Source organism: Taudactylus pleione, unplaced genomic scaffold (genome assembly GCF_031769625.1).
Source record: "Taudactylus pleione unplaced genomic scaffold, aTauple2 ptg000077l, whole genome shotgun sequence".
Taxonomy (NCBI): domain Eukaryota; kingdom Metazoa; phylum Chordata; class Amphibia; order Anura; family Myobatrachidae; genus Taudactylus; species Taudactylus pleione.
The window spans coordinates 1434314-1578492 of NW_028284479.1; the positions used below are offsets into that span (position 1 = coordinate 1434314).

At 43.1% G+C, this 144179-nt stretch overlaps 1 protein-coding gene across 2 annotated transcripts; it reads left to right on the plus strand.

Moving 5' to 3' along the window:
- The first annotated feature begins 3581 nt into the window (after positions 1–3581).
- PAH (phenylalanine hydroxylase) lies at positions 3582–99244 on the plus strand. 2 transcript variants are annotated; one of them, XM_088467864.1, is made up of 14 exons: positions 3582–3715; positions 24623–24727; positions 51599–51782; positions 72541–72618; positions 74276–74364; positions 78700–78767; positions 80266–80462; positions 81839–81974; positions 82558–82627; positions 82713–82769; positions 84787–84882; positions 92655–92788; positions 95175–95290; positions 97804–99244. In XM_088467864.1, exons 1-14 carry the CDS (start codon positions 3674–3676, stop codon positions 97845–97847), a joined length of 1416 nt encoding a protein of 471 aa, XP_088323990.1. In that variant the 5' UTR covers positions 3582–3673; the 3' UTR covers positions 97848–99244. The 2 variants fall into 2 exon arrangements, with proteins under 2 accessions (XP_088323990.1, XP_088323991.1); XM_088467865.1 differs by lacking the exon at positions 72541–72618.
- The last annotated feature ends 44935 nt before the right edge of the window (positions 99245–144179 follow it).

Sequence of the window (144179 nt, forward strand, 5' to 3'; positions counted from 1 at the left end):
AAACCAATCCAGATCCAAAACCAGAGGAGATACACATCCAAAACCAAAACCCGGGGTCTGCGCACATATCTAAAATATAATAGTTTATTAACTGCAGTAGCAATATTTCAGATCTGGTGCTATCCTCTCTCAACATAAACACTTAGCGGTAAATTTCATAAAGTGCATTTTTAGAAGTGGAGATGTTGCCCATAGCAACCAATCAGATTCTACTTAACGTTTAACTAGCCCCTTCTAGAAGATGATTGCTAGAATCTGATTGGTTGCTATGGGCAACATCTCCATTTCTGGAAACTCTCACTTTTATAAATTTACCTCATATTGCCCTATTCAATTAGCCGCGATAAACCGTTTCCGGCGAATAGCTCTCGCAGGTGACGTCATTTTGCCAGGCGAAAACTTATCCCCGTATTCAATTCCAAAGACTTTTCGCCGGAGAGGAAAGACAATTCATTGGAATAGGCGATAAAGATTCCCCTATGTCGAAAAAAAGTGCAGAATTGCGGTTTTGGGGTGCACACTTCTGAAAAAAACCCTAGCACCCTTGGTACAGTCCCCCAAAGGTAAACTGCATCAAAAAAATGTAAAAAAATATTTTAGAACACCCCAAAAAAGTACTTTCATTTTGGGGACAAAAAAAAACAAAGTTGGGAGACAAGGTTAAAAACTAGCGAAATAGACTCCAGAGGGGTCCCCAAGTATGCCCCAGGTGTTTTTTATTGCAGGTGGTTGCGACAGGTGGATTTTTTAGCTTTTATAAAACTTCACTTTAGTAACTTCAAAATAAGCTAGCACCTATTTTCATGTACCCCAATTTTGCTGGGACTACTCTAAAAATAATGCAAAATGCTATTCTTGACCACTTATGCAAAGATGCTAAATAGCCGCTATTAAGATCATTTAAATACCCCAAATACCTTCAGCAGGGCTATTCGGAGGTATCTATAGTGATCCCCAATGTCAGTGCATCATTTGGGGGGTGTCAGGCTGATTTCCCCAAAAATTAAAGCACTTTTAACCTGTTTGAGTTTCACCGGGTCCCGTTTTTGCGTCCTTTGGCCAGCATAACAATTTTGACAAATTCAATAGTGTATTTATTAAGAGCGGCCCTACAGCTGCTGTGGAACTACACACCCAAGCATGGCCTGCCACAGTATTGCTATTAAGGCATGTAATTACTGTGGAACAGCATGCTGGGATGTGCACAATATAAGGGTCTATCCATTACCCGACTTTGTGAACAATCCGACCAAAACCAGGAGGTTTTGGTCACATCGTACAGAAGTCGTGTAATGGATAGCCGGCAAGGACCAGCGATGCGCGTGCACGTGTGGGTCCTTGCTGTCCCCGACTATCTACTGAATATACCCTTCAACCTGACGATGCTCATCAGGTTCGGCATGTTCAGAGATAGAAGGCCGGGCTCCTTCACTGAATGACGTTCAGTGAACGCCGTTCAGTGTGGGCACCGCACCTTGGCGACCTGAAGGTCTGAACGCTAGACTTCAGACTTTCAGGTCGCCTAATGGATAGGCACCTTAAGACATAACATTTGTTTCAAACAACTATTCCTCAAGCTGCATACACACACCGATTTTGTTACCAACGATTTTATGAACGATTTTCTGTCAGATTATCTGACAGATTATCTGTCAGATTTTTTAAAGTGTAATGAATGATTTTTTTGAACTACAAACTATTTTTGCATATTCCCTTAATGAAAATCGTTCAGTTGACAAATCTGACCTCTCAAAATTCGAATGATTACATGTGACCGCAATTCAACTGTTATCAGACGATTTGGTCGTCCGCTGCCCAATTTATGTTGGTACAATCCACGATGTAACATTACGTGCGCACGCACCCAGTGTGTGCACGTATCCACACATTCGCACAACACTAAATAGTGAATAATATACAACACTCTCACACTGACAAACACAATATTCATGCAGGGTTTAGTTAGTAACAAGAAACAGCTTCTGTATACATGTCTGAGAAAACAGATCTGAAGAAAAATCTGACCGTGTGTATGCACCAAAACGATGAACGATATTCGTTCATGCGCGTTCACGTTAGCAGAACCATATAGATGGCTGTTTGTGGGCATAAGGAAAGCACTGAAGGTTTTTAAATGGTGTCAAATGGCTGATTTGTGTTTTTCTTTTTTTTAAATGCAAAAAAATGATAAGGAAACTTTTTTATTTAATCTCAAACAAATTAAACGAAAAATGCCAAAAAAAAGTAGGAAAAAATTTAGATTTTGGGGTACTTTGAGGGCACTTTGAAAAATTGTAAAAAATTTTTATAAAAACAATTATTTTTCAATTAAAAAAATACTGTAATTACATTTGGGATGCCTAAACTAATGAAAATTTTAATTTTGAGTTAACTTGAGGCCATTTTTTTTACCCCCAAAAAATAACCTGTAATTATTGGACAAATTAAGCCAATTGCCTAATTAGTCTATAGGGGGGTGCCCAATACGGTGTCCTGACATTTTACCCTTAAAAAATAAAAATGTTCCTTTCTATCGTTCACCCTCAGGGAGGTGCAAATGGAAAATTGCAATTCACTCTGGTTCAGTGAGAGTTGCTAATTGGATTGCAAAATTAATTTGTTGTGCAAATTCGAAGAGAAAACAGCAATTCGCACCTAATTGGATTGACCCCCAAGATTGCATGAAACCAGAAGTCTTGTGAGCGTACACACTACCAATATCTGACAATCCAGTTGGTCTGAAGTTGGACAGAAGTCTTAGGCCCTGATTCAGAGCCGGTCGCTCTGACCAGAGCCCTCGCTCTGAATCAGGGCCCTCCTCCATTAAAATGGAGCGTCCTCCTGGACGCTCGTATAGCTGTGGGTCACCACCTACAGCATATACGAGCGTCCAAAAAGATGGTCGCAATGGTCTTGACCATCGCGACCATCGGACTTGCGAGGGAAACCCTGCGGTCGGGTTTCCCAGCCACAAGCACTAGAGGGATTTTGGCTCTATCAGAGCCAAAATCACTCCCACTGACATCACTAGTGATGTCAGTGGGGCCGGCTTCAGACGGTAGGCGTTCCCATGGGAGCGCCTCCGTCTGGCCGCCACGCCCCCGGCACGCCCACCAAAGGGGGCGTGCTGTCAGTCACCATCGACAGCACGCCCCCTTTGGTGCGAGACCCGGAGCGACAGCTTGGCTGTCGCAGTCCAGGTCTCGCGCATGCGCAAGACGGAGCTCCCGCCATCGTGCGCATGCGCAGTGGGATCCATCGACCCACTTGCAAGCGTACTGCCGCTTGCGAGTGGGTCTGAATGACCCCCTTATTGCAGACAGCAAGTACCAGGGATTGCTGCAACAGTACAGCATGACACATGTTTCAGATAAAAACCAGGAAGCCGTGTCTGCAATGTGTTTGTTGTGTTGATCTGAACCACGTGCATCATTCTCTTCATAACTAGATCAGGGAGGAGGAGTGGTGGGATCCAGCCACTCACATGATGGCAGCACCTCCTAAAGCAAAATTGTGGTTGCAGGGACTTGGGTGAGGGGCGCGTACATAATCAGGATATTTACATGAGAGCAAGTCTTTAAATAAGCTCTTTTTTGCACTGACATCCAAAACTTCACAAAGGTGCATTGCCTGACATCTGTACTGCTCTGAGTGTATCACATCTCAAACAATTATGGATGCAAATGGCTGCAAAATGAATGGTGGACACATCCATGTAAGTAGGCTGGTTCTTTGCATGTATAATGAGAGAACTGTTTGCTTTTATTATTAAAAGTATTAATGGTAAATAATATGAAAACATTACACAATATTTTAGATGATGGTACTGTAGTCAATAAGATCAGAATGTATTGATATGTTTGCAGTACTCTATTATTTCTGATTTTTCACTTTTTTTCTGGTGCATATTAAAAATTTCAGACAATGAGTCCTCAAACATAAAACACACTGTCAGTCAGTTTGGAGACTTTGACACAGCTTCAATAACGCATCTCAGCAGGCCAGGACAGGTATATTTACTAAAGTGAGAGTTTTTAGAAGTGGAGATATTGCCCATAGCAACCAAACAGATTCTAGCTATTATCTTCTAGAAGCTGCTAGATCAATGTTAAGTAGAATCTGATTGGTTGCTATGGGCAACATCTCCACTTCTAAAAAAACTCACTTTAGTAAATATACCCCCACATGTCTGATACACACGGGACGATGTGCTGTATGAACGATATTGGTAAAAGATTTCCCTTGAATTTTCTGTAGTGCAGGACAAACGATATTGGGTGTACACACAGAAAGATATCTTTCAGTGAAGTCATCCTGCCACATCTCTGAACAGGCAATTCTTGACGATATCGTCCAAATTGGCCTGCATGTACGGACAACCAAAGATATCGTTATCGTCCAGCGGGAGCGTGCATCGTTGGTCGTTCATTGCATACATACGGAACGATATAAACGATGTATCATTGAATGGTATTGTTATCGTTCAAAGGTATCGTCTCGCGTGTATGCCCCTTGGGAGTCATTACTCCTCCCACTCGTTGAACATTTCAGTCACTGCAATAGCTGTATAATATGTACTATATATACAATCATATGCTGTGTTATTTGTAAATCAATTGCAGTAAAACATAGGGGTCAATCCTATTAGCCGCGATGATCTCGCCGGTGCTTGTCATCGCGGCAATGGCCGCATTTTACCGCAGCCCGGATTCACAGAATTTTACTCGCAAGCCCCATAGGGCTCAGAGCAAAAATTCTGCGAGTTTGGGCTCGGAGCAAGCTGCGAAGGGTGCGAGGTGCCGAACCGTTGCAGGCGTTTTAACGCCGTTGCAACGGCAACTCGCTCCCTTCGCACATAATAGGATTGACCCCATAGTGTTACTTTCATGTTTAATTTTAAAAGTCAGTAATAATAATTGTTGTTTACAAATAGTCTTCATTTATATAATGTAAACTAAAGTAATTGGCATGTTCTGGATAGGTTGTTATAATAATAATTATTAGAGATGTGCGGTTCAGTTTTCCTGAAATAAACACACCCGGATTTAGGGGTTCTAAGTCGAATTGAGTCCTAATTCGATAACACTTTGGGGTTCCGAGTCGAAAAGAGTCCTGGTTCGGTTGTGCAGTTAGTTTGGATCTCAGTTTTAAAAACCGAACTCATATTTGGATGGCCTGTAAACTTGTCCAAATTACATGATTTATCGATTTTTATTTGATTTTTATCGATTTTCATCGATTTTTAGGGAACCCAAAACCAATTTCAAACCAAACCACTTGATGAATTTAAATTGCTGCAAAATGAATGGTGGACCAACTTGCCAAAACCGAAACCAAAACATGGGGGTTCACGCACATCTCTAAAAATTATTATTACTACTACTACTAATAATAAAAATATTAACAATTATTACTGTTATACACACAGAGCACCATAATTTGGATCACAAATATGCATATGAATATATTCAATGCATTGGTACTTTATCTCCGTCCACTTTATCTCTCTCCAAGGCTTAGTACATAGACCCCATATACACCAGATTGTGGTTACATTTGAGCACATGCCACCAATGGTTTGCTTTATATACCAGATATTTGATGGGTGTTTAGATTAATATACTAGCCTCCAACCAGATTGTGCTGGGTACACACTAACAGATATAGGACCTCATTCAGAGTCGGTCGAAGCGGCAGCACGGTCGTACGGGAAAAGGGGCCGGATATGCAAATGATTCCCTCGCAAGTTGCGTCCCTAAGTTTGGATCGGTAGCTGGCCGACCAAGGGGAAGAAGCGGCCGGAATTAAAAAAAATACACCCCCTTCTCGTACGCATTGCACGTCATCTCCGGGCATATAAGGATTTATCGAGACCATCGGGAACCATCAGAACTGGTCGTAGAGCTTAAGGTTGACCATACCCTCTCTTAAGCTCTACGATCATGTCAGTGTAAAAATCTCCCATATCACATGTGCCATGAAGCTACTTTGTTAATTATGCACTCCCATAAACCGTATGCACTCCCATAAAACGCCGTTTGCATAATTAGGCACGCCTGCGTTCGGATCTCCACTCCCCTGTTTTCAAGCATCTTCCCCTGTTACCACCCACAAACGCCTCCATCTGTCACTCAAACTACCGACCTGGCTGTGTTCAAGGAGAGAAAAATTTCTGATCGTAGCGGCTAGTTTGCGCACGCGCATTGCGAACTTTACGCATGCGCAGTATAGCGAACATCGGTGGCATACGACCGTGCGGCCGCTTCGACCGACTCTGTATGAGGTCCATATTGTGGGTACACACTGACAGATATATTGTGCTCAGCTGTAGATGCTATCCACCCCGCTCCATACCTGCATTGCATCACCATACCTTTGTATGGTGAGTTCGATTCATAAAGGAACGGAAAGCTCAGCATCCCATTTCTCTCCTGCGATACAGATTACGCCATCTGAGGATGCATACTTCCCTGCTGTCTGCCTGGCACCCAGAACTGGCTCCGCCCCCTTTTCCCAGCATCCATTGCAGCAGGTCTGACCTTCTGCTCTCGGACGCCGGGGCATGAGCAGTGAGGAGCAGGCATAACGGGCTCCCAATATGTCTGTCTTCTCACTGCATATAGGGATCATGGAGGGGCTGGACAGCGCCCAAAGAAGTCAGAGAGGTAAGTATACATGAATGGCTGCTAAATTTCGCTATATATTGCATCGATGTGATGCGATATATAATGAAATCTTTTAGTAGCCACTTCATGTTGTACATGAATAGTCCCCTATGTAACACACTTTTACTGAAAAATAATGTGACAAACTTTCTTTAGAAATTTGTTTCCTTTTCAACACAAACCTTTGCAGGAAGAAATAATTTATATCCCAAATTTCTAAAGGTTTATATAAATAATGTTTATAATAACATTAAAGCTGCATACACACACAGCGATTTAGTAAATGAACGATTTTAGTAAACGATTTTCGTTAATTTTTTCAAGGGAAAAATGAAAGAAAATTGTTTACTAAAATCGTTCATTTACTAAATGTAATGAACGATTTTTTTGAACTACAAACAATTTTGCGTATTCCCTTACTGAAAATCAAATCGTTGAGTTGGTCAGTCTGACTGAACTACAAACTACAAACGTGAATGCGCATAAACGATAATCGTTCATCGTTTTACCTCAGAAAGTGAACGATTTTTTCAACGATTGAACGATAAACGATATCGTTATCGATAATCGTTCAAATAATTGTTGTGTGTATGCACCTTAAGAGTTTATCAGCATATTGTTTCTTAGCTGTGAGAATTATTTGTTCACCAACAACTCTACCATCTAGTCATTTTTCTTTAAGAACTAAGATAATGTTACAATATCCCTATTGATGTAGTTTATGTTAAACTTTGTGTTTTCAATTAGTGAGAGAGTGTGTTTAGGGAAGAAAAATATCACTTCAATTAAAATAAAGAAAGTCAAATGACGTCTGATCTTTCCTGGAAACTTAATTAGTTTAATTTCTGCATCCTGGTATCTTCAAACGTTATTATTGTATTTCTTTCTTTATTAAATAACAAAATATAATTTGTAGTGTTCATTATGGACCGCTAAATCTAAGCTATAGTAAGTCTAATAAGAAAAGGTACTTTATATCCATAATATGTGTATATAATCATTTCATACAATGGCAGGAGACAAGATATTTCATATTACATATAACCTCATTATCTATCTCACCATAAGCTGTTGTCCTCTGTTATCAGCCACTTCAGACTCAGCAAAGTATCCTTCAATGTTGTTCTATAGGCTGCTGACAGGAACTTATCTATGCACAGGGCAAATGTCCGCTTAATTTATAAAATATACTTAGGTCTTACAAGTGCCTTAAATGTTAACATAATAGAAACTATTTTATATAACACTATTAAGATTTTAAGGTTAACATACAATATTATTATTAATGTTTCTTTCAAAGGCTTACACTTACAGTAAATGACTGGCAAAGCATTCTGGGGATTATAGCTTGACAGATCTAGGCACTGATTCAGAGGTGTAAGTAAATTCGGTCTATGCTTCTTCTGAACTACCTGCACAGATAAATGCATATATTTGCCTGCATGCAGAGTTGCACAGGTGCCCGCCCCCTACGTGGACGCTTGGTTTGTTACTACTTATCATCATCATCATCAGTGTGCAATTGCACCTACCCAATCCTAAGTGCAAAAGATACGCTTCTGTATTTACGCTTACATCCAAATCTGCATAGCCCACTGTTGTGTCGACATACCATCATCAAACTTTAACTTTGTGAGAATACATTGTTACAGCCAAATTACTGTATGCCGCCTGGGTTGTAAGTATAGAGGACGTTGAATGGCTTATGACTCTGCATCACACTTGCCTACTCTACCAGAATTATTATTATTATTATCGTTTATTTATATGGCGCCACAAGTGTTCCGCAGCGCCTTACAAGGTACATAACCAAAAAGTGACTTACAGTAAAATACAATACAATGAAGGACAAGGACATGGATAATATACATTGATTTATAGGTGGCCATAATACCCAATTAAGCAACAAAGCATAGGCACCAAGTGTCAGGTGTCCTAGTGGTGAGTAAGAAGTAGATGAACATAAAGTAAAGAGAAGCACAAGAGGGTAGAGGGCCCTGCTTGCAAGAGCTTACATTCTCAAGGGGAGGGGCAGACAGATGGGCATGATACAGATGGGGAAGTAAGGGAGGAGGGAGCATGTAGTAGCAAGTTAGGATGAGAGCTGGAAAGCATTGATGAAGTAGTGGGTCTTGAGAGCCCGTTTGAAGGATTGTAGAGAGGTGGAAAGTCTGATGGGAAGAGGGAGAGAGTTCCAAAGGTGGGGAGCAGCATGGGCAAAGTCTTGGAGGCAGGAGTGGGAGGAAGTAATCAGTTGGCATGAGAGGCGGTGTGCATTTGTTGAACGAAGAGGGTGGACAGGAGAGTGAAGGGAGATGAGGTCAGAGATGTAAATGGGAGAGGAGTGTGTGAGGGCTTTGTAAGTGAGTGTGAGAACCTTGAATTGGGTTCTGAAGAGGAAGGGGAGCCAGTGGAGGGCTTGTAAGAGAGGGGAGGCAGATGAAGAGCGTTTGGAGAGAAAGATGAGTCGAGCGGCAGCATTGAGTACAGACTGGAGAGGAGAGAGATGGGAGTTGGGGAGGGCAGATAGGAGAAGGTTATCCTAATCCAATCTGGAGATGACCAGTAAATGTATTAAGGTATTAGTAGCATCCTGGGTGAGAAAGGATCTGATCCTGAAAATATTTTTAAGATGGAAATGACAGGACTGTGAGAGGTTCTGGATATGTGGTTTGAAGGAGAGGGAGGAGTCCAGGATAACTCCAAGACAGCGCACTTTGGGGCTAGAGGAGATAGTTGTGGCATCAATTGATAAAGAAATAGTGGGAGGTGAGGTTATGTGGGAGGGTGGGAAGATGATCATCTCAGTCTTAGACATATTAAGTTTAAGAAATTGCTGGGACATCCAGGAAGATATAGCAGAAAGACAGTTGGAGATATGAGTGAGGAGAGAGGGAGAGATGTCAGGGGAGGAAAGGTAGATCTGAGTGTCATCAGCATAGAGATGATAATGGAGGTCAAAAGATCTGATGAGTTCACCTAGAGAGGATGTATAGAGGGAGAAAAGGAGTGGCCCAAGAACAGAACCTTGGGGAACACCTACTGTGAGAGGATGTGGGGGGGGGAGATAAGCCATGAGAGGAGACAGAGAAGGATTGATCAGAGAGGTAGGAAGATAGCCAGGAGAGGGCAGTGTCACGTAGACCAAGGGAGTAAAGGATTTGCAGCAGGAGAGGGTGGTCCACAGTTTCAAAAGCAGCAGAAAGGTCAAGGAGAATGAGTAGTGGCCTTTGGATTTGGTAGCAAGGAGGTCGTTGCTGACTTTAGTGAGGGCAGTTTCTGTGGAGTGGAGAGAACGGAAGCCAGACTGAAAAGGGTCAAGGAGGGAGCGGGAGGGAAGAAAGGTGGTAAGGCGGTTGTAAACAATACGCTCAAGGAGTTTGGATGCAAAAGGAATGGTGGGATATGATATCCTGACATATGGAGTCAATGTTAGATGTAAAGTAGGTAGCAAAAGTCAAGGGCAGAGAGCAAGGAGGGAAGGCGAGGAGGGGGTGGGCAGAGGAGGGAGTTCAGGGTATTGAAGAGACGCTGCAGATTTGAGGACTGGGAGGAGATGAGGGGCTTGAAGTATGACTGTTTAGAGAGGGAAAGGGCAGCACTGTAGGATGAGAGCATAAGTTTGAAATGGATAAAATGGAGAAAATCTGCCTTAGAGCGTGATCTTCTCCACTGTCGCTCGGCGGTTCATGAACACTTTTGCAGATATCTGGTGCATTTGGAATGCCAGGGTTGAAGTGTGGATCTGTGAGGGTGAGTAGTGATAGCCAGAGCAACAGAGTCAAGAGCAGAAGTAAGGGATGCGTTGTATAGGGAAGCAGCTTGTTCAGGGCAGGAGAGAGAGAGCAAAGGAGAGAGAAGCGAGTCAAGTAGGGAAGAAAAGGATATGGTGTCGATAGCCTCAATGTTACGCCTAGTGATAGCGGCCTTAGGAGGTAGAGGGGAGGAAGGAGAGAGGGATAAGTTAAAAGAATGAACAGGAGGCTCCTGAAAACCGGGTGGCGCCCTCGGCAGTCTAGAAGAGTGGGCAAGTCTCCCATAGGCTGCCCTTAACCTGTAGTTTTCATGAAGGATTGCTATTTGACTGAGAACGTGACTGTGATAGTTTAGCATCTTCTCATTAGTAGTGTAACTTAATTTAGTGCTTTCCTATTATGCTATTATACAGGCCACTGTGTAAGGGAGAATATGTCACTGTAAAAATCTACCAAAAAAATGGAAACTGATTTTCTAGCCATTTACTTAATATAATAGGGGAAAACAAACATAAAAACTGAACAACTCATATTTGTTTTACTGCTTGTGGATACAGCTGTCATATTGCTCCACAAGTTGTACTCTTAGCTGGGAGGCAGAGCTTCCATCAGCCAATGATAGTACAGTATTGGCTTTCTTGCAATGAACTCTGATAATTCTTAATAGTGACATTTGATAGAAGCTTTGTTACCTGGTGGGAACAGTCATTTTTAGGGGAGTATTCTGTAAATACTACAAATTGGGTACTGCTATGCACCCTGACTGCCAGAGATCTACAGCATCTACTTAATATACTAGACACCAGATTGTGGTTGCATTTGAGCACATGCTACCAATGGTTTGCTTTATATACCAGATATTTGGTTGGTGTTTAGATTTTATATACTAGCCTCCAATCAGATTGTGCTCAGCTGTAGATGATATCCATCAGACTGTGGTGCTTTGTTTACTAGCCATAAATAGTGGTTAGCTTTGTATAGTACAGCAGCCAGCATAGTACACTAACCACCAGATTGGGGATTGCTTTGTAAGCTAATCAACATATCAGGTCAGCAGGGCAGGGTTAATGTTTGTGGGGGTCCCAGGGCAAATAACTTGTGGGGCCCTAACAATAAAATTGTCAATATGATATACAAGCAATGTTACTAAAAAGTGTAATTTGTAATGCACCACAGCACCACAAATGTGTTGAGCACATTAAGAGTTGGGAGTAGAACATAGAAGAACAAGTAACTGTGAACCTGGACAAATTATGTTGCAATGCAAGGGGTGCAAATACATTATTATTATTATTATTATTATTATTATGTAAATACTGGTTGCTTTTGCATGCAGCCCACATATAATGGACAGCTTTATTTTTACACTGCAATTTAGACCATACATGCCTACTCTCCCAGGAATCGCGGGAGGCTCCCGATTTTTTGGGTAACCCCCCACACCCCGGAAGAGTAGGCATAACTCCTGCATCCTGCCCACTTCCTAGTGTAGTGGGCAGGATGGGGAGATTTTACTTGGAATTTTCGGGTCCGTAGAGAAGGGGCGGGACTAAATGGTGCAAATCGTGTCACCCCCACTGGCAGCATACCCCGCTGCTGACACCACTGCTGCCGACACTGCCGGCACTCCCACACTGAGGACACCACCAGCACCCCAGCAGCACACATGCACTGAGGACACCGCTGGACCCCCGCTCTGCCGACACCAGCATCCTGCATTGAGAACACCCCTGCACTGCCGACACAGTCAGCAAACCTGCACTAAAGACACCACTGGCACTGCTGACATCGCCGGTACCCTTCACTGAGGACACTGCCAGCACCGCAGCACTGCCATTCCATGTACTGAGGACACCATCAGCAACCCCTGCACTGCCGACACAGCCAGCAAACCTGAACTAAAGACACCGCTGGCACTGCCAACATCGCCAATACCCTGCACTGAGGACACTGCCAGCACCGCAGCACTGCCATTCCATATGCTGAGGACACCGTTAGCAATCCCGCTCTGTCGACACTGCTGTCACAGTAAGTGCACTATTGGTGTATCCAACCCACACTGTGTAATACACTGTTTCTGTGTTGGAAATTGGAAGCTGAACTGCCACATGTTAGTACTGCCCACTGTGTCACAGCTTAGTCAACCAGCTATCTGGATGTAACCTTTTGGCCTTAACTAGATGAAAAACAATAATATTGTGAGGTGGTCAAAATTGATTGGAAATGACTGGAAATAAATGTTATTGAGGTTATTAATACTGTAGGAACAAAAAAAGGCCCATTTTATGTGATTTTAGCTGTTTCTTTTATTTTTTTTAAAAAATCCAAATCTAAATCCAAAACCAAAACACGGAGGTGAGGTTTTGGCAAAACCAATCCAGATCCAAAACCAAAACACGGGGTCGGCGCACATCCCTAAGTGAAAGTAATGGCAGGTCACATAATTTACAGGGACAGTGCCCAGCAGGGGGGCAATCACTGGGATTATGATGGATGGGAGGTTACATGACATGCACTACAGGCATTTAAACCCACTACAGGCGCTAAGTGGTGACTGCCACCAGGCACACATACACTGGCTGCTTTCCTGCCCGGGTTACTCTGCTCCTCTGTCTTCCTAACTACCCCTCAAACAGCCGTGCGCCATGTGATGGCTGCGGTGTCAGATCCAGCTGCGCAACCCCCGCTGTAACCCCAGCTGCAGCTATCTTTATGAGTCAGTGCTTGGGGGACACTGTATTTGAGCTCTGTGATCCCAGATGAGAAGCTACTTGTTACAGTCTCCTGTAGCCGAGGTCTTCACCAATAACAGCCACCCGCTGTTCCCTTAGAACTGGACACGTTCACTGATACTTAAGTGGCCATCTGGACTTAACTCAAGATAGTAGTGGCTTACACGGTTATCCGAGGGCCACAAAATGTTATGCAACTGTAGGATCTCAGGAGGGAGTGAGATATGTAAGGAGGAGAAGACAATGTGCGGCTTGAACAGCTGATAGGAGTACAGACTGAGATGCGGCTTTGAGAGTCGAGGTGCGACTGCGAGAGCCAAGGTTCCAGCTGAGATACGGCCTTAAGGGCCGAGGTGTGGCTACAAAAGCCAGGGTGCTGCTTGCGAGCTGAGATGCGGCTTGAGAACTGCGGAGTGGCTAGAGAGCCGAGATGTTAACTGCAGAGATGTGGCCTTGAAGGCCGATGTGCGGCTTATGAGCCGATTTGCAGCTTGAGAGCCGGGGTGCGGCTGGAGGGCGGGATGTAAAATACAGAGATGTGGCCTTGAGGACCGAGGTGCGGCTTGCGAGCCGAGGTGCGGCCTTGACAGCCGGGGTGCACCTGAAAAGCCAAGATGTTTAATGCACAGATAGGACCTTGAGGGCCAAGCTGCGGCTTGTGAGCCGAGGTGTGGCTTGAGAGCCGGGGTGCGTCTGGAGAGCCGAGATGTTAACTGCAGAGATGCGGCCTTGAGGGCCGTGATGACAAAACCTACAGAATACCGCAGCTAGCAGAGAAACAGAACTCTAGACGATGACATGAGAGTAATCGCTGAGAATCTCCGAAGCACAGGCAGAATCAGGCACAGACTGGCAGATACACGACTGGCAGGAAACAGAAGCACGCATCAGAAACGCTATAGCCGGCAAGCCGGTGATGAACCAACAGGCTTAAGAAAGGTGCTCAAGCAATGGATGCAAGGCAGGTGATTAATGGAATCTACAGGTGAGGAGGAACGTCATCCAGTATCACGAGCCATAGACTAGTTTTCCAATCTCCTAGCAACTAGAGATGCCATCCCAGTACGGTGTGTACATTGTCCCGAAGCAGGATTCCGGGAGAGTGATTGGCGACCTGGAGGAAATACAGCCAGACCACGAGTAAGTAACAAGGCGCTCTGATGACTTGTAACACTACTGCTGTTATTGGGCCCCAGCTAGCCTCCTCTCACTGTTGCTGTGGTACAAAAAGGGGAGAAAGGCAAGCTGCTGGGTTAGGGCTACTTGACAAGTCCACTGCTATGCTTAACTCTGCAGTGGCCGGCCACTTAACTATCCGGGAGTTTCGTGTAACTTCCCAGGGCCACGGGAGACTCTGCAGTGAACCTGGAGTCTCCCGCAGGAGTGCAGACCATTATGACAGAAACCCCCATATCATAAATTGCTACAGTGCCCCCTCATGTTAGTGATGTAGCTACTGTACACTATAATTGTAGTTTATATTAATTAGCCACTATGTTCAGAGTTATATATCAGATATTAGAAGCAGTGGTGTAAAGAGGATGGGGCAAGCAGGGCAACTGGCAGGGTCTCTCATATTTATTAATTATTACATCTATTCTATACAGTATATTTATCACCTGGTGGTTGGATACAAGGGGCTACTAAACGTAACTGCAACACTGTGGATGGAGGTGGGACTGATCAACACATTATCCTTTCCTACTAACTACAACCGGCTTACTAGCTGCAGCTCCACCCGGCTAAGCCTACCTTACGGAGACCTGACCTGACAAGCATCCGCTGCAGCCAGAGGGGGCCCCGCTAGTGTTAATTCATCATAGGTTTCTGATTTACCAAGAGAGTCGGGCTGCAATGCCTGTCTGACTCCCACCTGCCAGATGCAGCTCTCACAAGGGTGAGATATATCAAATTTTAGAGAGAGATAAAGTGGAATGGAATTTTGCTAATTGCAGCCCGGACTGGCAGTCCCAGTCACGGACTGCAGTGGCTCACTGAAATGGCTGATTTTACTGGGGGTGCGGGGGGTGGGTGGGGGCTGCAGCCACTGATGATATGGCAAGCCTAGACTGACTCACCTGTACACTGCACCTTCCCATGCAGACGGTGCCTTCTGGGTGTATGTGCAGCAGTGTTTTCTGAGCTACTACTGGAGGAGCCTCCTGAAGCACTATACAGATACTGAATGAGTGTACCTGTAGTGTACATAGTAAAGGACAGATGCTTGCCCTGTCTGTCTGTGCTGTGCCCGCTGGAGAAACTTCCCTTTTACAATATAGCACATCTTTTCTCAGTAATGCCCTTCTGCATTTATATTTGTTACTCATCCATGCTACAACCCCCTAATGATTTTTCTCTGTCATGTAATGTCTATATGCTGTATTTTATCACCTAAGTATTTCTACATTATATGGCTGCCAAAGACAACCTTGCCCATGGCCTTGAGTGGGATTCTGCAGTGCAATTGCACTGAACCCCTATCCAGGTCTTCTGCTGTGTTGTATTTTATATTTATTTCCCCCACCAATGCTTACAGTACAATAGACTGGTAAATCAATTGACCTCTCTTACTTGACATTCCCATAATCCTTTATACCTACATTTTCTGTACACATTCATTCAGGTTTTCCAGGTCTGTAGTAACGCAAACAATATATAATGTGGGTTGCTATGAAAATCATTGCCGTCTTAAACTTAAACACACAGAGAAGAGGCAGCTATTGTAAGCGGAGTCGCAGAAGCAGTTATATGCAAATGCTAGTTTCAGTCTTCCCCTTGTCTATTAGTGATCACCAGAGAATGCAAGCCCTGGGATGCCCACTTTCAATGACCATGGATGGTGCAACTTTGCTGGTGGCTCTGAACACTCACCATTGCGTGCACCATGAACCCTTGCATGGGCCTATGGCAGGTGAAGTGTTTCCTTCTCAACTCCATATAAACATGGCTCCCCACACCCCAGCAGCTTTAGACCCTTTTCCACGTAGAGCACTGGTATCTCATATCCTGTACCTAATTTTAGTCAGCGCTTAATAATTAGGTCTCATTTGTTGGCAGGGGTGTTATAAAAGCCTCTAAAATTAATGTCATCCTGGGACCCCCAGCTGTACACCTACAATATCCATTCCACAACAGTATATGTGCATGTGGTATTCATCCTGGTCACATTGATGTTTTACCTTGATCTCAGACTTCCCCTTCCAGTGTGCTGTATTTGCCCTGGGCGCCATCCTAGTTACGCCTCTGATCAAAAGCACACTTTGCCATCTGGTAAATTACCAGCTGTGGAGATAACTCAGATGTAAAGTTTATACCAAGTTCAATAAACCTGTAAGTACACCCTCATTGGGCCTTATTTATCAATGAGTTTTATCACTCAAAACGAGTGATAAAACTTGCTGTGTACGATAAATGGTGCTCCAGCCAATCAGCTCCCAACTGTCATTTTTCAAACAGTTGACAGTTGGGAGCTGATTGGCTGGAGCACCATTATCATATGCAATGAGTCTTAGCACTCGTTTTGAGTGTTAAAACTCATTGATAAATGGGGCCCAATATTTGTGAGGACCAGAATCACTAATGCAGAGATCGGGGGATGCACAGCTCAGAAATATCTGATTTGAGCAATGTATATATTTTGCTTGGTCTTGTTACGTTTGACATACGCTACTGAAGGAGTGAAAGTTGAGGTCCCGGGTTGAGGGAGAAATCGGAGGCGTGGGGCCTGTATATTTCATTTCCTCATCCATGAATATCGGATGTTGGCGAGACCTGACCAAAGGCACGGAGTCTAACCTGCTGAGAGGTGTTCACCAGTGACCCTCCAAGCGGGATATGGGTTTAAGCTACACCCAGCAGACAGGTCGCGGCCCTCTGGTTAGGTATCCGATACCCACGGGAATAGAGGTAATACAACGATGGATCAAGATATATATTTCAAGAAGAAGTACAGCTGCACAAGGGATTGTTATTTGTAATTGTACGCAGGTAAAGGGTTTTTGACGCACTGCTGCACCAAGAGGTGGCACTTGTAACTGCACGCAGGCAAGGTGTTTTGACGCACTGCTGCACAAGGAGGATGGTACTTTTATGGCACACAGGCAGGATGTTCGGACACACTGTTGCATAAGTAGATGGCACTTGTATGACACAAAGGCAAGATGTTCGGACGCACTCTTGCACAAGGAGATGGCACTGGTATGGCACACAGGCAAGATGTTTGAATGCACTGTTGCACAAGGAGATTGACACTAGAGACTCGAGGGTATCACGATAAGGAAACCTGGAATGAGGTGACTGTAAGTATACACAAGGTAGCGACAATGTTGCACAGGCAACTTCCTGTTGTCCGGAGGCCGGTTAAATACCCTGAGGTAGCAGATCATTGGTGGACAGCGTCAACTGACAACCACCACACTACCACTGGGAAAAGGGTAGTCAGGTCATGAGGACTGTCATGGCTGCGTTCATGACGGCAACCGCAGCAACCAAGGCACTGCACAGCTCATGGATGTCCACATGGCCCCTAGGCATAATGCTCAGCGCACCACTCCCTGCCGCAGCTGACATCTGACCACACAAGGGATGAGGGGAAGCCGGCGCTGGGGTGAGTAACGGCTGATCCTAGGCCGTAACCTGACAGGTCTTTTGTAGAACTAAACCTGAGAATGTTGGGAGGCTGATAAAAAAAATGCCACCTTTTTAGTGTCTGATTCATTTTATTTAAAGTAAATAATGGCCATATGCAATCCTTATGGTACATTACAATATTTATACTAATATTATAAGAACACTGTGTCTGTCTGTTTGTTCCAAGTTGGTGCAAAAACTACTGACCCTATTTTCATAAAAACTGCATCATTATCCAGTGGAAACTCCTAGAAATAACCTGCACTTTGTTTCATCTTGATCCCTCAGCTAAAGCTGAGCAATAACAAAACCAAAATTTATTGACATTATCAATCCAGGACATAGGTGAGGTACCATGCGCAAGACTGGTAAGGGTGGGGAGAGAGGTGATTTGGGCACGCAGTCACTTGAATAGGATAGGCTACATAGCAGTTTGTGCACAGGGCACACAGTGACATTGGTGTGAGTGGTGGGTGAATAGGATAGGCTACATAGCAGCCTGTGCACAGGGCACACAGTGACATTGGTGTGAGTGGTGGGTGAATAGGATAGGCTACATAGCAGCCTGTGCACAGTGCACACAGTGACATTGGTGTGAGTGGTGGGTGAATAGTGAGTGGTGGGTGAATAGGATAGGCTACATAGCAATCTGTGCACAGGGCACACAGTGACATGGGTGTGAGTGGTGGGTGCATAGGATAGGCTACATAGCAGTCTGTGCACAGGGCACACAGTGACATGGGTGTGAGTGGTGGGTGAATAGTGAGTGGTGGGTGAATAGGATAGGCTACATAGCAGTCTATGTACAGGGCACACAGTGACATGGGTGTGAGTGGTGGGTGAATAGGATAGGCTACATGGCAGTCTGTGCACAGGGCACACAGTGACATTGGTGTGAGTGGTGGGTGAATAGGATAGGCTACATAGCAGCCTGTGCACAGGGCACACAGTGACATTGGTGTGAGTGGTGGGTGAATAGGATAGACTACATAGCAGCCTGTGCACAGGGCACACAGTGACATTGGTGTGAGTGGTGGGTGAATAGTGAGTGGTGGGTGAATAGGATAGGCTACATAGCAGTCTATGCACAGGGCACACAGTGACATGGGTGTGAGTGGTGGGTGAATAGGATAGGCTACATGGCAGTCTGTGCACAGGGCACACAGTGACATTGGTGTGAGTGGTGGGTGAATAGGATAGGCTACATAGCAGCCTGTGCACAGGGCACACAGTGACATTGGTGTGAGTGGTGGGTGAATAGGATAGACTACATAGCAGTCTGTGCACAGAGCACACAGTGACATTGGTGTGAGTGGTGGGTGAATAGGATAGGCTACATGGCAGTCTGTGCACAGGGCACACAGTGACATTGGTGTGAGTGGTGGGTGAATAGGATAGGCTACATAGCAGTCTGTGCACAGGGCACACAGTGTGAGTGGTAGGTGAAGACGCTGCTGCCACCAGTTTGTATAGCGCTGCTGCTCACGTGGGCCACTCCCATGACAGGGCCCCTATGCAAAGCAATGCAACTGGAACACCTCAAATAAGAAAAAACATTGACAAAAGCGATTTCATTGTGGGCAAAGCCGTGGGCTACAGCTAGTTGAAAATAATGTTCTTACCATTCAAATATCTTTTTCATTTTTATGTGTTAAGAAGAACACAACATTTCAAAAAAATAAATAAACAGGAGTGAATGAAGAAATGGGTCAAGCAAACCACATTTTATGGACTCTTTATTCTGCTGATGCCACAATTCTTGTAAAGGGCAGAGTTTGGATATAATATGGGACTGTGACTTTTTTTTCACATATCTACTAACTAGAAATGATGTGTCACAAGTGTGAGGTGCTCATTTATTCAGTTTGAAAAATTAACTGAAAGTAGATACATGAGAGGAAAAAGGCACAAGCCTACGGTATGGACCCCATTTATCAACAAATCTAAGTTCCAGTGGCATATTTTGTTCAGTATCGCAGTGATACTAATGAATATGTTACTGGTATTCATCACCACTTACTCCTCCAGCGAGGTCCCGTGAGGATCTCCTTCCTCAGCTGTGTCTTCTCCTCTGTTGCTGGCAGTCATTCTCTGCCAGCGATGGGTTTCTGTGTCGTGTGCATGACACATTCACCAGTAGGACCTGGCAGTGCCTAGAAGGCTTCACTGAAGCCAGAAAAACTGCTGCCTGGTCCCGGCACAGGGAACCGCATCACTCTCGCCATGTAAAGATTACCGCTGTTTGTTACATTTTGAAAGGCTGCTTAAAGGGGTTATGTATGGTTGATAAATGGGGCCTCATATTTTTGTTTATTGAAATGACAACAGAGCTGTAGCAGGATACACAAGGGCATATGGGTAAAGAAAGACAAACAACTAACTATTCATATGTGTCTTCATACATCTAGCCTCAATACGCAAGGCAACGCAACTTTCCGGATGTGAGAAAGCCGCCAAGTCCGAGAAACGTTGCTAGCGTCGGGCGTCTTTATTGCTGATGCATTAGCAGACTGTGCTGATTAATTTGATATGCGACACATGTACAGTATATCTGTGTGCACCTGAGTCTGTATATGGGAGACTGTGCTGAGTAATGTGATATGCGACACCTGTATATCTGTGTGCTCCTGAGTCTGTATATGGGAGACTGTACTGATTAATTTGATATGCGACACATGTATATCTGTGTGGTCCTGAGTCTGTATATGGGAGACTGTGCTGAGTAATGTGATATGTGACACGAGTATATCTGTGTGCACCTGAGTCTGTATATGGGAGACTGTGCTGAGTAATGTGATATGCGACACATGTATATCTGTGTGCTCCTGAGTCTGTATATGGGAGACTGTACTGATTAATTTGATGTGCAACACATGTATATCTGTGTGCACCTGAGTCTGTATATGGGAGACTGTGCTGAGTAATGTGATATGCGACACATGTATATCTGTGTGCTCCTGAGTCTGTATATGGGAGACTGTACTGATTCATTTGATATGCGACATATGTATATATGTGTGCTCCTGAGTCTGTATATGGGAGACTGTACTGATTAATTTGATATGCGACACATGTATATCTGTGTGCTCCTGTGCCTCTATATGGGAGACTGTGCTGAGTAATGTGATATGTGACACATGTATATCTGTGTGCTCCTGAGTCTGTATATGGGAGACTGCGCTGAGTAATGTGATATGTGACGCCTGTATACTGTATCTGTGTGCTCCTGAGTCTGTATATGGGAGACTGTGCTGAGTAATGTGATATGCGACACATGTATATCTGTGTGCTCTTGAGTCTGTATATGGGAGACTGTGCTGAGTAATGTGATATGTGACACATGTATACCTGTGTGCTCCTGAGTCTGTATATGGGAGACTGTGCTGATTAATTTGATATGTGACACATGTAGATCTGTGTGCTCCAGTGCCTCTATATGGGAGACTGTGCTGAGTAATGTGATATGTGACACATGTATACCTGTGTGCTCCTGAGTCTGTATATGGGAGACTGCGCTGAGTAATGTGATATGTGACGCCTGTATACTGTATCTGTGTGCTCCTGAGTCTGTATATGGGAGACTGTGCTGAGTAATGTGATATGTGACACATGTATACCTGTGTGCTCCTGAGTCTGTATATGGGAGACTGTGCTGAGTAATTTGATATGTGACACATGTATATCTGTGTGCTCCTGAGTCTGTATATGGGAGACTGTACTGAGTAATGTGATATGCGACACATGTATATCTGTGTGTTCCTGAGTCTGTATATGGGAGACTGTGCTGATTAATATGATATGTGACACATGTATATCTGTGTGCTCCTGTGCCTCTATATGGGAGACTGTGCTGAGTAATGTGATATGTGACACATGTATATCTGTGTACTCCTGAGTCTGTATATGGGAGACTGCGCTGAGTAATGTGATATGTGACGCCTGTATACTGTATCTGTGTGCTCCTGAGTCTGTATATGGGAGACTGTGCTGAGTAATGTGATATGCGACACATGTATATCTGTGTGCTCTTGAGTCTGTATATGGGAGACTGTGCTGAGTAATGTGATATGTGACACATGTATACCTGTGTGCTCCTGAGTCTGTATATGGGAGACTGTGCTGATTAATTTGATATGTGACACATGTAGATCTGTGTGCTCCTGTGCCTCTATATGGGAGACTATATGGGAGACTGTGCTGAGTAATGTGATATGTGACACATGTATATCTGTGTGCTCCTGAGTCTGTATATGCGAGACTGTACTGAGTAATGTGATATGCGACACATGTATATCTGTGTGTTCCTGAGTCTGTATATGGGAGACTGTGCTGATTAATGTGATATGCGACACATGTATATCTGTGTGCTCTTGAGTCTGTATATGGGAGACTGTGCTGAGTAATGTGATATGTGACGCCTGTATACTGTATCTGTGTGCTCCTGAGTCTGTATATGGGAGACTGTGCTGAGTAATGTGATATGCGACACATGTATATCTGTGTGCTCTTGAGTCTGTATATGGGAGACTGTGCTGAGTAATGTGATATGTGACACATGTATACCTGTGTGCTCCTGAGTCTGTATATGGGAGACTGTGCTGATTAATTTGATATGTGACACATGTAGATCTGTGTGCTCCTGTGCCTCTATATGGGAGACTATATGGGAGACTGTGCTGAGTAATGTGATATGTGACACATGTATATCTGTGTGCTCCTGAGTCTGTATATGCGAGACTGTACTGAGTAATGTGATATGCGACACATGTATATCTGTGTGTTCCTGAGTCTGTATATGGGAGACTGTGCTGATTAATGTGATATGCGACACATGTATATCTGTGTGCTCTTGAGTCTGTATATGGGAGACTGTGCTGAGTAATGTGATATGTGACACATGTATATCTGTGTGCTCCTGAGTCTGTATATGGGAGACTGCGCTGAGTAATGTGATATGTGACGCCTGTATACTGTATCTGTGTGCTCCTGAGTCTGTATATGGGAGACTGTGCTGAGTAATGTGATATGTGACACATGTATATCTGTGTGCTCCTGTGCCTCTATATGGGAGACTGTGCTGAATAATGTGATATGTGACACATGTATATCTGTGTGCTCCTGAGTCTGTATATGGGAGACTGCGCTGAGTAATGTGATATGTGACGCCTGTATACTGTATCTGTGTGCTCCTGAGTCTGTATATGGGAGACTGTGCTGAGTAATGTGATATGCGACACATGTATATCTGTGTGCTCCTGTGCCTCTATATGGGAGACTGTGCTGAGTAATGTGATATGTGACACATGTATATCTGTGTGCTCCTGAGTCTGTATATGGGAGACTGTGCTGATTAATTTGATATGTGACACATGTATATCTGTGTGCTCCTGTGCCTCTATATGGGAGACTGTGCTGAGTAATGTGATATGTGACACATGTATATCTGTGTGCTCCTGTGCCTCTATATGGGAGACTGTGCTGAGTAATGTGATATGTGACACATGTATACCTGTGTGCTCCTGAGTCTGTATATGGGAGACTGTACTGAGTAATGTGATATGCGACACATGTATATCTGTGTGTTCCTGAGTCTGTATATGGGAGACTGTGCTGATTAATGTGATATGCGACACATGTATATCTGTGTGCTCTTGAGTCTGTATATGGGAGACTGTGCTGAGTAATGTGATATGTGACACATGTATATCTGTGTGCTCCTGAGTCTGTATAGAGGAGACTGTGCTGATTAATTTGATATGTGACACATGTATATCTGTGTGCTCCTGTGCCTCTATATGGGAGACTGTGCTGAGTAATGTGATATGAGACACATGTATATCTGTGTGCACCTGAATCTGTGTATGAAGCACAACGGAACTTGGAATTGTAGCACCTTCATATACAGATTCATAGACTCAGTCGCACACAGATATACAAGTGTTGCATATCAAATTAATCAGCACAGTCTGCGGGTGCTTCCTAGCTGCATCGTAATGCGACTTAGATGCAATTTTGGCAACAAAGATGCAAAAAAGACGTCTGGCGCGACAACAGCAAAGGTGTAAGGACACATCTGTAAATACAAGCAGATCACATGAGAGACTAAAAAAATCACATAAACGATGTTATTGGTTATTTAGATTGACATGAGAGATGTAGCGGGGTGAAAAGGGATTATGGACAAGGGAAGGTAAACAATGGAACTATATTAAAGTGTGAGCTCTGTAAGCAGACTTAAAAACACCTCTATATGTAAAGTTTTATAAAAAGACTATTGCTATACATTCATCCCTTTATATTCCAAGTTTTGGGGCCTGATGCTGAGGTATAGTAAGTGTAAATCAGCCATAACTGCTCATGTTCTCTTTGCACATGAATAAATGTGTCTATTCAACCCTAAGCAGAGTTGTAGTCTTGTAGTCATCATTTTGGTGGACTCCCCGCCCCCATCTCTATACTTGGTGCCAATGATACGTCTGGAAAAGTCATATTTATGCTTCTGCATGCCAAGCAGCTTCAATTCCATAGACACTAAGCATTGCCTTACTGAGAACGCCCTTTACAGCCCCATGACGCCCCTCTAGTCATAAGGAGATGTGCTTAAGGTGTGTACGGCTCTGAATCGGCACGATTTGCATATGCTTGATTCTGGGGCATGCGCAGAGTGCAAATACGCAAGATACGCTCCAGCAACAGCAATACCTCCCACTCAGCATCAGGCTCTCTATATCCAGATGTGTTTTGATGATGCCAGAAAGTAAAATTTCTAGGAAAATAAAGGTATCAGTTCATTCTGCTATAACTTTCTGGCAGTAATTCTGAAACTATATTCTTTTTGCAGGAGTCCAACTACATTGAGGAAGACACTAAAGATAACAGAATTTCTTTGATATTCTCCCTCAAAGAAGAAGTTGGAGCATTGGCCAAGGTCCTGCGTATATTTGAGGTAAGAATACATGTATTTTCTGCATGTGCTTTTTATCATTTCCATGTTGTTACAATCAATACCACAAGGTGCAGATTACTGCAACGCTGTACTGGTAATATAATAATAGGCTAAACGCGTGTACTGGTAATATAATAACAGGCTAAACGCGTGTACTGGTAATATAATAATAGGCTAAACGCGTGTACTGGTAATATAATGATAGGCTAAACGCGTGTACTTGTAATATAATAATAGGCTAAATGCATGTACTGGTAATATAATAACAGGCTAAATGCATGTACTGGTAATATAATAACAGGCTAAACGTGTGTACTGGTAATAAACTAATAGGCTAAAAGCGTGTACTGGCAATATAATAACAGGCTAAACGCGTGTACTGGTAGTATAATAACAGGCTGAATGCTGCACTGGTAATGCAATAATAGGCTAAACGTGTGTACTGGTAATATAATAACAGGCTAAACGCGTGTACTGGTAATATAATAACAGGCTAAACGCATGTACTGGTAATATAATAACAAGCTGAACACGTGTACTGGTAATATAATAATAGGCTAAACGCGTGTACTGGTAATATAATAACAAGCTGAACGCTGATAATATAATAATAGACTAAACGTGTGTACTGGTAATAAAATAACAAGCTGAATGCTGTACTGGTAATATAATAACAGGCTGAATGCTGTACTGGAAATATAATAACAAGCTGAACGCTGTACTGGTAATATAATAATAGGCTAAACGTGTGTACTGGTAATATAAGAACAGGCTAAACGTGTGTACTGGTAATATAATGACAGGCTAAACGCATGTACTGGTAATATAATAACAAGCTGAACGCGTGTACTGGTAATATAATAACAAGCTGAACGCATGTACTGGTAATATAATAACAGGCTAAATGCGTGTACTGGTAATATAATAACAGGCTGAACGCGTGTACTGGTAATATAATAACATGCTAAACACTGTACTGTTAATATAATAATAGGCTAAACGCGTGTACTGGTAATATAAGAACAAGCTGAACACTGTACTGGTAATATAATAATAGGCTAAACGCGTGTACTGGTAATATAATAACAGGCTAAATGCGTGTACTGGTAATATAATAACAGGCTAAACGCTGTACTGGTAATATAATAATAGGCTAAATGCGTGTACTGGTAATATAGTAATATGCTAAACGCATTTACTGGTAATATAATAACAGGCTAAACGCATGTACTGGTAATATAATAACAGGCTAAACGCGTGTACTGGTAATATAATATCAAGCTGAACGCTGTACTGGTAATATAATAATAGGCTAAACGTGTGTACTGGTAATATAAGAACAAGCTGAACGCTGTACTGGTAATATAATAATAGGCTAAACGCGTGTACTGGTAATATAATAACAGGCTAAATGCGTGTACTGGTAATATAATAACAGGCTAAACGCTGTACTGGTAATATAATAATAGGCTAAACGCGTGTACTGGTAATATAGTAATATGCTAAACGCATTTACTGGTAATATAATAACAGGCTAAACGCATGTACTGGTAATATAATAACAGGCTAAACGCGTGTACTGGTAATATAATATCAAGCTGAACTGCTGTACTGGTAATATAGTAATAGGCTAAACTTGTGTACTGGTAATATAATAACAAGCTGAATGCTGTACTGGTAATATAATAACAGGCTAAACGTGTGTACTGGAAATATAATAACAAGCTGAACGCTGTACTGGTAATATAATAATAGGCTAAACGTGTGCACTGGTAATATAATAACAGGCTGAATGCTGTACTGGAAATATAATAACAAGCTGAATGCTGTACTGGTAATATAATAATAGGCTAAACGTGTGTACTGGTAATATAATAACAAGCTGAACGCTGTACTGGTAATATAATAACAGGGTAAACGTGTGTACTGGTAATATAATAATAGGCTAAACGCGTGTACTGGTAATATAATAACAGGCTAAACGCGTGTACTGGTAATATAATAATAAGCTAAACGCATGTACGGTAATATAATAACAGGCTGAACGCCTGTACTGGTAATATAAAACAGGCTAAATGCGAGTACTGGTAAAATAATAACAGGCTAAACGCTGTATATTATATTACTGGTAATATAATAACATGCTAAATGCATGTACTGGTAATATAATAATAGGCTAAACGCGTGTACTGGTAATATAATAACAGGCTAAACGCTGTACAGGTAATATAATAACAGGCTAAACGCTGTACAGGTAATATAATAACAGGCTAAACACATGTTCTGGTAATATAATAACAGGCTGAACGCGTGTACTGGTAATATAATAACAGCCTGAATGCGTGCACTGGTAATATAATAACAGGCTGAACGCGTGTATTGGTAATATAATAACAGGCTGAACACGTGTACTGGTAATATAATATCAGACTGAACGGGGGTACTGGTAATATAATAACAGGCTGAACGCGTTTATTGGTAATATAATAACAGGCTGAACACGTGTACTGGTAATATAATATCAGGCTGAACGCGTGTACTGATACTGCACAAAACATGTCAGGTTTACACAAAATCATTGTTATTTTTTCACATCTTTTTGTCAGCTTCAATTGAGGTGTCAGAGTGTATAGTACGCCATGTACATAAGTCACTCCCTTCAGGAAATTACATAGATATTAAATGTTACAGAGTAACCCTGTGACTATAGTATAATTTATAGCAGTGGTCAGGGAACAGGGGTAAATTACCCCACATGGGGTAAAAATGAAATTCCTGGGGGTAATGGATGGACAGCCGGGCATGCATATGAATCATTCTATATTATAGACGGAGATGTTATTACCAGCTGGCACCCGGCTCCTTCCCTGCAGCGCCGCGTTACCCGGAGGGTGGAGTTCTCTTCTGATCTCCAGCTTCTGGCTCTCTCCATGCGCACTATGGGAGAGACGTCATGACGTCTCTCCCATAGTTCCGAGGAGCAGCTGGGCGGACAGGATGGCGGCGGATGCAAGAGCATGGATTAAGGTGGGTTTTTTGTACAAGCGGCACTACAAAGGCATTATGTGGGGGCACTACTACAGGGGCAGTATATGGGGGCACTATTACAGGGGCACTATATGGGGGCACTACTACAGGAGCATTATATGGGGCACTACTACAGGGGCATTATATTGGTGAACTACTACAGGGGCATCATATGGGGCACTACTACTAAAGGTGCATTATATGGGGGCACTACTATATGATTTCCTTCCTTTCAAATCAAGGGGGTAACATCGGCGTATCTAAATATATTTTGGGGTAACGGATGCATCATTCTATATAATATATATGTTTTCCTAATAGATATCAAAGTGAGGACTTTAATACTCATCAAATATGACCTCAGAACTCACTGTTTATACAGATAGTTTTCACAAAAGTTATTTATGGAATTATCTAAAACAGATGTGAATTGTACTGTAACAAATAAATGATAAAGGGATGCACTAAACGGAAAATGCGGTAAAACCCCTGTTTACCGCATTTTCCGTATGCATCAATCAGCTGGCTGCCGGGCTTTTGCTGGCGTTACCCTATAGAAGCTCATGGGCTTCTACCACATCGCGCTACTATGAGGGATCCGATCGGATCCCTCCCAGCATGTCCCGCGACCGTCGCATTACTCTGAGCATGCGCAGATGGACTCCCGGGTCATAAACCCGGTAGTCCACGGCGCAGGGCAGATCGCAAAGGACAGCTCTTATCGGAAGAGCTGTCCTTTGTGCTGCTGATCGCATATGTTAATGCATATGCGATAAGCAGGGAGGCGGTGTCCGGCGGTAAGTATGATGAGATGTTAGTGCATCTCGCCCTCAATAGTAATACAATTTTAGCTTATTAAAACAGCATAGTTAATAAAAAAAACTTCAGCAGAATAATAGGAATAAACATACAAGCAGCAGCATATTGCTAGTAAATGAGCTATACACTGGAAAAACAGAAAATAGCAAAACAAACAGAAGTACTTAACAAACCAACTTACTGTAGTGGGCAGATTTTTTGCTTAACATGTTTTTGATTAATCACTTTATTTCTATAAGTTTAGCTCATATTTAGTGATATTCTCTCTGCTTATGTTTAGAATGTATCCATTATAAACTACCGTTCTAAAGTTTGGGGTCACTTAGAAATGTCCTTATTTTTGAAAGAAAAGCAGTTTTTTTTTTCAATGAAGATAACATTAAATTAATCAGAAATACGATTATACTCTCCAAATGCCCAGAAAAAGAGAACTTTCATGTGAAACTCGACAGTCTATTCTTGTTCTTTAGAAATGAAGGCTATTCCATGCGAGAAATTGCCAAGAAACTGAACAGTTTCTACAACAGTGTGTACTACTCCCTTCAGAGAAGAGCACAAACAGGCTCTAACCAGAGTAATAGAGAAGTGGGAGGCCCCGGTGCACAACTGTGCAAGAAGACAAGTACATTAGAGTCTCTAGTTTGAGAAATAGACGCCTCACAAGTCCTCAAATGGCAGCTTCATTAAATGGTACCCGCAAAACGCCAGTGTCAACGTCTACAGTGAAGAGGCGACTCCGGGATGCTGGCCTTCTAGGCAGAGTGTCAAAGAACACAGACATTGGACAGAGGAAGATTGGAAAAAAGTGTTATGGACAGACAAATCGAAGTTTGAGGTGTTTGGATCACACAGAAGAACATTTGCGAGATGCAGAACAAGTGAAAAGATGCTGGAAGAGGGCCTGACGCCATCTGTCAAGCATGGTGGAGGTAATGTGATGGTCTGGGACTGCTTTGGTGCTGGTAAAGTGGAAGATTTGTACAAGGTAAAAGGGATTTTTCATAAGGAAGGCTATCACTCCATTTTGCAACGCCATGTCATACCCTGTGGACAGCGCTTGATTGGAGCCAATTTCCTCCTCCAACAGGACAATGACCCAAAGCACACCTCCAAATTATAAGAACTATCTAGGGAAGAAGCAGGCAGCTGGTACTCTGTCTGTAATGGAGTGGCCAGCGCAGTCACCAGATTTCAACCCCATTGAGCTGTTGTGGGAGCAGCTTGACTGTATGGTACGCAAGAAGTGCCCATCAAGCCAATCCAACTTGTGGGAGGTGCTTTAGGAAGCGTGGGGTGAAATTTCTTCAGATTGCCTCAACAAATTAACAGCTAGAATGCCAAAGGTCTGCAATGCTGTAATTGCTGCAAAATGAGCATTATTTGAAAAAAGCAAAGTTTGAAGGCCAAAATTATGATTTTAAATAAAAATCATTATTTCTAACATTGCCAATGTCTTGACTATATGTTCTATTCATTTTGCTACTCATTTGATAAATAATAGTCAGTTTTCATGTAAAACACGAAATTGTCTGGGTGACCCCAAACTTTTGAACGGTAGCCTGTTATTATTCATTACACTTGTATGGCATGGTGTATGTCTGTAGCACTGTGCTTCAGATTTTGCAATCAGTTTTATTTGTTTGCTTTTGTATGGGTAATGAAGAGAGCAAGATTCTCTTTGGTAGGGAATTTGCAAACATTACACAAAATATTTGTGTTCTAACTCTTCAAATATTTTTCAAGGGCACAAAAAAGGGTCACCGTAAATCACTATCTGTTTTCTTGTCTATTCAATAGATGATGAGATAACTTCAAAGTGACTTGCGTAACAGTAGCATTCAGGATATTGAAAATTATCCTTCTGTTATTTTTTCAAAACTGCTCATGCACATTAACTATTAAACTGCAACAAAATAGTTCCAATTATCCACCTTGGCCACGCATGTTTATGTTGGGATGTGTAGTTCCACAGCAGCTGGAGGGCAGCATATTAAATACCCCTGCCACAGTCCATAAGAGCTTGTTAGATGAGTAACGTGGTGCTTCACACAGAATATATGAGCAAAATGCTCTAAATATCCAGATAAATTAGGATAACTGAAGCACTTGCATTATTTATGTACTAGCAGGGAGAAATGCAGGATTTTTAGGGGGGTATATATATATATATATATATATATATATATATATATATATATATGGGGTGTGCACCGGCCACTTTTCGTGTTTTGTGTTTTGGTTTTGGATCTGGATCTTTCTTCGTGTTTTGGATCTGGATTGGTTTTGCCAAAACCACCCTTCCCTGTTTTGGGTTCTGGGTTTTGTGTTTTGGATCTGTATTTTTTTTAAAAAAAGCATAAAAACAGCTAAAATCACAGAATTTGTAGGTTTTTCTGCTCCTATGCTATTATTAACCTCAATAACCTTAATTTCCACTCATTTCCAGTTTATTCTGAACACCTCACACCTCACAATAGTGTTTTTATGTCCAAAAGGTTGCACCGAGGTAGCTGGATGACTATGCTAAGCGACACGAGTGGGCGGCACAAACACGTGACCCATCTAGGCGTGATACTGCAGTGGCAGACAGGATGGCAGTTTGAAAAACTAGGCCCCAAACTGTACATAATGCAAAGAAAAAAAAGAGGTGCAAGATGGAATTGTCCTTGGGCCCTCCCACCCACCCATCCTTATGTTGTATAAACAGGACATGCACACTTTAACAAACCAATCATTTCAGCGCCAGGGTCTGCCACACGACTGTGGCTGAAATGATTGGTTCGTTTGGGCTCCCACAAAACAAGCTGGCAATTAATCTGTCCCTGCACAAACTGGCTCTACGGAGGCAAGATGTCATCCTCATCCTCCTCATCCACCGATTCCTCACCCTCTTCAGTGTGTACATCCTCATCCTCACAAAGTATTAACTCGTCCCCACTTGAATCCACCACCACAGGTCCCTCTGTACGTTCTGGAGGCTGGTCTCCCTGGAAGAGCTGATAATTCATTTTGATGAACATCATCTTCTCCACATTCTGTGGAAGCAACCTCCTACGCCTTTCGCTGACAAGGTTCCCGGCTGCACTAAACACTCTTTCGGAGTACACACTGGAGGGGGGGCAACTCAGGTAAAATAGAGCCAGTTTGTACAGGGGCCTCCAAATTGCCTCTTTTTCCTGCCAGTATTATTATTATTATCGTTTATTTATATGGCGCCACAAGTGTTCCGCAGCGCCTTACAATACAGATATGGACTGTCTGACATGCCTACTTGGATGCTGTCACCGATGTAATCCTCCACCATTCTGTCAATGGTGACAGTATCATATGCAGTGACAGTAGACATGTCAGAAATTGTTGCCAGGTCCTTCAGTCCGGACCAGATGTCCAAACTTGGTCCTGCCTGCCCTGCATCACCGCCAGCGGGTTGCTTAGGATACCTAAGTTTTTTCCTGGCAGCCCCAGTTGCGGGAGAAAATGAAGAAGGAGCTGTTGACGTGTCACGTTCTGCTTCAGCTGACAGTGTGTTCACCAGCAGGTCTTTGCACCTCTGCAGGCTTGTGTCGGCCAGAAAGAGAGACACCACATAGGCTTTAAACCTAGGATCGAGCACGGTGGCCAAAATGTAGTGGTCTGATTTCAACAGATTGACCACCCTGGAATCCTGGCAAAGCGAATGAAGGGCTTCATCCACAAGTCCCACATGCCGAGCGGAATTGCTCCATCTTAGCTCCTCCTTCACTTTCTCCAGCTGCTTCTGCAAAAGCCTGATGAGGGGAATGACCTGACTCAAGCTGGCAGTGTCTGAACTGACTTCACGTGTGGCAAGTTCGAAGGGCTGGAGAACCTTGCACAACACGGAAATCATTCTCCACTGCGCTTGAGTCAGGTGCATACCCCCTCCTTTGCCTATGTCATAGGTGGATGTATAGGCTTGAATGGCCTTTTGCTGCTCCTCATCCTCTGAAGCATATAGAGGGTTGAGTTCCACCGCGTCACAACCTCTTGCTTCAGGTGATGGCGGGGCAGGTTCAAGAGTGTTTGCTGGCGCTCCAGTCTTCGGCACGCAGTCGCTGAATGGCGAAAGTGGCCAGAAATTTTTCGGGCCACCCAAAGCGTCTCCTGCACGCCCCTGTCGCTTTTCAGAAAATTCTGCACCACCAAGTTTATTGTGTGAGCAAAACATGGGACGTGCTGGAATTTGCCCAGATGTAATGCCCGCACAATATTGGTGGCGTTGTCAGATATCACAAATCCCCAGGAGAGTCTAAGTGGGGTAAGCCACTGGGTGATGATTTCCCTCAGTTTCTCTAAGAGGTTGTCGGCGGTGTGCCTCTTACTGAAACCGGTGATACACAGCGTAGCCTGCCTTGGAACGAGCTGGCGTTTCTGAGATGCTGCGACTGGTGACGCTGCTGCTGTTGCTGCGTAAGGTGATACATCTACCCAGTGGGCTGTCACAGTCATATAGTCCTTAGTCTGCCCTGTTCCACTTGTCCACATGTCCGTGGTTAAGTGGACATTGGGTACAACAGCATTTTTCAGGACACTGAGGACACTTTTTCTGACGTTTCTGTACAGTCTCGGTATCGCCTGCCTAGTGAAGTGGAATCTAGACGGGATTTGGAACCGGGGACACACTACCTCCATCAATTGTCTAAATCCCACTGCACTAATGGCGGATACCAGACGCACGTCTAACACCAACATAGCAGTCAAGGCCTCAGTTATACGTTTTGCTTCAGGATGACTGCTGTCATACTTCATCCTCCTCGCTAAGGACTGTTGGAGGGTCAATTGTTTAGTAAAAGTAGTGGTGTTCCTACTTCCTCTCTGGGATGATGAACGACTCCCAGCAGCAGCAACAGCAGCAGCGGCAGCAGGAGGCGTAGCAATGCAGGATCCTCCGGAGGAATCCGGGATAGGAGAGTCAGTCATGCCAGTGACATGGCCTGCAGGACTACTTCCGATCCTGACTAAGGAGGAAATTGACGAGGAGGGAGTTGACGGTGTTGTTTGCAGGCGCTTGGATACAACAGGACAACGGGATTTAGGTGTCCCTGGACTGCTTACGGTCTTAGCCAAAGTTTCTGAACTTGACAGTAACTTATTATGAACGCGCTGCAGGTGCCGTATAAGGGAGGATGTTCCTAGGTGGTTAACGTCCCTACCCCTACTTATTCCACCTTTACATAAGGTACATATGGCAAGACAGTTGTTGTCCGGATTTGGATAGAAATATTGCCAGACCAAAGAGGTGGAATGTTTGGTCTTCTGCCCAGGCATGACCGTGATGGGCTTTTTCATCCCACGGACAACAACTGTCTCCCCCGGAGCCTGATTTAAACAAACCACATCACCATCAGAATCCTCCTCGCCAACTTCCTCCTCAACGCCAGCTACACCAGTATCCTCATCCTGTTGTACTTCAACAGTGACATCTTCAATTTGCATATCAGCAAGTGGACTGTGGGTGCTCCTTTCAGCACTTGCAGGGGGCGTGCAAATGGTGGAAAGAGCCACCTCTTCCCGTCCAGTGCTGGGAAGGTCAGGCATCGCAACCACCACCACACTTGGACTCTCCTTGGGGATTTGTGATATCTTCTTAGAAAGCACAGTTCTTCGCTGTGCTTTTGCCAGCTTAACTCTTTTGATTTTTTTAGTGGGAGGAGGGCTTCCATCGTCATGTGAAGCTGAACCACTAGTCATGAACATACTAGGGATCGACCTTAGCCGTTCCTTGCCACTCCGTGTCGTAAATGGCATATTGGCAAGTTTACGTTTCTCTTCAGCTGATTTAAATGTTTTTTTCAAGGTCATTTTCCTGAACTTTGTCATTTGGGATTGTATGTGCCCTCTATTATGACATTGGGCATCGGCCTTGGCAGACGACGTTGATGGCATGTTATCGTCTATGTCATGACTAGTGGCAGCAGCTTCAGCACTAGGAGGAAGTGGTTCTTGATCTTTCTCTATTTTATTTTTATCGGAGAAAGTTTGGTCCTCCATTTATGTTATATCGATTTGATATATACGTGCGGCTAAACACAGAAAATAATTTTTTTTTGGTTTGGACTGGAGTGTACTTTGGGGGTTACAGCACCCTTTAACGGTCAAGCCAGCCGGCCCTTTACTTATGACACAGGCGCACGCTTGGCACTACTTTGTTGATGCACGTGCAGCTACTGCGCACACAATTCACAAACACAGAAAATATATTTTTTTTTTGTTTGGACTGGAGTGTACTTTGGGGGTTACAGCACCCTTTAACGGTCAAGCCAGCCGGCCCATTACTTATGACACAGGCGCACGCTTGGCACTACTTTGTTGATGCACGTGCGGCTACTGCGCACACAATTCACAAACACAGAAAATATATATTTTTTTGGTTTGGAGTGTACTTTGGGGGTTACAGCACCCTTTAACGGTTAAGCCAGCCGGCCCTTTACTTATGACACAGGCGCACGCTTGGCACTACTTTGTTGATGCACGTGCGGCTACTGCGCACACAATTCACAAGCACAGAAAATATATATTTTTTTGGTTTGGAGTGTACTTTGGGGGTTACAGCACCCTTTAATGGTCAAGCCAGCTGGCCCTTTACTTATGACACAGGCGCACGCTTGGCACTACTTTGTTGATGCACGTGCGGCTACTGCGCACACAATTCACAAACACAGAAAATATATTTTTTTTTTGTTTGGACTGGAGTGTACTTTGGGGGTTACAGCACCCTTTAATGGTCAAGCCAGCCGGCCCTTTACTTATGACACAGGCGCACGCTTGGCACTACTTTGTTGATGCACGTGCAGCTACTGCGCACACAATTCACAAACACAGAAAATTATTATTTTTTTGGTTTGGACTGGAGTGTACTTTGGGAGTTACAGCAACCTTTAATGGTCAAGCCAGCTGGCCCTTTACTTATGACACAGGCCCACGCTTGGCACTACTTTGTTGATGCACGTGCGGCTTCTGCGCACACAATTCACAAACACAGAAAATAATTTTTGTTTTGGTTTGGACTGGAGTGTACTTTGGTGGTTACAGCACCCTTTAACGGTCAAGCCAGCCGGCCCTTTACTTATGACACAGGCGCACGCTTGGCACTACTTTGTTGATGCACGTGCGGCTATTGCGCACACAATTCACAAACACAGAAAATAATTTTTTTTTTGGTTTGGACTGGAGTGTACTTTGGGGGTTACAGCACCCTTTAACGGTCAAGCCAGCCGGCCCTTTACTTATGACACAGGCGCACGCTTGGCACTACTTTGTTGATGCACGTGCAGCTACTGCGCACACAATTCACAAACACAGAAAATTATTTTTTCTTTGGTTTGGACTGGAGTGTACTTTGGGGGTTGCAGTACCCTTTAACGGTCAAGCCAGCCGGCCCTTTACTTATGACACAGGCGCACGCTTGGCACTACTTTGTTGATGCACGTGCAGCTACTGTGCACACAATTCACAAACACAGAAATTTATTATTTTTTTGGTTTGGACTGGAGTGTACTTTGGGGGTTACAGCACCCGTTAACGGTCAAGCCAGCCGGCCCTTTACTTATGACACAAGCGCACGCTTGGCACTACTTTGTTGATGCACGTGCGGCTACTGCGCACACAATTCACAAATACAGAAAATAATTTTTTTTTTGGTTTGGACTGGAGTGTACTTTGGGGGTTACAGCACCCTTTAACGGTCAAGCCAGCCGGCCCTTTACTTATGACACAGGCGCACGCTTGGCACTACTTTGTTGATGCACGTGCGGCTACTGCGCACACAATTCACAAACACACAAAAAATATAATTTTTTTAGCACTTGGGGGGAGCACACCTGATGGACAGAGCACCCCCTGGACAACACTACAGCACCCCTTTAGGACTGGGACACTGCACAGGACTTTGGAGTGGACACAGCCCCTATGGAGAACTGACTGCACAACACAGTCCAGCCAGCCCCTATGGACTTTGAAGTAGTGGACACAGCCCCTATTAACAACAGCAGCACAGCACAACACAGCCCGCCCCTATGGACTTTGAAGTAGTGGACAACAGCAGCACAGCGCAGCACAGCACAGCACAGCACAACACTACTCTGCACTACACTACACTACACAGCCCAGCCAGCCCTAACTCCCACCCTCCCTCTTCACTGTCCACAGCCGAGTGAGAAAATGGCGCCGACGCGGGTACCTTATATAGGTTCCAAAACCCGCGAGACTCGGAAGGCGGGATGATGACGTTTTGCCTCGATTTCAGATCCGAGTCAGGCGGGAAAAGTCGAGCCTGACTCGGATCTGCCTCGGATCGGGGGGGCTCGGGGGGGTTCGGATTTCAGAAATCCGAACCCGCTCACCCCTAATATATATGTGGTTTGTGGTTTGGCACTAGCTCAAGCTGGTAATGATAGATCAGATGCCCTCTTGAAGTATTCATATAATCCAGGTATTCCTTGTAGGAAGCCAATGCGACCCCCCACTGGACCTTGTCCGTGGAGACCTTGAAACGTCGACTGCTGCTGTGTATAATATGTCTACTTAATACACACCGTTTTCTACAATATTAGAGTGCCGCTTGATTCTTCCAGTGGGGGTCGCATTGGCTTCCTACAAAGGAATACCTGGATTATATATTTATATATATATTAGGGGTGTGCACCGGACACTTTTCGTGTTTTGTGTTTTGGTTTTGGATCTGGATCTTTCTTCGTGTTTTGGATCTGGATTGGTTTTGCCAAAACCACCCTTCCGTGTTTTGGGTTCTGGGTTTTGTGTTTTGGATCTGGATTTTTTCTTAAAAAATAAAAAAAAAACGCTAAAATCACATAAATGGGCCTTTTTTTGTTCCTACGCTATTAATAACCCCAATAACATTAATTTCCACTCATTTCCACTCTATTCTGAACACCTCACACCTCACAATATTGTTTTTAGGCCAAAAGGTTGTACCGAGGAAGCTGGATGACTATGCTAAGCGACACAAGGGGGCGGCACAAACACGTGGCCCATCTAGGAGTGGCACTGCAGTGGCAGACAGGAAGCCAATCAGCGTTATGGTGCCCATTTGCATGTAGCACGAACCCGGGAGATCCGTGCTACATGCATCTGTGTGATTGGCACAGAGCAATGACAGGTCCGTGAGACCCGTCTGTGCTGCTGTGGTAAAAAAAAAAAAAAAAACCTGTGTAAAAAAAGAAAAAAATGGCGTGCACCCCCCCAAAAAAGAGCAACCAGCCCCGGGCATTAGTAACCCAGTGCTGGGTGTGCTTAAATACAGGGGACAAACGACGTAGGGGTCCCCTGTACTTAAGCACAACCAGCACCGGGCTAGTCAGAACCAGCGCTGGTTGCCAAAATACGGGGGACAAACGACGTAGGGGTCCCCTGTATTCTGCGCAACCAGCTCTGGGCTCTGATCCGGTCCTGGTTCTGGAAATATAGGGGACAAAAAATGAGTAGGGTTCCCCTGTATGTTCCAGAACCAGCACTGGACTTTTTCTAGCGGGGGGCTGATGCCACAGCCAGGGGAGCCCTTTCACCGGGCCCCCCAGCCGCAGCATCAACCCTGACCGCTAGTCAGCCCAGGCCGGGGATCCCTGGAGAGCTGGGGACCCCCCCAATAAAGGGGTCACCCTCTCCAGGGCACCCCAGGCCCAGGCTGATAGCCCGGGGCTATCCCCGCCACCCCTGGTGGCGGTGGGTGGCGGGTTGATTGTGTGGTGTGGTGTAAATAAAGAATATCAAACATTGTCTTTACAAGTAGAACTGCAAGTCCCAGCTAGCCTGCCCCGCATGCTGGTACTTGGAGAACCACAAGTACCAGCATGCAGGGCATTAAGGGCCCACTAGTACCTGTAGTTCACCTGTAAAAAAAATGTTTAAAAAAACACAGGACACACACACCGTGACAGTATAAGTTTATTAAACATACATACACACACACACATGTACACATACTCACCTATGTAACCTGTAGCATCGGTCCACTTGTCCGGTAAAGTATCCCTAGGGGACCTGTGAAAAAAAACATACTCACCATCTCCTATGCGAGGTTCTGTCCTCTTCGTTCCAAAGTAGGCATCCCCGGACTTGGCAAAAAAAAAAAAACGAAAACGCGATCCACGAACTTAGTACCGTTCTATAGAACGGTACTTCCCGAATGAGAGCTTAGCGGCGGGGTATCACCATGGAAACCCCGCTGCTAAGCGTTCATTGGCTGAGAGAGGTCATCTCCCGTCTCTCAGCCAATGAACGGCTCCCTCCATTGTAGTCAATGGTGGGAACCGCAGGGTAAACTTTAATAACCTTGCGGCTCCCAGCATTGACTACAATGGAGGGAGCCGTTCATTGGCTGAGAGACGGGAGATGGCCTCTCTCAGCCAATGAACGCTTAGCAGCGGGGTTTCCATGGTGATACCCCGCCGCTAAGCTCTCATTCGGGAAGTACCGTTCTATAGAACGGTACTAAGTTCGTGGATCGCGTTTTCGTTTTTTTTTTTTGCCAAGTCCGGGGATGCCTACTTTGGAACGAAGAGGACAGAACCTCGCATAGGAGATGGTGAGTATGTTTTTTTTCACAGGTCCCCTATGGATACTTTACCGGACAAGTGGACCGATGCTACAGGGTTACATAGGTGAGTATGTGTACATGTGTGTGTGTGTGTGTGTGTGTGTATGTATGTTTAATAAACTTATACTGTCACGGTGTGTGTGTCCTGTGTTTTTTTTAAACATTTTTTTACAGGTGAACTACAGGTACTAGTGGGCCCTTAATGCCCTGCATGCTGGTACTTGTGGTTCTCCAAGTACCAGCATGCGGGGCAGGCTTGCTGGGACTTGCAGTTCTACTTGTAAAGACAATGTTTGATATTCTTTATTTACACCACACCACACAATCAACCCGCCACCCACCGCCACCAGGGGTGGCGGGGATAGCCCCGGGCTATCAGCCTGGGCCTGGGGTGCCCTGGAGAGGGTGACCCCTTTATTGGGGGGGTCCCCAGCTCTCCAGGGATCCCCGGCCTGGGCTGACTAGCGGTCAGGGCTGATGCTGCGGCTGGGGGGCCCGGTGAAAGGGCTCCCCTGGCTGTGGCATCAGCCCCCCGCTAGAAAAAGTCCAGTGCTGGTTCTGGAACATACAGGGGAACCCTACTCATTTTTTTCCCCTGTATTTCCAGAACCAGGACCGGATCAGAGCCCAGAGCTGGTTGCGCAGAATACGGGGGACCCCTACGTCGTTTGTCCCCCGTATTTTGGCAACCAGCTCTGGTTCTGACTAGCCCGGTGCTGGTTGTGTTTAAGTACAGGGGACCCCTATGTCGTTTGTCCCCTGTATTTAAGCACACCCAGCACTGGGTCACTAATGCCCGGGGCTGGTTGCTCTTTTTTTGGGGGGGGGGCACGCCATTTTTTTCTCTTTTTACACAGGTTTTTTTTTTTTTATTTACCACAGCAGCACAGACGGGTCTCACGGACCCGTTAGTGCTCTGTGTCAATGACACAGATGCAAGTAGCACGGATCTCCTGGTCCGTGCGTGCATCTGTGTCATTGAAATACACAGCAGCACAGACGGGTCTCACTGACCCATCTGTGCTCTGTGTCACTGTCAATCACACAGATGCATGTAGCACGGATCTCACGAGTCCGTGCTACATGCAAATGAGCACCATAATGCTGATTGGCTGAGAGCCGTGACAGACGGCTCTGTCAGCCAATCAGCACTTTGCCCATTAAAGGCAAAGGCATTTTTTTTTAAATGGCCGCTCGAGGCAAAACCTCGAGATCCGACAGCAGATCTCGAGGTTTTGCCTCGGGAGAGGGATCCGGGGCAGACAGGGAGATCCGAGCTTGGGCTCGGATCGCCCCGGATCCCCGAAGTTCGGGTGGGTTCGGTTCTCAGGGAACCGAACCCGCTCATCCCTAATATATATATATATATATATATATATATATACATATTCTCCAAAAATAGAGACATACCAGCACTCCATTATAATGCAAAAAATAGCAGTAAACTTTAATATGCCTTAAAGAAGTCAGAACAAACATCAATGAACAGCTCAAATAGTAAATAGGAGATACTTAGCATCAGACAGGGTACCACAGAGTCATAGTCGTGCGCCTGAGCATGGAAGAAGGCAGCGCTGTAGCTTGACAGCTGTTTCGGTAATACCGTTATCAAGAGGCAACTGTCTCCATATCTGAAAAACAAAAAAGGTTCATCATGGGGGGTTTCTGGGTAACCCTCCCAGCATGCGCTACTGACTAGTTATGTGTATGTACCTATTTTGTATGTGTGGGATATTCAGTACACACCCACATCCCAGTTTTTGGGACCTGTGTCTATATATGCAGGACTGTGACTATAAAGATGTATGGGGATAAAGTGAAAATGTCACTGGCAAATCCAACTTACTGCTGTTCTTTTCATCAATTTCAATGTTTATGATTTTCTTTGAAATACCACAAAATTTATTCCCTCTTATATCTTACATTAATCATGAGGGTGAGGAGACATTCGGACTGTCTTTATTCCATTTATTACATGTAGCACTTAACAAAAAAAGTACTAAGGGGCTTATTCATCATCACTTACGGGCCATTACACATGAATAAAAACTAGTTTCCGTATGTTTTAAATAACAAGCCTATTCAGCATTAGTGCCCCGTGTTCAATGGGATGGTTATGGGTGCTTGACACTCACTATGTGTACAGTGAGTATATCGACACAATGCTGGAGCCGGGATCCCAACACAGAATTTTACCTGTGCGGTTGTTATAACTTTAAACATGCCATTTACCGGCATGTTTAAAATGATAACATATCAAAATGTTGGTATTTAATTTTAATGGCTGGCTGACATGGGGGAACGTTTAAGCAAATTCAGTCTACATCAACCACATTGGCTGACAAAATTGCCATTTGGCCAATACTAGTACTAAAAGCAGTGATTACTATAAGATCCAGTTTCCATGGATCCACCTGCACTGCTTGGCAAAGGAGATTCAGGTCTCCCTGCTTGCCTGAGTTTTCCATCTTGTTTGGATAGCTGTATGCAAGGACCATAACTCCAGGACACAAGTGACTTATGCTGAGCATACATTGTCAGATAAAATGTCTGTGAGACCGACAGACATTTTATCTGACATGCCTGAACGTGTCAGATACCGTGGCCATACACTGTGAGATATGTCACAGTGTATGGCCACATGATTAGTGGCTTAATTAAGAAGGTGCGGGGGGTGCAGGCTTTATTGGGTGGCACCACCTGAGGGGGTAACACCAAAATAGCAAAGTTACTTGAATGGTGTCACCGAATGGCAAACAGGGGTGATGGATGATGGTAGAGAGCCAGGGGGCTACCCAGAGGTGCCCAGAGTGCTGGGTAAGCCCCCAGCATGATGAGAAAAGGGGCGTGACACACAGCCATGCCCCCAAAACATCATGAATCAGGGACATGGCTTAATTGGCTCAAGACTAACCCCTTTCCCCTTCGGCATGCTGAGGACCATAGGTGTGGTGACAGAGTGAGGACAGCACACTGCACACGATATCTGGGTTTCTCCCCTGGGAAGGAAACATTTCCCCATTCCTCCCATGAGAAGGAAAAGGGGAAATGTCAGGCGGTCAGCAGCGGCAGCGCATACACTGCCTGATTTGGCCAACCGATGATCGGATCAGTCAGGCATGTTGGAAGATTTCTTATGCCCGACTGTCCGATCATCGCTGTTGATAATCTGCAGATCGGGTTGATAATTGCATAATGTATGCATGTCATTAGAATTCAGTGACTGCTCCAATTTTCACTCATCCTGAGGGCAGAGTTTGTTTTTCTTCCACTTTCATGCTACAGTGCACTGGCTGTGTTTTATACATACACTGGACTATTGTTTTGGCTTCCGGATGGCAGGAAATCGGGTATTCTCTCTGACATTCGAATGGTGTTCTTGCACGATTCAACTCATCATCGCATCTGCTCTTCTGTGAGATTTCTGGGTACCCACCTGGCGCACACGTAATGCATTTTCAGTTCCTTTGTTACAATATGCTGAACCCATTCGAATGAGATGCCAAGTGAAGCTGAAATTTGCGTAAAGTTAACCTTCTGTCATTGTGCAACATCTCCGCAGCTTTGGCAATGTTGACATCTGTAACCACGCTGGATGGTCTCCCAGAACGCACTTCATCAGTCACTCGCGTATTACCCTCTTTAAAATGCTTTCACCACCGTAATACTGCAGCACGGCTAATTGTTGATCCACCGTATGCTTGCCGTAACATTTCATGAGTTTCTTATCCACTTTTGACACAAAATGTAATCACACATCTCTGACGTAATCTCACAGACACGTCTTCCTCATCCACCATTATGAAACTTATGAAGATCTTCCACTCGCTGTGACCAAACAAAGAAGACAACGGCAGTAAAACTGCAGGTTCAGACACATGGATGTATGAGCTTCACAATAACCAGTATAGCTTTGCCACGTCTACCTATGGGACAGAGAAACAGAGGCAGTCTCATTACTTTTCAATCAGCTCTCGTATATAAAAAATAATCAGGTTAGACTGTATTGCTTACAGTACAAAAGTACATAAAAAGGCTATTTGTCATGGCCATGCAAATTTAAACATCCAGTGAACACACAGTACTGTGACGGTGCTCCTCTTATCCCATTCTGCCATTTCACCTCCTTCATGTCTAGTAATCATTATCTAGAATGTACTGATCAGCTCAGTTGGTGAAGGCCATGTTCAGCCATTAAACATCTCTCCTTGAATAAATCATTAGATTATCAGTTTTTAATTTATTAAAAAGTGATTGAATAACATTCACCTGTCTGCATAAACCACAGTATTGAAGCTTCCCAAAACAAATGTAGATATTTTGTAATGTTGAGTACATACTCTGACAAAGCTTGGAATGAGCTGAAATAAAGATGTTTTGGCAGACTAATGCAGCACACAACTAGTTAATGCAACCAAAGGAGTCCTTCTGTTCTCCTGTGTCACCAATGATCAAATGTCACAGAACAATTAGATACACTTCAGTCAGTGCTGGTTTGGTGTTAGATGAGGAGTCTATCGGAGCACAGGTCATGCTAGGAGGATTGGGTGGCACAGTTCGCGGCCATCCAGGTAAGCATCAGTCATGAGCAGCAGGAAATTATGGAAGAGAGAGAGAGTGCAGAGATAAGAGGCACTGAAGATGACTGGAGAGTGGTGATAATACTCTCTATCACAGAGAGATACTTGACAACAAAGAAACTGCTGGAGAGATAAAAAGACTGTGAGGCACTCAGAGGTTTAAGGCACCAATTGTGGAAGTGATGAAAGGTACTGTAATTCTGAGAGGCATGAGAAGCACAGAAATAACAGGATACTTGGAGACACATGGAATCCCAAGCCTGAACTCTGAAGGAAAGAAGATCTGATACAGAGCTGTGGGCTGAGTAAGTTTAAATAGCAAACCCGTCAGACGAAATGGGTGCTCAATTGTTAGTCTGATTACATGAGCAGAGTTTACAAAGAGATAGACACACCCCTATAGTCATAGGTGAAACTGGGGCTGGTCCAGGGGTGCACCGGACTACCCATTAGCCCTGTTCGCGATCCACTAGACTGTCCGCCCACCAGCTAACCCACTTCCCCACCCATTGCTTTTTTTTGGAGACTTGGCACGTGACATCATGACAACACACCGGGCCACTGAAAGAGAGGAGCCAGGATTCAGAGCACCAAGAAGGTAAGTGTGGGGCAGGCTGGGGCTGGAGACACAGAAGGGGGGCAGTCTGGGGCTGAAGACAGAGAAGGGGGCTGGCCTGGAGACACAGAAGGGGGGCCAGCTGGGGACACAAAAGGGAGGTTGGCTGGGGACACAAAAGTGGGCTGCCTGGAGCCTGGAGACACAGAGGGGGGGGGCTGTATAGAGATACAGAATGGGGTTTGGATGGGGACACAGAAGGGGTTCTGGCTGGGGACATGGGGGGCTGGCTGGAGACACAGAAGAGGGGCTGGCTGGAGATATAGAAGGAGAACTGGCTGAAAACACTGACAGGGGGCTGGCTGAAGACACCGACGGGGGGCTGGCTGGAGACACAAAAGGGATCTGGCTGGAGACACAGAAGGGGTTCTGGCTGGGGACACAAGGGGGGGTTAGCTGGGGACACGTAAGGGGTCTGGCTGAAGACACAGTGGAGGCTGGCTAGAGACACAGAAGGGGGACTAGCTGGAGACACAGAAGGGGGTTGGCTGGAGACATAGAATGGGGACTGGCTGAAGACACAGAAGGGGGGCTGGCGGGAGACACAGAAAGGGTCTGGCTGGAGACACAGAAGGGGGCCTGGCTAGGAAGACACAGAACGAGGTCTGGCTGGGGAGACACAGAAGGGGGTCTGGCTGGGGAGACACAGAAGGGAAGCTGGTTGTACACACGGAAAGGGGCTGTTTGGTGACATCACGCCCCCTCTTTGAGTGGCTAGGCCCCTTTTTCTGTCAGGCATGCTGGAACATTTCTTATGGCTCCATCACAGTCTTATGCTGTACAGTTATTGGCCCAATAAGCTGATAATTAGCTGATAATGCCTTTTTATATGTATAATATGATTGGTTTCCAATCACAACATGCCAACCAGGAAACATTGTCTTTCACAACCTGTAAAAAGCTCCAAAGTAAACCCAAATGATCCCACCTCGCCGCTGCTTGATGTAGAGCTGCATGAGAGTCTGTTTTGTGTATGGGTCTTGTGATTTTTAGTACTGTGCAAGCTTCATAGCCGACACATGCATCTACAGGTAATTCTGATTCAGACGCATTTCAGTCACATCTCCATTTGCAGCTGAATGGGAGTAACTGGGTGGCAATAGGGCTTCACAGATAGGTAAGTTTAGTGCTACTTAGACAATAATCGCTCGACTGCGTAAATATCATCATTGTGCGCATCTTTGAATCAGGCCCACTGTGAGAGTGTAAAGCTGGGTACACACTGACAGATATATTCGCCCATATCTGTCATGACAAGTGTGTACGGGCTGTCTGCAGACCGTCAGTACATATACAGTGGCAGCCGCAGGGAGGGGAGCGTACACACCCCCGACCCGCCCCCCAGCCAGTGGGACCCGCCTCCACCACACTGAACACAGATGATGGTTGTTCAGTGTGTACGAACAACCATCATCTGCAGATATAGCTGTTTAGTGTGTACCCAGCATAAGTGTAACAGACCTCATTGTGACTCTGACATTTAATAGTGGAAGGGCAAGATAAATTAGCATCAAAGGAATTGGCTGGTGATTGGGTTTACGCTGCAAACTAAAATTGTAAACACACAACATAACATCATATCCTCATAATTGTGTCTACATTTACTGGTACATGAGTAAGATATCCAATTCAGTAAGTTCATTCTCCAGATGGAATTGAAACAGATTTAGCATACATTTGTGTTAAAATATGTTAGTATTTCAGAATATTGTGTCTGTAAAGTCAGCAATGTAGCACACCTGTAGTGTCACTGGAGATCATATGTGCCAGATATTTCAGCATGATTCATGTGGTTTTCAAAGAAACGCTCACATTACCTCTGGAAATCTAAGCCCTTTCATTTGCTGGTAACAATTAGTGTTTTCTACTAGACGTTGCAACATTATGTATAATCATATAATGTGCATGTCTCTTAGATGCTGCAAGAAATAAATGGAAAGAATAAAGTACCACGGATATGTAGCTAATACACTTCGGATGGTCTAGAACCCAGTCCATGGTTTAAGCAATTCATTTGGAGGAGTTTCCCAGATTTACCAAACATGCGGTTATAGAGAACGTCACAGCTTCCCCTGCTGACCTATCGGCTTGCAGGATTCAGATCCTCCCCTGTTTACTGAAAACAAAAAAAGACACCAAACTTCAATTTGTCTTCTCCTCCCTCTCTATTTTGCCAGTAATTTGTCAACATTTTCAACAGAGCTCGTAGCTTTATACATTGAGACATGTTAAGTGCATAAAGGCTACAGTTTTCCTGCCCAATCAGCATTCTAACTGAAATGTAGTTCTCAGGATGACCGTAACATTATTAAATAATTCTATATACCGACGTGTCTATGGACGAGTCCGGGGTCTGTATACACTTATATCTAAGTGAAATATAAATAGCCAACCACTAAAGTTTGATCCTTCTACATTAATACTGATATTGCACTATATTCATGAAGCTTTTTGGATGTATTATTAGTCTTTTAAAGAGATTAGATGGTGTGTGTTTGTATATATACCCAATTGTATCATTACATTGTCTACAGGCAACATCTTGAGGCTTGTACAGTATTTCTGATTAGTCAGTGACAAAGAGATTTATTAAAGTTAAATTCCTTTCAGTCCATAGCTCACAGAAATAGCACCATGAGTTTACTCCATGCTGCATCACAATATTTGTCAGCACTAAGCCTCATGGTGGAAGTGGTAGTCCCCAGGTAAAAAGTGAACTATGTGTAGGGGTGGCCATCGATCAATGATGGTTTGCCACCGAACGTTGATGGTTTTGCCATCGAAGGCGATGGTCCGATGATTTTCCACCAGCAATGCTAGAGTGTACTGCAATGTTTTTTTCCCTGGCCACTTAGTCCTGCCCTGGTATCTAGCCCCGCCATTTCACATAGCCAGCGTCCCCTCCTGTGATTGCCCCGTAGCCTTTCCATGACTGCCAGCAGGGATGCCTATCAATGGGTTAAACCATTAATGGTTTCTCACCAATGGTTTAGTGCCATCAATGTAAAACACATATGGCACTATCGATGGAGACCATCAATGGTTCACCGCTCTTTGGCCAATCCCTAATTTTGTGATGCTTATTACCAAACAATTGTCCTGTTTTGCACGTAATGCCGATGTTAGTGAAAATTGTTCATATTTTACAACTATACATGCATCTAAGTAGCGAAAAAGTCAGACACTGCATGTGGCCCACATTGTGTACACACAGACCCGCAATGGCAATTGAGATGTATGGTCCCCGATATGTATTGAAAATGTATTGGGCGTTCCTTAGTGTAGACTGGGAGGTGGCTATACAGACATATGGAGATGCACTGTCTTATAGGTGTGTTATGGTAATGTTAACTGGTTGCAAATTTAGACGCTTAATAGCTTACATTGGCGGCCATATTCTGACAGAGAATCTGCACCTAACATGGGGCAGGTGCAAGCTTAGATGGTGTGTCTGATGGTAGAAAGAAGCACCAAGTGGGATTGTTACCTCTAAGGTCGCACAAAATGGCTGCCTCAGACCTTGCACATTCAGATGCAGATTTGTACAGCGGTGGGACGTGAATGCAGCAAAAGATGCTAAAATGGTTTCAGTAGTTTGCAACTGAATTAGCCCCTTCCCCAGTATATGACCTGATATGTTGCTATCTGCCGGCTGTTCTTATTACGACACCTGTTTTCAAGATTGAGGGGCTGGTTCTGAGTTGGAAGCAAAGCAAAACAAGAACTGAACTTTGCACCTGAACAAACCATGTTGCAATACAATGGATACAAATACATTTGTACTCCACAGAGACAGCACTGACTAAGGTACTATAGTGGTGATCTGATGACTGCTAAGTCTAAACTCCATTACTCACTTATTATTCTTCTAGCTCTCTGCTGCATTTAACGCTGTTGACCACTCTCTTATCATATAAATACTACAATCCCTATGTCTTCAGGATCTATCCTGGTTCTCATCCTACTTATCTAATGGCTCTTTCAGTGTTTGTTTCTCTGAATGCACCTCCTCTTGGCTACAAGTCTTAGGTCCCCTGCTTTTCTCAGTCTATATTACATCTTTTGGCAGACATATTAGTTCTTTTGGATTTCAGTATCAACTGTGTGATACTGTATTAAGATCTGCCTCTCTCATCCACACAAATTACCTGCTTCCATTCACGGTTACAGGACTTTTTCGGGCTGCACCCTCTCTGTGGAATGCTCTCCCAAGCACAATAAGAATTTAATGTTTTCTCCAAACCTTCAACATTCCCTGAAAATCCCATCTCTTCAGTGAAGCTTGTCAGATTCCAGAACTACCCACATAACCTCCATAAACAAGCCTACCCAATTACATCCCCTATATACAGTCCACACATAACTTTACATATGTTCTCTTTCTTCACTTTCACATCCTGCTAACTCTAGGCCAACATTCCCGTGTGACTGAATCATACAGCCCACCAAGAAACTGCAATAGTTTGCACCTATCCTTGTGTATCAGTGCCTAATACCCTGTAGATTGCAAGCTTGCGAGCAGGGTCATTTTACCTCTATGTCTCTCTATTATTACCCAGTCTTGTTTTGTTACTGCTTGTTCCCAATTGTAAAGCGCAATGGAATATGCTGGTGCTATATAAGTAACTGACAATCATTTAGTTTTTTTGCATGCAGGGTAAATACTGGCTGCTTTTGCATGTAACTCACTAATGCTGGACAGCTTTATTTTTACACTGCAATTTAGATTTCAGTTTGGACACGCCCCTCCCAATCTAATCTCTGCACATTTCAAACCTACCCCACTTGCAGTGCAGCATAATTTTACCAAGCTCCACAGTTATGTGCTTTTTTTTGCTCCCCAAATTCATATGTGGTTTTGGTTAAACTGTAGGTGAAGCATCCAAAAATGTGAAATGTCTTATTATGTAGCCAGTGACAGCCTTGAGCGGGGGCGGTGTCAGAGCCATCTCTTCGTATAGGCTTAATGGGCAGTTGCCAAGGGGCCCCACAATGCTAGGGGCCCAGGCTCCCGCTCCCCCCATAGCTTGCAGCAGCTACTGCCTCCTCACATCTATAGAGATGGCTCTGGCTGAATATAGGGGGAGCTGCAACATGCAGCTCCTTCCAGACAGTTCCCATGGGGCTTGAGAGCTGGCCGGCCAGGTGATGTATTCTTTTCCCTGTCCCGACTCCCACAGGGGGCGCTATCATCAGCAGTCATGCACACAGGAAGGGGAGAGCAGCAGTCATGCTCTTTTCTTCATATATGGTGAAATTTTACTCTGAGGTTAGAATTTTTATTGTAAATTTAACATCTTCGTATTTCGACGCCCCACCCCTGCCTTTTCCTGATCTTCTCATACATCTGAACATGTTTATCAGTCTCATCTTAAGCGAGGCAGCTCTTGGAAAAGTCAGAATTCTCCAGTGACAGCTGCACTCTGAAAATAAAGTTTGGTATAGCTAAGTGGATGGAGCTGGTGACTAGTATTCTGAGGAACTCATCTTCCTCTCTCTATAAAATCTGGGCTACATGGACTCATTTTAATAACATATCACCTTCTTCTAAATATAGCCCATACTGTGAGGAATCACACATGTACAATATCCTATCACCATTTGAGTCCCTTCCCACTTTCCTGACTTCTTCCCTCTTACCCCTTACCTTTTATCCCCTTTTAATTTTCATCAGTAAAAATAAAAACCAGACATCAAAACGTTTTTCTTTTTATGATTATTGTACATCTGCATTTACATGAAAAAGTTGCACTATTACAAATTACACTTTTGCATTTATCATCTGTGTAGAATGCTTAGCTGTTTCGTGTTTGTATTTATTTGAAGGTTCTAATACATAATTGTTAAAAAAAAAACTACCAGGTGAACAGTTTTATTCTTCCAAGTGTAGCTTTTTTTTATTTTTCATTTAATTTCTTTGTTAAATGTACACAATTTTTTATCTGTTGTGATAATGAAACACAGATTGTAGCTTGTATGTATCCAATACTCTTCTGTCCCAGTTTCCTGCATGTTTTATAAAGGGGTTGGATATGAAATACCGGCGGCTGAAAAATCAGGGACCCTGGAAGCCAGACTGCTGAAAATGCCAATGAGGGAAGGTAAGTATGCTATCCCTCCCCTCCCCCCCTAACCATAACCATCCCTTGGTGGTGCCTAAACCTAACCCTAACCTCCCCCCCGATGGTGCCTAATCCTAAGTTCCCCTTCCCGCACCTTAAACCTAACCGTGTCGTGGAGGGTGCCTAACCCTAAACTCCCTCCGGTGGGGTGCGTAACCCTAATTTCCCCCCGCGGGTGCCTAAACCTAACCCTCCCTTCCCTGGGGACAAGAAGATAGTTACCCATCCTGGATATTCGGGATTCCAGCGGTTCGGGATGCCGATGTCGGTATCCTGAGCTCATCCGGGATATCGGCGTCGGCATTATGCCTGGCGACAGAGTTCCGGCGTTGGTATATCGACGCCCCGCATCTCGTCCACGACAATATAACTACATCCCGTTATAAAGATCCGACTCTTGCAAGTAGATCCACTGTTCCTTTTACACATTTTATTCACCATCCACTATGTATCACTTGGTTGGTCATTCATTATACTTGGATATAATACAGTAAATATTATAGCTAATAAATATTTGAATAAATGAACCCAATATGAAGACATATTTAATAATCATCACAAGATGGCCTAGTGCAGTTGAAATAATTATTCATATTTAACAGTGACAATTGTGACATAGGATAATCATTCTTTACCAAGGAAAAAAAAGTAATGTTTTATTTTGCTCCATTCTTTAGCTAGTGGTAGAGATGACATAATAGTGTAACGTACGATGCACATGGAGTAAAGAGATACAGCATGTCAGATTTCAAGGTATTGGTGTTTGAAATGCTCCATCTCACTATAACCATTACAATCATTACATGTATTCTCTGTTACTATTAAGTAATGCAGCAAAGTAATGCCCCCATTTACTAACGAGTTTTATCACCAAAACGAGTGGTAAATGTCACTGTGTATGATAAATGGTGCTCCAGCCAATCAGCCCCCAACTGTCATTTTTCTAACAGATGACCGTTGGGAGCTGATTGGCTGGAGGACCATTTATCATACACAGTGACATTTACCACTTGTTTTGGTGATAAAACTCGTTAGTAAATCAATCTGCAGACCAAGACACAGGTCTGCAGGCCATAGCCTGGATGCCGTTCACTTCCTTTTTTAGATAACACTATTCCATTTTTCATGTTTTAGGAAAGAGATGTTAGCCTCACCCACATAGAGTCAAGACCTTCCCGCCTTAACAAAGATGAGTACCAGTTCTTCATCAATTTGGATAACAAAAGCACCCCTGCTCTGGATGAGATTGTGAGATGTCTTAGGTGCGACATTGGGGCAACTGTACATGAGCTGTCCCGAGACAAGAAAAAGGACGCTGGTAAAGTTTCCCTGACAATTATTCTCATTAACACTTTATTGATGGGGTTAGCCAGAAAGAAATTGCTGTGCTTTTCTGGCCGCGTTAGGCTTTAGTCATTTATCACTACGTGCCTTTACTTACATTGTAACTGCATTCATTATTGGCATATACTAGTCCTTCATTTACTGCTTTTGCACTTCAATAACCACAGCATCTATAACCAAAGTGAAATATTCTGTTGCTTGTGAAAAAAGCATGGGGTCTCATTTGCACTATGATAACAACCTAGATAACAATAATATAGAATAATACTTAATCCTGTGTGTCTGTAGCTTAGGGATCCAGGCCTTATCCTTTTGCTGTAGTACAGTACAATACTCATATAAAGAGGCAGTGAGAGCAGCATCAAAGTATTATGTTGGATTCCTGGGTCTGGTCTCCTATAGACCAGACATGTGATCTCCCAACTGCCCCTGCATCCTCCTTTATGTGGTCGCTGTTCTACTGACAGGACAGATGACATCAGGCCTGAACCCTTACTCCACCACTGTATATGTGCTGAAGGAAGTCGGCTCACACAAAGGGAGCCGCATACGGTACTGCGCATGCGCCACCAGCAAATGCTTGTACCTTCCTAGTACTGTGCACTGTGCCAGGAACGTGAGGGATTCTCGTGCGGACTCTGTCACCCTGTGGAGACAGTCTTGCAGATCGAGAAAGTCACAGAGCAGTTGCTCCATTTAATGTGACATTTACATTTTTGCACCTACACGAATAATTTGTAGGCACTTTTGACATGAAAATGTAGACACGTCTAGTTTGCGGAAACAATTCCTCAGTGAAGAGTAAGCACGCACCTTGAAATGGATGGCCAATCTATGAATACTGGTGCAAAACTAATGTATTTAGCAAATTAGCAGTGTGCAAGGACCCCCGGTCCCAAAGAGGGGAGGTGAGTACAAAGTGCCCAAGTCTGACAAGGAAGCGAAAACACTGCAGAGGGCACCATTATGCACAACTGGGTATGACCATGCCCCCACATGCTTGGCCACCCCTCTAGAACTGGATCCTGATAGATCTCTTGGCGGCCATAGCAGTGTGCATCCAGGGCATTAAATGAGGACTTGTGTATTTTCAGCTCACTGAAAGGGCAGACTAAAAAGCCACAATATCAACACAATCTACGTATGTTAATATGTTTTTGCTGCCGTTGTTTAGTTTTACTGTATTAGGTTCCAACTTCATGTCTGAAATTGCTTGCAGATTGTAATCTGTTGGTTAAATTCCTTCCTTGCTGTGGGTCCAGCACTGGTAATGATTATAGATAAAATCTGTATGATGGGACTGATGGTAACATATAAATATATATCTTTACATTAGAGATATTACAGAAAGGTGATCATTGATAATATATCATATACAATAAATAAAATACATATTTCAAAACACAAAACACATCCCATATACAGTGGTACGATTAAACTAAGGGCTCTATTTAATAGTTTCTGCAGTTCTGTGGTACTTAACGTTTGTATTGAAGCATATTCCTGTGATCCAGCATGTTTTTATACTGTAAATGTATTACCATGCAAAGTAAATTTTATTGCATCAGTTTCTGCAGACAAAGTCCAAAAACATTCAGTTTTCTAGTTTGCTAAATACGGGACGAGCACATTGGGTCCCTAATAATAAATGCCCTGTTACATAAAACTTGCAGAAATGAGATTCTGCTTGTGTAACGGGCCCGTAAGTGATGATGAATAAGCCCACTGGTGTTAAAAACAAAAAGGGCAAAATTAGTAGCTTTCTTTCCACATATTTATTTTTGTACTTTGCTAATGGTAAGGGGCATTTACTGAAAAGCTTCCAACATAACAAAACACAACTGGACTTATTCTTGGGGGTTCAGAGTTGCAAAACACTGACTATGTGCAGAATGTTGTTCTGTATTATGGCTTTACACTTAAACATCAGGTGTCAGCCATGATCAAATCCTCATTTTTCATCAGAGGAACATATACACAATCAAACACTCAATTCCCTCATAAGATCAGACTACACTCATACAAGCATTTGTATCCTCATGTGTGAATTACTGCAATGCCCTCTACCTAGTTCTCCCAGCAAAAGAATTGCACCCAGGTGGTACAAGATGCAGCAACCAGTCCCTTTCCTGCCACATACAGCAACACCCATTCTCTACTCCCTTCACAGACTGCCTGTAAGATGGCAAATCTATTTCAATATTGGCTAACTGACTTTTCAAAGCTCTACATACTGTATTTTATATAATCAGGGTCCAAGATACCTGAAGCAGTTACAGATTCCTTACACCCCCACTAGCTTGCTTTGGGCTACAGATGTAGGACGGGATGTAGTCGGTATCCCGGGCCTGCGGGATGCCGACGGTGTAAATACCAGCACTGAAATCTCGACAGCGTCGAGATCCTGGCACCAGTATCCCGACCGACGGCATCCCAAAGGTAAGTATCACCAGTAAGGGGAGGGTTAGGGTTAGGTATCGGGTAGGGAGGGTTAGGATTAGGGTGCGGGGAGGGGGAGGTTAGGTTTAGGCACTAGGGGGCAGGTTAGGTTTAGGCACTAGGGGGGAGATTAGGTTTAGGCACTGGGGAGGGAGAATTAGGGTAGGAGTTAGGGTTAGCTTTTTCTTGTTTCCTGATGGGTCTCGGGATTGTGACTGTTGGGATGCCGCTGTCGGTATTCTGACCAGCGGCATCCAGGCCGTTGGCAATCCATACCCAACCCATGTAGGACTACTGTACTCGCATTACATAGTATCTCCCATACTTTATTTGGGAGTTGATCTTTTAGCTTTGCGGCTCCAACTCTTTGAAACCATGGGCCTAGCAGCACCTCTGGGGCTCGCCTCCCCTCTGCAGGCATAGCGACAGGGGGTACTAAGAGGACACATGTATGTACCAGACCCCAAGCTCCCAAGGGGCCACTGCACCTTACCTCCCATGCAGTCAATGCCCAATCAACCAATAGGCTGATCATGTTGGGCTGGGATTCAGAGACTGCATCTCCCAGCAGCACCTGCTACCGGAACTCACCAGGCAAGCAAGACCGCTGGGAAGGAGAGGGGTGATGGAGAGAGGAGGGCGGAGGAGTGTGTGGACGGTGATGGGGAGTTAGCAGTGCACTCACAAGTGGTGAAAAAGAAAGTTAAAATTCAGAAAGCTGTAGAGCATAGAGTAGTGCCTGTCTGTGTGTGTCCCTCCACACAGCCCACAGAGAGTTAAGGGAAGACAAAAGCTCTGTGACAATGGGGTCTATTTATTAAGACTCCACTATTTGTGGGGTTAATGCCTGACCTGCTTTGCCTGTTATCAGCACGATGCAGGAGGCGGCTACTTTACTAAAGTCCCACCAAAGAGGTTGACTGCACAGTCACATTCTAGTGTGGAGTGTGTGGACTCTCACCTCTGCTCTCCGATAAGTCCTGTTTTATTATAGCCTGCTATTAGCGCTAGCAAGCAGAAGGCAGAGAAAACCCTTTAGTACATTATAGGGATTTCGCAGCCTTTCATGCTTTTGTTTAGCCTCCTTATCTCCACTTAGTACATAAACCCTAATGTATGATAGGTCACAGAGCAGTAATCAAACTGTGCATATGGTTATATGGTTTCCCTAGGTAAAGAGGGCTGCCTGGCTGTATAATGGGAGAGAAGGCAGCAAAGGAGCAAACTAAGCCTAGAAAAGAAGTCTAGTTATGGTTTAAGATATGTGTTTGGCCTAGCCTTGGATATCACTGAGATAAATGTGATTACATTTGGATATACGTAAAATAAAAATGACATTTTTATATTGTTTTTTTATTCAAACTTTTTTATGTTAGCGATCAAACAAGATAATACAAAAAAACAAACAATAAAATAAAAAAATAAATCACATACATAATACCTGTATGAGCATTCTCAAGGGTAGTCAACACAATATATATATAGGAGGGCGCCTATGGCCAGAAGGTTGATTATCTAACACAGATGAGGAGATCAAATTGAAGTCGCCTCCCACTATTAAATTAGGAGACATCGGTGTGGAGAGTTTCGCTAGAAGGCGTTTAAAAAATAATTTGGAATATACATTGGGAGCATAGCTATTACAAATAACACATTTTTTGAATTTATAGTAGCATCAACAATAACGTAGCGACTCTCAGAATCTGTAACCAAGGAATGAACTGTGTAAGAGAGAGATTTGTTCAGAATTATTATACACCCCTAGCTTTAGATGTAAATGGTGCAGAAGCAAGTACCACCTTGTTACACATGTTCAGTTTAGCAGTCTCAGCTGCAGTGAGATGAGACTTCTGCAACAAATCCAAATCAATTTGCATTTTTTTCAAATATACAAAAATATGTTTCCTCTTCACTGGTGAATTAATACCACCTACATTCCATGTACAGACCCTGAGTGAAGCCATCTACAGCTATAAAAATAATGAAGAGGAATACAGAAGTGACATTCCAAGTAAAAGTATCAACATAACACCAGAATATAGAATCGGGTGCATCCGTGAGAAATAGATATCATGAATTAAAGGATAAGTGTTGGCCAGCCACCAAGCAGGGAAAGTTAAAAAAAAGGAAGGGTGGAAATAGAAGGAGAACAAAAAGAAAGACAAAAACGAAAACCTTAAATGGGCACAATGAGCGCCACAACAGTATCTCAAATACAAAAAAGACAACCGGATAAAATGTTTTGTGAAAATCTTGGATTATATAGTAAATAGGTGGCTAGGAAATCCTAACCCACCATAGCAATATTCAGGATACATAATAGAACGTTGTGCATAGTCCTTTATATATCGAAAAAGCTGAAGAGCACAGCATGTCACAGTAATACAAATACAATCAAAACTGCTATAAATTGTAAGTCTAGGAAAGGGCAGCAGAAGACATCAATAAAAAAGTGCACTACAAACTCAGGATAAACATAAACATATATCAAAATTTAGTGCTATATATAGAAATAAAAGAGAAATATATTAAAACCACACGTGACCATATGGGAAAGCTGCAGGAGTGTCTGCAAACATCAGGCCACCTCCGAAAATCAGTGTAACTAGAAAATGTAAGCATAAGTCACAAGTTGGACAGATGAATTAAAGAGCAGACAAGACATTCAGCGTGAAGGAGGGACGAGAGGAAGTTTGCTTGGAGTTGTCCACTTCTTTGAGAAAAGAACCCTCAAAGATTCAGAGCTTGGCTGGGAAAAGTAGGGCAAATTTTTTACCCTGATTAATCAACTGCGAGTATATGGGATCTCGCAGAAACCGAGGTTTCGGTTTCTGCGAGATGCCATCCATGTCGCCTCTTTGTGGACATAGTTAAGGCACCGGAAAATTACCACCCCAGGGCGCCTGTTATTCTGGTCACGTTTAGGGCCGATGCGATGAGCTCGTTCTATAACTAAGTCAGTGCAGACATCCGCAATACTCAGTATAGAAGGCAATGTGATTTAAAAAAAAATGGTAGAAACCTGGGCCCTTCAGGGTCTCCGGAAGGCCCACAATGCGTAGGTTGTTTCTTCTGGAGCGGTTCTCCAAATTGTCTAGTTTGTTCCAGATGTGATAGGAATCTTTTTGGAGATGTGCAGATACAGATTGAATCACCGAGATTTCATGGAAATTAGAGCCAACCTTGTTTTTCAGAACTGCCATATCCTGCTGTAGCCTGGGCTTGGATATGTTGAATCGCCTGATTGAATTGAGCTGCTTGCTCTTGTATAAAAGGTTTCATTGTGTCAGTGATGATAACCTTCACTAACACTGAATAGGTGATATGGGTATCACCAGCAGGCTCAGGAATGGTCAAATTGGGGGCAGAGGAAAGGCTTGGGCTGGGTGCAGCAGCTGGCATTTGACTCCCAGTCGAGGCCACCATATTGGATTTCCCCAGGGTGTACTTTCTGTGTCTTGGGCGGCATGGAGGAGGACAGATATCTGTCCATAAAGGACTCTGGGGAAAGCGCCAGGCTATCAGCGGGGCTGTGCCTGCACTTGGACGCCAATATTCGGTGTTATAGCAGGGTAAAGCCGCGGTGGGTAGCGGAGCTCCAGAAGCGAGTGTGCTATCCCATAAGCACCGGAACCAGAAGTCTTTTATATTATTTTTTCAAGGACAGATATATTTTTCTTTTGATATTATAGTGGGAGAAATATATTTGTATTATTAGATTGTTACACAGGGAAATATTGTAAAAAAAAAACTTCTTATATTTTCATAGTATATTCATGCAATTAGTGTACTATGGGTCTTATTCACTTGGATCGCATGGCTGTGTTTGCACGCAGCCGGTCTATGTATGTGCTCTACGCATGCATATGGATCGGTGTACGCGAACCGGCTGCTGCGATCTGCAAGCGATTGCAGTGAGCACGCAGACCAACAGCATAGTGATTGACATGATGTGACCATTGAGGAGTGGAAAGGGGGGGGGGTGGTCGGCAGAACGCAGGTGTATATGTGCGTTTGAACGCTGTTACAGGGGTGTGCATAATTAAGCCTCTGCAATTGTATACGCTGGTAGAGGTCTAGATGGTGACAGGAAGTTTAGCAGTTTGTGAGGTAGGGTCAGGTTATCCACAACTGTTGCGAATGGTTCCGATGTTACCGATGTTTATGCTGACTTGCCAATGCATGTCATGGGAAGTGGGCAGCTTTATACAGTGATGGGCGTCTTGGTATAGTGCTGCGGTTGCCATGCGATTGCATTCATTAGCATATTTCACAGCTAGCGGGTGCGTGAGAATGTAGTCGTGCGATCCAACCTGAATAAAGCCCTGTATCCACAGATATTCAACATTAATTTGACTTAATCTCTAGAAAACAGGTATGCTCAGAGGAGATACAGTGGAGGCCAGCAGCAGGTACACGTAACATATTATTATCAATAGATTATGTCTAATGTACAGTATACGGTACTTTATCTAGGCACCCATTTTACATGGACTTCTGGTATAGTTATATCTTAAAGGGATAAAAGGAAACATTTTACTTTTAAAATACTTTAAAGGGAGGTAGACAAATGGTGGAAGGCTTGTTTCAATTGTAGCATTTTTTCAATGTGTGTGTATGGGGGATGGTGATTCTCATACAGCAAGACCTTCTTATGCCATCTACAGTAAGGTGCATAAATATTGGGACATTGACATAATTTTCATATTTTAGCCTCTATTCACCACCACAATGGCTTTGAAATGAAACAAACAAGATGTGCTTTAACTGCAGACTTTCAGATTTAATTTGAGGGTAATTAAATCCAAATCAGGGGAACGGTGTAGGAATTACAACGGTTTCTATATGTGCCTCACACTTTTTAAGAGGCCAAAAGTAATGGGACAAACTAAACAATCCTAAATCTAACTTTCACTTTTTAATAGTTTGTTGTAAATCCTTTGCAGGCAATTACAGCCTGAAGTCTGGAACGCATAGACATCACCAGACGCTGGGTTTCATTCCTGGTGATGCTCTGCCAGGCCTCTACTGCAAATGTCTTCAGTTCCTGCTTGTTCTTGGGGCATTTTCCCTTCAGTTTTGTCTTCATCAAGTGAAATGCATGCTCAATCGGATTCAGGTCAGGGGATTGGCTTGGCCATTGCATAACATTCCACTTTTTAGTCTTAAAAAACTCTTTGGTTGCTTATGCAGTATGCTTCGAGTCATTGTCCATCTGCACTGTGAAGCGCCGTCCAATGAGTTCTGAAGCATTTGACTGAATATGAGCATATAATATTGCCCGAAACACTACAGAATTCATTCTGCAAATTTTGTCAGCAGTCACATCATCAATAAATACAAGGGAACCAGTTCCATTGGCAGCCATACATGCCCACGCCATGACACTACCACCACCATACTTCACTGATGAGGTGGTATGTTTTGGATCATGAGCAGTTCCTTTCCTTCTCCATACTCTTCTCTTCCCATCACTCTGGTACAAGTTGATCTTTGTCTCATCTGTCCATAGGATGTTGTTCCAGAACTGTAATGGCTTTTTTAGATGTTGTTTGGCAAACTCTAATCTGGTCTTCCTGTTTTTGTGGCTCACCAATGGTTTACATCTTGTGGTGAACCCTCTATATTCACTCTTGTGAAGTCTTCTCTTGATTGTTGACTTTGACACATATACACCTACCTTCTTGATTTGGTCAACTGTTGTGAAGGGGCTTTTCTTCACCAGGGAAATAATTCTACTGTCATCCACCACAGTTGTTTTCCGTGGTATTCCGGTCTTTTGGTGATGCTGAGCTCTCCGGTGCGTTCTTTCTTTTTAAGAATGTTCCAAACAATTGATTTGGCCACACCTAATGTTTTTGCTATCTCTCTGATGGGTTTGTTTTGATTTTTCAGCCTAATGATGGCTTGCTTCACTGATAGTGACAGCTCTTTGGATCTCATATTGAGAGTCGACAGCAACTGATTCCAAATGCAAATGTCACACCTAGAATCAACTCCAACTCTTTTACCTGCTTAATTGATAATGAAATAACGAGGGTATAGCCCACACCTGTCCATGAAATAGCTTTTGAGTTGATAGTCCCATTACTTTTGGCCACTTAAAAAGTGGGAGGCACATATTGAAACCGGTGTAATCCCTACACCGTTCACCCGATTTGGATGTAATCACCCTCAAATTAAATCTGAAAGTCTGCAGTTAAAGCACATCTTGTTTGTTTCATTTCAAAGCCATTGTGGTGGTGAATAGAGGCCAAAATATGAAAATTCTGTCAATGTCCCAATATTTATGCACCTGACTGTATATGGTTGTATAGCACAAGTAAAATAATGTGGGACTATTTTTTAGGGAAGGAAGAAACTATTATTCTTAACATTATTTTTTATCAGTATTCGTTTTTTGAATATTTTTTGTTACTTCTATTTTTATGATAGATCAAAAAAGCCATGCAACATTAAGCCTACTCATATAACAACCTAATGCAGCTGCATTATGGCAAATGTAACTAGCAGGTTGTCAGTAACATATTCTCTTTTGCTGAAGTATGTATCGCACATGGGGGGCTGTGATGAGCCAACCTGAGGTAATTGTCAAAGGCAGAAAGCGTTTACTAGCAGCTGGGCACAATAAAGATTTTTTTTTCCTGGCACGCTCTTTCATCAGGAATTTCTTGTCTTGTAAATTGAAGACTTCATGTCTGTGTGTTTGTCTGAATGATGAAGTGATTGTAACTCTGACTTCACGTAGAGATACCACTGGAGGTCCATACTCATTCTACAGAGGAATTGATGTCAGTCCCTAAAATTCTTGTCTCCTTAGACTACAGAAGCATTAATTCATAACTGACTATATATGTTCTGTTATTCCACTTAAAAGGGAAGTAATATAGTTTTTATCAGTATAGAATGTTCATTATATTTTCTCTGTGTGGAACCACCATGACAGGGGTGGGTAGGAAACAGCTTGTCTTTGCTGCAACATGAAATATTACGTCTAGGAATGCTGAATACTGCAGGGACATTAGGAAGTTACAACAGTTGTTTGTAAGTAATTTGAACACATATTCCATTGATTCAGAATTGGCTCAGAGTCTGCTCTAATTTTATTAGAAATAAGGGATTATTATTATTATTATTATTATTATCCTTTATTTATATGGCACCGGCTTCCCGGGCATCGGCAAGCTAACTACATTCCCTGTAAACATTACTGCATCAGCTGTCATAATACCTAAATAAGTAGCGGCTGAAGCAAGGTTTGGTGCCATTGTTGGCAGTGAGGAACCGGGCAGGCACTGCAGAGCAGCAAAAATCACAGGGAAAATGGTGGCTGCCATTTTCCCGGAGACTTGCGCATGCGCTGTAGATTGTGGCACCAAGCTCGAATCTACTGCGCTGCCAGAGATGAGAGGAACGCACCGAGGGCCTGATTCAGAGCCGGACGCTCTGACCAGAGCGCTCGCTCTGAATCAGGGCCCTCCTACCTAAACTTGGAGCGGCCTCCTGGCCGCTCGCATAGCTGTGGGTGACCACCCACAGCATATGCGAGTGGCCAAAAAGATGGTCGCGATGGTCAAGACCATCGCGACCATCGGGCTTGCGACGAGAAACTTGCGGTAGGGTCTCGCTGCCGCAAGCCCTGGAGTGATTTTGGCTCTATCAGAGCCAAAATCACTCCCACTGACATCACTAGTGATGTCAGTGGGGCCGGACCCAGACGGTAGGCGTTCCCATGGGAACGCCTCCATCTGGCAGCCCCGCCCCCGGCACGCCCACCAAAGGAGGCGTGCTGTTAATCAACATCGACAGCATGCCCCCTTTGGTGCGAGACCCGGAGTGACGGCTTCCCCGTCGTGCGCATGCGCACTAGGGCACCATCGACCCGCTTGCGAGCGCTGAGAGCGCTCGCGAGTGGGTCAGAATCAGGCCCTGAGTCTGCACACGGGCCCTTTTCTTTCCTAAAATGCACCTGGGAGGAGATGATGGTATAAGTGAGGGAAAGAAAATGCACATGAGGGAAGAGGTCTCTGCTCATTAGAGTTTACAAGGGGTGTAATGTCCCTATTGCATTAACACTATAGTATTGTCCTGGTTCAGAGGTGGGCGCAAATGTCACCACCGCGGTGTCTTTCTACACAGCCGCTTTTTGAAAATTTGCAAAAGATGCAGGAGGCATCAAAAATACCCACTGCCGGCTTCTCAGGTCAAAGGACACAGCACTGGATCAAAATCGCGACCATTTGTCGCATCATCGGACCTCTCAGTGCCCCTTAGGATGCGCAGCAAAATTACATTGCCGGGCCATTGAAACTGTATCCAAGGATGCAGCCACTGGCCTCGGCATGCTCACAAAACAGGGCAGACACATCCCTGATTTCTGGAACACTCCCCGTCGTAGCCCCAAAACACCTGCAGTCTGTCAATGACATGTGGCTAACAAAACTTTACGACCGAACCGCAGCACCATCGCAAGATATGCATAGTCCCGAAGACATCGGTCAGTTGTACTATAATCGGGACGGTATCCAGGGCTCAATCACCCCTCATGTCCTCACGAGATTATTTTAATGTGCTTTTGTTCCTGTGGTCATTTGAATACCTACTTGCAGGCCTGGAGTCTTCTAACTCCTTGATTAAATAATGCAGAAACTGTGATGGAATATCTGCTTACATGATATGGCCAGTTCCAAGGAGTTCAGTGTTTTTTTTTTTTATTTTAACCTTGTATTCATTTTAGTTTTTATGTTATAAATATTAATACATTTTTTATGTAAAAGTTTTAAAAGCAGGCGCATGAGATTCAATTCAATTCTAAATATGTACTAAAATAAAACTGCTCGGTGTTTGTTTGCTACATGGAAAATCAGATATTTCCCTGCATGCAAAACAAGCATTGCAATTGCGTTCCAACATAGATTGTCCTAGCACAACTTTGCACTCAACTGGATTTGATAGAAAACTCTAACTGAGGTCCACATTGTCCATCCCAAATGTTCCCCATTACAGTCTTACCTTTTACCATACTACTGTACCTGACTTGCTCATTGCTTATTGCTGCTGCTGGTATCTAAAAGCAAAATCCAATGCTGTGGAGTCTTTTACAAACCAGTTTATGGGTAAGTCAGGGGTGGGGAACCTCAGGCCCGGGGTCCGTATAAGGCCTGCGGAATCATTTGGTCTGGCCCTTGGAGCTTTTTTCTAAGAGCCTCATCTGGCTAGCAGTGTGCCCAGAATGGCACCCTGCAGCCAGAATCTATGCAGCAGTGCCACCTGCAGCATCCTTAGGATGCTTCAGATGGTCACACCGCTGCCCTTAAAGCTCTGCGGAGCATCCTCAGGATGCTCCGGGCATGCTGTAATCACCAGTGATTGTGGTCCTGCCCCATGTGATGTTACATGGACGGGGCATGGCCTGCACCGAGCCCGCCTATAATGTTATATATATCAAAATGGCCCTCAGCAGAAAAAAGGTCCCCACCCCTGGGGTAAGTGAATGGCTAAGCGCATCAAGATAACATTATTTTCAATGGGTTGCCTTTTATGTTATTCAGCATGTATATGTCTTCCACAGATCATTTCTCCTGTGCTTACTTACTGGTCTAGTCATGTACACTAAATACATCTCCCAGAGATATTTAATATAATAAATAGCAAACTCTGGCTAATCTGATTGCCAAGCATGGGTCACATGAAATGACAATTGCAGCTTTTTCCTTTTAGGCATGAGTTTGTCTTTTGCTGGATCATATATAGTTAATTTTCTATTTTTTTTTCTTTTAAATACAAAGGCATATCAAGTTCAACATTTCAGAAACTTTATTTACGTTTATACAGAGGGATGCCGGCTCACAGGAGTCAACAGTCCTTACATCTGTACAGTGTTGGAGAGAGAAGAGAGGCTGTGTCTGTCACACAGGCAGTGAGAGCTGTGAGGGGAGGGAGGAGGCAGAGATTCCCTCCAGCTCTCACTCTGCATAGACAGCCACTGTAGCAAATTGTATAGTACATACAGATGGCATTTCTTGTACGAAAGGTATTCAATTCATTCGTAAATTCAGTTTGTGAATTTGCCATCATCACCTCATGTGGTAAGGAATTCCACAGCGTAACCACATTTACAGTGTTCTCCATTTGCAGTTGACGGACCTTTGTCCTCTGTATGGTGCTTTATAGACACATTGGACTCGATTCAATCGCGATGTAAATAGCGCCGGGAGATAGCTCCTGGAGCTATTCAATTGTGCACGGTGTTTAGTCGGAGAATGCCCATTCTCGCGACTAAACTCCCTGTTTAAGGCGCGAGAACTCGTATTCCCCGACCTAACTTCCCGGTGCGATGCTGTTTTCCAGGCGCGATGGGCAGAAAACAGCCTCGCGCCGGGACCTTTGTCGGATTTCTGCTCGCATCCCCAGAGGGGTGCGAGAAGAAATCCTTAGTCGGGCTTAGCTGCGTGGTGTATTGAATAGCTCCAGGAGCTGATTCACGGAGCTATTCACTTTGCGCAGAATAGAATCAAGCCCATTGTTAGACAAATCATTGTGCGGTTATGATGATACATAATATTTAAGTCACTTCTAAGGTACCTTTTCATCCCAAAGTAAATAAACCTAGTTTTTCCAACCACTCTTTCAGTCAACTAGTATTTTTTTACTGTGTTTCCTTTTCATCGCAACTGTAATACATGTAATATACATGTAGCATAAATATTACCATAGTCATAGTAAATAACCATATATTTATATACATTACATTTATTCTGTCATTTCATGGCCAAGTCATTTTATATACATTTTTCACCCAACTCCATTTACATAACCCTACATAGTTTAGTGCACAGGTTCTCAAACTCTGTCCTCAGGACCCAAAATAGTGCATGTTTTCCAGGTCTCCTCCCAGAATTAGCTCCACCTGTGGATCTTTTAAAATGTGTCAGTGAGTAATGAATACACCTGTGCACCTTCTAGGTGTCCTTCCTGGAAAACATGAACTGTTTGGAGTCCTGAGGACCGAGTTTGAGAACCACTGACTTAGTGTCATCAGTAAATATGGGCATTTTACTCTCTAGGCCACCTGCATTGATAAAAATGAAATGAAATTATGGCCCCAATACTTAACCCTATGTTACACAACCATAATTTGATTTAAGTTAAATATGACCTTGCAATATTAGGTAACATCCTATGTAAACTGCTAACAAGACAAGTATTTTGTATTTGACCTTTGTATTAATTTGGTTACAACTTGGGTGTTCAGCCCAAACTCATAAAATGCTTCTTTTATTCTTAAAAATTAAATCAATATTTATTGTCCAAGGGACAAGATGTCCAGCTCCTGATTTTGATTTATAACTCAACAAGACGACGACCAGTCTGTCCAGACAGACAATCTAGTACCAAGCATGACAGCAATACAATGCTTTAAGAAATCAGTGCATCAGTAATTAGATTAATTTAGATTTATAGAGGGATATGCTAGCTGCATGTCTTATATTATAGAGTAGCTACCAACAAGTCTGTTTTTAGAAACAGCCAAGAAAAGCTTCATTGTTGTAATTGAGAAAATGCTTAATAGTAGTATTCAGCTTTCTAAGTGGCAACAAACAGCCAGTTATATTTTATTGAAAAATAAATTGTAAAAAAAAAAAAGTTTATTGCTTGGATTTTAAACATCAATATATTTAACCATAAAATAAAGACAATCCCAGAGCTCAAATTGTTTTTGTCAGTATTGATAACTGTATAACAGTAGCTCCCAAACTGCTTGCTTGGTGGTCTGGGACCAAATCAATTTATTTATGATCAAAGCAATAGGTAAAACCAGTGCTTGTGGCGGCCAATCAAAAATTATGTGTTTAAACAGAAGTACAACCCTATCCACCACCCCATAACTGAACCATGGGATGACAGATCAGAACAATTTACTTAATAATTTATTTATTTTTTTACATTTTTCAATAAGAAAATATTAGCCTACGGCTGCCATGAAAAAAATGCTGATACCCTGAGGCGTCATAATTCAAGAAAGTTTGGGAACCACTGCTATATAAAAATCATATACAATTTGCTGCATTTAGGTCATACAAATTTCACAAACATTTCAATAAAGAGCAAACATCACAATGTCAGTGTAAATGTGGCTATGCACATTAATACCCCAGGTCAGTGGTTTCCAAACTGAGTGCTGTCATCAGGGTGCTGCGGCGACCGGTGGCTTAAAGAGGTAGTGTAGTGTAATTTTTTTCTGCACAGGTGGGAGATAGGTTGGCGGTGCGGGATGCGGTTAAATTACCGCTGCCCGAAATGCTGGCCGCTGGAATCCCGATGGTAGAAGGCCGAGGCGTCGAAATGCCAACGCCTATCTTTAGCCACATGCAGAAATCCCGACGCCTGGCAACCGAACGAGGTAACCCAGGGATACTTAGGTTGTAGCTGTGGGGGAGGAGGGTTAGGTTTAGACACCCCCAGGGGGACTTGGGGTTAAGCACCCCCCTCCCCGGGGAGGGTTAGGGTTATTCTAGGGGAATGGGGGGTTTAGGGTTAGGCACACCCGGAGGGAGGCTAGGGTTATGCATGCCCCCGGGAGTGTTAGGTTTAGGGTGAGGGAAGGGTTAGGGTCCCCCAGGGGGGACTTAGGGTTAGGCACCACCAAGGGAGGGTTAGGGTTAGGGGGGAACAGGGGTAGGTTAGCCTACTTATCAGCCGCTGTTGGGATGTCCTCCCTTCGGGCTTCCGGCGTCGGTATGAGAGCCAGCAGCTATTCAGTCGTCGGTATTTCATGCCGATTCCGGCGGCGTGGAGGATTGCAAGGAGTGGAGGACAGCTGTCACCGTACAACAACAGGCAGTAAATCCTGTGGCTGTTGCTGAATGGGGCCTTACAACTCAGTGCATGTGTGATCTGATCTGAGGAGTGATGCTGCAGAACGGCACTGGCGACCACAACTGAAGGTAAGTAAGAGGGGGAACATGGAGAGGGGCAAATGGAGAGATATGAATAGGGGCAAGTGGAGAGACATGGAGGGATCAAAGGGAGAGACATGGAGGGGGAAAAGGGGGCCAAAGGAGAGACATGAACGGGGCAAATGGAGAGAGACGGAGGGGGCAATATGTAAGAATAGCACAGTTTTCCTCTTTCTTTTTAAAATACTTAGGGGTCTATTTACTAAGGGGAGAAAAGGGGTTAAAAACACTAAAGGCAGAGAAAATCCCTGTACCTACCGCTTCTCAGTATGTACTAAAGGGATTTTATCTGCCTGTAGCCTGCCAGCGCTAAGTGCAGGCTACAATATCACACTGGACCTGGGACACTTAAACACCTATGGCAGCGCTAAGTGTCCCAGGTATTACTAAGAGGAGATGTCACTTACCGTCTGCTGACTTCTCCAGCGCTGATATCGCCTCCTGTAGCTGCCGATATCTGCTTCTCCTCACTGGAGAAGCAGGACTTCAGCTGTGTCAGGTTGGTCATTTTTAAATAAAGTTTGTTGGGAATAAAAAAAAGTCACTGCTGCTGCTGCCGGACGGAGCCTGGAGATGGTGAGTCACACACAGGGCTGTCAGGGGAATGGAGTGTTAGCTGTTACCGCCGAGGGGGTGACTTAACGTTCACCCTCCTCAGCTGGTCTATTTTTAGTAAGTGCTGCGTTAGCCAGTTCCTGCTTCACAGCGGTAGCAGGCGAGGCAGGAGTGGCATTAACGCAGCGTCTTAGTAAATAGACCCCTTATTACGCTATTTTGACCCAACTACTTAAAAACCGTGACTGCTCAATAATTATTTTGGCTTAGGGGTGTCTTGAAAAAATTATGGAAACCCTAGGGTTTCTCAAGCTGAGAAAGTTTGGGAACCACTGCCTTAGGTATATTATGCTGAAACTATCCAGGCTCTAGATAAGGGATACTAATTGTCAGACAGGCAGAGTAAGAAGCAATATATAGTAAGCAACAAAGTAACGAATCAGAAGGCAGAAGCAAGGTCATCATAGCTATGTGGTCAGAGCTGGGGGCTAGGTTCACTGGTCAGACAGTGACGTATCAACAATGATTAAAGCTCCACTTGCATCATTTTTCCACACCTTGCACAATATTATAATGTACTAGTGTCAGCACAGTAGAAGAACATAAGGGGCTCATGTTGAGTTGGAGGTGCATTGTGCTGTGTAAAATACACAATTTACTACTTCACGTATATGTATACCAAGCAGTACTTGCGTTTGCGGCCATATGAACAGTAAAAAGCATCCTGTACTTACGCCCGCTTGCGTCTCCTTACAATTGAAGGGTGGTCCGACTACAATATGGGCATGTGGGTGCAAATGCGACCTATGAGGACTCGGACCAAGATCCGCTAGTAAGTGGGAAACTTGCAGGTGCTCATTCTATGTACAAACTGCGAAATGATGATGATGAAGATTAGTCACTATTTCAGATGAGGTGTTTTCCTTGCAATATAGATAACAAGACAGAAACTTATGTGGACTTTAAAGATATATCATTAACATATTTAAACATTAAGGCCTTTTTCACACATTTATATAGATGAGGTTAACATGAACTTAACATGTTACTAATAGATACAGTATCTACTGCTGGGGATAAATGTAATTTCAGTTCACTAATTTGGAAACTTTTATTTGAGACTAATCTGCCTCACTCCCATGTGCTCTGCTTTCCACTGCTATCAGCTTTTCACATGATAAGTACAGCATGACAAGTATTGTTAAAGAGTGGGGTTTTCCATTAATTATACTAATAGTGTTATTATTACCAGAAAGTTAATATTAGGTGATTTATCAAATGTCATTATCGCAATCAAACAACTGAGGTGGCATTTTCTCATGGGGGTCTACTCATTATCATTTAATTTTTACAAAAGCAGGTGAAAATGAAAATTTTTACCTACTTTTGGAGAAATTAAGTTTTGGGGCCATTCATCATAAAGGTATCGCAGGATGTATCACAGATATCTCCTGCTTACCTTTCTCTCTTGGTGTGGCCTGCTGTCCCCATAAATTCATCAAGCTGCAGGAACATTCAACATCTTCAGATGGCGTTTGCTCCTACACACCAACTCCTTCCCTATGGGAAGAAGTCCTGGGTTGCAAAGAGGGATCTTTCGTATCCCTTCGCCCCTGTCCTGCTCCTTCCACTTTTTGTGCCTGCGTGAACTCTAGTTCACGTAGGTGCACTAACACTGCTAAGTCAGACTTGGCAGTGCTAAGTTTCACAGTGAAAACATTGGGGGAGACAGCTGATTTTCAGATCAGCTGTCTCTGTGCCGGAGCAATGATGAATTGCTCCAGCGCTCGCTGTCTGGACCCCAATAATGCACATAATGAACAGAGCTTGGCAAATTTGTTTGGGAAGCAGCCCCCATAGGATTTTATGGGGCTGCTTTTGCAAATGAAACAGAGGTATCGCAGCATATATTGCAGATATATGCTGCGGTTCCCTGTAGATACTGCTTATTATTTGCATGTTTTTGGGGGAAATCCTGCAAATATTAATTGATAAACAGATCCCTAAGTAGTGGTCCTTTAATAATAATACATTTGGGTACACAGTGTACATTGAATAATATAAACAATCAATTAGCTTTTATCTGTCTAGCGCAGCTTGGATATCAATTAATGCAAGCACCTGATTGGTTGCTATTGGGTACTGCAAGTTCTCATCTAATTTATCTAATAATTACCAATTTAGCCGGTGTGATACAATTTTCCATAATGTACACCCATGCAGTACAACTGTTGTTAAATAGTGACATCTTGTGGCTCCTCTTTGAAACAGCATCTACAATAATGTCAGTGGAACTTTAACTGCTTCATGTGCTGTAATGGTACAAATAAGAGGGACCTGACAGAAACAGCCAATATAGCTGTAAACTGTGCAAAGTGACAGCCTTTTGCAAGTATGTTATCTATTAATTTGAAAATATTTAGGGGACTTAAAGGGGATTAAAAAGAGGAGCCATATGAGTTTAAGTGGTATAAGTGTGTTTAGAATAATAGATTTAATTACACCCCTAGATTTACACAGAAACAAAACTAATACCTCTTTTACACCAGAGCTAAAACCCAGGTTATTGCAGGGTTAACCCGGGCAGCTCCCTGGTGTAAAGGGGGAGAGGGTTGGATCGCCGGGTCGAGTGAGGCAATTCAACCCAGGTAACTAGCAGGGTTTAACACGGGCATAGCCCATGAAACCCTGCTGTGAGAACAGCGCACTCCGGGTCACCATGACCCGCTAGCTGGCCGATTGGTCCGGCTTCAGTGGCGCTTGGAGATGACGTCATCTCCAAGCGTCCACTTTCACGCCGGGAAAGCCGGGTCTATGCAGACCCGACTGCAGTGTGAGCGGCGCTGACTCGGGAATATCCCGAGTCAGCGCTGGCTAAATTCTGGGTCTAATCCGGATAGGAACTTTGTTCAAAATCCGGGTCAGACCCGGAATTTTGTGGGAAAAGGGGTATAACATACAATTTGGTGCATCAGCTGTTCTTGATTAATCAATGACCTACTACAAATCTACAATTATTATTAGCATCTTTGACCCAGTACTATTAGCATAAAAAACTCTTGGCTAGATTTACTGTAAATACATAGTTTTTTTTAGAGCTTTAAACTGAAAAATACTTAATTTCCTAGATCTATACATTTCAATGAAATTGAGTATGTTTCTGTCCAGTTTTTCATTTATGCTTTCATATATAATATATGTGTGTATGCCAGAATATACATATTATATATTATTATGTATTATATGTGTGCATATGTTTATGTACTGCTTTTTAAAATGCTTTATTATATTGAGATAATTTATCTAATTCTTATTTATTTGCTTTTCCCCTGTGATTCTCATCTGCAATCTACTCCATACTTTGCATTGTCCATGTGCAATTTGTGTGTTTCTACTAGAGATGAGCAAAATTACGGTGGGGTTTTGGGATAGATCTCCAAATATATATAACAGTGTATCACCATAGCACAGTTTGGAGATGGCTTATACCCCTATTACAACCCGGAAAATTTCCTGCTCAGACCCGGGAATTTCTCCTGTGCAAATTCCCGGGTATTTAGTCGAGACCCCCCTTTCACACTACAGTGTCTACCCGGGAAATTCCCAGGTAGACCCCTTTCAGACAAGAGCAGGGTTTTTCTGCTTACCTGCCTCTTCTCTGCCGTCTGCTCCTCCTAGCCTATCCCCTCTCTGGCAGATGATGATGATGTCATCATTCAGCATCCGGAAGCCGGCCAATCATAATGCAGATTTTTGTTTTTATTATAATTTTTTTTAACATTTATTTTAATTCCCTGGTGGTCCAGCGGGAGTGTGGGCGGCCCGCTGTAGCACAGCCGGCCGGCGCTGGGGGTGGTGAGCTGCAGCGCTGAGGGTCCTATAGGACGCTCTGCGCTGTCAGCTGAAAGCGCTGAGTGTCCTATAGGACGTCCTGCGCTGTCAGCTGAAAGCAGCAGCGCTGAGCGTCCTATAGGACGCTCTGCGCTGTCAGCTCAAAGTGGCAGCTCTGAGCGTCCTATAGGATGCTCTGCGCTGTCAGCTCAAAGCAGCAGCGCTGAGCGTCCTATAGGACGCTCTGTGCTGTCAGCTCACAGTAGCAGCTCTGAGCGTCCTATAGGATGCTCTGCGCTGTCAGCTCAAAGCAGCAGCGCTGAGCATCCTATAGGATGCTATGCGCTGTCAACTACATGTAAAAGCTGCTTGGTGCTGCCCGGGAGTAGTAAATTCCTGGGTAGCACCATTCAGACAGAAGCAGGGTAATTTCCCGGGACATAAGTCCTGGGAAAAACCCTGGTCGATTGCAGGGGCGGCTACGCGGGAACGTGTTGCTTTCAGACAGAGACGGCAACCCGGGAATTTGGCTGAGGCAGGCCAAATTCCCGGGAATCTCGAGATGTCTGAAAGGGGTATTAGCGATGCAAGTCCTGCCTCTTGGATATGCCCCTCTGTTGTCGCATGTGAAGGTCGGGCGCAGATCGTCGCAAGCTGGTGATACATGGGGAAATGTATCAAACCATCTACAGAGTGGAGAAGTTGTTCTGCTCTGTTCTGTGGTTGGGGATATAATGAGGGAGTAGTCCAGATGGAATAAAATCATATTGTAAATTGGGGGTATAAGAACATATTCATAGGGAGATTCTGTCCAAATTCTGCTGGAGGCGAAATGCAGAATTCCGCACTATTCTGCGGAATAAAGCAAATATTCATTTCCACATAATTGTTTGGAAACTTTTGCTCATATCTAGTCCATTCCCCTCTCCAACATGTCCTTGATTTCAGGTACCAGCTCTGCTTTTTTGCTTCATGACACTATGTGCCCCACGTCATCCATGCTGCGTCAGAGCCATGTGATTGCAAGTGAGTGAGTGTAACAGGTGCAGCCACCAACAGAGTCTCATATTTTCTAAGGTGTCATTTGTTGTCCAAGTTGTATTACTGTACAATTCCACTGTTATCTGAGCAGTTAAACCATTAGCATTTGTAAAAGATCCACAATTATCCCCATTCAAATGATTTCACTTATGTTTAGTCACTTCCTTTTGCTCACTTGAATATTTTAGGATAGATATATTGTTATATGATACAAATAGGGTTCCCCTTGATAAGCAGAGAACTATGATACCCATGTGACAATACCTTTGCATTGTTCATAAAAGAATACTCAACTATAGGAAACTTTTTGCACAAATGCTATTAACATAGACACACTATGGAGTTTATGGGATGTAGTCACCATCCCGGCAGGCGGGATGCCAATGCTCAGAATACCGGCACCAGCATCCCGACTGTAAGTATTAGGGTTAGGGGGAGGGTTAGGGACTTGGGGGAGGGTTGAGGTTAGGCTGAGGGGGGAGGGTTAGTGTTAAGCTGCAAGGGGGGGCGCAGTTAGGGTTAGGCTGCAGGAGGGGAGTGTTAGGGTTAGGCTGCAGGAAAGGTGGGTTAAGGGGAGTGTTAGGGGTTAGGGACACTTACCTACTGTTATCAGGATTCTGAATGCCGGCATTTCAACTGCCGGGATACCGTATGCAACCATTTATGTAATAACATGATGTAAAGGGCAATATTATAATACATAATGACTAATTATGTGTTAGATGTAATTACTTTTATTACTCTTAATTGATAAAATCTTAAATCTCATTGGTTGTTGTGGAATTATCGTTTTACCATTTTATTTAAAAGACCCTAATTTTCTCAATTATGACAGATTAATGAAAATATAAATTGTTGTATTGTTAAAATAATTATGTTGCTGATATAACTTGAAAGTTTAATGTAATCTTTTAAAAATGGCAATTCCTGCAGTGTTCTATTCCTACAGCGTACACCATCAAACTGCATACATTACCTTTCAAGACATTATATATGTCATTTAGATCTTACTTTACAAGCCCAAGTTTTTTTTACAACTCTCCAACATATGCATAGTATGCACAGAATTTTATGATATTGGAATAACAATATTGTTTATTTGTATTGCTATGTGTGTTTGCATTATTACCTAATGTAGTGTTTTATTTAGTTACTGATTAAGTTTAGTTTTTATATCGACTGCAGTTACCTAGGAGCTCTATTGCAGGAAAATTGCTCTTGATTCAGAAGAGAATCCAGTACGTGTGAGAGAAAATGGGATGCAGTAAATAGGGTCAGGTGTTTTTTTTTTTTGGGGGGGGGGGGCAATGTTTTCTAAGAAGAAACATCATGGGAAGATGTTTTTTTTTAGGAAAAAGTCTATTTTTCCTGACAAAAATGCAAAGTCAGGTAATTTGATACGATGAAAGAGCATCACTTTTGCATGGGGGGAGAGGGGGCATTTTCTCTTGTGAAAAAGGCCTTTTGACTCTGTCTCTCAGTATTCCTCTCTGTCTTTATCAGTCTGCCTTCCTGTCATCTCTTCTCCATGATGGATTTTTCACCATCCTGGAGTGCAGAGGATACTGTCCCTTCTTAGTCACATGATCAGGTTCACCGGTCACTCAAAATGGCTAATAAAATGTCCTTTCATTTATTTCAGTCCCCTGGTTTCCAAGAACAATCCAGGATCTGGACAAGTTTGCTAATCAAATCCTGAGCTATGGAGCTGAGCTTGATGCTGATCATCCTGTAAGCATGTCTTGTTCTACATTTATTGCCCCTGTGCTATTTTTTTTATTGTACCTGTAGAATAAATTATTAAGTTATGTATATAGCGCACACATATTTCGCAGTGCTTTTATAGAGAATATTCGATCATTCCCATCAGTCCCTGACCCAATGGAACTTACAATCTATATTCCCAGGCATATGTACACACATACACATAAAATTTTTTGTCGCACTGGATGGTAGAGTTCTCAATGCATGTTGGAGTCATATATAGATATTATCTCTTCAGTTTATAGTATTTTAACAGATAGGGGAAATACTGGGAAGTGATCTTTACCAATGTATACAGATAAGGGGTAATATCGGATAGAGGGCTATACAGAGGTGTGTATCTATATATATATATATATATATATATATATATATATATAAACCATGCAATTAAAAACTACTATTAAGTAGGCATCGGAACAGGGAGGGGCAAGGGGGCAGCTTGCCCTCAAAAAAACATTTGAGAGGCACCAGTGTAGTGGTGGTAAGGGGCTGTGCATTATAGCAATAGGCTACAAAGCCCCAGCACTGCATGGAGGAGGTGTAATGTGCAGTCTTTAAGTTAAAAGACCGCACATTACACCTCTTCTTCCATGCAGTGTAAGGGCTGTGACTGTGCAGCCTATTGCTATAAAGTGCACAGCCCCTGGCTTGGGATGACTAGCTTGGGGTGTTAATGCTTTGGCCGAGTAGACCTGGTGAAAGGGTCCCCTGGCTGTGACATTATTACACCCCGGCTAGGTTTCAGTCCAATGCTGGTTTTAAAAATAGGGTGAGTCCCATGCCATTTTTCCCCTATTTTTAAAATCAGGGAGCCCAGAGCTGGTTCCTAAAATACAGGGGGAACCCTACACATTTTTTCCCCCATAGAAAATAAGGTAGGGTCCCCCCCCCCCGGCTTGTTATGCTTTGGGGGGGGGCTACCTCATTTTTTTTGTAAACTAACCCTTTAGACAGTAATTACAGGCAGTAAGATACACAGATCACACTGATCTGTGTATGTTTCTGGCAAACTCGCAACTCAGGAGGTAGTCTATTTAAAACTTCTATTTAGGACCAAGTGTGCTAAAATTACACCCGTGATTCTTGGTAAATTTCTGAGATGTATATTTTCCATGGAAAGTACTGTACTTGCGAGTTTGGTCGATGGTGTATTTATTTCTATTTGTGTTTTCACCCGTGTTTTGCAGATATTTTCATGATTTCTGTTTGCCTTTTGTAAATTTGCGAATTTTACAAAATGACCAAACACACCCGAGATTGCAATCTCCAGCAGACATGATTCTTAGAAAATGTACCCCAATACTATAAAAATATAATATTGTACATTTATTATATTCAAACAAATAATACATCTCCCGGGAGTGGAATAGAAAACATTTCAGAAATCAAAATGCACTTAAAAAATGTGATTCATAAGAGCCGACTTTATAATGAATACAATTAATATAATTGTGCAGATCGGGACTATGGTATGTCTATTAAGTTGAGATTTTAGGAATTTATATGCTGAAATTTTATTAATTTTAAATTCTAATGGAATCACGTCATATTGGCTCCGCCTCCTCCCGATTGACCCGCAAATTGCGTAATTTTGCCACGAGGGTCAGTTCTTAAGAAGATGGTGCCTGCTCTCCAGTCTGTGAGGGGAGGTTTCTGGGTACTCAGGAACATGTTAGTTTCGGCGACCCCTTCAGCAAGTGTACAGTCGGTTGCCGGGTCGCCCGTACACACATGCACCAATATATCTTTCAGATATATAGGCATCGGCTGTGCTGCAGGACCTACCTGATATATCTGTCAATGATGTCGTTCACAGACATATCGGGTGTATGCACCCACTGATGAACTAGCAATATATCGTTCATCGAAAAAGAACAAATTATATGTTGACAAGTGTGTACCCAGCATAACACTACCAGTGGCATCATTCTAAAAACAAGGGTGCATAAAGCTGTTGTGAGAAAGTAGAGCATGGTGATACAGTGATACAGTACAATTGTGAAAACACATTAACCTGCTTATAAGGTCACTGCATAATACAATTTTATGATATACAGGCAACAAATTGCAAAATAGTATTTTCTTTTTTTTAACTCAAGGATGGATTTGGGTTATTTCAATCTGCAGGGTTCCTACAAATTAGGATTTTGAATACATTGTGCTAGCTGTTTAGCCCTCAGCAACTTATAATGTCACATTGGAAGCTCTAGTACACATCTAGTCTAGCGCTGTAGATTTACAATTCATAGGCGTTGGAGCGCTCTCATGTACTTTGTTTTCGCAGCCGTCTGTGTTCAGGTGTTTTTATCCAATTTACTTTAAAAAACAAAAAAAACTTGACAGAATATTCATTTATTACTAACTACAGTATATAGCAGCATAAATTCAATTCGCAAATAATGGTTCCATTACTTTCAGTGAGTTAGTGTAATTATAGATAATTGGCCACTTGTGCTGTAGGTTAATCCAATATGCATTAGGCATTGTATGGTGCAATTCATGATCTTCAGAGAAATATTTTCAAAAGAAAAATAAAAGCGATACAGAAATAATCATTATTACGCCAATGTGTCATTTCTTACAAATGACAAAGCGTTGCTCTTTGTAATCTGTAATATGAGTAAACACAAACATCCTGTATCCTGAAGAATAATAGACACGCATATTGCAAAGTGTGGTTCAGATTCTCTTTTGTTATCATAATCTAGCATTCAAACCCTAATAAGTGTCACTAATAATTTCATCTGAAGTTTGTTTGTGTGGGTACATGTCTGACTGCTGCAAGTAATCTGAACACAATCCAATAATCTGTCTTTTATTATATTCACACATGACCACACTTTATTTTTCTTTACCATTATTTATTGGTAATAATAAATATATTTATTGTAATAATACTTACTTTTAAATGTTTTCATTTTTAGTAATATATTAAAGTATAGAATTTTGTTCAAGCATTTTTATTCAGTACGCCTGAATTTATTTATTTATTAACCATTTCATGCTTTAATTTTCTATGCAACTTTATGTCATAAGGTTAAAAAACATACAAAGCTCAGTGATGTATTTTGATGACACCAAAGTTTTTGTATTATGTTCTGTTTTTCTACTTAATTGTATTATTAAGATGTTTAGATTTGTTTTGTTTTATTTTTGTTATTTTATTATATTAAGGGGTCAATACTATTAGGCGCAAAGGGTGCGATGCGCCATTGTAACGGCGCTTAAACGCCGGCAACGGCACCCTTCAAACCCGATCCGAGCCTGGAATCGCATAATTTTGCTCAGAGACCTAGGGCTGCGAGCAATATTAGGCGAATCTGGGCTATCGTAAAGTGCGACCACTGCCGCGATGACTCGTGCCAGCGAGATCATCGCAAATTAATAGGATTGACCCCTAAGAATATTTTGTTATGTTTGTATGTTGTTATGTTTATGAAACTCAATAAAAGAATACTCAATTAAAAATTAAAAAACATAGAAAGCTGTTCAGTAACATACAGGTTAAGATCAAAGTGATTATAGTGGTATAAGAGTATAAGGAGATGTTATTGCTCCTGGACCTCAGGTCCTAGCAAGATAATCCCACAACCTCAACAAACTACATTATGGATTGTCCAGAGGAAACACACACAGAAGATCATACTAATGCTGCATATATAAGGTACTGGTCAGAATCAAACCCATAACCCAAACAACTGTGCCACCTTTGTTTACTATCACTCCTAAAATTTTGATATTTTTTTTCCTTTATGAATAAGCTGCTACATTTTTTTTGCAAAATGGAACAGAAACACAATGTTTAAACGGTGTCTGGACATATGGGTTACTATTAAATACAGCAAATGTGGTTAAACTGCTAATTTCTCAAGAATCCTCAAACGTTAGGGGCCTATCCCTAATCCAGCAGATCCCCTGAACTAGATTGTGGTGATAACATTTTAGAGTGGTCTCCATTATGAGCACATTTGGGTGGTCTTACTAAATAGTTTGCAGAAAGTTATGTAAGTGGGACAGAAAATGCTTTGTAAAAGCTCCTCACTCCCTTAGGAGCGGTTTAGCTCTAGGCTGGGGGCTCCATGCATTAGCATGCCACTTTTCCCAGCTTCATGGAACAGCTTCATATTTCATACAATGGGTCTGATCACATATTAGCTATTGCTAGTTTAATATTAGCTGCACAATAGTATTTATACTAAAGACTTTAGATATTATAAAAATTGTGCTTGGTGTCAATTTAAAGCTATATCAATATATCATGTAAAAAAAACCATTATTTAAATTGTTTTACCTCTTTAGGGATTCACTGATCCTATTTATCGGACCAGGCGTAAAGAGTTTGCAGACATTGCATTCAATTATAAACAGTGAGTTAACTTTTTTCTTAGGTTTTCCAAAACATGAATTCTGTGTACTCTAGTATGATATGCATATATGTGATAGAAAAGTTATTCTGTGCACTCTAGTATTATATGCATGTATGTGATACAAAACTTATTCTGTGCACTCTAGTATGATATGCATATATGTGATAGAAAAGTTATTCTGTGCACTCTAGTATTATATGCATGTATGTGATATAAACGTTATTCTGTGCACTCTAGTATGATATGCATATATGTGATACAAAACTTATTCTGTGCACTCTAGTATTATATGCATGTATGTGATACAAACGTTATTCTGTGCACTCTAGTATGATATGCATATATGTGATACAAAAGTTATTCTGTGCACTCTAGTATTATATGCATGTATGTGATACAAACGTTATTCTGTGCACTCTAGTATTATATGCATGCATGTGATACAAACATTATTCTGTGCACTCTAGTATTATATACATGTATGTGATACAAACGTTATTCTGTGCACTCTAGTATTATTCACATATATGCATATATGTGATACAAAAGTTATTCTGTGCACTCTAGTATTATATGCATGTATGTGATACAAACGTTATTCTGTGCACTCTAGTATTAAAAGCATACAGTACCTGTATGCATATAATACTAGAGTGCACAGAATACAGTGTATGTAATACAAACGTTTTTCTGTGCACTCTAGTATTATATGCATATATGTGATACAAACATTATTCTGTGCACTCTAGGATTATATGCATATACTGTATGTGATACAAACATTATTCTGTGCACTCTAGGATTATATGCATATACTGTATGTGATACAAATGTTAAAAGTAAATTTTCGGAAATATTTTCTTTTAGAATAAACACAGTGAGATGAAATACCTTTGGGGGGGTGGTGAATTTACCAATGGCAATTTCTCTGGTGGTTCTGCAAATGCTACATGGATTTATTATGAGAGGCCCGTGGCCCCTGCATCTGGCTTTCAGAGTGCCAGGTATGGTACCCTGATAGCCGTGGAATGTTTGCATTGTGGTAGCACCAGCCATGATGTCACCTATGAATTTCTGTCAACTACTGTAGTTATAAATGCTATTTATTTAGACTTAATTATATCTACTGTTTTAAGATGCATCTTTTTCATTTTGCTGCCCCAAAAATCTGCTGTGTAAGACAGCTGCTACAGGGTACCTCATTCAAGGCACATCCCTGAGTAGACAGTAATTGATTAAAACACTATTATTATTTTGCATGGACAAATGAGTATATAGGACAAAGTTATGCCAAGCCTAGTGCCACTGATGATCAAAAGCAGCTTACCCTGTTTATTATCCCCCCCGCACAATTGCTCCCAAAACCAATTCCATTATGAAAATTTGTTTTCAAAAATTCCACCATGTCATATCACAACGTCTTACAGCTATAGCAAGCAAAGCATCATCTACATATCTTAATTTTGATTAAACTAATGTTATTTTGTTTACTGTTCAGTGGCCAACCTATTCCACAAGTTACTTACACGGACAATGAAAAGAAGACTTGGGGTACAGTGTTCAGAGAGCTGAAATCTCTGTACCCAACCCATGCTTGCTATGAACATAACCATGTTTTTCCCCTGTTGGAAGAATATTGTGGATATAATGAAAATAACATCCCTCAGCTTGAAGATGTGTCCAATTTTCTGCAAAGTACGTATTAAACTATTTAACTTGAAAAATGGTATGGCGGTGGGTATTTCAGTTCCACATTCAATTGAATTAAGGGTATCCTGCACAAGATATGAAAGGTAAATTTTTTGTATACTGTTTATTTTAATTTTTACGTATTAGTACAGAGCTTGCGGCTGAGACAGAGAGACGAAAATGTCGCTGGCTGGTGCACTTCAATAATTTACAATATAACTTTTATTGTTGTAATGAAAACAATTTGTAATAACACCAGCAAAATAATAAAGTGAAAGTTAGAAAGATGTGTGCTAAAAGGTATTGAACTCCATGATTAAAATAGTTCTGGTTCTTGAAGCGTTATAAGACGCAAGTGCCAGATCGGATACGGATATGGGTGCAAGCTTTTTTTTGTAGGCATGAACCAAACAAATTTGCGGATCTTATGCAAATCAAATGGACGCACAGCCAGTTCAGCATCAGCCCCATAATGGACCTGGAACATAGCAAAATTAAAAACATTAATAACATATATTTTTATGTTGGTGGTAATGCTTTGATTCGGCTGTCACACTATGCCCAGTGAAATGATCAGACAAAACATGTGAGAAAATAATTTATTGGCAAATTACAAATGTTTAAAAAGACTACAAATTATAAAATACAATTTGCTCTATGAAAAACAGCTACCAATAACATTAACAATTACATATGCAAAAAAAAAAAATCACCTTACTTTAATACAGGGGTCTTCAACCTTGGCCCTCCAGCTGCTGTGGAACTACACATCCCAGCATGCACTGCCATAGATTTAGCATGCTGTTATATCAAAAAGGTGGCAGTGCATGCTGGGATGTGTAGTTCCACAGCAGCTGGAGGGCCAAGGTTGAAGACCCCTGCTTTAATAGATTTGAGTTGTGGTAGTATTTTTTTTTCCAAATAAAGTTAATTTAATGCATTATAAATTATTTATTCACAGCATTTTAATATATTAGTTCTGCTATCACCATGCTGAGATTATGATAACAAAACAGGTATCACAGTTTAACAAGTACTACCGCCATACTGGATAATTAGGCTTTCCCAAGCACTTTTATGTTAGCCAACTTTTCTTTTAGGTTTGCTATTCAGCAAATATCTACCATTGTATTTCATACTTCCCAAACTTTAGACATGTATATTTGGGACAAATTAATCCCTGTCCCAATCTGCCCAAACCTACCCAGAGATGTCCCAAGTCACCCACTGGGCAAAACTACACCCGTTTCAAGGCTTTTGTAATGGCAATGTCCTGCCAAAATTGGGACAGTTGGGTTGTATGATTTTTGTTATACATGGTAAAAAATGATAACTTGCTCAATAATTCCAAATTACAAACAACGTGTACATTTCCATTAAAGCCTGTACTGGATTCCGTTTACGCCCTGTTGCTGGTTTGCTGTCATCTCGAGATTTTTTGGCTGGCTTGGCATTCCGGGTTTTTCATTCAACTCAATATATAAGGCATTCCTCAAAACCAATGTATACACCTGAACCGTGAGTAAAATTTTGTTTTAAAATGAATACACTAGCTGTAATATAGTAGGTGCATCCTGCAGTACTAAAGCAGCTCTAAACGGTACAAAGGGAATTGTAGTAGGAACTATTTATACAATGACATGAGCTATATACATGATACTAATGAGGGAGAATATACCTTTTCGTTCTGAAACAAAGGAAAGCGAAAAAGATGTTTCCAAGGAGATTTGTATTAATCAGAATAAGAGCAATGTTACCATGAAAGAGTGCCACTGCATTAACTTGTTCCGGGTGAGATAACAGCTTTTTTGTTATCTTTATAACAATGGCAGAACTGTACAGTAAACCTATAAAAAGGAACAAATTAAGCCCAAAGTCTTATGGGGAGAGTTATCAAATCTTGGAGAGAGATAAAGTGGAGTGGTTTCTCAGAACAACCAATCAGCATCTAACTGTCATTTTTTCAAGCACAGCCTGTAAAATGACAGTTAAAAGCTGATTGGTTGATATAGGCAACTTCTCCACTTTATCTCTTGCCAAGATTTGATAACTCTCCCCTTCAGTTAGATAATATCTGATTGTTTATATTCTCTATCTACAGTGATATCTGCCATGAGCTTCTAGGACACGCCCCACTTTTTGCTGACCCAAGTTTTGCTCAGTTTTCACAAGTAAGATGTATTTGTTTAAATCATTTACTCTTAATACAGTGCTAAATTACTTCATGTCCATATTAACTTAGTATGTAATTTGTAGGAGATTGGATTGGCTTCACTTGGTGCTCCGGATGAATACATTGAAATGCTGGCTACGGTAAAGTAAAAACTTTTTAAATTAGGAATTACTATTCATTTCAGGGACATAGGGGTCTATTTAGTAAATATGACTTACTATTGTTGATAGCTTTAGCTGCTTTTTGCAGACATATTTTCACCATATTTATATGAAAACCTCTGCCGGGACAGCTTATGGGAAAAAACAGCTGTCCAGCGAGGAGATTGTTTGCACCTTTCTTGTAACTGAATGGCGTCTGCTCCCTTTTTAATATAACTATGCTGGTCATGGAAGCACTAAAGACCGAGAGCCAGCTGGCCAGGGGAGTGGATAGGTAGCCGGGGGACTGGTGAACACCTCTTTTCTGCTTTACTCCACGTCATAAGGTAAAAAAGACAAGGTCATCCAGAGATAGATGGATATTTGTCAAAAATCTTTTCTATCATCTTTATATAGTAATGGTGATTGCAGGATCATGAATGGAGAAAAAGGCACACTTTTCAATTTTCTAAATAGAAAGAAGAGAAAAATATTGCTTTCTCCATCTAAAATGCTAGATAGAAGCTGTTTTTAAGTTTATTAAATAGAGCCCATAATTCGAGATTATGTTAGCATGTCTTGTTTTCAATTCCCATTCACATAAGTTTGTTGTATAATAGTTAAGTATGTAACACAGTTGCTGACATACTGGCTCTCTACCATGGTTTTGTGGCTTGTGTATGCATTGGCTGAAATTTAACCCCCATATCATAAACACGGAAGTCTATGCATAGCCAGGACAGCTCAGTATCGGAAGAGCTGTCCTGGCAACAAGGTAATCCTGCATCCTGCATACAGGTGATTGAAAATGCCGGAGAATACAGGGGGAGATGCTACATCACTCGGCCTCTATCTACCCCTTTGCTGCTTTGCCAAAACTCCATTTTCAATACTGTGTGTGAACTTCTGAAAGGCTTCCTGTGTGTTTTTCTCAGCACTGAAAGACATATCATTTTACACGTGTCTGCAAAGCATATTGTATAAGACAAGTGTCTGCAAAGCATACTGTATAAGACAAGTGTCTGCAAAGCATACTGTATAAGACAAGTGTCTGCAAAGCATACTGTATAAGACAAGTGTCTGCAAAGCATACTGTATAAGACAAGTGTATGCAAAGCATACTGTATAAGACAAGTGTCTGCAAAGCATACTGTATAAGACAAGTGTATGCAAAGCATACTGTATAAGACAAGTGTCTGCAAAGCATACTGTATAAGACAAGTGTCTGCAAAGCATACTGTATAAGACAAGTGTCTGCAAAGCATACTGTATAAGACAAGTGTCTGCAAAGCATACTGTATAAGACAAGTGTCTGCAAAGCATACTGTATAAGACAAGTGTCTGCAAAGCATACTGTATAAGACAAGTGTCTGCAAAAAATGTCAACAACAAGCATCTGCCAGTACCTACACTAGATACAGTGATTCCACCTGAACAGCCCGGCATGTATTATCCTGCCCCTTTCTATATGATTGGATTAATAAACAGTTGGAAAGTTCTGGAAATCTCACTGTTATTATGGATATAATTAGTTAATTATAACTACAATTATCACACACTATGTGTGTAGTTAAGTTAACTTACTGATGATAAATATTTCCTACACTAGTGTTACTGTGCTAGAACGGTAAAGGAAGTAAGGGTTATCTTTTATGGACTAAGCAAAGTTAAATCAAAGAGAATGGGGCTTATATAATGGCATGGGATAATGTGCACAAATATGGTCTAATATTTAACAACCAATCAGAATGCAAGTGTTTGTAGTGCAAATTACAATATTAAGCATTTGGTTGGTATGGGATGGTCGGTATGTTTGTATATATTGTTACATAGTCATGATTAGTATACATTTCTTTATTTATAGTAATAACATAAGTAACATTACCCAAACATGTATTATTTATTTTTTTATTACAATTACATATCTATTTATACATAAATGACACTATAAAATTACATCATATTGTTTTTTTTGTAAACTAATATAAAATGCAGTCTCTATGCTATTTACCACCAGGTGTACTGGTTTACTGCTGAATTTGGGCTTTGCAAGGAGGGTGATAAAGTAAAGGCTTATGGAGCCGGGCTGCTGTCCTCATTTGGGGAATTACAGGTTTGTACAATCTTTTTTTTCGTCTTGCTAATTTTCTTCTTACTACCACTAAATTATTAAACTGCTGCTAACATAATGCAACATAAATAACATTAACATAAAGATTAAATGTATTTATTTATTAACAGTTTCTTATATAGCGCAGCATATCCCGTTGCGCTTTACAATTGTAAACATTAATAGAACAAAACTGGGTAATAACAGTCAGATATATAGGTAGGAAGGCCCTGCTCACAAGCTTACAATCTATAGGGAAAGGCATTGATACACAAGGATAGGTGCTATATATAGCATTTTGGTCCAGCCAGAATGCACAGTTTCTTGGTGGGCTGCATGATCCAGTCACACAGGAATGTTGGCCAAATATCAGGAGGATGTGTTTTTAGCACAAACAGATCATCTACTTACTAACACATTATACCTTAGATATTTTACTGTGATTTAAAAGTATATGTTTAACTTTTTTACATTTCATCTTTTATAATTCATTAAAATTGCTAAACAAAAGATCAAACAAGACATAATGAACTGCAGGCCGCTTTTCAACCTACCAAAGATGTAATGGAGGTGGGGTCCCACTTTAACCCTCATTTGCATTCAATCCATATTTAAAATTTTAAGACTAGCCTCAACCATTATTTATACCCCTATTTATTATTATTATTATTATTTGTCAATAGTACACATTTTCAATTGTCACTTATCATAGCTATATAGAACTTATGTTATGAGCAAAATTTTTCTGGCAGCGGTATGAGTAGAGCCAGACTATATGCTCAAAAAAAGTAATCTGAAAAAAAAATTGTTAAATATTATTCACAGTTGAAATTATATTTTATTCAAATCAATAACTTTAAAAAAATAATAATATTTTGTTCTATTGCCATCTGGAGATGGTGATAGGACAGAACAATTGCGGCAGTACATGTACCAATCCTGATTAAATAAACATAGGGAAGCTATTGCCAGAGAAAGGCAACAGCCTGTCATAGATGAGGGTACCCTGACTCGTAACAATTCTTCAGTGCACCCTGTGTCACTGGCCTCCCTCTCCCCGAACACATGCCTTATAAGGCTGCACTCCAGTGGATGGGAGGCCATAATCGGAGCAGCGTTCACTGGCTTGAGGGTGCATGACTGGAGTATCTGAAGGATGCTCCAGCCGGCACTGCAGCACCAATACTAGCTGCAGAGTGCTGCTTTAGACACCCTGATAGCCAGATGCAGGGGATAAGGGTCTTCAGCGGTGCCGCCCCCAGGGTGCTCCTTCCTGACCTAAGTCTTGGGTAGAAATGCAGCTTACTAGAGACCTATGTCTTGGGTAGGAATGCAGCATAATAGAGACCTAAGTCTTGGGTAGGAATGCAGCATAATAGAGACCTAAGTCTTGGGTAGGAATGCAGCTTAATAGAGACCTAAGTCTTGGGTAGAAATGCAGCTTAATAGAGACCTAAGTCTTGGGTAGGAATGCAGCATAATAGAGACCTAAGTCTTGGGTAGGAATGCAGCATAATAGAGACCTAAGTCTTGGGTAGGAATGCAGCATAATAGAGAACTAAGTCTTGGGTAGGAATGCAGCTTAATAGAGACCTAAGTCTTGGGTAGGAATGCAGCTTAATAGAGACCTAAGTCTTGGGTAGGAATGCAGCTTAATAGAGACCTAAGTCTTGGGTAGGAATGCAGCTTAATAGAGAACTAAGTCTTGGGTAGGAATGCAGCATAATAGAGACCTAAGTCTTGGGTAGGAATGCAGCATAATGGAGACCTAAGTCTTGGGATTGGAATGCAGCATAATAGAGACCTAAGTCTTGGGTAGGAATGCAGCATAATAGAGACCTAAGTCTTGGGTAGGAATGCAGCTTAATAGAGACCTAAGTCTTGGGTAGGAATGCAGCTTAATAGAGACCTAAGTCTTGGGTAGGAATGCAGCTTAATAGAGACCTAAGTCTTGGGTAGGAATGCAGCTTAATAGAGAACTAAGTCTTGGGTAGGAATGCAGCTTAATAGAGACCTAAGTCTTGGGTAGGAATGCAGCATAATGGAGACCTAAGTCTTGGGATTGGAATGCAGCATAATAGAGACCTAAGTCTTGGGTAGGAATGCAGCATAATAGAGACCTAAGTCTTGGGTAGGAATGCAGCTTAATAGAGACCTATGTCTTGGGTAGGAATGCAGCTTACTAGAGACCTAAGTCTTGGGTATGAATGCAGCATAATAGAGACCTAAGTCTTGGGTAGGAATGCAGCATAATAGAGACCTAAGTCTTGGGTAGGAATGCACCTTAATAGAGACCTAAGTCTTGGGTAGGAATGCACCTTAATAGAGACCTAAGTCCTGGGTAGGAATGCAGCTTAATAAAGACTTAAGTCTTGGGTAGGAATGCAGCTTAATAGAGACCTAAGTCTTGGGTAGGAATGCAGCTTAATAGAGACCTAAGTCTTGGTTAGGAATGCAGCTTAATAGAGACCTAAGTCTTGGGTAGGAATGCAACATAATAGAGAGCTAAGTCTTGGGTAGGAATGCAGCATAATAGAGACCTAAGTCTTGGGTAGGAATGCAGCATAATAGAGACCTAAGTCTTGGGTAGGAATGCAGCATAATAGAGACCTAAGTCTTGGGTAGGAATGTAGCATAATAGAGACCTAAGTCTTGGGTAGGAATGCACCTTAATAGAGACCTAAGTCTTGGGTAGGAATGCACCTTAATAGAGACCTAAGTCCTGGGTAGGAATGCAGCTTAATAAAGACTTAAGTCTTGGGTAGGAATGCAGCTTAATAGAGACCTAAGTCTTGGGTAGGAATGCAGCTTAATAGAGACCTAAGTCTTGGGTAGGAATGCAGCTTAATAGAGACCTAAGTCTTGGGTAGGAATGCAACATAATAGAGAGCTAAGTCTTGGGTAGGAATGCAGCATAATAGAGACCTAAGTCTTGGGTAGGAATGCAGCTTAATAGAGACCTAAGTCTTGGGTAGGAATGCAGCTTAAAAGAGACCTAAGTCTTGGGTAGGAATGCAGCTTAATAGAGACCTAAGTCTTGGGTAGGAATGCAGCATAATGGAGACCTAAGTCTTGCGATTGGAATGCAGCATAATAGAGACCTAAGTCTTGGGTAGGAATGCAGCATAATAGAGACCTAAGTCTTGGGTAGGAATGCAGCTTAATAGAGACCTAAGTCTTGGGTAGGAATGCAGCTTAATAGAGACCTATGTCTTGGGTAGGAATGCAGCTTAATAGAGACCTAAGTCTTGGGTAGGAATACAGCTTAATAGAGACCTAAGTCTTGGGTAGAAAAAGCAGCTTAATAGAGCTATGTCTTGGGTAGAAATGCAGCATAATAGAGACCTAAATCTTGGGTAGGAATGCAGCATAATAGAGACCTAAGTCTTGGGTAGGAATGCAGCATAATAGAGACCTAAGTCTTGGGTAGGAATGCAGCTTAATAGAGACTTAAGTCTTGGGTAGGAATGCAGCTTAATAGAGACCTAAGTCTTGGGTAGGAATGCAGCTTAATTGAGACCTAAGTCTTGGGTAGGAATGCAGCTTACTAGAGACCTAAGTCTTGGGTAGGAATGCAGCATAATAGAGACCTAAGTCTTGGGTAGGAATGCAGCATAATAGAGACCTAAGTCTTGGGTAGGAATGCAGCTTACTAGAGACCTAAGTCTTGGGTAGGAATGCAGCATAATAGAGACCTAAGTCTTGGATAGGAATGCAGCATAATAGAGACCTAAGTCTTGGGTAGGAATGCAGCATAATAGAGACCTAAGTCTTGGGTAGGAATGCACCTTAATAGAGACCTAAGTCTTGGGTAGGAATGCACCTTACTAGAGACCTAAGTCTTGGGTATGAATGCAGCATAATAGAGACCTAAGTCTTGGGTAGGAATGCACCTTAATAGAGACCTAAGTCTTGGGTAGGAATGCAGCTTAATAGAGACCTAAGTCTTGGGTAGGAATGCAGCATAATAGAGACCTAAGTCTTGGGTAAGAATGCAGCATAATAGAGACCTAAGTCTTGGGTAGGAATTCAGCTTAATAGAGACCTAAGTCTTGGGTAGGAATGCAGCTTAATAGAGACCTAAGTCTTGGGTAGGAATGCAGCTTAATAGAGACCTAAGTCTTGGGTAGGAATGCAGCATAATAGAGACCTAAGTCTTGGGTAGGAATGCAGCATAATAGAGACCTAAGTCTTCGGTAGGAATGCAGCTTAATAGAGACCTAAGTCTTGGTTAGGAATGCAGCATAATAGAGACCTAAGTCTTGGGTAGGAATGCAGCATAATAGAGACCTAAGTCTTGGGTAGGAATGCACCTTAATAGAGACCTAAGTCTTGGGTAGGAATGCACCTTAATAGAGACCTAAGTCTTGGGTAGGAATGCAGCTTACTAGAGACCTAAGTCTTAGGTATGAATGCAGCATAATAGAGACCTAAGTCTTGGGTAGGAATGCACCTTAATAGAGACCTTAGTCTTGGGTAGGAATGCAGCTTAATAGAGACCTAAGTCTTGGGTAGGAATGCAGAATAATAGAGACCTAAGTCTTGGGTAGGAATTCAACATATTAGAGACCTAAATCTTGGGTAGGAATGCAGCTTAATAGAGACCTAAGTCTTGGGTAGGAATTCAGCTTAATAGAGACCTAAGTCTTGGGTAGGAATGCAGCTTAATAGAGACCTAAGTCTTGGGTAGGAATGCAGCTTAATAGAGACCTAAGTCTTGGGTAGGAATGCAGCATAATAGAGACCTAAGTCTTGGGTAGGAATGCAGCATAATAGAGTCCTAAGTCTTGGGTAGGAATGCAGCTTAATAGAGACCTAAGTCTTGGGTAGGAATGCAGCTTAATAGAGACCTAAGTCTTGGGTAGGAATGCAGCATAATAGAGACCTAAGTCTTGGGTAGGAATGTAGCATAATAGAGACCTAAGTCTTGGGTAGGAATGCAGCATAATAGAGACCTAAGTCTTGGGTAGGAATGCACCTTAATAGAGACCTAAGTCTTGGGTAGGAATGCACCTTAATAGAGACCTAAGTCTTGGGTAGGAATGCAGCTTAATAGAGACCTAAGTCTTGGGTAGGAATGCAGCTTAATAGAGACCTAACTCTTGGGTATGAATGCAGCATAATAGAGACCTAAGTCTTGGGTAGGAATGCACCTTCATAGAGACCTAAGTCTTGGGTAGGAATGCAGCTTAATAGAGACCTAAGTCTTGGGTAGGAATGCAGCATAATAGAGACCTAAGTCTTGGGTAGGAATGCAGCATAATAGAGACCTAAGTCTTGGGTAGGAATGCACCTTAATAGAGACCTAAGTCTTGGGTAGGAATGCACCTTACTAGAGACCTAAGTCTTGGGTATGAATGCAGCATAATAGAGACCTAAGTCTTGGGTAGGAATGCACCTTAATAGAGACCTAAGTCTTGGGTAGGAATGCAGCTTACTAGAGACCTAAGTCTTGGGTAGGAATGCAGCATAATAGAGACCTAAGTCTTGGGTAAGAATGCAGCATAATAGAGACCTAAGTCTTGGGTAGGAATTCAGCTTAATAGAGACCTAAGTCTTGGGTAGGAATGCAGCTTAATAGAGACCTAAGTCTTGGGTAGGAATGCAGCTTAATAGAGACCTAAGTCTTGGGTAGGAATGCAGCATAATAGAGACCTAAGTCTTGGGTAGGAATGCAGCATAATAGAGACCTAAGTCTTCGGTTGGAATGCAGCTTAATAGAGACCTAAGTCTTGGTTAGGAATGCAGCATAATAGAGACCTAAGTCTTGGGTAGGAATGCAGCATAATAGAGACCTAAGTCTTGGGTAGGAATGCACCTTAATAGAGACCTAAGTCTTGGGTAGGAATGCACCTTAATAGAGACCTAAGTCTTGGGTAGGAATGCAGCTTACTAGAGACCTAAGTCTTAGGTATGAATGCAGCATAATAGAGACCTAAGTCTTGGGTAGGAATGCACCTTAATAGAGACCTTAGTCTTGGGTAGGAATGCAGCTTAATAGAGACCTAAGTCTTGGGTAGGAATGCAGAATAATAGAGACCTAAGTCTTGGGTAGGAATTCAACATATTAGAGACCTAAATCTTGGGTAGGAATGCAGCTTAATAGAGACCTAAGTCTTGGGTAGGAATTCAGCTTAATAGAGACCTAAGTCTTGGGTAGGAATGCAGCTTAATAGAGACCTAAGTCTTGGGTAGGAATGCAGCTTAATAGAGACCTAAGTCTTGGGTAGGAATGCAGCATAATAGAGACCTAAGTCTTGGGTAGGAATGCAGCATAATAGAGTCCTAAGTCTTGGGTAGGAATGCAGCTTAATAGAGACCTAAGTCTTGGGTAGGAATGCAGCTTAATAGAGACCTAAGTCTTGGGTAGGAATGCAGCATAATAGAGACCTAAGTCTTGGGTAGGAATGTAGCATAATAGAGACCTAAGTCTTGGGTAGGAATGCAGCATAATAGAGACCTAAGTCTTCGGTAGGAATGCACCTTAATAGAGACCTAAGTCTTGGGTAGGAATGCACCTTAATAGAGACCTAAGTCTTGGGTAGGAATGCAGCTTAATAGAGACCTAAGTCTTGGGTAGGAATGCAGCTTAATAGAGACCTAACTCTTGGGTATGAATGCAGCATAATAGAGACCTAAGTCTTGGGTAGGAATGCACCTTCATAGAGACCTAAGTCTTGGGTAGGAATGCAGCTTAATAGAGACCTAAGTCTTGGGTAGGAATGCAGCATAATAGAGACCTAAGTCTTGGGTAGGAATGCAGCATAATAGAGACCTAAGTCTTTGGGTAGGAATGCAGCTTAATAGAGACCTAAGTCTTGGGTAGGAATGCAGCTTAATACAGACCTAAGTCTTGGGTAGGAATGCAGCTTAATAGAGACCTAAGTCTTGGGTAGGAATGCAGCTTAATACAGACCTAAGTCTTGGGTAGGAATGCAGCTTAATAGAGACCTAAGTCTTGGGTAGGAATGCAGCTTAATAGAGACCTAAATCTTGGGTAGGAATGCACCTTAATAGAGACCTAAGTCTTGGGTAGGAATGCACCTTAATAGAGACCTAAGTCTTGGGTAGGAATTCAGCTTAATAGAGACCTAAGTCTTAGGTATGAATGCAGCATAATAGAGACCTAAGTCTTGGGTAGGAATGCACCTTAATAGAGACCTAAGTCTTGGGTAGGAATGCACCTTAATAGAGACCTAAGTCTTGGGTAGGAATGCACCTTAATAGAGACCTAAGTCTTGGGTAGGAATGCAGCTTAATAGAGACCTAAGTCTTGTGTAGGAATTCAGCTTAATAGAGACCTAAGTCTTGGGTAGGAATGCAGCTTAGTAGAGACCTAAGTCTTGGGTAGGAATGCAGCTTAATAGAGACCTAAGTCTTGGGTAGGAATGCAGCATAATAGAGAACTAAGTCTTGGGTAGGTATGCAGCAGAGTTGCCTACTACTGGACAACAGTTTTAATACTTAGGTAATGTGAGCTGTAACATTGCATCAGCAATTTTTCTCAGGCAAGGCACAGTTGCTATTCAGTAAATCTTATTTTGTTTAATAAATAGTGTTTAGTTCATTAAGTAATCTTTTTGAAATTAGACAAGTCAGAAGGAGATAAATTGACATTATTGTCAGCTGGTAAAATATGCTTTTTAATTTTCCAACTTACAGTAGCAATGTGGCCCAGGAGTCAAAATCAAGTTAGCCTCACTTTTCAGTTAATTTCCAAAATATATCTATCAGCGGACGCTCCCACTGCTTATTTTCACTTTGTTCTCACACAGTACTGCTTGACAGATAAACCACAAATGAGTAACTTTGAACCAGAGAAGACGGCCCTGCAGAAATACCCAATAACTGAGTACCAGCCAATATATTTTATTGCTGAAAGTTTTAAAGATGCAAAGGAGAAAGTGAGGTGAGAGTACATTGCATTCATATTGATTTTTGGTACTTGTATTATATATTAACATTTATAGTTCTTGCATGTCCTGTTGTGCTTTATAACAAAAGTTAGTTTAGTTTGCTCATGTTCTATTCTCAGATCTTGGTGCAGGAGACATGAAAAGTAACAATGTTTATGGAAAGTTGCCCAACCAATGCACTCAAGAACATTGGATGGGGGAAGTATAGCAAATTGTATTTGGTACTCCTGTGCTGGTCCACTATATAAGGAGACATATGGAAAAGGGAGTCATTATTTCAGAATAAACCGCTGGTACCCAGGCACCACCTGTAGTATATTTTATATGAGGTTTCTTTAACAAGAGTGGAGAAAGATTAGTTTGAAAATTCACTTATTTCACTTATTGTGGACCTGGAATTGTCCTTTGAGGATCTGCCAGAGTTTGTTTTCCAGTTTAGCTCCTACCTTTAAGAAGTAGTCAGTTTAGTGGATAACAAGTTATTCAGAACTGAAATTCTCCAGTGTGAGAGAGGGCTGCTGTAGCTTATTGAATCAAACAGTCAAAGTTCTGGTGGTATCTGGGTTTAAGAGGAAATTCAAAAAAATGCCTCACTTGAAGATATTAAAAGGGACTTACCCTTAATATAACAGGAAAGGAAGTGCAACAGGTACTGCCCTATGGGAAACTCTATATTGTTACATATGAGTATAAGACAAAAATAAAGAAATTACATTTTAAGTTGAAATCTACATTGATATAAGATCTAACAGGAAAATGTAATGATAGGGTGAGAGAGAGCCTGGGCCGTTCACCCTTTGGCTGATACTCCAGTAATCAATCAGAGACTACTTTTGAGTACTCCAGGCTATTACTTGTCTTAGCAATCAGACAAAATATTGTAAGCATTATGAAATGACCATGCTACAGCAGCACAAGCTTCCCTTGCCACATAGGGCTCTATTTATTAACATTATTTTTACTAAAATAAAGTGAAAAAGTGTTTTCACACCCTTTTCACATTATTTTAGTATCACCTATAGCTATTACAGGGCAATTGGAGTAGAATTCGTAAAATTCTACTCCAACCCCTAAGTATCACTTATTTTTAGTAAGCAGATCGCATTTCCCATAATTGTAATGGGAAATGTGATCCAACCAAATTTACTAAAAATAAATTGTAAAAAAATACCGGGGAAAGCCCTGTGATAATAACACCACCTGGAGGTGGCGTTATCCAGGGTCTCCCCCGGTTACCGGACACCTGCTCTGCTCCAAAAGGCAGAGCAGAGCCCGGAGCCGGTCCCAGTGATCAGCTGTGTGGTCTAAACAGACCGCAAGCTGATACACTGCAAAAAAAAAAATAGTAAAAAAAAAAATTCACTTACCTGACTCCAGGGACTGGTGGTCAGGGCTCCAGTGATGACTCCCCTCTGGTCAGCTGGTCTCCCATGCTGCACTGCGGCCCGGTCATCAGGTGATCGGGTCCAAGTGCAGTATGGGATATCAGCTGACCGGAGGCATGGAAGACATCACCGGAGCACCGATGACTGCAGGTAAGTGCTATTAAGGGAGGGAGGGTCACGGGGGGGTCGTGGGGGTCGGTGCATGCACGGGGCACTAGTCGTGGTATTTTTTTGCGAAAATATCGTGTTTAGAGTGCGGAGGGGATTCGCAGGGACAGAGCTTTCTCGCAAGCTCTGTCCCTGCAAGGGATTTGTAGTAAATCCCTGTGATATTGCCTGAATTCGCAATGCGAATTCAGTCAATAATATCACACTACAATCTGCATTACAAATGCGGATTGTAGTAAATAGAGCCCATAAAGAGATATGCCGCAACTTTTTAATCATAGGAGTAAGTACCATAATGTCTATGGGTATTACAACTACTAAAAGACTGTGTATATCCATCGCTATTATAACCAAGTTGAGTTACTCTTTTTATATATTATACTTCGCTGTGAAATAATATACGATTGGTCATTGCTATAGCAATCTTACAGTTGTTGAGCAAAACTGTATTACACATTTTTACCTAGATTTTGGAATTTGGAATTACAGTTGAAGCTATAGTTTCCCATATTCAGGTATTCATGTATGCATGTACTTGGTGGTCCCCTTGTGGTCTAGCCATTTGGCCCAGTCATGAAATGACTATATATTTGCAAATGTCCACCAATAAGTGATGGTCTCTGCATTACATAAAAGTTTGACAAGGTAATTTTCAAACATAACAGTTTGTTTTTGAGTGTTATATACAGTGTATGTATGTATATATATATATATATATATATATATATTACTGTATGCGATATTTATAATAATATTATATTGTAAATGTAGCTCAAATACTGGGAAAAATGTAAATCTAAGTTATAATGTTCAAATGTTTTTACAGGAAATTTGCTGCCACAATTCCTCGGCCTTTCTCAGTGCGATACAATCCATACACACAAAGTATTGAGGTTCTAGATAATGTAGAGCAGTTGAAGAATCTTGCTGATTGTATTTCCAGTAAGTTGTCAGTATTACAACATTGACTGATGTGTTTTATTATTCTGAATTTTTCACATAGTAAAACTGAGAAGCGAAGATAACTTGCGCCAATGAAAAGTCCGACGGAGGTTAGGAGTATGCAACTCAAACTTTTGGAACCCAACCAATAAGTTCCTAGAAAATAGCAGGATCAAAGGGGGGGAGAGGCGGTAGGAGGTTTCCAGCACTTCTCCAACTGATTCTTGAATGTAATCGAGTCTTGGGTAATTTTGCACCGATACCCACCGGTGATTGCAGATTGCACTGGTGGCTTTCAAACTTTCTGGTAGGTGTTCCTCAGGATACTCAGAAAGGCTTCCAGAAAAAACAACATAGTGTCTATTGTCGCGTATAGGGTGAATCGGACCAAATATATCCTTCATGTTCGTACTCACCCTTTATAAATGTGTTATTCACCTTGCACATTCATTTATAATCCTGATGTCCAACAGTTTAATAGTAATGGAATAAGGCCCTGTTATCTCATTACAGAGAATTATAAGGACTTAAGTAATCTAGAGTTCTAGGGGTATATTTACTAAAGTGAGAGTTTTTAGAAGTGAGTTTTATGTTGTCCATAGCAACCAATCAGCTTCTAGCTATTATCTTCTAGGAGGTGCTAGTTAAATGTTAAGTAGAATCTGATTGCTATGGGCAACATCACTTCTAAAACTCACTTCTAAAAACTCTCACTTTAGTAAATTTACCCCCTAGAGTGTTCCTAGAAAAAATATTGTCTACTTAGGGATGGTCCTCCCAATTTAAGAAGACACAATCAATAAATAAAAAAAAATACTATTTATTCAAAGTTGAAGTTACTTCAACCTTAAAACATACAATAATTGCAATTAAAATTAAAATATGAGTATTAAAAGAAGGACAAAATATAAAATATTAAGAAAATAAGAAATACAGAGGTGAATGGGAAAATAGTAAACCTCAAAATAGCTGCAAGGTGTATTGCAGATCTCTGTCTGCTTCCTCAGGCCTCAAGGCTCGATTACATTCAATAATCTGTTGGAGAAGCACTGGAACCCCCCTTCCTGTTAAACTGCTAGCAAATGAAATAATTCTAGCAGCAGCCCATATGTGTAGTAAAAATGAACAAACATTAAAAGACAGCCTCCAAAAATTATGTTTTACTCAAAAACACTCCACAATACCGTAGCACTGCTTTGGTGACCCCATGTCAGAGGGCCACAAGCTTCAAGAGACTTCACCCTGCCAGACAAGAAGAAGCTTTAACATGCAACTAATTGGAGTGGAGGAATGTGAGACAGTATGGCTCTATAAGCAGTGTCCCACATAACCCTGACTTAGCTTACCTCTGTTTGTGTCAGTACCACTTATACCATCTACTGTATACATGGTGTTAATGGTAGTGTCCCCAATGGGGGTCCAGCAAAAGCCATCCCGGGATGACATGTAATGCGCCTGCATAGACGTCTGTCATGCATTCACATTGACCAGCAACCCGGCATCAACAGTCGTAAGCTACCATCAACACAAGAGAGGACATGGGAAAGCAGGGGGACACCGCGGAACCTTGCTGGACAGGTATAGATTGTAAATACTAGCGGCATATTCATTAGTGTCATTGTGATACTAAAGGAAATATACCGCCGGTAATAAGTAATGTTATTAAATGCAGCCTATAGCATTGGACAGCATTTAAGAACATTACTTATTACCAGCGGCATATTTCCTTTAGTATCACAGTGATACTAATGAATATGCCGCTAGTATTTACAATCTTTACCTGTCCAGCGAGGTTCCGCGGTTGCATTCGATAATAAAACATAAACAGAAGGCACAGTCTTTGCTTTATTGTCCTTAGAGTTTCTTATAAGATTCAGTTTATTTTTTACTCCATGAAGTAGATGTACTAAGCCTTTGAGAGATATAAAGTGGAGAGAGATAAAGTACCAACCAATCGGCTCTTAACTATAACTTTTAAAATATAGCCTGTAAAGTGACAGTTAGGAGCTGATTGGTTAGTACATCACCTCTTATATCAGTTATATATATGATCAGATTAGGTCACAGGGGCGTATCTATAATGGGTGCAGAGTGTGCGCGGCACACAGGCCACTGGGTCCAGGGGAGCCCACACCACACACCCTGCATCCATACTTCCAAATACTTACCTTTCCGAAGTCCCACGTCGGCTGGAGAGGCGCTACAGAGAACGCCAGGAAAATGGCCACAGTGGCCACAGTGGCCACTTTCCCAGCGTTCTGCGCATGCGCGGTGGGGAAATCGCCAGGAAAACGGCTGCCCTGCTATTTTCCGGTGTACTGCACATGCACAGTAGACTCCTCGCACAGACTAGTGCCCGGAGTCTACTGAATGTGTCAGTACCCCATGGACACCTGGGAGAGAGGAGGGGGCCCCGGATGGTGAGAGAACAAGGGCCCCCTCTTCTCTAAATACATACGCCTCTGTTAGATCACCTACTGTATTTTAAATGATCCTTTATTCTTCTCTTGCAGGTGAAATTGGGATCCTCTGCAGCGCCCTTAGGAAACTTGAGTGAGACTATCCACGAAACCCTGAATTGTTTGTTATGAGGCTACATATGTAGAATTGCCCAAATATGATCAGTTCATGCAATTCAAGCTCTAAATGAATATCAAGTTAAATGGAACGTGTGGAAATGTACAAATTAACTCCACTCAAAACTAAAAATTGGATGTGATATTAGACAGATCTCACAAGGTCAACTATAGATCTAATTAGGAACCTGACGAATGGCGGAACCAAAATTTAAGTATGCTGTTATATGCTATTTTTAGAGGAGGGGAGATAGGAGGAAACCAACTTGCTTTAACTGAAAACATACATAAATTAAATCAAAGAAATGCAGAAATAATAAAAGATTGCAGAACTAGGTCTTTGAAAATCAGGAGATTCTCAGTTAACAGTTTTATCAGAGTGTTGAAGCACTTATACTATTTTCACAGTGATCATTTTATATGAGTTATTATGCTAATATTTAAGAAAACCATTTCTGAACTAATGCACATACCTTCACCACTAGCTTATCATGGCAAACTGCAAACAATCGGCTCTGTGTATTAACATGCAAAAAGCCCCAGTGCCTTATTTTCAGAGCAGCACCTTATATAATATTATTTTTACATATAATGCAGCTATTCTAAAAAAATGAAGCTGAGTTGACCACTGCCGCCTCAGAAATGATGAAGGATTCTGACAGAGGAAGAAGTGGAAAGCAATGCAACATGCCGCATATGATCATGCCATAGCACAATATAATCACGCATTACCAGGCATGCACTCTCTCAGCTTTTTCCTGTTTCCACCTTCAAGCTTATACCCCATCAGCCATGTTAAGTGCAGACAAATTGGGAGAGCACAGTGGAAATACTCCGCTCTATCGGATGTATATGCCTTAAATGCAGTGATAATCACAGCGCCTTAGAGCATCAGTTTTTTTCCACGGCACCCCATGGCCAAAAGTTCCTAATCGAGAAACTCAACAAAAGCTATTGCATTAAGTAAATTGTGCTAACCTGTTATCCTTAGGGCCAGTTATGCGGTGTGTTGTCCACAGATGTTATGATTGCCAGCCAGCAGCACTGGTTTTACCTATCACATTGACAAAAAATAATTGTATTTGGTACTGAGCCACTAAGCTGTGGATAAAAGTGTAAGATGCATAATAAGAAATACACATTGGCAAGCAGTGGTTAACACTTGTATATTACATTAAAGTGGCATTTGTTCTGGGGAAAGAAATACATATTTAGTTTTCTTATTCAGAAACTTGTTCAGACAGCAGCCATATGCCAGTGACAGCCAACCTGCTAGCGATAAATAAACTACACCATTAATAAGATTGCGTAATAAAGCAGAGTTTTCTATTTGATCTATTTACATATTATTTGGGAAAAAATAAACAGAATGACTGAGCCAAGGGAGGGGGGCGGGGGGGGGGGGGGGGGGGGGCATTTTGTTCCATGTCAGACAATGGCTTTTTTGTGTACCAATATTTCAAATTATCCAGAAAAAAATTGACTACATTTACTGCAACTCTTCAACTAATGCAATCTCTATAAGAAAATAATTATATTTTGTTATGTAAAGGCTGGTTATGTAAATTACGTTACAGACAATAAAAATGAATAGCCAAGCTTAAGATGGTGGTACAGCATGTACATGTATGGTCAGCACCTGTGTGTATCACCTTAAGCATTTAATCTTATGCATAGTTTAATCTATATTCAGCAAATCATGTGCTTTTCACACATATATCTTTTTAGCTTTGTTTCATTTGTGCTATAAGTTATAACTACTTTATACAATAGTTAAACATTGCTTTTTTCTATGTAATAGTTTTAACAGATTCATATGTTAGTATTTGCTACAGTAATTCAGCTAGCCAGCATTGTCAGTACCAGTAATCATCCATGTAGAGCTTATGTACCATAGCTGCTATTACAGTTCATGTCCTTCTGGAAGATTCCCGCATATGCTTTATACAAACATTAAGACCATCAGCAGGCATGAAGTATATTGCCATAACATATACAGTACCTTTACATATTAGCATTTAATACAAATGAAGACATTTAATTTAAGCTATATACTGTATTTGTCTATAATAATAGTTTCGTATAAGCTGTCATTTTATTGATTACATAGCCAGAATTATCATTTATAATGATCTAATCTAGATTATTTTGCTTGTACGTTTTTTTATATTTTATATTACACAATGTTATTTTAATGTTTATACTAGTAATGACAAATAAGAGTAGAAACATTGTGTGACTTGTCAGAAAACGGATCTAGATCTAATTACCAACTCTTCAAATTAATTGACTTACTAATTAATGAGGAACAGAAATTTGATGTGGAAATTTAGACTTGGGGGTATATTTACTAAAGTGCGGGTTTACAAAACCAGCAACCAATCAGATTCTAGCTATTATCTTCTAGAAGGTGCTAGTTACATGAAAGTAGAATCTGATTGTTTGCTATAGAGCTACTAACAGTAACTTTAGTTACCTGGCTAAGAGAAAGTAGATGTGTGTGAATACAGTAGCCTGCAGATGGGGCCGGTTTGAGGACCATTGATTGATTAGAGCAATGCTTTGTACAGAAAAACATCCTCTATGTGAAGTAATTCTACGTCCAGTATTTACTGCGCTGTTTTATTTCTAGCCCCTAAGCCTTAATCAATATATTAGATAAGTTATCCAGCTTCAGGTTTATTTAATGTAAATGTCCTACTGGAAGATTTACTTAATCCATTGCTTTATGATTTTAGCTACTTTCTGTGCTTTTTAGTCCTTTGTTTATAACATTAGAGTGGATTAATTTCATTGTAGTTTGGAATGGCATAAAGCTGGTTTCTGGGTACATAAAGTAAGCAGCAGAGCTGTGTCATATACAATGGCAGTACTAATAAAGCTCTGTTATGTGATAAACACAAGCATTTAATAGATGAATCTACGTATTTTGTAAGTAATGGAGACTGGGCCTTGTCCTATATATTACTTTTAAAAGGACAAATATGATTTTTAGAAATGCTTCAAACAAAAATTATAAAAAAATATAAAAAACATTCCGACGCAGAAAAGTGACACATATAAAAAGGACAGGCCTAAATTATAAGGATAGGCCCATATTAGAAGGACAGGCTCGAAGATCCAAAGTCCTCTCGCACCTGATTAGTTATGCGTGCACTTCGTCCTGTGTTAGACAACTAACATATAATAATGTGTATATCATTATCCCTCCATTGTCATGTGAATAAAGACAAAATATTGACTTTCTCTTCTACAGCTATTTTTCTGCTTTATCATGTGGTGGTCCAATATTATATTAGTTTTATTTTGCTTGCTCATTATGTATTTGGAAAACATCAACTTTAAGTTCAATCTTTTCTAACCTTTTTCTCTTTTCATATTTTTCCTACTGTTCTTCCATTATTAATTTACAGTGACTTCTAGTTTATTTCAAACAATATTTGTTTTTCAAGAAAATCATATAACAAGAATGTACAATTATTAAGAGAATACAAAATAAAATACAATTGTATTAAATTCCTGTCATACCTTATTCTTATTTTGTAACTGTGTAATGGGGAGGGGGAAGATTGGTGAGTACAGCATCATAAGGGTGTAAATATGAATACCCTATTCTCAAATGACCATCTTCCGGCACAGGAAAACTAAATCATAAGATCTATTCTGCTAGAAGCTACACTTACAACACAAAATGCTTCTACTCTGAGTTGTACATAAACTATCGGTCCCATATCAGCGTTAGCGCCAGTAGGATATAGATGCAGGAGCCAATCCGGAGTGATCTACAGAATGATGGACAGGAGGTAGGTGGAGATTCAGTGAACACTTGCCCTGTGTAAACCTCGCACAGTGTTCGCAGTGTGGCAGCTTGTGACAATGTCCCCTCTTTGATTTCATCTGCACCAACATAAGGGAGAGGTGGATGGGAAAATCCTATGTAATCTAGTAGTAACTAAATACCACATTGTATAAAAACTAGCACCATCCTGGGGGTGTGTCTAGCAGACCCCTGAATAATTATCCTAAGACATCAGTAACATTATCCTCCCCATCCCTATAGCATTTTCTAATCAGACTTGTAGAACCCCCAGTAGCATTTGCCCTGATGGTGGTGCCCCCTGTAGCATTAACCCACCACCCGTTTTCTATTCCCATCACTGCTGTAAACTTTGTACACCCCCTGTAGCATTACCTGTGTCACCCCCCACACACACACCACCTCAGTGACCATAGATCTCTATTTGACATTTCAAACCCCCGCCCAATGATCCTAGCTCTCCTTATTTGCGGCCCCTCCAAGCATTTTTGAAGTTTCAGAATGGAGACCTGAAGGGATTCTAAGGCGCACAAAGGACACATAACATTGGCTATCGCAGAACCTGCAGTTGTATGGGATGGCACAGTGTCTGGGAAAGACCACCTGCCTGTGGTTACACCCTATGTGACCATTCCAGGTAAGTGGTTACAGGATCATCATTCTAGTTATTAGTTATGGTGTGCTTCACCTTCAGCCAATCAGACTTCACATTGAATGATGGGTCAGTCTGGATGTTGATGCATTTTGTAGTCACCACTTTCTTCTCTTTGCCAGTTTTGTTTTGGACCTGAAATTATAGCACAAAGAAGCACATTAAGCAGGTGCAGAGAACAAGGGTTTTCATGTAAAAACAAAAAAACATTTAGGTAATGTGACCTTGGGTAATTGCCCTTTATCAATGTCATTGTTTTGGGAAACCAGTAAGAATTATCAACTACTGAAGGGAACATCTTATATAATATTAGAGGAAATCTCATAAAATATGCTACAGAACTAAAGGCCCTTCAGCATTATACGTATATGCAATGCTGAACGTAGATTCCTGATCATCAGGAATCTGCAAATGCACAGGACCCATTCTGTACATGTGCAGAACAGGTCCTGTATCATCGCACGCAGGTCCCCTTCTGCCTGATTGACAAGACAGTTATTTACGGGGTGGTGCAGTAGCAGGGACAGCCAGCATTTCTGGAAATGGGGGTGTGTTGTCCCTCGTTTTCTGGGAATGGCAAGGCCAGGATTTGCATTCACAGATGCAGTTTCCTGGCCTCACAAGCCAGCCAGCCTGCGTAAGCTAAGGTTTACTCAGCCTGAGCTGAGTAGCAATGGTTATCCCAGTATGTGACCATGGCCACAGTGCTGAGATCGTTACTGCAGCAGGGCTGTCAGACATCTCTTGCTGCATTTGCAAGGAAGGATTTGCAAAGCTGCTTGCGTGCCGCTTTGTAATTCCGTCTATTACTGAATCACCCAGTCAGAGGAGGGGGCCCGTGTGCACTCTCTGTCCGGCGGATGTGCTCAGCGCAGCAGCACTTGTAATCTCTGGGCACTAGAGTGTGCCCGGAGTCTACAGCCCATGCGCAGGTCACACTAGGGTTATTTCCCTAGTGCGCATACGCAGAACACTGGAAAAATGGCAGCAGCTGCCATTTTACAGGTGTTTTCTCCAGCGAGACAGCTCGGCGCGGGACTTCAGAGGGGTGAGTAATTAAAATATATAGGTGCAGGGTGTGCGGTGTGGGGGCCCATGTGCACTGCACACCCTGCACCCATTATAAATACGCCCCTGCCCTAAGTGTCCATATATCAATAAATAAGTAAAATAAAAACAAAATGATTATTTCTCTCACATCACTAGGGCCTCAGGCCCGCATTCAGAGGCGGTCGGAGGATGCATGCGGTCGCTTAGAAACTGGGCGGCCGCTTGCATCCTGACCAGCCGCCTCTGTTTCGGTCGTTAGGCTGTGGGTTTACACCCACAGCTCTAACAACCGCTAGGGTGATGGTCGTGATGGTCATAGACCATCGCGACCATCGGGGCTTATGACGAAACCCTAGGGTAGGGTCTCACTTGTCGTAAGCCCCGGAGAGCTTCTGGCTCTGTCAGAGCCGGAAGCTCTCCACTGACATCACTAGTGATGTCAGTGGGGCCTCCCCCAAATGGCAGGCGTTCCCATGGGAATGCCTCCGTTTGGACTGCCACCCCCCTGGCCCGCCTTCCAAACGGGGCGAGCTGTCAATCAACATCGACAGCTCGCCCCCTTTGGAAAGAGACCCGCTACGACCAGCGCTGTCGGTCGTAGTGGGTCTCACGCATGCGCACGAAGGAGCCAGCACAATCTATAATACCCTGTGTATAGCTATAACCTCTCCAGTATACTATCTAATCTGTACCCTTGCTCAAACCTGAAGAATGGCAGCATGTATTTAGTGGGCCTATAGATCACTGACCCTCTGAATGTAGTGGTATATAATTTAGTACCAAGAAAATTTATCATAATAGGCACAAGGGAGGGGGGTCTACACAAAGTAATTGCTTTGCTTTCATCAGTAGCATAATGCTCCATCAAAAGGCTCCTCCTCAATCATATGGTAATTCTTTATTGCACATGTGCTGACTGTAGAGGACCTGCATTCTCACTAGCATGGTTCAGAGGCCAGCAAATGGCAGCTGTAATCACTGGGGCAATGGGGAGGAGCTTGATCAGCAGCAGCTGGGAGAGCTGACTCTTCTATGTTGTTTCTCCTCACTGGCAACTAATCCATGTCCATAACACATCACAGTTTTTCTCTTAAGATAAAGCTGTGATAACCTATTTCACTTGCTAATAAGCAGATGAAGGGATTATCACTGATTAATAAATAGAGCACTATTTATCATTCAATATTTGCGGCATATACCTCAAAAACACCCGTTTTCAAGGGACACCTGTAAATACTAATTATCACCTGGAATTATGAAGCAGGGGCTGCAGCACATCTCTCCATATCTGCCGCAGTCCTTATTTTTCCTACTGCACCCGCAGCCTCCATTGGTTTCTATGGGGGCTGCAAAGCTGTCAGATTCTGCTGCTTGGACTCTGCTGTTTCCATCATTAAACTAGGGGTGTGCACCGGCCACTTTTCGTGTTTTGTGTTTTGGTTTTGGATCTGGATCTTTCTTCGTGTTTTGGATCTGGATTGGTTTTGCCAAAACCACCCTTCCGTGTTTTGGTTCTGGGTTTTGTGTTTTGGATCTGTATTTTTTTTTAAAAAAGCATAAAAACAGCTAAAATCACAGAATTTGTAGGTTTTTCTGCTCCTATGCTATTATTAACCTCAATAACCTTAATTTCCACTCATTTCCAGTCTATTCTGAACACCTCACACCTCACAATAGTGTTTTTATGTCCAAAACGTTGCACCGAGGTAGCTGGATGACTATGCTAAGCGACACGAGTGGGCGGCACAAACACGTGACCCATCTAGGCGTGAAACTGCAGTGGCAGACAGGATGGCAGTTTGAAAAACTAGGCCCCAAACTGTACATAATGCAAAGAAAAAAAAGAGGTGCAAGATGGAATTGTCCTTGGGCCCTCCCACCCACCCTTATGTTGTATAAACAGGACATGCACACTTTAACAAACCAATCATTTCAGCGCCAGGGTCTGCCACACAACTGTGGCTGAAATGATTGGTTCGTTTGGGCCCCCACAAAACAAGCTGGCAATTAATGTGTCCCTGCACAAACTGGCTCTATGGAGGCAAGATGTCATCCTCATCCTCCTCATCCACCGATTCCTCACCCTCTTCAGTGTGTACATCCTCATCCTCACAAAGTATTAACTCGTCCCCACTTGAATCCACCACCACAGGTCCCTCTGTACCTTCTGGAGGCTGGTCTCCCTGGAAGAGCTGATAATTCATTTTGATGAACATCATCTTCTCCACATTCTGTGGAAGCAACCTCCTACGCCTTTCGCTGACAAGGTTCCCGGCTGCACTAAACACTCTTTCGGAGTACACACTGGAGGGGGGGCAACTCAGGTAAAATAGAGCCAGTTTGTACAGGGGCCTCCAAATTGCCTCTTTTTCCTGCCAGTACAGGTATGGACTGTCTGCCATGCCTACTTGGATGCTGTCACCGATGTAATCCTCCACCATTCTGTCAATGGTGACAGTATCATATGCAGTGACAGTAGACATGTCAGAAATTGTTGCCAGGTCCTTCAGTCCGGACCAGATGTCCAAACTTGGTCCTGCCTGCCCTGCGTCACCGCCAGCGGGTTGCTTAGGATACCTAAGTTTTTTCCTGGCAGCCCCAGTTGCAGGAGAAAATGAAGAAGGAGCCGTTGACGTGTCACGTTCCGCTTCAGCTGACAGTGTGTTCACCAGCAGGTCTTTGCACCTCTGCAGGCTTGTGTCGGCCGGAAAGAGAGACACCACATAGGCTTTAAACCTAGGATCGAGCACGGTGGCCAAAACGTAGTGGTCTGATTTCAACAGATTGACCACCCTGGAATCCTGGCAAAGCGAATGAAGGGCTTCATCCACAAGTCCCACATGCCGAGCGGAATCGCTCCGTCTTAGCTCCTCCTTCACTTTCTCCAGCTGCTTCTGCAAAAGCCTGATGAGGGGAATGACCTGACTCAAGCTGGCAGTGTCTGAACTGACTTCACGTGTGGCAAGTTCGAAGGGCTGGAGAACCTTGCACAACACGGAAATCATTCTCCACTGCGCTTGAGTCAGGTGCATACCCCCTCCTTTGCCTATGTCATAGGTGGATGTATAGGCTTGTATGGCCTTTTGCTGCTCCTCCATCCTCTGAAGCATATAGAGGGTTGAGTTCCACCGCGTCACAACCTCTTGCTTCAGGTGATGGCGGGGCAGGTTCAAGAGTGTTTGCTGGCGCTCCAGTCTTCGGCACGCAGTCGCTGAATGGCGAAAGTGGCCAGAAATTTTTCGGGCCACCCAAAGCGTCTCCTGCACGCCCCTGTCGCTTTTCAGAAAATTCTGCACCACCAAGTTTATTGTGTGAGCAAAACATGGGACGTGCTGGAATTTGCCCAGATGTAATGCCCGCACAATATTGGTGGTGTTGTCAGATATCACAAATCCCCAGGAGAGTCTAAGTGGGGTAAGCCACTGGGCGATGATTTCCCTCAGTTTCTCTAAGAGGTTGTCGGCGGTGTGCCTCTTACTGAAACCGGTGATACACAGCGTAGCCTGCCTTGTAACGAGCTGGCATTTCTGAGATGCTGCTACTGGTGACGCTGCTGCTGTTGCTGCGTAAGGTGATACATCTACCCAGTGGGCTGTCACAGTCATATAGTCCTTAGTCTGCCCTGTTCCACTTGTCCACATGTCCGTGGTTAAGTGGACATTGTGTACAACGGCATTTTTCAGGACACTGAGGACACTTTTTCTGACGTTTCTGTACAGTCTCGGTATCGCCTGCCTAGTGAAGTGGAATCTAGACGGGATTTGGAACCGGGGACACACTACCTCCATCAATTGTCTAAATCCCACTGCACTAATGGCGGATACCGGACGCACGTCTAACACCAACATAGCAGTCAAGGCCTCAGTTATACGTTTTGCTTCAGGATGACTGCTGTCGTACTTCATCCTCCTCGCTAAGGACTGTTGGAGGGTCAATTGTTTAGTAAAAGTAGTGGTGTTCCTACTTCCTCTCTGGGATGATGAACGACTCCCAGCAGCAGCAACAGCAGCAGCGGCAGCAGTAGGCGTAGCAATGCAGGATCCTCCGGAGGAATCCCGGATAGGAGAGTCAGTCATGCCAGTGACATGGCCTGCAGGACTACTTCCGATCCTAACTAAGGAGGAAATTGACGAGGAGGGAGTTGACGGTGTGGTTTGCAGGCGCTTGGATACAACAGGACAACGGGATTTAGGTGTCCCTGGACTGCTTACGGTCTTAGCCAAAGTTTCTGAACTTGACAGTAACTTTTTATGAACGCGCTGCAGGTGCCGTATAAGGGAGGATGTTCCTAGGTGGTTGACGTCCCTACCCCTACTTATTTCACCTTTACATATGGTACATATGGCAAGACAGTTGTTGTCCGGATTTGGATAGAAATATTGCCAGACCAAAGAGGTGGAATGTTTGGTCTTCTACCCAGGCATGACCGTGATGGGCTTTTTCATCCCACGGACAACAACTGTCTCCCCCGGAGCCTGATTTAAACAAACCACATCACCATCAGAATCCTCCTCGCCAACTTCCTCCTCAGCGCCAGCTACACCAGTATCCTCATCCTGTTGTACTTCAACAGTGACATCTTCAATTTGCATATCAGCAAGTGGACTGTGGGTGCTCCTTTCAGCACTTGCAGGGGGCGTGCAAATGGTGGAAAGAGCCACCTCTTCCCGTCCAGTGCTGGGAAGGTCAGGCATCGCAACCACCACCACACTTGGACTCTCCTTGGGGATTTGTGATATCTTCTTAGAAAGCACAGTTCTTCGCTGTGCTTTTGCCAGCTTAACTCTTTTGATTTTTTTAGTGGGAGGAGGGCTTCCATCGTCATGTGAAGCTGAACCACTAGTCATGAACATACTAGGGATCGACCTTAGCCGTTCCTTGCCACTCCGTGTCGTAAATGGCATATTGGCAAGTTTACGTTTCTCTTCAGCTGATTTAAATGTCTTTTTCAAGGTCATTTTCCTGAACTTTGCCATTTGGGATTGTATGTGCCCTCTACTATGACATTGGGCATCGGCCTTGGCAGACGACGTTGATGGCATGTTATCGTCTATGTCATGACTAGTGGCAGCAGCTTCAGCACTAGGAGGAAGTGGTTCTTGATCTTTCTCTATTTTATTTTTATCGGAGAAAGTTTGGTCCTCCATTTATGTTATATCGATTTGATATATACGTGCGGCTAAACACAGAAAATATTTTTTTTTTGGGTTTGGACTGGAGTGTACTTTGTGGGTTACAGCACCCTTTAACGGTCAAGCCAGCCGGCCCTTTACTTATGACACAGGCGCACGCTTGGCACTACTTTGTTGATGCACGTGCGGCTACTGCGCACACAATTCACAAACACAGAAAATAATTTTTTTTTGGTTTGGACTGGAGTGTACTTTCGGGGGTTACAGCACCCTTTAACGGTCAAGCCAGCCGGCCCTTTACTTATGACACAGGCGCACGCTTGGCACTACTTTGTTGATGCACGTGCGGCTACTGCGCACACAATTCACAAACACAGAAAATAATTTTTTTTTTGGTTTGGACTGGAGTGTACTTTCGGGGGTTACAGCACCCTTAACGGTCAAGCCATCCGGCCCTTTACTTATGACACAGGCGCACGCTTGGCACTACTTTGTTGATGCACGTGCGGCTACTGCGCACACAATTCACAAACACAGAAAATAATTTTTTTTTGGTTTGGACTGGAGTGTACTTTCGGGGGTTACAGCACCCTTTAACGGTCAAGCCAGCCGGCCCTTTACTTATGACACAGGCGCACGCTTGGCACTACTTTGTTGATGCACGTGCGGCTACTGCGCACACAATTCACAAACACAGAAAATAATTTTTTTTTTGGTTTGGACTGGAGTGTACTTTGGGGGTTACAGCACCCTTTAACGGTCAAGCCAGCCGGCCCTTTACTTATGACACAGGCGCACGCTTGGCACTACTTTGTTGATGCACGTGCGGCTACTGCGCACACAATTCACAAACACAGAAAATAATTTTTTTTTTGGTTTGGACTGGAGTGTACTTTCGGGGGTTACAGCACCCTTAACGGTCAAGCCAGCCGGCCCTTTACTTATGACACAGGCGCACGCTTGGCACTACTTTGTTGATGCACGTGCGGCTACTGCGCACACAATTCACAAACACAGAAAATTATTTTTTTTTGGTTTGGACTGGAGTGTACTTTCGGGGGTTACAGCACCCTTTAACGGTCAAGCCAGCCGGCCCTTTACTTATGACACAGGCGCACGCTTGGCACTACTTTGTTGATGCACGTGCGGCTACTGCGCACACAATTCACAAACACAGAAAATAATTTTTTTTTTGGTTTGGACTGGAGTGTACTTTCGGGGGTTACAGCACCCTTAACGGTCAAGCCAGCCGGCCCTTTACTTATGACACAGGCGCACGCTTGGCACTACTTTGTTGATGCACGTGCGGCTACTGCGCACACAATTCACAAACACACAAAATAATTTTTTTTTGGTTTGGACTGGAGTGTACTTTCGGGGGTTACAGCACCCTTTAACGGTCAAGCCAGCCGGCCCTTTACTTATGACACAGGCGCACGCTTGGCACTACTTTGTTGATGCACGTGCGGCTACTGCGCACACAATTCACAAACACAGAAAATAATTTTTTTTTTGGTTTGGACTGGAGTGTACTTTGGGGGTTACAGCACCCTTTAACGGTCAAGCCAGCCAGCCCTTTACTTATGACACAGGCGCACGCTTGGCACTACTTTGTTGATGCACGTGCGGCTACTGCGCACACAATTCACAAACACAGAAAATAATTTTTTTTTTGGTTTGGACTGGAGTGTACTTTCGGGGGTTACAGCACCCTTAACGGTCAAGCCAGCCGGCCCTTTACTTATGACACAGGTGCACGCTTGGCACTACTTTGTTGATGCACGTGCGGCTACTGCGCACACAATTCACAAACACAGAAAATAATTTTTTTTTGGTTTGGACTGGAGTGTACTTTCGGGGGTTACAGCACCCTTAACGGTCAAGCCAGCCGGCCCTTTACTTATGACACAGGCGCACGCTTGGCACTACTTTGTTGATGCACGTGCGGCTACTGCGCACACAATTCACAAACACAGAAAATAATTTTTTTTTTGGTTTGGACTGGAGTGTACTTTCGGGGGTTACAGCACCCTTAACGGTCAAGCCAGCCGGCCCTTTACTTATGACACAGGCGCACGCTTGGCACTACTTTGTTGATGCACGTGCGGCTACTGCGCACACAATTCACAAACACAGAAAATAATTTTTTTTTTGGTTTGGACTGGAGTGTACTTTCGGGGGTTACAGCACCCTTAACGGTCAAGCCAGCTGGCCCTTTACTTATGACACAGGCGCACGCTTGGCACTACTTTGTTGATGCACGTGCGGCTACTGCGCACACAATTCACAAACACAGAAAATAATTTTTTTTTGGTTTGGACTGGAGTGTACTTTCGGGGGTTACAGCACCCTTTAACGGTCAAGCCAGCCGGCCCTTTACTTATGACACAGGCGCACGCTTGGCACTACTTTGTTGATGCACGTGCGGCTACTGCGCACACAATTCACAAACACACAAAATAATTTTTTTTTGGTTTGGACTGGAGTGTACTTTCGGGGGTTACAGCACCCTTTAACGGTCAAGCCAGCCGGCCCTTTACTTATGACACAGGCGCACGCTTGGCACTACTTTGTTGATGCACGTGCGGCTACTGCGCACACAATTCACAAACACAGAAAATAATTTTTTTTTTGGTTTGGACTGGAGTGTACTTTGGGGGTTACAGCACCCTTTAACGGTCAAGCCAGCCAGCCCTTTACTTATGACACAGGCGCACGCTTGGCACTACTTTGTTGATGCACGTGCGGCTACTGCGCACACAATTCACAAACACAGAAAATAATTTTTTTTTTGGTTTGGACTGGAGTGTACTTTCGGGGGTTACAGCACCCTTAACGGTCAAGCCAGCCGGCCCTTTACTTATGACACAGGTGCACGCTTGGCACTACTTTGTTGATGCACGTGCGGCTACTGCGCACACAATTCACAAACACAGAAAATAATTTTTTTTTGGTTTGGACTGGAGTGTACTTTCGGGGGTTACAGCACCCTTAACGGTCAAGCCAGCCGGCCCTTTACTTATGACACAGGCGCACGCTTGGCACTACTTTGTTGATGCACGTGCGGCTACTGCGCACACAATTCACAAACACAGAAAATAATTTTTTTTTTGGTTTGGACTGGAGTGTACTTTCGGGGGTTACAGCACCCTTAACGGTCAAGCCAGCCGGCCCTTTACTTATGACACAGGCGCACGCTTGGCACTACTTTGTTGATGCACGTGCGGCTACTGCGCACACAATTCACAAACACAGAAAATAATTTTTTTTTTGGTTTGGACTGGAGTGTACTTTCGGGGGTTACAGCACCCTTAACGGTCAAGCCAGCTGGCCCTTTACTTATGACACAGGCGCACGCTTGGCACTACTTTGTTGATGCACGTGCGGCTACTGCGCACACAATTCACAAACACAGAAAATAATTTTTTTTTGGTTTGGACTGGAGTGTACTTTCGGGGGTTACAGCACCCTTTAACGGTCAAGCCAGCCGGCCCTTTACTTATGACACAGGCGCACGCTTGGCACTACTTTGTTGATGCACGTGCGGCTACTGCGCACACAATTCACAAACACAGAAAATAATTTTTTTTTTGGTTTGGACTGGAGTGTACTTTCGGGGGTTACAGCACCCTTAACGGTCAAGCCAGCCGGACCTTTACTTATGACACAGGCGCACGCTTGGCACTACTTTGTTGATGCACGTGCGGCTACTGCGCACACAATTCACAAACACAGAAAATAATTTTTTTTTGGTTTGGACTGGATTGTACTTTCGGGGGTTACAGCACCCTTTAACGGTCAAGCCAGCCGGCCCTTTACTTATGACACAGGCGCACGCTTGGCACTACTTTGTTGATGCACGTGCGGCTTCTGCGCACACAATTCACAAACACAGAAAATAATTTTTTTTTTGGTTTGGACTGGAGTGTACTTTGGGGGTTACAGCACCCTTTAACGGTCAAGCCAGCCGGCCCTTTACTTATGACACAGGCGCACGCTTGGCACTACTTTGTTGATGCACGTGCGGCTACTGCGCACACAATTCACAAACACAGAAAATAATTTTTTTTTTGGTTTGGACTGGAGTGTACTTTCGGGGGTTACAGCACCCTTAACGGTCAAGCCAGCCGGCCCTTTACTTATGACACAGGTGCACGCTTGGCACTACTTTGTTGATGCACGTGCGGCTACTGCGCACACAATTCACAAACACAGAAAATAATTTTTTTTTTGGTTTGGACTGGAGTGTACTTTCGGGGGTTACAGCACCCTTAACGGTCAAGCCAGCCGGCCCTTTACTTATGACACAGGCGCACGCTTGGCACTACTTTGTTGATGCACGTGCGGCTACTGCGCACACAATTCACAAACACAGAAAATAATTTTTTTTTGGTTTGGACTGGAGTGTACTTTCGGGGGTTACAGCACCCTTAACGGTCAAGCCAGCCGGCCCTTTACTTATGACACAGGCGCACGCTTGGCACTACTTTGTTGATGCACGTGCGGCTACTGCGCACACAATTCACAAACACAGAAAATAATTTTTTTTTGGTTTGGACTGGAGTGTACTTTCGGGGGTTACAGCACCCTTTAACGGTCAAGCCAGCCGGCCCTTTACTTATGACACAGGCGCACGCTTGGCACTACTTTGTTGATGCACGTGCGGCTACTGCGCACACAATTCACAAACACAGAAAATAATTTTTTTTTTGGTTTGGACTGGAGTGTACTTTCGGGGGTTACAGCACCCTTAACGGTCAAGCCAGCCGGCCCTTTACTTATGACACAGGCGCACGCTTGGCACTACTTTGTTGATGCACGTGCGGCTACTGCGCACACAATTCACAAACACAGAAAATAATTTTTTTTTGGTTTGGACTGGAGTGTACTTTCGGGGGTTACAGCACCCTTTAACGGTCAAGCCAGCCGGCCCTTTACTTATGACACAGGCGCACGCTTGGCACTACTTTGTTGATGCACGTGCGGCTACTGCGCACACAATTCACAAACACAGAAAATAATTTTTTTTTTTGGTTTGGACTGGAGTGTACTTTCGGGGGTTACAGCACCCTTTAACGGTCAAGCCAGCCAGCCCTTTACTTATGACACAGGCGCACGCTTGGCACTACTTTGTTGATGCACGTGCGGCTACTGCGCACACAATTCACAAACACAGAAAATAATTTTTTTTTTGGTTTGGACTGGAGTGTACTTTCGGGGGTTACAGCACCCTTAACGGTCAAGCCAGCCGGCCCTTTACTTATGACACAGGTGCACGCTTGGCACTACTTTGTTGATGCACGTGCGGCTACTGCGCACACAATTCACAAACACAGAAAATAATTTTTTTTTGGTTTGGACTGGAGTGTACTTTCGGGGGTTACAGCACCCTTAACGGTCAAGCCAGCCGGCCCTTTACTTATGACACAGGCGCACGCTTGGCACTACTTTGTTGATGCACGTGCGGCTACTGCGCACACAATTCACAAACACAGAAAATAATTTTTTTTTTGGTTTGGACTGGAGTGTACTTTCGGGGGTTACAGCACCCTTAACGGTCAAGCCAGCCGGCCCTTTACTTATGACACAGGCGCACGCTTGGCACTACTTTGTTGATGCACGTGCGGCTACTGCGCACACAATTCACAAACACAGAAAATAATTTTTTTTTGGTTTGGACTGGAGTGTACTTTCGGGGGTTACAGCACCCTTTAACGGTCAAGCCAGCCGGCCCTTTACTTATGACACAGGCGCACGCTTGGCACTACTTTGTTGATGCACGTGCGGCTACTGCGCACACAATTCACAAACACAGAAAATAATTTTTTTTTTGGTTTGGACTGGAGTGTACTTTGGGGGTTACAGCACCCTTTAACGGTCAAGCCAGCCGGCCCTTTACTTATGACACAGGCGCACGCTTGGCACTACTTTGTTGATGCACGTGCGGCTACTGCGCACACAATTCACAAACACAGAAAATAATTTTTTTTTTGGTTTGGACTGGAGTGTACTTTCGGGGGTTACAGCACCCTTAACGGTCAAGCCAGCCGGCCCTTTACTTATGACACAGGCGCACGCTTGGCACTACTTTGTTGATGCACGTGCGGCTACTGCGCACACAATTCACAAACACAGAAAATAATTTTTTTTTTGGTTTGGACTGGAGTGTACTTTCGGGGGTTACAGCACCCTTAACGGTCAAGCCAGCCGGCCCTTTACTTATGACACAGGCGCACGCTTGGCACTACTTTGTTGATGCACGTGCGGCTACTGCGCACACAATTCACAAACACACAAAATAATTTTTTTTTGGTTTGGACTGGAGTGTACTTTCGGGGGTTACAGCACCCTTTATCGGTCAAGCCAGCCGGCCCTTTACTTATGACACAGGCGCACGCTTGGCACTACTTTGTTGATGCACGTGCGGCTACTGCGCACACAATTCACAAACACAGAAAATATTTTTTTTTTTGGTTTGGACTGGAGTGTACTTTGGGGGTTACAGCACCCTTTAACGGTCAAGCCAGCCAGCCCTTTACTTATGACACAGGCGCACGCTTGGCACTACTTTGTTGATGCACGTGCGGCTACTGCGCACACAATTCACAAACACAGAAAATAATTTTTTTTTTGGTTTGGACTGGAGTGTACTTTCGGGGGTTACAGCACCCTTAACGGTCAAGCCAGCCGGCCCTTTACTTATGACACAGGTGCACGCTTGGCACTACTTTGTTGATGCACGTGCGGCTACTGCGCACACAATTCACAAACACAGAAAATAATTTTTTTTTGGTTTGGACTGGAGTGTACTTTCGGGGGTTACAGCACCCTTAACGGTCAAGCCAGCCGGCCCTTTACTTATGACACAGGCGCACGCTTGGCACTACTTTGTTGATGCACGTGCGGCTACTGCGCACACAATTCACAAACACAGAAAATAATTTTTTTTTTGGTTTGGACTGGAGTGTACTTTCGGGGGTTACAGCACCCTTAACGGTCAAGCCAGCCGGCCCTTTACTTATGACACAGGTGCACGCTTGGCACTACTTTGTTGATGCACGTGCGGCTACTGCGCACACAATTCACAAACACAGAAAATAATTTTTTTTTTGGTTTGGACTGGAGTGTACTTTCGGGGGTTACAGCACCCTTAACGGTCAAGCCAGTCGGCTCTTTACTTATGACACAGGCGCACGCTTGGCACTACTTTGTTGATGCACGTGCGGCTACTGCGCACACAATTCACAAACACAGAAAATAATTTTTTTTTTGGTTTGGACTGGAGTGTACTTTCGGGGGTTACAGCACCCTTAACGGTCAAGCCAGCCGGCCCTTTACTTATGACACAGGCGCACGCTTGGCACTACTTTGTTGATGCACGTGCGGCTACTGCGCACACAATTCACAAACACAGAAAATAATTTTTTTTTGGTTTGGACTGGAGTGTACTTTCGGGGGTTACAGCACCCTTTAACGGTCAAGCCAGCCGGCCCTTTACTTATGACACAGGCGCACGCTTGGCACTACTTTGTTGATGCACGTGCGGCTACTGCGCACACAATTCACAAACACAGAAAATAATTTTTTTTTTGGTTTGGACTGGAGTGTACTTTGGGGGTTACAGCACCCTTTAACGGTCAAGCCAGCCGGCCCTTTACTTATGACACAGGCGCACGCTTGGCACTACTTTGTTGATGCACGTGCGGCTACTGCGCACACAATTCACAAACACAGAAAATAATTTTTTTTTTGGTTTGGACTGGAGTGTACTTTCGGGGGTTACAGCACCCTTAACGGTCAAGCCAGCTGGCCCTTTACTTATGACACAGGCGCACGCTTGGCACTACTTTGTTGATGCACGTGCGGCTACTGCGCACACAATTCACAAACACAGAAAATAATTTTTTTTTGGTTTGGACTGGAGTGTACTTTCGGGGGTTACAGCACCCTTTAACGGTCAAGCCAGCCGGCCCTTTACTTATGACACAGGCGCACGCTTGGCACTACTTTGTTGATGCACGTGCGGCTACTGCGCACACAATTCACAAACACAGAAAATAATTTTTTTTTTGGTTTGGACTGGAGTGTACTTTCGGGGGTTACAGCACCCTTAACGGTCAAGCCAGCCGGACCTTTACTTATGACACAGGCGCACGCTTGGCACTACTTTGTTGATGCACGTGCGGCTACTGCGCACACAATTCACAAACACAGAAAATAATTTTTTTTTGGTTTGGACTGGATTGTACTTTCGGGGGTTACAGCACCCTTTAACGGTCAAGCCAGCCGGCCCTTTACTTATGACACAGGCGCACGCTTGGCACTACTTTGTTGATGCACGTGCGGCTTCTGCGCACACAATTCACAAACACAGAAAATAATTTTTTTTTTGGTTTGGACTGGAGTGTACTTTGGGGGTTACAGCACCCTTTAACGGTCAAGCCAGCCGGCCCTTTACTTATGACACAGGCGCACGCTTGGCACTACTTTGTTGATGCACGTGCGGCTACTGCGCACACAATTCACAAACACAGAAAATAATTTTTTTTTTGGTTTGGACTGGAGTGTACTTTCGGGGGTTACAGCACCCTTAACGGTCAAGCCAGCCGGCCCTTTACTTATGACACAGGTGCACGCTTGGCACTACTTTGTTGATGCACGTGCGGCTACTGCGCACACAATTCACAAACACAGAAAATAATTTTTTTTTTGGTTTGGACTGGAGTGTACTTTCGGGGGTTACAGCACCCTTAACGGTCAAGCCAGCCGGCCCTTTACTTATGACACAGGCGCACGCTTGGCACTACTTTGTTGATGCACGTGCGGCTACTGCGCACACAATTCACAAACACAGAAAATAATTTTTTTTTGGTTTGGACTGGAGTGTACTTTCGGGGGTTACAGCACCCTTAACGGTCAAGCCAGCCGGCCCTTTACTTATGACACAGGCGCACGCTTGGCACTACTTTGTTGATGCACGTGCGGCTACTGCGCACACAATTCACAAACACAGAAAATAATTTTTTTTTTGGTTTGGACTGGAGTGTACTTTCGGGGGTTACAGCACCCTTAACGGTCAAGCCAGCCGGCCCTTTACTTATGACACAGGTGCACGCTTGGCACTACTTTGTTGATGCACGTGCGGCTACTGCGCACACAATTCACAAACACAGAAAATAATTTTTTTTTTGGTTTGGACTGGAGTGTACTTTCGGGGGTTACAGCACCCTTAACGGTCAAGCCAGTCGGCCCTTTACTTATGACACAGGCGCACGCTTGGCACTACTTTGTTGATGCACGTGCGGCTACTGCGCACACAATTCACAAACACAGAAAATAATTTTTTTTTTGGTTTGGACTGGAGTGTACTTTCGGGGGTTACAGCACCCTTAACGGTCAAGCCAGCCGGCCCTTTACTTATGACACAGGCGCACGCTTGGCACTACTTTGTTGATGCACGTGCGGCTACTGCGCACACAATTCACAAACACAGAAAATAATTTTTTTTTGGTTTGGACTGGAGTGTACTTTCGGGGGTTACAGCACCCTTTAACGGTCAAGCCAGCCGGCCCTTTACTTATGACACAGGCGCACGCTTGGCACTACTTTGTTGATGCACGTGCGGCTACTGCGCACACAATTCACAAACACAGAAAATATATTATTTTTTTAGCACTTGGGGGGAGCACCTCTGATGGACAGAGCACCCCCTGGACAACACTACAGCACTCCTTTAGGACTGGGACACTGCACAGGACTTTGGAGTGGACACAGCCCCTATGGAGAACTGACTGCACAACACAGTCCAGCCAGCCCCAATGGACTTTGAAGTAGTGGACACAGCCCCTATTAACAACAGCAGCACAGCACAACACAGCCAGCCCCTATGGACTTTGAAGTAGTGGACAACAGCAGCACTACACTACACTACACTAGACAGCCCTAACTCCCACCCTCCCTCTTCACTGTCCACAGCCGAGTGAGAAAATGGCGCCGACGCGGGTACCTTATATAGGATCCAAAACCCGCGAGACTCGGAAGGCGGGATGATGACGTTTTGCCTCGATTTCAGATCCGAGTCAGGCGGGAAAAGTCGAGCCTGACTCGGATCGGACTCGGATCGGGGGGGCTCGGGGGGGTTCGGATTTCAGAAATCTGAACCCGCTCACCCCTACATTAAACTCTCATTTTGCAATTTCTTATCTCTATTGCCATCCTGTACAGCCTGGTACAGCCTGTCACATGCAACCCTGACCTCACACACCTCCATGACAGGTTATGATCTCCCAAAAGACCAGCACACAAATAATCTGTGCATCTGATGATATGAATAGCTACAGATTGTTCTATCCACATTCACTTAAAAGCTGGGACATTCCAGACAAGCGGACATTGAAGACTAATATGAATCTATAGCCACCGGCGCTGCAAAATGGAATGTTGTATAAGTACTAATTGAATTTATTGATGCAAGTGTTTCTACGCAGCTGTTGTGGTTGCAAGCCAAAAGAAAAAACAAAAAGATATTGGCTATTTTGTAAACACTTTTTGATGTTATATGTTTTCTAGACACATTGTATATGTGTATCTATATTCATGTGTGTTTCATTGGCCAATAATGTCTGTTTTTTATATTATAAAATTCGTATATTTTATCAATCGATTTTTTATTTTATACTTTGCATAGCTGTTATATATTTGTGATATTTACCTAATGTTACCTAAAATTATCAGATTAGGTCTCAGGTGTTACACAGCACTGTTCATTATCTTATTTTAGACATTGAAGACTTACTACAGAATGGTGCTCAGTCATTAGTCACACCCATACTGACAAGAAGAGTTGGTTTGCAGAAGTAGTAGTTACATCTGAGAGGGTGGTTTTCAGGTTTCTATCCTCACTTCAGATTGGAGAATTTTACTCAGCAGCAAACATCTCATCAACCACTTAGGGATAAATTTACTAAGTGATGGCTTACAAGAGTCACCGCTTCTCCTCGTATTTAAGCAGGGAAATTAAAAACAGCAAGACTATTCAAGGCAACATGCACTGAGTTTCTTTGAATAGTAATAACTTCCTAAATTTCTTGTTTGAACATGATAAGAAAGCCATTGCTTAGTAACTTTACCCCTATGTCTGACTTTAGCATATACATTATCATTACAAAGGCTACAGTGGGAAGTCAGAGCAAGAAATTCACTTAAATAATTAAAATTTCAATTTAGAAGTTATTTTAAAGGAGATTATAAATAAGTATCTAACTCTGTCTCAGATATTAGGGAATTGTTCCTATAAATCAATTATTAATGGATTATAAAATATTGATCTAGGATCAGTAGATAGATATGTCATATCTTGTATATGATAAAGTAATATAGAACAGAAACAAAATAGTAGCCATCACAAATAATTCACAACCATGAAAACATTCCTAGAAACATTATATTAGTAGGTTTAAGTTATGTATCTAGGACACTGATGACATACAGCAAGTCTACCATGTGACCACATAAATGTATTGTGGAAGCATACTGTGAGTTCCACATGCTAGTAACTATGCTGTCAAATACATACAGAAATACATACACTCGTGGGCAAGCTATAAAATTGTTAAATGAAGTTATAAAAAAATCAATATAGAAAACAAACAAATACTAAATAGTATTAATAAAAAGCACATAAGTATTAGAAAAATTGTTATTACTAGTTCATGGCTTAAATAGAAAGGTGATTTAATTATTATCAGAATGGTTCAGTGCTTACAACTGTCTTACCAATATATTGTATTGAGGTCCTCACTATGGGGGAGATTTATTAAATCTTAGAGGGGTCTATTTACTAAGCCTTGGATAGAGATAAAGTGAACTGTGATAAAGGGGTGGATTCAATTAGCTGAGAAGAGTCAAGGTCAGCGAAAATCGCGATGTTTTCACCTCATTCGCCTGTTTGAACGTGATGTTTTCTCCATGCGCATCCCCACTTTTTGCCCTATTCAAGTCTAAAGTGCAGATAGGTGAATGTAGTTAATAGCAAAACTAGCGAAAAGTACAGCATATTTTGGGGAAATCAGTCTGTACCCCATAAAAAGCCCAACTGACCCTGGGAATCAATATAGAAGTGTATAAATAGCCCTAATAAAAGTACTTAGTGATCTTATATTGAGTCAAAGAGCTGTTATATGCATATTTGCATAAGTGTGTAAAAATTATATAATGCAATGTTTTTTTGAGAAAAATAAGTAATGTAGTTACATTTGGGGTACATGTAAATGGGTACTAGTATATTTTGGTGTCTCTTAAGTGAAGATTTAAAATAAAAATAAAAAATACACTTGCTGCAGCCTCTTGCAATCATAAAACACCTGTCTCTACCTTTTAGCCCCCCAAAAATACCAGGCCCCCTACTTTTTACCCATTTTCCAACACTTTTTACATTTTCGTCCCGAAACTTACGTATTTTTTGGGGTGAATTAAGATAATTTTTTGGCCTAATTAGTCATTAGGGGGGTGTCCAAAGGGTTCTGAACCAAGTCCCCACATTTGTACCCCAAAATATGGATTTTGCACTTATTTTCTCCTGCCTTTTGCTGGAGAAGCTTTTTTGCCTGTTTTTGCCTATGGAGTTTTCTAGGCGCAAAATGACCTAGAATTGAATACGGCGATACTTTGAAAACAGGCGAAAAGTGCAGATCGGCAAAAACTTTTAGCTGATCTCAGATTTTCGCGATTAATTGAATCCGCCCCAAAGTATCAGCCAACCAGCTCCTAACTGTCATTTTTCAAACACAGCCTGTGACAAAGCAGTTAAGAGCTGATTGGCTGGTACTTTATCTCAGTTCACTTTATCTCCATCCAAGGCTCAGTAAATAGACCCCAGAGAGAGATAAAGTGGAGAGAGAGAAAGTACCAACTGATCGTCTTCTAACTGTCATTGTACAGGGGCTGTGCTAGAAACATGACAGAAGTTGGTTGGCTGGTACTTTATCTATAAATCTCCCCCATTATGATGATATATTACTGCCAGCAAGATACACAGATTGCACTGACAAATCAGGCAGGTTACAGACCACTGCAATTTGAGGTAACTAAGAGTTTACCTTAAGAGACGCCTTTTTTGGCAGGTTGCTGGTGGTGGCAGCAGTAATTTCCTGTGTAGAGCTGGGGCATAATTCAGACTCCAACTACAAATAATAATATAGATAGGGGGCACAAGAAAACAAACATTGGAGAAAAGAGATAAAAGATTTATTATAATTTGTATTTGAAACAAAATAAAATATTTCATATATATATTTTAAAGCATGTACTTCATTTTAAACTATAACCAGCAGCATTAAAATTGTATAACTACATTTACCTAGACTAAAATACAGAATTTGTCTGCATACACTTTATTATCACTTGTCTAGGGCTCTCTGCCCCGCACATGACACCGTTTGCCAATCTACCTGGTTCTACAATACACTATCTGACAATCTACCTGGTTCTACAATACACTATCTGACAATCTACCTGGTTCTACAATACACTATCTGACAATCTACCTGGATCTACAATACACTATCTGACAATCTACCTGGTTCTACAATACACTATCTGACAATCTAGCTGGTTCTACAATACACTATCTGACAATCTACCTGGTTCTACAATACACTATCTGACAATCTACTTGGTTCTACAATACACTATCTGACAATCTACCTGGTTCTACAATACACTATCTGAAAATCTACCTGGTTCTACAATACACTATCTGACAATCTAGCTGGTTCTATAATACACTATCTGACAATCTAGCTGGTTCTACAATACACTATCTGACAATCTACGTGGTTCTACAATACACTATCTGACAATCTACCTGGTTCTACGATACACTATCTGACAATCTACCTGGTTCTACAATACACCTTTGAATCTTGTTTAATAGAAAATGGATTTTGTTTTTGTTTTTTCAATATTTTCCTTATATAGATTGTCCTTGTACCAGATAACTGTCTAAGCTACCCTAAGTGACTAGTAAGGTCACCTAGCAGAAGTGGGTAGGAAAAGGCTTACCTTGCTCTTGGATATTACACTTGATGACATTTCTTCCCTTTCTTCCTCTTCATTATTTCTTTGGTTAAATCCTAAGGTGCAAAAATAGATTTTACTACTCAAATATAAAAAAAAAATAAAAAGGAGAAATTTGGGATTGCCAGCACTGGTGAAACCCAAGTGCTAGCACAAGCAAGCAGTATAAGAGGGGTACAAAGAAATGTTAAGAAACTTACCTCTTTTGCGAAAAGAGAATTTAGAGCATATGCTGTACATGGCTGTATACACATCACATGTACAACATCAAATGCACAGCATGAACTGCACAACATAAACAGCATAACATGGAATGCATGACATCACAATGACTGCCATTTATATTCTCATACATGTTAAACAAAATTTGCATAATTTATGCAAGTGTTTACTATGTTAAAGAGAATGTACAGTATATCACTGCTAAATTACTATAGGCCTAAAAATTAAAGCATTAAACAGGCAAGAAGTGGTCTACCTGTGGATAAAGACACAAAAAAGTTTAACAAAACACCTCAAAATTCATATTTTTAAAATAAAATATTTCCATCTATTTTTAAATAAAATATGTTCTCAACTATGAAAAAAAGTTAAGGAATAAGCCACATTTTTACACCCCAAATTGGCTACTGGGACTATAGGCCAATCACAAAGTATGGCTAACATTTAATATTATGGGCTGTATTCAATTAGCGGCGATATTATCACACCTGCGATAATATCACCGATTTTTCAGCGATATTATCACATCGGCGATAATTTATCGCAGATTTTTCATGTGAAAATGGAGAAAACTTTTCTCCATTTTAAAAAAGGGGAACATATGCAAAATCCCTAATTTTGGGTAAAAATGTGGGGATTTCTTACAGAACCCTTTGGACAGCCTCGCTAAAGATACTTTAGTAAAAAAAAATTGTAAATTGCGTACTTTGGCGAAAAACGAACGCTGAGATTTCGGTCAAATTTATTCATTTATTTTTTTTAAATGCATTCAATGTATTGGGGCTGTTATTTCGGAGGGCCATAAAATGCGGCAAGTGTTTTAAATATTGCACGTGGCTGGCTCAGGCATTTTTTTAGCGGTTTTAAAAAAACCACCTGCACCAGCCACGTGCGATGTTTAAAACACTTGGAGCATCCTTATGGCCCTCCGAAATACCAGACCCAAAATGTTAAACGCATTTTACATGAAAAAAAAAATGTAGTAAGTTATTTTGCTCTCTGCATGTGATGTACCATGGGCAGAGAAAACAGAGTTCATGCTCTGGGCACCGGCTGTGGGCACAGTCCAGTGCGCATTAGAACTTTTTTTGTCTACAGTTGTAATGGATTGCTGGGGACACTTTCCCAACCCCTGACATAATAGAGAAGAGATGACTGGGGTTCCTGTGGGAACATCACATCTATAATATATAATTGGCCACATGCAGCCTCTCTCTGTTACAATGGGGTTGTAGCTTTATGTCCCCAGTCACTTGCTGTGGTTCTTTTAACCTCTGCTCCTACCTCCTCATTGAACTCTGCTTCCCCACACTTTACCTATGCCCCCACCCCCCAATGATCTTTGGTCTACCCCAGTATTATCTTAACATATGGGCATGTGGGACCCCAGTATAGCTGAAATAGGTGACTGGAAAATGTTATTTCAAGACTGAATAATCCCCTGCTATATATATGAAATTACATGTATTTATATAGGAACAATATATGTATGCTAAATCATATGTTAATTCATATATTTACACAATGTTAAATAGTTAAAAAATAGTATTTTACTTATTTAAGTATAAATTCATACATTATGGACATGTTTATGTTAGGGGTGTGCACCGGCCACTTTTCGTGTTTTGTGTTTTGGTTTTGGATCTGGATCTTTCTTCGTGTTTTGGATCTGGATTGGTTTTGCCAAAACCACCCTTCCGTGTTTTGGGTTCTGGGTTTTGTATTTTGGATCTGTATTTTTTTTTTAAAAAGCATAAAAACAGCTAAAATCACAGAATTTGTGTGTTTTTCTGCTCCTATGCGATTATTAACCTCAATAACCTTAATTTCCACTCATTTCCAGTCTATTCTGAACACCTCACACCTCACAATAGTGTTTTTATGTCCAAAAGGTTGCACCGAGGTAGCTGGATGACTATGCTAAGCGACACGAGTGGGCGGCACAAACACGTGGCCCATCTAGGAGTGACACTGCAGTGGCAGACAGGATGGCAGTTTGAAAAACTAGGCCCCAAACAGTACATAATGCAAAGAAAAAAAAGAGGTGCAAGATGGAATTGTCCTCCCACCCACCCTTATGTTGTATAAACAGGACATGCACACTTTAACAAACCAAACATTTCAGCGCCAGGGTCTGCCACACGACTGTGGCTGAAATGATTGGTTCGTTTGGGCCCCCACAAAACAAGCTGGCAATTAATCTGTCCCTGCACAAACTGGCTCTACGGAGGCAAGATGTCGTCCTCATCCTCCGATTCCTCACCCTCTTCAGTGTTGTGTACATCCTCATCCTCAAAGAGTATTAATTCGTCCCCGCTGGAATCCACAACCACAGGTCCCTCTGTACGTTCTGGAGGCTGGTCTCCCTGTAAGAGTTGATAATTCATTTTATGAACATCATCTTCTCCACATTTTGTGGAAGCAACCTCCTACGCCTTTTGCTGACAAGGTTCCCGGCTGCACTAAACACTCTTTCAGAGTACACACTGGAGGGGGGGCAACTCAGGTAAAATTGAGCCAGTTTGTACAGGGACCTCCAAATTGCTTCTTTTGCCTGCCAGTACAGGTACGGACTGTCTGACATGCCTACTTGGATGCTGTCACCGATGTAATCCTTTAACAGACAGATGCACGCTTGTCGCTGCTGCTTTAAGGATGCAGCTGCGGCTACAGCCCACACATTTCACAAAGACAGAAAAAAAAAGAAGAATATTTTTATTGTTTGTGGAGCGCACTTTGAGGGTGTCACCACCCTTTAACAGACAGACGCACGCTTGTCACTGCTGCTTTAAGGATGCAGGTGCGGCTACAGCCCACACATTTCACAAAGCCGGAAAAAGAAGAAGAATTTTTTAATTGTTTGTGGAGCGCACTTTGAGGGTTACACCACCCTTTAACAGACAGATGCACGCTTGTCGCTGCTGCTTTAAGGATGCAGGTGCGGCTACAGCCCACACATTTCACAAAGACAGAAAAAAAAGATTTTTTTAATTGTTTGTGGAGCGCACTTTGAGGGTTACACCACCCTTTAACAGACAGATGCACGCTTGTCGCTGCTGCTTTAAGGATGCAGGTGCGGCTACTGCCCACACATTTCACAAAGACAGAAAAAAAAGAAGAATATTTTTATTGTTTGTGGAGCACTCTTTGAGGGTTACACCACCCTTTAACAGACAGACGCACGCTTGTCGCTGCTGCTTTGAAGATGCAAGTGCGGCTACAGCCCACACAATTCACAAAGACAGAAAAAAAAGAATATTTTTATTGTTTGTGGAGCGCACTTTGAGGGTTACACCACCCTTTAACAGACAGATGCACGCTTGTCGCTGCTGCTTTAAGGATGCAGGTGCGGCTACAGCCCACACATTTCACAAAGACAGAAAAAAAAATAAGAATTTTGTAATTGTTTGTGGAGCGCACTTTGAGGGTTACACCATCCTTTAACAGACAGACGCACGCTTGTCGCTGCTGCTTTGAGGACAGTATCATATGCAGTGACAGTAGACTTGTCAGAAATTGTTGGCACGTCCTTCAGTCCGGACCAGATGTCCAAACCGGCCCTTGACTTATGACACAGGCGCATGCTTGGCACTGCTACTGTGTTGCTGCACGTGCGGCTACATCGCACACAAGTCACAAACACATTAAAAAAAATGTTTTTATTTTTTGGAGCACTTTGAGGGTTACACCACCCTTTAACAGACAGACGCACGCTTGTCACTGCTGCTTTGAGGATGCAAGTGTGGCTACAGCCCACACAATTCACAAAGACAGAAAAAAAAAGAAGAATATTTTTATTGTTTGTGGAGCGCACTTTGACGGTTACACCACCCTTTAACAGACAGACGCACGCTTGTCGCTGCTGCTTTAAGGATGCAGGTGTGGCTACTGCCCACACATTTCACAAAGACAGAAAAAAAATAAGAATTTTTTAATTGTTTGTGGAGCGCACTTTGAGGGTTACACCACCCTTTAACAGACAGACGCACGCTTGTCGCTGCTGCTTTGAGGACAGTATCAAATGCAGTGACAGTAGACTTGTCAGAAATTGTTGGCACGTCCTTCAGTCCGGACCAGATGTCCAAACCGGCCCTTGACTTATGACACAGGCGCACGCTTGGCACTGCTACTGTGTTGCTGCACGTGCGGCTACATCGCATACAAGTCACAAACACGTAAAAAAAATATTTTTTATTTTTTGGAGCACTTTGAGGGTTACACCACCCTTTAACATACAGACGCACGCTTGTCGCTGCTGCTTTGAGGATGCAAGTGCGGCTACAGCCCACACAATTCACAAAGACAGAAAAAAAAGAAGAATATTTTTATTGTTTGTGGAGCGCACTTTGAGGGTTACACCAACCTTTAACAGACAGACGCACGCTTGTCGCTGCTGCTTTAAGGATGCAGGTGCGGCTACAGCCCACACATTTCACAAAGACAGAAAAAAAAAGAAGAATATTTTTATTTTGTGGAGCACACTTTGAGGGTTACACCACCCTTTAACAGACAGACGCACGCTTGTCGCTGCTGCTTTAAGGATGCAGGCGCGGCTACAGCCCACACATTTCACAAAGACAGAAAAAAAAAGAAGAATTTTTTAATTGTTTGTGGAGCGCACTTTGAGGGTTACACCACCCTTTAACAGACAGACGCACGCTTGACGCTGCTGCTTTGAGGATGCAGGTGCGGCTACAGCCCACACAATTCACAAAGACAGAAAAAAAAAGAATATTTTTATTGTTTGTGGAGCGCACTTTGAGGGTTACACCACCCTTTAACAGACAGACGCACGCTTGTCGCTGCTGCTTTAAGGATGCAGGCGCGGCTACAGCCCACACATTTCACAAAAACAGAAAAAAAATAAGAATTTTTTAATTGTATGTGGAGCGCACTTTGAGGGTTACACCACCCTTTAACAGATAGACGCACGCTTGTCGCTGCTGCTTTGAGGATGCAGGTGGAATCTAGACGGGATTTGGAACCGGGGACACACTACCTCCATCAATTGTCTAAATCCCACTGCACTAATGGCAGATACCAGACCCACGTCTAACACCAACATAGCAGTCAAGGCCTCAGTTATACGTTTTGCTTCTGGATGACTGCTGTCGTACTTCATCCTCATCGCTAGGGACTGTTGGAGGGTCAATTGTTTAGTAAAAGTGGTGGTGTTCCTACTTCCTCTCTGGGATGATGAACAACTCCCAGCAGCAGCAACAGCACTAGGAGGAAGTGGTTCTTGATCTTTCCCTATTTTATTTTTATCGGAGAAAGTTTGGTCCTCCATTTATGTTATATTGATATATACGTGCGGCTAAAGCGCACACAAACACATAAAATATTTTTTTATTTTTGCTGGAGAGTAGTGCACTTTGTGGGTTACACCACCCTTTAAGAAATGAGCCAGCCAGCTCTTTACTTATGGGACACAGTCGCACGCTTGGCGCTGCTCCTTTGTTGATGCACGTGCAGCCACAGTGCACACAATTCACAAACACAGAAAATATATATTTTTTTGGTTTGGACTGGAGTGTACTTTGGGGGTTACAGCACCCTTTAATGGTCAAGCCAGCTGGCCCTTTACTTATGACACAGGCGCACGCTTGGCACTAATTTGTTGATGCACGTGCGGCTACTGCGCACACAATTCACAAACACAGAAAATATTTTTTTATTTGGTTTGGAGTGTACTTTGGGGGTTACAGCACCCTGTAATGGTCAAGCCAGCCGGCCCTTTACTTATAACACAGGCGCACGCTTGGCACTACTTTGTTGATGCACGTGCGGCTACTGCGCACACAATTCACAAACACAGAAAATATTTTTTTTTTTTGGTTTGGAGTGTACTTTGGGGGTTACAGCACCCTTTAATGATCAAGCCAGCCGGCCCTTTACTTATGACACAGGCGCACGCTTGGCACTACTTTGTTGATGCACGTGCGGCTACTGCGCACACAATTCACAAACAGAAAATATTTTTTTTTTTGGTTTGGACTGGAGTGTACTTTGGGGGTTACAGCACCCTTTAACGGTCAAGCCAGCCGGCCCATTACTTATGACACAGGCGCACGCTTGGCACTACTTTGTTGATGCACGTGCGGCTACTGCGCACACAATTCACAAACACAGAAAAAATATTTTGTTATTTGGTTTGGAGTGTACTTTGGGGGTTACAGCACCCTTTGACGGTCAAGCCAGCCGGCCCTTTACTTATGACACAGGCGCATGCTTTGCACTTCTTTGTTGATGCACGTGCGGCTACTGCGCACACAATTCACAAACACAGAAAATATATATTTTTTTGGTTTGGACTGGAGTGTACTTTGGGGGTTACAGCACCCTTTAATGATCAAGCCAGCCGGCCCTTTACTTATGACACAGGCGCACGCTTGGCACTACTTTGTTGATGCACGTGCGGCTACTGCGCACACAATTCACAAACACAGAAAATATTTTTTTTTTGGTTTGGACTGGAGTGTACTTTGGTGGTTACAGCACCCTTTAACGGTCAAGCCAGCCGGCCCATTACTTATGACACAGGCGCACGCTTGGCACTACTTTGTTGATGCACGTGCGGGTACTGCGCACACAATTCACAAACACAGAAAAAATATTTTGTTATTTGGTTTGGAGTGTACTTTGGGGGTTACAGCACCCTTTAATGGTCAAGCCAGCTGGCCCTTTACTTATGACACAGGCGCACGCTTGGCACTACTTTGTTGATGCACGTGCGGCTACTGCGCACACAATTCACAAACACAGAAAATATATTATTTTTTTAGCACTTGGGGGGAGCACCCCTGATGGACAGAGCACCCCCTGGACAACACTACAGCACCCCTTTAGGACTGGGACACTGCACAGGACTTTGGAGTGGACACAGCCCCTATGGAGAACTGACTGCACAACACAGTCCAGCCAGCCCCTATGGACTTTGAAGTAGTGGACACAGCCCCTATTAACAACAGTAGCACAGCACAACACAGCCAGCCCCTATGGACTTTGAAGTAGTGGACAACAGCAGCACAGCGCAGCACAGCACAGCACAACACTACTCTGCACTACACTACACTACACAGCCCAGCCAGCCATAACTCCCACCCTCCCTCTTCACTGTCCACAGCCGAGTGAGAAAATGGCACCGACGCGGGTACCTTATATAGGATCCAAAACCCGCGAGACCCGGAAGGCGGCATGATGACGTTTTGCCTCGATTTCAGATCCGAGTCAGGCGGGAAAAGTCGAGCCTGACTCGGATCGGGGGGGCTCAGGGGGGTTCGGATTTCAGAAATCCGAACCCGCTCACCCCTAGTTTATGTGAACGTATAGCACCAAGTATCTATGCCATTATATTGCTCAGTACTATATTTCCCCCTCTAATAAAGAACTAGTGTACTCTTCCTACAGCCTGGACTATGTGGTGCTGTGGGAGGAGCTTGAGCCGGGGGCTCTCCTATTTAAATTGAAAAAGTAGGGAATCCCTGCTGATATGAGGACTGGGGGAAGGTTATATAAGGTCTGGCAACGGATCATTGGAGGAGGTGCGTCTGAGACCTGCGCTGTGTCTCTTACCTCAGTGTCAGAGGAGACTTGTTGGCGGCATGACTGGATAGTCTGCGGGGACCGGAGCTCCGGAGTGACAGGACAGTACCGGGGTGAAGTGCTGTCTAGCTGCTTCCCCTCAGGGAACAGTGCTGACTGAGAGGCAGAGAGTGGGAAGCAGATCCAGGTGGAGATGCATCAGAGCTCGGCCTTCTCCCTTCGGTGACCAGCCGGGTGTAGCAGTGTATGGAGGCCTGGCTCTCTCAGTCGGGGGTTGAGCTGGAGGAAGACCAGGGCGGTGCAGTGAGTAGTAAAGACAGCCTCCTCTAACATACTCAACATTTAGGCACAGCTCCCAGGGTCAGATAGGGGACCGGCTAATTACCCCTCAGCAAGGATACACGCAGCCTCATAAGAAGTAATAAAATAAATATCCAGGTTAGAGAACAACAGGAAAACTATATACAGTATAATCTTTCTCAGTTACAATCGCAGAGAGGGAATTAAACAGACAGGTCGCACTAAGTACAAGTGCAGAGACCAGAAAGGAAAGTCTTCAGTGTTATTGCAGGAGTCAGATGTTTATCAATGTTAATAGCTGTTTAATTGAGCCCATTAACAAACTATTACAGGCAGTAGAAATAACATTTGCCTCTCAGAGATGGACAGCTCCATTCACTGCGTAGTAAAACCAACAGTTTAGGAAAAGCATCTTCAAACGTCATCCCGGCCACTCGTTTGCAAACACTATTTAACAATAAACAATCACTTGCATGTAGTGATAATGCTCAGGTGTAATGTGAAAGTTAGGAGTGACTCATGTTCACTGCTTTATTTAAAACTAAAAATATAACTTAGGGGTCTATTTACTAAGCAGTGTTAGGAGACAGAGTGATAAGTGATAAGGTGCCAGCCAATCAGCTCCCAACTGTCATTTTTCAAACACAGCCTGTGAGATGGCAGTTAGGAGCTGATTGGCTGGCACCTTATCACTTTCTTATCACTTATCACTCTGTCTCCTGACACTGCTTAGTAAATACACTTAATTAGTTATCACTGACCTTCTTGTTCACATTGGTGACAGTGTGCCCTTATTCTCTTTTATTGGTGGATATTTTGCATTGCATTATTGTTGGTATATGTGTTATGAACCCATTTCTTAACAGCTGTACAGACTGCAGCAGACAGTGAATGGCTGTCAGCTTGCCGATTGGTGGATGGCTGTAGCTATCCACCAATCAGAGTGCTGACAGCCAGTCACTGTATGGAAGTATGTGGAGAGATGGCATGAAAATGAAGGAGGGGTAAGTATTGGACGGTGGAGGCAGTGGGTTTCCAATTGTAGGGACCACAGTGCATTGCTCTGCCCAGGGCCTAAGTTGCTGTTAAGATGGCCCTGATGTACCCAGATGATATTTACTCTGTCCCCTCACTGCCCACTGCTTCTTCCCCCCACTGAGCTTCTGACCCACCACTTTTTCACTTTTTCCCAACTTTATAGAAATAAAAGCACACATCTAGTAAGCTTCATGCCAGTATAAGTGATAGATTTTTTTGTAAATCAATAATTTATTTTTAAAATGTAATATTTGGGGCACTCATTTTTTATTAGTATAGTAAAAACTTTAAAATATTAGACAATTACATAGCATATGTATATTATAGTAGATACAAGCTTCTTAAGTGGATAGCTTCTGCTTCATACAATGCTCTGGAGAAGCAACAGAGGCAAAGCAGATCGAACAGAATACATGTTGGAAGGTAGGTGGCTGTCAATCAATGGCACTTCACTTTTTCATGTGTCATTGGCCCTTCAGTCTTCTGTAAGGTGCTGGGGACAGGGGTGGAAAGGGAGGAGGGGGGGACAATAAAAATTAATGTTTGTTTTATTATTTTGGTTTTGGTGGCGAGGAATCATGTTGGGGCAATCACTAAATCATTGAATCAATATGTTTTAATTTTTTTCCTGTTGGGACAATGTGTGTCTTTTTTTTCCCTGTCAGGGACAATGTGTGTGTTTTTTCTGGGGCTGGCCAGGTCCATAAGCACAATAATAAAACCAAAGACAGAGAAAGGGTAGTATGAATACAGGATAAGATAGAGAGAATCCCTATGGCTCATAACGATGGATCCCACAGGGTTGAGTAGGGAGCAAACAGCATGAGCCATTAGAGTGTAACCACTAAGTGGGCAGACAGACAGAAATGACAGATGATGAAGTACCAGATCACCAATTGTGTCTGCTGTCAACTTTTGGAATGCCCCCACTCTCCAACTCCAATGTGTATAGAATTATGTTACTATTCACAGCTTGCTGAAAGTTTAACAGTATTTATTAAACTGGGGATATGAAGGAATATAATATGATTGGGAGCCATACAGGCTGGAAAAGAAAAATGGGATTGCACACTGTTTACAAAAAGTAACAGGAACTGAGAATTGCACATGGGTTGCAAAGAGTCAAATGAGCTGAGGATTGCACAGTAAATATTGAAGGATTTGTAAATGGAAATTCCTTATATTTAAATACTAACCTAAGGATTAGTACAATTCCTTTTTTTCTGAATATCAAATTATATTTTTATTATCTATATTTTTAATCCATCATTAATATTGAATTTAATTTAAATAAAAGAACATTGGGTAAGTGATATTGGATTCAGAGGATATCATTGGAGGGGGTATAAAACATTCCTAATAAGAGAATAGGGTAACAAAATCAATCATGGTTAGAATCATAATGATAACTAAATATTTCACTAAGCATACAAGTCAAGGCAATTCAACAGTAAAGGATTTATTTAAGACAAAAGGTAAGACATTGAAAGGAGGTTGGACATGAAAATGTCACACCCTCTTTGTCAGAGTAGAACTTGTGCCAGGAACACCACATCATCAAGGGTGACCTTGATTTCAAAATGATAGTGAACCTTAGATACAATCCTAGCAATGGAGGGGAAAGAATTAGACTTCCAACGTTGAGTCATGGCCGTTCTGGTCACCACCAAAATATGAACCAAAATGGGGACAGAAGGGGTAAAAATAAAGAGGAGCACCAACCCCGGCTCTGGGTGCACAGTTCTGATGAGAACTGAAGATTTCAAGATTTCAATTTAAATACTTCCTGTACACAAAAATGTGGTATAATGTGCAAATAGTGCCACACTTATGCCGTCAAAATTTGGAGCTGTGGGACCAGATAGTATGCAGCTTATTAGGTGTAAGATACAACCTATGAAGCAATTTCAACTGCATATCTGAGTGGTACAGACATTGCAACATACAGTAATATAAGCAGTCTGATAGATACCCTCCCTCTGGGCATTAAGAGTGTTCTTTGGAGAGCTGACTCCAGCTTCTCTTCAACTGCGGTGAAAGGTGACAGGGTAATGGTTGTCTGGGGGTCCAGAAGACCAACATACCTTAAGGAGAGAGACACCAGGAGATGTAGGGTGAAATCAAAATAAGTGACTTTATTGTAAAGTGGTCCGGAGGCCGATGTTGGGGCTTGGGAGCCGATGATGCGGCTTAAGACCCGTTGGTGTGGCAAGGTGCCAATGATGCGGCTGGAGAGCTAGTAGAGTGGACGGAGGCCGATGTTGCGGCTTGGGAGCCGATGATGCGGCTTAGGAGCCGTTGGTGCAGCTTGTAAGCTGGGAAACAATCTGTGCGCTGGTGTGGCTTGGAAGCCAGGAGACAGTCTGTGCACTGGTGTGGCTTGGAAGCCAGGAGGCAGGCTGTGCAATAGTGCAGCTTGGAAGCTGGGAAACAGTTTGTGCACTGGTGCGGCTTGGAAGCTAGGAAACAGTCTGTGCGCTGGTGCGGCTTGGAAGACAGGAGACAGGCTGTACAATGGTGCGGCTTGGAAGCTGGGAAACAGTCTGTACTGATTTTCTGTACTGATGTTTAGACAGTATAACTGGCACACAGTGCAGGGCTGGCTGTAACTTAAGAGACGCAGGACCCAATCAGAGCCGTCTCCAGCAGAGAGTAATTCCTAATCACAGGCTGATGTGCACTTGAGATCTGCAGAGAGGCAGGTGATTAGTAACACCTAAGATAAAAACACAGACAGGAATAACAGGCTATGAACTGAACACAGACAAAACAGGGTTAGATGCCGTCTCCAGTAGTGGCCAAGACTGGGAACTGCCACCAAGATGATCCGCTACCTGCGGATCCTAACAGTGAGATATCTGTAAAGAAAGGAGATGGTGATTCTGGATGCTCTCATAATAAGCTTGGACCACAGATGAGAAGGTGGCACACAGAGAACATGGGGTACTTTGTTCACAGTCAGTAGCCAGTGCCTGATGTGTAGGTTTTTAAAGAATCTGTCCATCGCAAGTGGAATTGGTCACATACGGCCTGATTAGGTCTGGGAATAGAGTAAGAAATAACAAATAACTGTGTACCTGGACAAACCATGTTACAATACAAGGATTGCATATACATACATTATTTTTGCATGGTAAATCCTGGCTGTTTTTGCATGTAGCTCTCAAATGCTGGATATCTTTATTTTTATACTGCAATTTAGATGTTAGATTGGACGTACCCCTCCCAAATCTAACTCTCTCTGCACATTTTAAAACTGCCCCACTTGCAGTGCAACATGGTTTTACCAAGGTGCACATTTACTTGCTCTTTCTTACTATATTCCCAACTCTAAAACAGGCCTAAGGAGACATTGGCCTATATATCCAAAGCGACGGCTTTAAACAGAAAATTTAAAGTGGCACTCGCATTCAGTGTAAAGCACGCTGGGCTTTTTACATTGAATGTAAGTGCCGCTTTAAATGTTCAGCTCCAACCTGCTAAGAAGCAGCCGCCACATTGTTTAAAAAGGTCTGCATCAAGCCGAGCTAACCGATCCCACACTACCACTTCATACACAATAGTCAGCAACTGATTACACATTGGGTATTATTATCATTGTTATTATTATCCTTTATTTATATGGTGCCACAAGGGTTCCGCAGCTCCTAACAAAGTACATAAACAGTTGAGCAGAACAAGAGAACAGTGACTTACAGTACAAGACATTGCAGGACAAGTACATATTATATGAACTAGGGATGAGCGGGTTCGGTTGCCTGAGAACCGAACCAACCTGAAGTTAGGGGATCTGAGACAGCTCGGGATTTCCAGCCTGACTCGGATTTGAAAACAAGGCAAAACGTCATCATCCCGCTATCAGATACTCGCGGATTTTGGATTCTATAAAGGTCCAGCGATCGCCGCTATTTTTTATTCTGGTTGTGGAGAGTGAAGAGGGAGGGAGCTGGGAGTTGTGCTGTGCTGCTGTGCACAGGAGCTGGCTACAGTTGTGTTGCTTAAGGGCTGGTTGTTGTCCATATAATGGGCTGGCTGGCTGTTGTTGTGACAGAGGTTGTCCTGTCCATCCATAGGGGCTGGTTGTCTGTTGTCCATATATAGGGGCTGGCTAGCTGTTGTCCTGTCCACAATCGCTGGTGTCATCCCGGCAGCACTAAGCGGGGTCTGAGCACCCTGTGCCGGCCCAGTACATAGTGCCCTGTAATCGCGCGTGGCGCAGCTGCACGTGACTGAAATTGGGGGTGTGGCCTAATTTCCATAGGCCACGCCCTTTGCGTAATGTTGTTTGGAGGCTGTGGTGATGGGGGTCCCCAACCTCCCGATTTGACCACCCGCAGGTCACTTCGGCCCATGGGTGGAACAGCGGGACAGTACCGTCCCACTGAAATCGGGATGTTGGGGAGGTGTGCGTCCTCTATGGGTGGCGCCCTTGTGTGACCGCACTGGTCGAACACCCTTAGAGCCGGCCCTGCTAAGCGCACTTCAGTGCCCTGAAGTACGCAATCATGTGTACGATCGCTGGTGTCATCCCGGCGGCACTAAGTGCACTTCAGCGGCCAGAGCACACTACCCAGTGTACCACTGCTGGTGTCATCCTGGCGGCACTTAGAGCACCCCAGTGTCTCCTTGCCAAGTTCATCCAGCCCTCAAGGCTGCTGCACAGCCTGGAGGCCGCCTCACAGCCCATAGGCTGTGACTCCTTTCAGTGACTGTTGATACGGGTCCTCAGGCCACAACCAGCCCAGAGGCTGCTACCGGCCCAAAGGCCGCACCTCATCCTACTGGACCTCAGGTCACAACCAGCCCAGAGGCTGCTATCGGCCCAAAGGCACCTACTGGCCCTCAGGCCACAATCACCCCAGAGGCTGTTACCGGCCCAAAGGCCGCACCTCAACCTATTGGCCCTCAGGCCACAACCAGCCCGGGCTGTTAGCGGTCCAAAGGCCGCATCTCATCTTACTGGCCCACAAGCCACAGCAAACCAGGTACCTCCAGCCCTCAAGGCTGCTACCGGCCCAAAGGCCGCATCTCATCCTACTGGCCCACAGGCCACAGCCTATCAGTTATCTTCAGCCCTCAAGGCTGCTACACAGCAGCATCAAGCCAAGGTATACCGGCCCTCAAGGCCATAGCGGGACTAATACCCAATTGTTAGACTTGAGCCTTGGCACAAACCAATCATTTCAGCCACAAGTGGCAGCCTTTCGCTGAAGTGATTGGTTTGTTAAACTGTGAATGTCCTGTTTCATATACACAACATAAGGGTGGGTTGGAGGGTCCAAGGTGCCGAAGCTGGATAATTGGCTGAGACAAGATCAGTTTAAAATTGGATCGCAGCGACGCCATCTTGCGACTGGCCGCAAGACGCCATCTTGGAAATGAGATCGCAAGACGCCATTTTTCGAATGGCCGCCCAAGCGCCATTTTAGATAAACTCACACTTTAGTACATGTGGCGATATTACTATTAGCATCATGCGATTGCATCTTACACCATTTCTCATACACACATTAATACGCACAATTGTGCTGTTAACTAGTCGCATATTAGAAATGCATAAGATCTTGTATGAAAACGCCGAATATTAGCTTCATGTACGCGCATCTGCCCCAAGTTAACTAGCATCTTTACTTCAAACCCCACATACTCACACATTACATATTCACATACAAGGTTTCATTAGCTTTAAGGTATAAGATTCAAGTATGCACATTTACTATAATTGCTATGAAATAAAGATTATTTTGTAACTAAGGTTTTATATGTGATAAGTAAGCAATGTTTGGTATTGTACTGATGCGTACTCTCTCAACAGTATTCTGGTAACATCGATGTAGAGATCGCAACAGGCATTCTCAACTTATGGACCGCAGAGACTTCAAGCAACAAAATGTACATTATATGACCAACTGTTAGGATTTGCATGAGGCAGCAAACCAGAGACCACCAGTTGTTAGAGGCTGGACTGTGTCTATTTGAACCAACCTGTTAGATGCCTTGTAACATATGCCCTCTCCTTTAGGACCAATGGTATTAGCAACAAACTTCTCTATTGTGTTGTCTATTTCTGGGGGGTATAAATATGTGTGCTCTGACCCTGGGTTTCTAGTCTTCGTGCTGAATGCTGATTGACGGGGGTTTCTTGCTGATGCCTACATCTGGTCCAGAAAGCGCTGCGTATGTATAACTGTACTTGAGTCTGTATAATTCCTTTGCGCTAGAATTGTATTTAAGATCATAGCGTGTAACTGACTGTACTTTTACTTGAATAATACTTTGTGCTTTGGAACCACAGGTTCTAGGTCTGGAGTCTTTATTTACTGTATGACTGCGTACACAAAATAGCGTCATCCTTAGAGGTTTACAGGCAGGATATCAGAAGGTATAGGCAGGGGTGTATAGAGGTTCAAAGGCAGTATCGTTAGTTGGGGGCTCGCAGTGAAGTCACTTACCCACTCACACAGCACATACGGTTGTCGATATCTCACCAAAGGGTGGAGTGGCCACATGCAGGGTTTACCTGCAACCGCTCGGTGCTGAGAGATCGCTACCCACTTTCGTGTGAGTCAGGGACGCTGATTAGAATCCAGGGACAAGAGAGGAAAAAGTTTGTTTTCCTTTGTTGATAGAACCTAACATTTAAAGGGGTGCCGCAGTATTGAACACGCGGCTGAGTCGCAGTTTTGCGCACAGTAAAGACGCACTTTTGTGTACGCAGCTAAAGGCTGTCATACGGTTGTGTGGTAGTCACATTATTGTGTATGCGACTGGTCGCACAATAGCGTATACGTACTTCCGTTGTGCTGCCACATGTTTAAACAAAGCCATTGAGTTTCCATTATCAATTGTTGCTAAATATCTGGGTTAACGTGTATTTTTCTGCGCAGGAAAAAAGTGTGTAACTGTGAGTGTTTGTTTAGGGTGTAACACGGGACCTAAATGTTAAGGGTATCGTAGGACCCTTAAGTGCTAGGCGCAGGAGTTGGCCTAGTGACTCGGTAGCAGCTTACCGTTTACTTTACACAAAGCAGGTGTATGGTTTGTTATTTCTGTTAGGGTTCAGCCCCCAGCGTGATTATAGCGTTCAGTAATCAATGTGTGTGATCTGCTTATTTGAACACTATAATTGAACCGCATAATCTTGGCTAGATTGTGATTGTAAGCTGGTGGGAGAGTGGACGAAATCAACTGGAATACAAAGGGTACTTTGCTGCCCCCTAGCAGTTGAGAAGTAGTCAAAAAGGGATTGCTGAGCGGAAGCGGCCTTTACTTCCGTAGGTTAGTGGGAGCGTCTAGAAGTCCTCCATAAGGTTTGCGAATACGCCTTTTTTCCAAGACGTTCGCAGGTAAGTGAAAGTATCTTGACTGTCTATCACCAGTTTAAATCCTAAATCTTTATTGAAAAACGTAGGAGTTGTCTCAGAATGGGAGCCACGCAAACAATAGAGATGTTAGACAATGATGTGCTGCTAATGGAAGCGCCACTTGGATCGGCCCGTCGTATTATGCATACTAAATATGGTACTTATGCAATAAGGTATTGTGATGTATGGTTTAAAATGACGATGAAGAGTGTTAGACCGTTTCCCAGAATTGGTAGTTTTGATAAAGATGTATTAGATAATGTCCGGGATCACATCAGTCTGATGCGCTCCTGAGAGAAAAAGGTCAAATATTATGAATGTTTAAAGTTGTGGCAGCATGAAGGGGATGCGTGGCTTAAAAATGCACAACCGACGCAAACTAGCATTGCGAGCGCATTGCCAGAGAATACATCCATGACGCTGAATTGCAATGCGGGCGAGCCGCAAAATGGCATGCACATGCAGCAAAGTAGTGTTGCGGAAGGTATTGCCAGCAGTTCATGCGTACCACCCCCACCTTATGTGGATGGAGGTGCAAGTACAGTTATCAAAAATACCCATAAAAATGTAACAAGCAATTTGTACCCTCTCTTAAAGCAACTATAAAGAAAATGTTCATGATGTGGATGATGAGCCTATTGTAATGTCTGCCATTTCCCATGCTGTACAAATGATAGATGCTACTCCACGACAATCACGAGTGGTGCCGCCATCTCCATCGGTAACAGCAATGGAAGTGCTAACACCCTCTGGACCCATAGAGGAAGTTGTTAATACCATACCTAGCAGCAACAGATTAAACCCCAGCCAGGTAATAAGGTCAAAGGTAGCAGCGCTACCGGTCAGCATCCCATTCGGAAAATAACTGTTCTGAATGGAAATGCAGATGCGAACGGTGTAGTGCCCATGAGGGAAGTGGTAATGCATTGTCCTTGGACAAGAGTAGAACTAAATTCCATCATAAATGATTTCCCCAATCCCAAAAAAGAACTAGCCAAATGTTAAAGATTTTTGAGGAATTTGGGTAGTTCTCATGAGCCAACTAATAAAGATTGGCGGGTGGTGTTAAGGGCCTGTCTACCACGCAATACCGGCGTGACAAAATTTATCACAAATTGTGTATTGGATGGTGACGTTCCCTTAACAGACCAAGTAAACCAAGGTAACATTTCCCGCATTGTAACTCAATTGGGTATATATTTTCCGGTAGTAGTTACTGGAACAAAATTTTCACCATAAAGCAAAAGGAGAGTAAATCTGCAGAGGATTATTGCGACCGGGCTCTGCAGACTATCACCCAGCACACTGGGATAGAAGATATTAAAGATAGCACTCACCACAGGGGAATGATAGTCACGGTACTCATGGATGGTCTGAAAGAGAAGTTAAAGACTCGGGTTCAGACCTCACAACCTGGCTGGAGAGGAGAAACAATAGATACACTCATAGAATCTGCCATAGAACATGATAAGAACATCTCAAAGAAGAGAGAGACCCAGAGCAAAAAACTAATGGCTGTCAGTATTCAAGCTCTGGAAGGAATGACGGTAACATCACAGCCAACAGACACACTTGCATCTACACACACACCTACACCTGAACAGTTATATGCCCTCACTAATCCCATGCAACAGCAAACACAGCTCTATTCTACTAACCCTACACAACCACAGGTCCCACACTACTCACAAACTTCATATCCCCCACAATACCCTTATCCTCCATATCCCTACCCATATCCACCACCTTTTCCCCCTGCTCAAACCCCACAACAACCCGTGTCTTCATCCGATCCACGAATATGTTTTAATTGTAACCAGCCAGGACATTTAATTAAAAACTGCAGAGTAAAAAGGGTAGGACCCCCAAACCAGAGAGTACCTGGATATCCCCATATGCACAGAGAACAGCAAATGTCCAGCAGGCACCAGCTACAATTGTGGCCGTTAATGCTTTATTGGAGAATGGTAGCCAACGCTAGGGGTCAGGTCATACCTGTAGTCTACAGATAGTCAGGTTAACGGGAAGTACTAGGGAAGAACCGGTCATGATGGTTGATGAAGCTGGTACTGAATATCCCTTTCTTGTAGACACAGGGGCGACCAGGTCAGTGATAAAATCTCCCGTTAATTTACAGGTGACCAACGAGACAGTACCAACAATGGGTATAACAGGTAAAGTGGAACATTATCCTTTAGCAAAGTCCACAGAGGTTACTATTGGGCCGTTGCATACCATGCATTCTTTTCTTTTGGCTGCTGCGGCTCCTACTAACCTGCTGGGTAGAGACTTGTTATGTAAGATGGGATGTGTTATATATTGCACCCCTGATGGTGTATTTTTAGATATCCCTGAGAGAGTTGTGCACGAGGTGCGGGATATGTTGGACACTCCCCAAAGGATAATGTATCACTCTACCAGTTTAAATGAAAATCCATCCCAGGTAGATCAAATGTCCCAAATTCCGGATTCCCTTTGGACTAAGGATGGACAGGACACTGGATTAATGGCAAACGTAAGCCCCATAATGGTAAATTTGAAAAGCAGTAGGCAAGCTCCAAAAATTCCCCAGTACCCACTAAAACAGGAGGTAGAATTAGGGGTTTTCCCAATAATTGAACGATTATTGCAACAGGGAATTTTAGTCCGTACAGCTAGTGTAGCCAACAGTCCCATCTTTCCGGTGAAAAAGAGCGGTGGGAGGGGTTATAGGTTGGTACAAGACCTTAGAGGTGTTAATAAGGTCGTAGAGAGCCACTTCCCCGTAGTGCCAAATACAGCTGTCATCCTGATGCAGATCCCACCAAATGCAACCCATTTCACTGTCATTGACCTCTCTTCTGCTCTCTTCTCTGTGCCTCTCCACCCTGACTGTCAGTATCTATTCGCCTTTACATACAGAGGTGTGCAATATACATGGACACGGTTGCCCCAAGGTTTCATAGACAGCCCCAGTATCTTTTCCCAGGCATTGCACGACTGTTTACAATCTTTTCAACCTGCCAATGGATCTGTTCTAATTCAATATGTGGATGATTTATTGCTGTGTTCTGATTCATTAATGAATGATTCTAAACTTTTGTTGCTTCATCTCTCGCATACAGGACACAAGGTTGCTAAGGACAAACTACAGCCGTGCCAATCCAGAGTAAAATATTTGGGACACTGCCTAACCCAGGGGTTAAGACATCTCACAAATGATAGAATCCAAGCCATACAGAACATGACACTGCCGCAGAATCAACAGCAAATTCGTACCTTCTTGGGAATGTGTGGATACTGTACAATGTGGATCCCAGGTTTTTCTATTTTGGCCTTGCCTTTACAGGACTTAATCTCTTCCTCAAAGCCCGATCGTGTCATACACACAGAGGAATCAGAGCAGGCTTTCCTTAATCTTAAGTATAGTCTGACAAAAGCACCTGCATTGGGAATACCTGATTATGAGAAACCTGTTCATTTTATTGTACGGAAGCCGATGGTTGTGCTGCAGGTGTCCTTACACAAAAACATGGGGATGCCAGTAGGCCCGTAGCATACTACAGTGCCCAATTGGACACTGTGGCGAGATCACTCCCCACCTGTTTGAGAAGTGTAGCAGCTACCGCTCTATTGGTGAGTAAAAGTGAGGACGTAGTGTTGGGTAATGATATGATTGTCTATACTCCCCATGCTGTATCTGCTCTGCTGAATTCTGCTCAAACCAGACACGTCTCTTCGGCTAGGTTTACCAAATGGGAACTAGCTCTAATCGCACCTGCAAACATCACTGTTAAACGTTGCAGCATGCTGAATCCAGCAACGTATTTACCATATATACAACATGATGTACAAAGGGTGGACGGAGACGAGTTGCTGGTGGTGGGTGAATTCAGCGGACATAATGATACACACGATTGTATGGAATATCTGAATCAGACCTTTACTGCTAGACCTGACATACACAACACACCTTTAGAGAAGGTAGATGTGACTTTTTACATGGATGAGAGTTGTCATAGACAAACAGACACTGGTGAATTATGTACAGGTTATGCTGTTGTAAATGACACAGACATCATAGAAGCTAAACCTCTTGGTCCTCCTCACTCAGCCCAGGTGGCAGAGTTAGTAGCACTAAAAAGAGCGTGTGAACTGGCAGCAGGCAAATCTGCTAACATTTACACTGACTCGAGGTACGCGTTCGGGGTGGTGCATGATTTTGGGGCTCTATGGCGTCTGAGAAATTTTATGACAGCAGCAGGCACACCATTTGCACATTCCCGACACATAAAATATCTTTTAGAAGCAATCCAACTGCCCAAAGCGGTGGCAGTAATCAAGTGTAAAGCCCATACATGTGAAGATGATCCGGTGTCACTGGGCAACAACAGAGCCGATGAAGCTGCAAAATGGGCAGCAGGGTTAAAAATGTTTTCTCCCACTGAAAAAATGATGGCACTCATTCAGAGCCGGACGCTCTGAGCAGAGCGCTCGCTCTGAATGAGGGCCGGACTCCATAAAAATGGAGCGTCCTCCTGGACGCTCGTATAGCTGTGGGTCACCACCCACAGCTCATACGAGCGTGCAGGATGATGGTGCGACCAGAAGCCTGTGGTCGGGGTTTTTGACCACAAGCCCTGGAGTGATTTTGGCTCTATCAGAGCCAAAATCACTCCCACTGACATCACTAGTGATGTCAGTGGGGCCGGCTTCTGATGGTAGGCGTTCCCTTGGGCATGCCCCCGGCATGTCCACCCAAGGGGGCGTGCTGTCAATCAACATCGACAGCATGCCCCCTTTGATCAGACACAACGAGCAAAGGAATGTCCTTCGCTCGTTGCGTCTGGCGCATGCGCACAACGGAGCTCCCTCCGTCGTGCGCATGCGCAGTGCACACCATCGACCCACTTGCGAGCGGACAGCCACTTGCGAGTGGGTCTGAATGAGGCCCTATGTCTTTCCAAACAATTGATATGCTGAAATTAATTGAGATGCAAAATTTGTGTTCAATTCAGGAAAAGTCCATTTGGAAGTCCAAGGGATGTGGGCAAGAGTCATCCGGGCTCTGGAGGGACAGACAAGGTAAGCCAGTAGCCCCCAAGGCATATTACCCCAGCCTGGCTGAGGCAGCACAC

Coding starts and splice junctions, on each gene's coding strand:
- PAH (XM_088467864.1), top strand. CDS start 3,674: ATGGATGCAAATGGCTGCAAAATGAATGGTGGACACATCCAT. Junction 3,716..24,622: donor TGAATGGTGGACACATCCAT/GTAAGTAGGCTG, acceptor TTCTTTTTGCAG/GAGTCCAACTACATTGAGGA. Junction 80,463..81,838: donor TGTGTCCAATTTTCTGCAAA/GTACGTATTAAA, acceptor TTTCCATTAAAG/CCTGTACTGGATTCCGTTTA.